The sequence below is a fragment of the Pelobates fuscus genome, chromosome 9, assembly GCF_036172605.1.
Source record: "Pelobates fuscus isolate aPelFus1 chromosome 9, aPelFus1.pri, whole genome shotgun sequence".
Lineage (NCBI taxonomy): Eukaryota > Metazoa > Chordata > Amphibia > Anura > Pelobatidae > Pelobates > Pelobates fuscus.
Genome location: NC_086325.1, coordinates 161,734,744 through 161,878,922, shown reverse-complemented (window position 1 = coordinate 161,878,922; position 144,179 = coordinate 161,734,744). Strand labels below are relative to the sequence as shown.

At 41.8% G+C, this 144,179-nt stretch overlaps 2 protein-coding genes across 7 annotated transcripts in view; one reads left to right on the top strand and one right to left on the bottom strand.

Moving 5' to 3' along the window:
• Positions 1-48,945, top strand: part of ADAMTSL2 (ADAMTS like 2) — a 77,843-nt gene extending 28,898 nt beyond the window's left edge. For 2 of the 3 annotated variants that reach the window (XM_063432919.1, XM_063432918.1), the window contains 16 exons: positions 2,790-2,865; positions 7,658-7,760; positions 9,022-9,167; positions 9,280-9,403; positions 9,882-9,962; positions 11,769-11,944; positions 19,933-20,254; positions 20,409-20,790; positions 26,299-26,402; positions 28,102-28,228; positions 29,534-29,747; positions 39,471-39,626; positions 43,787-43,957; positions 46,495-46,671; positions 47,192-47,336; positions 48,206-48,945. In XM_063432919.1, the coding sequence (XP_063288989.1) occupies positions 2,790-2,865; positions 7,658-7,760; positions 9,022-9,167; positions 9,280-9,403; positions 9,882-9,962; positions 11,769-11,944; positions 19,933-20,254; positions 20,409-20,790; positions 26,299-26,402; positions 28,102-28,228; positions 29,534-29,747; positions 39,471-39,626; positions 43,787-43,957; positions 46,495-46,671; positions 47,192-47,336; positions 48,206-48,324 (2,623 nt within the window). In that variant the 3' untranslated portion in view covers positions 48,325-48,945. Of the gene's footprint in view, positions 1-2,789; positions 2,866-7,657; positions 7,761-9,021; positions 9,168-9,279; positions 9,404-9,881; positions 9,963-11,768; positions 11,945-19,932; positions 20,255-20,408; positions 20,791-26,298; positions 26,403-28,101; positions 28,229-29,533; positions 29,748-39,470; positions 39,627-43,786; positions 43,958-46,494; positions 46,672-47,191; positions 47,337-48,205 lie in introns of those variants that run through there. The other variant, XM_063432920.1, reaches the window with a different exon arrangement.
• A 13,804-nt stretch (positions 48,946-62,749) lies between these two features.
• On the bottom strand, positions 62,750-141,485 carry FAM163B (family with sequence similarity 163 member B). Of its 4 annotated transcripts, none has more exons than XM_063432916.1 (4): positions 139,749-141,485; positions 79,569-79,837; positions 64,892-65,007; positions 62,750-63,447 (listed from the first exon to the last, which is right to left on the bottom strand). In XM_063432916.1, exons 3-4 carry the CDS (start codon positions 64,982-64,984, stop codon positions 63,064-63,066), a joined length of 477 nt encoding a protein of 158 aa, XP_063288986.1. In that variant the 5' UTR covers positions 64,985-65,007; positions 79,569-79,837; positions 139,749-141,485; the 3' UTR covers positions 62,750-63,063. The 4 variants fall into 4 exon arrangements, with proteins under 4 accessions (XP_063288986.1, XP_063288985.1, XP_063288984.1 ...); XM_063432915.1 differs by lacking the exon at positions 139,749-141,485 and adding an exon at positions 80,896-81,071; XM_063432914.1 differs by lacking the exon at positions 79,569-79,837.
• Between the last annotated feature and the right edge of the window lie 2,694 nt (positions 141,486-144,179).

The following is a 144,179-nucleotide window of genomic DNA, read 5'->3' as shown; positions in this document are numbered from 1 at the left end:
AGGCGTTAGGAACTATGTTTTCGAAAACTGAATGGTATGTGGTATTAAGACAATTATATAAAAGTGTTTATTGTTTAAATCTAATCCTGCTGGCACATATTTACATATCTGGTGGTACTTCCCATTAGCTAAAATAATATGGAAATGGATATTTGACAACTTTAGGATTTTATCAAACGAATATATAAACTGGAATCACTCTCAAAAGATAACCAATGTCTGGCAATACATCGTTTTATTGCAACAAAGATTGTGATTCCCAGAAATTGGAAGTCAAGTAGTATACCTTTTAAAAAAAAATATTTATTTTCAACAATTAAAAATTCAGTTTCGGATGGAAAAGGAAAGGTTTAATTTAAATCACCAACAACAAAATAAAAAAAGACCTGTTTGACAACTGGCTAAGTAATATGTAAACTCAACAAATTAAGATACTACTCCTTGCAATAGTAAAAAGGTTAAAGACATTGGTATAAGAAAGTTAATCTCCTGATCTGCATAATTGATGTAATATATGTTTATGTAATAATTTGTCTCAATTAAGTGTTTTTAGGCTGTGCTTTTTAATGTTTAAATTGAGGAATATTCTAACAGTGATTAACATTTTTACTTGAATTACTAGTGTGAATATATATGCCTAAAATGTTATGTTAATATAATCGTATTTGTAATATACTTGAAAATGTGAATAAAATAAACGTTATTTAAAAAAAAAAAAAAAAAAAAACTTCAGGGTGATTATAGCTCGCATCCGCCCCTATTTAACAGCAGACGCAGCTAAGGTGCTGGTCCATGCCGTTGTTCTTTTTCGCCTTGACTACTGCAATCCCCATCTCAGTGATCTTACGTGTTCCCAGATTGCACCACTGCAATCTTTAATGAATGCGGCGGCGAGGCTCATTTTGCTGTCACTTCCCACGCCTCCCCTCTCTGTCAGTCCCTACATTAGCTTCCAGTTAGATATAGGTCTCAATTTAAGATTCTGGTGCTTGATTACAAGTCCCTACATAATGCTGCTCCAACCTATGTATCCTCCCTGTATCCTCCCTAATACACAAGTATGTCCCGTTGAGGCCCCTGCTCTCTGCCGAAGTCCTACGTCTATCCTCTGTCTGTCTTCTCCAGGGCTGCACCTTTTCTGTGGAACTCCCTTCCCTTCTCTGTTAGACTTTCACCCAGTCTCCACTCCTTCAAAAAATCTTTGAAAACACACTTCTTCAGGAAAGCATATAATTTAAACTGTAAGCAGGTTTACATTTCCCCCTCCCCCCATAACTCCTCTTCTGCAACTGTCAAAAATAAGTTCTCAGTGAATACTTTTCTAGCAACCTATTTAATTACCCCTACTTACACCATTTGTGTCACTAGACCCCACTCCCTCTAGCATGTAAGCTCATTGAGCAGGGCCCTCAGCACCTCTGTTCCTGTGCGTCCATTTGTCTGGTTACAATTACGTGTCTGTTAGTCCACCCATTGTACAGCGCTATGGAATTTGCTGGTGCTTTATAAATAATACAATTATAATAATTAGAACAGAAGTATATAAAGACATAATTTTTTATGTAGACATTTGGATAGTAGCACTAGATGTCGGGCATTATGAGGTTAACTTGTTTTTCCAACCTAAGCCTTTGGGATTCAGGAAATGTGTAAGCAGTGTCTTTCCTAAGCTTAATGATCCTAGAATAATCCTCTATGCAAACCATTGGATCCTGGTTATGAATATAACTGTGTTTGCCTTTAAAGGCACACTCCAGACCCATAAAGCACATTCGCTTGCTCAAAAGCTTTATCTTTGAACGTGCAGATTTCAATAGAAATTGACACAAAAATTGCAGATTTCAATAGAAATTGGGAAAAAAAATCAGAAATTATACCGGTCACCCCTTCATGGCTTTTCAAGCAGACAACAGCTACTGTTATTTTCTGGTTCCGTTAGCTTAGTTGCACTGAACTTAAGAGAAAGCAATTGCTCAGAGCACCTGCCTTGCAAAGACTTTGATTGGTTATCCACAGAAAATCTGTGCAGGGTTAGAAGAGGAGGACTTGCAAAGGCTGCAGACAAGAGATCTGCTGTGTTTGCAAGCTGTTTTAGATATAACTCAAATGAAAAAATGCATTATAAAAGAGACACTGTAGGCACCCAGACCACTTCAGCCCATTGAAGTGGTCTGGGTGCCAACTCCCATCACCCTTAACCCTGCAAGTGTAATTATTGCTGTTTTTATAAACTGCAATAATTACCTTGCAGGGTTAAGTCCTCCTCTAGTGGCTGTCTACCAGACAGCCACTAGAGGGACTTCCGGCTTCTTAGATGACTTTTGGTTGTCTAAAAGACACTGGACGTCCTCAGCGTCACCGGAATCCCCATAGGAAAGCTTTGAATAATGTTTCCTATGGGGAGATCCTAATGCGAGTGCGGCAATTGCAGGGGAGGAGGGGAGGAGAGTGGACGGAGCCTGACCCACCGAGGGACATCGGCGCTGGATTCAGGTAAGTGTCTGAAGGGGTTCTAACCCTTTCAGCCACGTCGGACGGGGCACTCCAGGATTCTACAGTGCAAGGAAAAATGGGTTTGTTTTCCTAGCACTAGAGAATCCTTTTAATTGCATTTGGAGTACATCTAGTAAACAGTAATTATTATTTATTTTGTATTTTGGCAGCAGAGTATCCATTTAAAAGAAAGGGTATTACATAATTATGATTTAAAAAACAGATTGCGGGGACTTGATAATGTAGGGGACCTGGACATTGATACAAAAAATTCTTACACAACTTTTTCCATTCAGGAGAAAAACACTCAACATTCATGTGAACAAAACCTGCACGGGGACATCAAAAAGATATCAGCTCTGCAAAATTCAGGTAAGAATGTAATTTAAAGCTTTAGGAGTAAGTTGGAGAGGATAATAGTTAGGAGTAACACAAAGGAAGTAAGAAAATAGGAAACCACCATCAAGCTCAGTGTGGCGAAAACAACCTCGCCACTGGGCCCTGGAGAAGCCTGTTTGCTAGCCTCCTACCTGCTGACTATGGCCCCTGGGTTATTTGGGGCATATTGTACTTTATATTGCTGCTACTGGCCCTTTAAAATCAGCGATGGACATATTGGGACTTTTGGGACTACTGTCCCTTTAAGACTGTGGAGCATATTCCAGTATACTGCCTTTAATATTACATATGTATTTATGTGTTGAGTTTAACCTGGGATATGTATGCAGCATTCAGCTGATTGTTCGGTAGAATCACTCCATTCATTATATTGAGTGAAACTACCGAACAACCAGACCACCCAGGAATAAGTGTGCCTCCAATTACAGTTTGCAACAATGTTGCAAACGGGTAATTGGCAATCAGTGTAATGTATTCTTTGTCCTCTGGGTGGCCGCCATTCGGGAAACAAACACGTGGCGGCGGCCATCTTAAACTACCGAACAGCGGTGTTTTGCCGTCGAGTGTCTGGAACTAAAATCGGACACTTGACTAGGCAAACACCGCTGAGACCTCCATACTTCCAGAAATTCGTATAGAAACTACCGAATGACCCGCCGTTCGGTAGAAAGAACCCCACAAACAAGGGAATTCATTCAAACCCTCTCCAGGCTCTATAACACAGGCAATTCGTCTGTTTTCATTCCCTTGTTTGTGACCGACCGCAGGGCCAAAATGCATGGAACTGTTTTCGGATACTTTACCCATGCGGTCGGTCAAATCTTTGGAACCCCATATCTCCCGAACTGTTCATCCGAATGACTTGAATTTTGGATATGTTGTCCCCCTGAATAAGGGCTATCCAGCGATGCTGGATTTAAAGGTGTACCCCCTGTTTTTGGGGTACATCCAGAACTTGGCTGGAAAAGTGTACCGGATAATTGGGTTTAATGTTATCTGAGGGGAGGGGATGTGTGGGCTGAACCATGTATGTGATTGGGTATTTTATGCCTCCCCCTGGGTGTGGCCTGTATGTGGATTATTGTAATAAAAGCCAGGCTGGATGAGCCAGTCGAGAGTTCCTGTTTTTACCCTCAAAGTGATGTGTCGTCTCATTATTGGGGGAAGGATTTATTGAATGCTGTTCCAGTTGACTGCTAGGAGTACAAGCCTATTCGTATGGTTCCTATTCAATGGTCTACAGCATTCATATGCTTGGGAGAATTTAAAAGGTTTCTCGGATTCGGGGATTGTGGTGTCTGCCAGAGTGCTTGGAGTCCTCAGGAAGCACTAGGAGCATCCATTAACGGAGGTACCCAGTCGGGGTGCCAGGTGATCCGTTACACTCAGGAAACGATAAAGCAAAGAGTCTGAGTGGAACACCAGAGGGCGCCCTTATTAATGTGCATACCATGTAAGAAAGGGAATAATAGAGTAATGGGGCTTATTAATAAAGCCCCATTACTCTATGACCAGGACTGACCAGGAATTGCAAATGTTGTAAAATATCTTTCAAACATGGCTATTTAGACCTTGGAATCAAAATTTCTGACGACAATTCCCAAGTTGTGCAATAAACCTGATGGTGTAAGTGAATTGAACAATTCTATTTCGGCTTAAAGTTTGCAATTCTCTTATCAGTCTACCAGTGTTCTCACATCTTGTAGAACAGCAACTTGTGTGACAAATGTGCATGCAACAATTTTTTCCTCACTTAAGTTGAAAGTAAATATTGACTTTATTTGAATGTGTTTTAATGCTGTCCTTTTACATTGTTATATACATACCATATTGATACCTTCAAGTATTTCACTGCTTTTTTTGTTGTTGTTGCTTTTACTGAGTTTGTTACGTTAGTGACTGTAGGATTCGAGCATTGAATGTTGTCTATGGAGATTAATAGGTATTAGTGAATAATAGAAATGGTTGATTTGAAAATAGTGAAGTCTGTCTATCCCAGTCGAGGTCTCTTCGCATTTTAGATCAGTGAAGGGGAGTATTTGAGAATTTGCAGTGACATGGAGTAAGTGTACTATTGGGCATTTTCCTAAAAAGGCCAGAATTGGAGGTTGGGTAGTTATGGGTGAGTGGTAGCATGGAACCCAGACTTATTGTGAAATTGTTTTGACTGTGCATTTGGTCCAAACGTTGAGTGTGGGGACGATAAATGGGTGTTGCAGGAAAGTTTGTGGGTTCTTGGTCTTATATAGTCAGGTCACTGTTGGCAATGAGACACTGGAGTCATATAACTCAAAGCTAATCCAGTGTGCTTGTGGGGGTGTACATGCCAGTCCACTAATTGCAAGATGGCCGCTGTGGAAGCTTGTGGGGACAGGAACCAGCTCTGGATCTCCATAGGTGGTATGTTGAGGTGTGCAAAACATGCTGGGATCTCCTCCCACCAGCAGAGGGTATGCCACACTGATCCTTGGCATGACTGGAGGCTCAGGGGGAACTTCCAACGATAGGGTTTATGTCTCTCATGTAGACTGAGAGTGATGGGCCTCAGGGCCGATGGGCATCCAGTGTGAACGTGGACAAGTCCTGGCAGCATTACGAACATGCCAGGTGTGTTGAGGCCTTGCCGGTCTCTTAATTCTTTAACTGGGAAAAATTTTGATATCTAGAAGGACCCTCAGGTGTTATAGACCTCAGGGCACATTCAATTTCAATCAGTACGGGTCTTTGTTGTCATCTAGGAGCTTGAATTCAGGGTTTCAGGTATGTTGCAAATCTTAATATTATTTCAGCCGCCCCTGTCGCCTTGTGACAAGTTCTGTGGCTTGATGTCGTTGAATAAAGCATTTGTTAGAGGCCTTGAGAGTGCTGCACGGCCATCAATTATAGTAGGCTACACTTCGGCTATGCTACAAAGGAGGCCATATCCGCCTTTCTGAGGAGGCTATGTTCTAGGGTTGAGGGCACGTCATGTGGCAGTAGGGACCCTTCAAGAGAAGCACCTGGAGCCTTGTGCAAGCCCTAGGAAGAGGCTGGAGAGGGAAGTAGCAGCATAGGTCCATGCTGAAGCACCTGTAGGTTCAGTGGCATGGTTAAGAACTCACCCATGGGGCCGAAGGGACCTTACCAATGCATTGGTAAGGTAGGGTGTTGAGGCAGAGTATGGGAGCATCTCAGGTGACCCATTACTGGGGGTAGCCTTGTAGATAAGGCAAAATTTGGTCTGGCCACGAGGAGCTACAATTTTAGGCAGTCATCACGCTTGGCAGTCAAACCATCCCCCCAATATCTCACTGCTATGGAGTACTTTTCCTCTGTAATGTTTTCAGATTATTTTTATCCCTTTTGTTACTTTTTGTGTTTTGCTTTCGGATGTTTCTCTTTGACTCAGATTTCTGTGAGGTTAGTCCTATTTACGATCACTGTTTTAGAAATGTATGTCCTCTGATGCTTTGCTAGTTTTTAGACTGGGGGTGCACAATAATACAACAATTATAAAATATATACTTATACGTGAGGAACCTCTTAAACTGAAACAAATAACATACAGACAATCATAGCATCATACTGTTATATATATATATATATATATATATATATATATATATATATATATATATATATATATATGTATATATTATTATTATTATTTTAGGACTATTACAAAGGTAATGGGTCACTCACACTTTCCAGAGCCACAACAAGCAGGCTCTGGCTTAGATAGCAGTTGAATAATCAGCTTATTTATTTATTAGTTTATTTCACTTTTTACATCCTGGATCTTGCTATATTTCTTTTGGCACTGAAAAGGAGACATCACATGGGAAATTCCACAGCCTGAATAAGCTGATTATTCAACTGCTATCTAATCCAGAGCCTGCTTGTTGTGGCTCTGGAAAGTGTGAGTGACCTACTACCTCTGTAATAGATCTAAAAAATATATATATATATATATATATATATATATATATTAAACAGTATTATGCTATGATTGTCTGTATGCTACTTCTTTCAGATCAAGAGGTTCCTCACGTATAAGTATATCTTTTATAATTGCTGTATTATTGTGCACCCCCACTATCTTTTATTCTCTTTTAAAACACTTAAGTGCCTTTAGAGTGATTTTAGGCACTAGGGGTAGCTGCATTTTATTCTTGTGCACTGTAGCGCCAATCCACTATTATTTTATCCTGTTTGGATTTAATATTCTCTTATTGGTTTTTAGATTGTGCTTTTCATTAGAATTTTTTAATACATTTTACTACTGCTGTATCTTCTCAGAGATCTGTTGGTACAAGATTTTGGATTCCGCCAACTAATGGCTACACAACCCTTTCCGTCCACGATGATATTACAGTTATCATAGCAGTCAACATAAACTTTGTGATACCAGGTCATATTTTTGACCACTCTCAAACATATACACATGAAAGCTATTTGTTCACACAATAATATATCTTAAATATATGGCAAAACAAATGCATTTTTACAATAGATTGGCTTGTTTCAGGCAAAGATGAATTAGTGGATATTTCCGGCTGTGAGCATGAATGATTCAGAGAAAAAAATCCATCCATCTAAGCAATGCATTCAAATGTGATTTCTGATGACTTAAATGCCAGCCACATGAATTATGCACGTCCAACCTTGAGCAATAACTTTATATATTATTTCCATTAATTATTTAAATTAGATCTAGCTGACAACAGAGTGGTTTGTCCCTCTCTAAACTGTGATACATTTTGTGCTAAACAATGTTTTCTTCCAGGAGTGCCCAATTAATGGAAGGAGTTTTCGAGAGGAGCAGTGCACATCTTTTAACTCTCATGTGTACAATGGCAAAACATCTCAATGGAAACCATTGTACCCTGGTAAGACTACCTGTCACTGTTTACTTTAACTGTGGACAAAAAAAGAAAAACTGAAACATGATTGATAGGTTCTTTAAATGAACCCTCCAAACATCTAAAGCAGTTTAGCCTGCTGTAGTGCTTTATATGTGAAGAGTATGTCCTCTTTTTCTTCATTTTACAAAAAGTGCAGATTTCAATAGAAATTGTTTAGCTCAGTGGAGATAAAATCAAGAGGCAGCAATTGCCCCGGGCTTCTGCCTTGTAAAGACTTCTCATTGAGCTGCATTGGGAAGTCTGTGATTGGACAGCCACAGAAAGTATGGGCGGGGTTAGAAGGGGAGGGCTTGAAAAGACTGCAGACAAGAGATCTATAGATGTTACATGCTATTTTGGATATACCCCCAATGAAATAAAATGCATAATTGAGTGCATAACATTTTTGAATGGGGTATATAAAGACTAAGTAGTATATTTATTTAATTATAATAGTCTTTAGTAGCTTATTAAAAACTTTAGCACAATGTACAGGAGGTCAATGCATGCCATGCATTTCACTTTAGATTATAACTTTATTTGTGATATATGATATATCAGCAGTTCAGAAACACAATAATAACAATTTGCAGCAAACACTGAAACTTCAGGTAAGGATTTAAAAAAAAAATGTATTTGTGGCGGCAGATACATCCTGGAATGAATATCCCTTTAAAGGTATTTGCCTCATACCAAGTTAAAGCCAAGGAAGCTGACTAGATGGTTGAATGGCAAAAGGTGTGCTCCTTTAGATGCATAAGGAGCAGCAATATTGGTTATTAAACCATTTTGGAAAGATAGTAAGTTTTTGTTGTTGAAAAATGTTGTAAAATAGAATGGGGGACTATGTTCCATTTTGAAACTTTTTTGAAGTAATTAAATTGGGTATCCGATCAATAAAAAAGAAAATGGATCATTCAATAAGCCAGGAATTATTGAGAATTAACAAGGGGAATTGCACATTTTTGTTAAGCTGGAGAAATAAACAGGTTACATAATTTTTCCTGCTAAGCAAACTTGGCTTCAAATGTCTAGTTCCATGAACCATTCTCCACAGTTTAGATACAATTTACCTGATATTACATTGCTACTGCAATGAATATGGCCGTATCTCCATTAACAAAGGCTAGCAAGAAAAAAAAATAACAGTTGGCCATAAATTCAAAATATACCATTCAGGAGTGTAATTAATAGTGTGTTTGTATGTTCTCAATGAACTGATTAAGTTGAATGTGTTGGCCCTTAGATGATTATGTACACATCTCCAGCAAACCTTGTGATCTTCAGTGCACCACGGTTGATGGACAGAGACAACTTATGGTTCAGGCTCGAGATGGGACATCTTGCAAGTACAGCGACTATCGAGGGGTTTGTGTGTCTGGAAAATGTGAGGTTTGTGGAAATATAACAGTAAACTATTTTGTCAACAGTTCTCTATAGCGTAAAACAGATGCACTATCCGCTGGTCAAATCTGTATTGTATTTATCATTCCTGTCTCCTCAGCCAATTGGATGTGACGGCGTCTTGTTCTCCACCCATACTCTGGATAAATGCGGTGTCTGCCAGGGAGACGGAAGCAGCTGTGTTCACATCACAGGGAATTACAGGAAGGGAGCTTCCCATCTTGGTAACTGATTCAAGGTTATCAGCCTGAATGCTTCTGTCATGAAGAATGGTCCATTATTGAGTGAAACAGCCACACTGTTTCTTCCAAATTAGGCTCATGTTCAGACCCCCGGAAATATATTTTTATGAATGTTTTTTAAGTTTTTATTATCTAAAAGAGACATGAACAGATAATGTCTGCTCAACTATTTAACCTATGTTGACTTCTTGTTATACTGACAATAGAAAACTGTAAGAAATGTTATTGGGATTGTCTTTATTAAGCAAGGCTTTGCACCGAGACAGGGTTCTAAAAATAGAAAAAGACAAAATCACATATTATTTTGTTAGCCTGTCTTTATTTACTACCAAAACAACCTTGTAACTCATGCATTGCCCTCAGCATGTTCTACGCTTGTTATTGTTTCATGCATTTTATATCTGTTTTGTTTTGGGTAAACATTTCTTTGGAATATTGCATAACCTATGGTTTCTGTTAGGCTATTCATTAGTCACGCACATCCCTGTTGGTGCAAGGGACATTCAAATTGTGGAGCGCAAGAAATCCGCAGATGTGTTGGGTGAGAAACCTGTCGCTGTGCTGATATGTATTAAAGGGACACTATAATCTTTAAAACAACTTTAGGTTAATGAAGCAGTTTTGGTGTATAGATCATGCCTCTGCAGTATCAACGCTAAATTACCTGCTATTTAGGAGTTAAATCACGTTATTTATCTAGCCCTAGCCACGTCTCCTTGCTTGTAACTTGCAAGGCCTCCCTACACACTTACTATAAAGAGTCATCTAATGTTTATACTTAATTTATTGAATAGCATGTTTAATTTAGAATTCATTATCTCGTGGAACTATTAGTTGCTTGCTAGACCTTGCAGGAGCAATTTGCAGAGGAGGAGAAAAAAACTTCTAAGGCAGGGGTACCCAGAAGGTAGTTTCCCAGATGTTGTAGTTAACATTGGATTGAAAATAAAACCATTTTGTTTTCATGCAGGCTGTGTGAGTAACAGCCAGGGCATGTGTGGCTAATGCTGCAAAAACAGAAACAAAAGTGATTTAACTCCTAAAGGGGAGAGAATTGAGCAGTGAGACTGCAGGGGCGTGATCTATACACCAAAACTGTTTAGGATCACTATAGGGTCAGGAACACAAACATGTATTCCTGACCCTATAGTGTTAAAACCACCATCTAGCCCCCCTGGGCCCCTCATGCCTCCATAAATATAGCAAAATCTTACTTGTATTCCAGCCTGAAGCTGTAGCTCTGCATGCTGTTTGCCTCAGAAAAACAAGCTGTCTGCTGACATCATCAGAAGTTTGGGCCTGATCCAATCACAATGCTTCTCCATAGGATTGGCTGAGACTGACAAGGAGGCAGAGCAGGGGCAGAGCCAGCACAATTCAAACACAGCCCTGGCCAATCAGCATCTCCTCATAGAGATGAATTGAATCAACGAATCTCTATGAGGAAAGTTCAGTGTATCCATGCAGAGGGAGGAGACACTGAATGTTTGGATGCATTTTAGGCAGCCATGACCCAGGAAGGATCTCTAACAGCCATCTGAGGAGTGGCCAGTGAAGTTATCACTAGGCTGTAATGTAAACACTGCATTTTCTCTGAAAAGGTAATGATTCTACTCACCAGAAAAAATTCAATAAGCTGTAGTTGTTCTGGTGACTATAGTGTCGCTTTAAGCTAAAGTTATTTTGGTGACTTTAGTGTCCCTTTAAGTATTTCTAAAAATTATGATTTTGTATGGTTTTGTTTAATTGCATTCTAAACCAGTTTTAAGTGAGTAAACACCAACTGGGAAATGTTTAAATTATCGACTGTGGCATTATTACAAACATTAAAGTGAATCTACCACCTGGAAAAAAGGTTTTACACTAATCAGCAGAGCATAAAAAACAGCCAGGCAGTTTTAAATAATTTTACAAACACACACTATCTCAACAGCTTATACACAGGACAATTAAAACACTATTGGTATATTTGCCTCTGCAAATAGTATTTAGTTCCCTGTCTGCCCCAGGTTTCTTTGGAATAGATGGAAAGGGAGAGTGGAGAAATCATATATGTCACAAAGGCTGTATCATAATATATAGCAGCTAGTATCAAGAATTAATATAAGCATTACTGTAACATATGGACAATTTCTGGTGTTCTGGTGTGCATTCGTGTAACGATTTTTGTTTGTTGTTACTTTGACTATAATTTTATATAGGATATGCACAACTTTACTAAAAAACATGAAAAGGCCAAACCAAAAAAAAAGTCTACTTTAAAAGTAAAAAAATATATATTTTGTAGACTCCATTCAGGCAGATTTGTAGCTTATCCTTAAACTTACCTGTATGTATGTATCTTAAGCTGTTGCAGATGAATCTGGCCACTTCTATTTCAACGGGAACTTAAAGGTCGACAGCCCCAAAAACTTCAATATCGCCGGCACAGTATTTAAATATAGGAGGCCGATGGATGTATATGAAACTGGCATTGAATATATAGTGGCACAAGGACCAACAAACCAAGACCTAAATATCATGGTAATGTATTACTGTGTAATCTAATGTATTACATAAAACATAGGGAAAATTTATTTGGTTTTTCCATGTTCTATAATTGAGTTAATTATCTATTTTATATAATATATAAGTGCCTAGCCCAAAGATGGAATTTGGGAGGTGATATACTAAGTTCAAATAATTAATAAATTGTGATTGATACGGAGTCTAAAATCTATTTGTCAAGGCACTAAATTCGGTAACAACCACATGAGTGTCTATGTTGTCATGCAGTACAGGGCTTTAATGCTCGTTGATGTTATGGACCACCTTGAAGGGAGGTTTTCCTGCATGCCCCTCTGCTCAGTCATCGGTGCTGGGCGTCGCCAGATGCCCGGCACCAATTACTATGTGCAGGAGCTGCAACATATGTGTGATATCTCTCTCTCATGCTGCAATCACACAGTACAGAGTGTTCAGAGCCCTCTGTACTGTGTAAGCTGGGAAATACCTTTGATGATTTCAGTACTGATGTCAGCAAAAGGAATTCCGCTGATGTAGAATTAGCAGTTGGATTAGGGGCAAAGGTATACATGTAGATTATTATTGTACTCAATAACAGTAGCATAATACAAATATGGGGTCTTTACAGTAGTGAGATTGCACATGTTGTCTGTGAATTTCTCAAAAGTAAAACAAGTGAAAAACACAAAAAAATGAAATATAAGCAGCAGATTTGACCTAGGTTCGTGATAAAATGGTTAGATGAAAAGAGTCAAAATGCTGACAAAGACCTCTTAGCAGGTCGAAACGTTGCTGCTCTTGTCTGTTCTATTGAACACCCTCAGTGCCCGGAGAATCTCTTTTTTGTCACAACAGTTACATAGTTAGCTGAAAAGAGACTTGCGTCCATCAAGTTCAGCCTGCCTCACATATGTTTCCATATCCTTATTGCTCTTACTGTAAAAAAACAAAAAACTTTTCTTTGCCTTAGATTATATCTCCTTTCTTCCAGCCTAAATGCGTGACCTTGTCACCTATGTATAGCCCTGTTTATAAATAGATTTCCAGATAATGGTTTGTACTGGCCCCGAATATATTTGTATAATGTTATCATATCCCCTCTGAGGTGCCGTTTTTCCAAACTAAAGAGATTTAAATTTGTTAACCTTTCTTCGGAACTAAAATGCTCCATTCCTTTTATCAATTTTGTAGCTCGTCTCTGCACTTTTTCTAGTGCCATGATATCCTTCTTTAGAACAGGTGCCCAAAATTGCACAGCATATTCAAGGTGTGGTCTTACCAGCAATTTATAAAGAGGCAAAATTATATTTTCATCCCGAGAATTTATGCCGCTATTTATACATGACAAAACCTTACTGGACTTAGCAACTGCAGATCGACATTGCATATAGCTGCCTTATTTGTTGTCTATAACAATTCCCAAATCCTTTTTGTGTGTGGTTATCCCTAATTCACTACCATTTAGGGTATAAGTTGCTTGTGCATTCTTAACCCCAAAGTGCATAACTTTGCATTTCTCTACATTAAATTTCATCTGCCATTTTAGTGCCCAGTCCCCAAATCTATCCAAATCCCTCTGCAGCAAAGCAATATCCTACTCACATTTTATTACTTTACGAAGTTTTGTGTCATCTGCAAACACTGAAATATGGCTTTCAATGCCTATTTTAAGATCATTTATAAGTATGTAAATAGAAGCGGTCCCAAAACAGAACCCTGAGGGACGCCACTTATGACTTTTGTCCAGCCTGAAAATTTACCATTAATGACAACTCGTTGTACTCTATTCTTAAGCCCATGGTTAACCCGAGAACAAGAATATTAATCTAGACCAATTTCTTTTAGTTTTAAGACTAACCTATTGTGAGGAACCATATCAAATGCCTTGGCAAAATCCAAGTACGGTAGGTCACATCCACTGCAACACCCTGATCTATACTTCTACTTACTTCTTCGTAGAATGCAATTAGGTTAGTTTGACATGCCCTATGTTTCATGTTGATTATTGCTAATAACAAAGTTCTTCCAAATGATTTCCTGAATATTATCTCTTAATAGCCATTCAAATATTTTCCCAGTCACAGAAGTTAAGCTCACAGGTCTGTAATTTCCAAGCAAGGAATTTAAACCATTTTTAAATATAGGAACAACATCTGCCATCCTCCAATCTTCCGGTACAATACCTGAAACAAAAGAATCTTGAAAAATTAAATACAGAGCTTCACTTATTTCCCCACTTAGCTCCTTAAGTACTCGTGGGTGAATACCGTCAGACCCCGGAGCTTTATTTACATTAATTTTCTTTAACTGCTGTAGCACCTTGTCTCCAGTCATCCAATCACAAGTTATCTGCAAGTTTTTTGCAGCAATCATTTGCATATCTCTTGCCATAGGATCCTCATTAATATATAATGAAGAAAAATAATTATTTAAAATGTCTGCCTTTTCCTGGTCTTCATTAGCTTAAAGAGCCATCTATGTTTCCAGTGTACCTACACTTTCATTTTTTTGTTTATTTTAAGAATTGATGTACTTGAAAAAAAAAATTGGGGGGTGGTTTTCTTTGGCTATCAATTTCTCATTTTTTAGTTTAGACACTTTAATTGCCTTTTGCAAGTATTATTGACTTCCTTATATCTTATATAGGATGCATCTGATTTGTCCAATTTAAATGCTTTAAATGCCCTTTACTTATTTTTAATCTCTTGTTTTACTTCTCTACTAAGCCACATTGATTTAAATTTGTTTATTTTATATTTGTTACCCAAAGGTGCATACTGAGATATGTACTTTTCTAATATTTGAATAGTTTCCATTTATCCTCAGTGTTTTTTACACTAAGGAGTTTATGCCAGTCGATATGTTGTAGAGCTGCCCTAATCTTATTGAAATTGGCTTTTTAAAAAGTATACGTTTTAGTATACCCCACGTGCTTTTGCTTTTTTTTTTTGTCAATCTTTATTATTATTGTGCAAATCATGAACAAAACAAGTTTGTTGCGCCACGACAGCGGTACAAACCCAAATTTTAACATACATGAGATAACAGTGTCATGGTATACAGATTTCTTGCACATTTTTTGTGGATGTAAGTGAATACATGGTCGTCAAGTACGTCTACGGTAAATAAGCAGAAACCAGCTAACTATCTTGCGAGAGGATCTAGCTTTATGTTACCAAACGCAAAACTAAAACATTAAAAACATTGGTGTGGCATGCTTAGTCGGAATAACCATTTCCTCTCTGACCTATATGCTATTCTAGGTAAAATGTGCCTTGATAACTGACAGTAAGATTATATTCTTTGTTTTTCTGTGCAGAGGTAGTTTCAGGCATGTGTGGTGTCACAACAGCACGCATGGTTTGATCATCAGTTTTGTCACAGTGGCAATACAAAAAGCTGCATTAAATAAGTTGTCAATCGTTTGACATATAACAGTAAAACAATGTGAGAGTAACATTCACAGGGCACATAGCTGTAGCGCATTATGAGTGTAGCTGGTGTGGCTGTAGCTGTGGGGGCAATAGCTGTCAGCATATGTAGCGGAGAGCTGATATCCCACAGCTATTCTCCACTTAAGATCCCAGTGAGGCTCAGGAACAAGTATTATAGATCCATAGAGTAGTACTTCCAGCAGGTAAAACAATACAGCAATATCTCAACAGCACTCCCAATAACTGGACGACACACAGTATCAGGAGCAGAACTGACAATCTTTATTCCACGGTGCCTTATAAAGCATGCTCCCATGCAAGGGAGGGATTCACATCAATTAGGACAGTAACCAATAATGTAACTGTTACCTCCCACACATCTCCTCCCCTCAGAGTGACTCATAGCCCCTTAACTATACTGTACATTTACCCCAAAACTGGATGTACCCCTAAACTAGTACATAGCATCAATATTAGGGTACCGCCAGGAAGCCCTTATCTGGGTGAATAATATATCCAAAATTCACCCAGATCGCACCAGGGGTTCGGTAGTTAGATGGAGGGTGAAGTTTGACCGACCGCACACGAGGTGGTATCCGAAAAGGGTTCCATGCGTTTGGGCCCTGCGGCCGGTCTCCGTTCGGCAGTAAAACCATACAGTAATCCTAGCCATCCACACTTAAATTCACCTGTATTATAGTTCTCTTGTTCGGTACTTTGTTTCTACCGAATGGGGGTTCGTTAGGTCCCTCCGTTCGGGAGTTACGGAGCTCTGGAGGTCTCAGCGGTGTTCGGTTGTTTGAGTGTCCGATTTCGAGTTCCAGACACTCGACGACCAAACACCTCTGAGATTTTTATGCGGAAGATGGCCGCCGCACGTGGTTCGTATACCGAACAGCGGCCACCCAGGCATTAGCAATTACAGTTTAAGTTGCGGTTTGCGAGAAGTGTGAACGCCTAACGAGGCGCACACTTCTCACTGGGGTGGTCTAATGGTTCGGTAGTTTCATTGCCATGAAACTACCGAACCCACATACGAAAGCATACAGAAATACATGAATACAATAAACGAATATAGTCAAATATGCAGGTTATAGGACAGGCTTAATACATTCCGCTACAGGTAACCTAAAGTTTGGTCCTGAAACATAATGATTCGCCGTGTATGGGCTTACATGAAAATTATTCTATGCTGGTAGGAGCTGTGCTGCGTTGTGTGGACCCCGCTGTATAATCATAAAATAAACTGGTGGCCCTTGTGGTCTGTCTACCTGGTGTCTGTCTATAGCAAGTAATTTAGTATGCTGTTCAAATAATACCTGTAACCCCGGGGGGAAGCTCGGAGGAGCTATAGATAAATGGCGTTAAAGTGCCTTTGGTTGCCAGTATTAGTGTGGGTGCTCTTAAAATGTGTACAAAAATTTCAACATTAAGACGTTTTAACTGGTTTAAGAGTTCAGTGAGTGCAGGAAGTGTTGCTGCTAAAATATAATGGTCAGCACAGTGGGGTAGGTTGTCAGTGATGGTTATAAGGGTCACAGCCTAATGCTGCTGGAGACCAGTCCTGCAATGTGAGTCCTTTATCAGCCGATGCCGGTGCTTGGGGGCTCGTTGTAGCTGTTTTGAAGCGGTGAACAGGTGATCTGGCAGCGGGTCTCACGTGGGCTGTGTCTTCGCTCTGGACCTTGTGTCCGGCTGAGTTGCGCTTCTTCCAAGGTGTCCCGCGGTCGGTATTTGGCTCCGCCGCTAGACCGTGGGGTGTACCTCCATGTTGTGCCATTGTTTGTCGCTGGGGCTGTAGAGTGTGGAGGTACGCCATGCTGGTCCCAGGTTCTGGCGTCATGTGAGGTACGTGTTTGTTGGGCTAGCCTGACGGTCCGGCTCCTGTGATTGTGGGAGTGAGTGTCAGCATCGCTGTTGTCTGCATTGCTGGGCTGCCGTTCTGGGGATTCGAGGAAGGGGCCCATAGCAGCGGCGCCGGGTTACCGGGCGGATCCAGGGGGCCAACGCTTTCACCGCTTGTCTGCGGGTCAGGCCCTGGTTACAGAGTATCGTCCAGAAGCTCTTACAGTGCTGATCAAAAGCCTCCAGGGGCCATGTGCCTGGCATTGTGCTTGTGGCCATTGCTGTGGTGGTTTGCCGTTGGGCCGCCATCTTGGGCGCGGCTCCTCCGCGTGCGATGACTCTGTTTATAGAGAGACTCCGGGTTGCCGGCCAGTGGGGACCGGGATGACCCCCACTGGTCCGGGGGGGGGGGGGGGGGGGAGATAGGAGCAGAGTGCGTCTGCTGGACGTGCCAGTCAGCAGGGAAGTCGGCCGCCCTTCCCCCTCGTAGCCGTCTGCAGGCCTCAACGTGCAGCTGCGGTTTATGGTACCGTAGGCCTTTGGGAAAGGTGTCTGCCGTTTTGTCGCTGTATTCCCAGTCGATTTAGCCTAGTGCGGCATCCGTCGCTGTGAGATTTCCGGGGTTTTTCCCCAAAAAGCCGGTCCATCGATCGGGAGCTCAGACAGCACACGTCCGCTCAGCTCAGAGTTCAAGCTCCGCCCCTGCTTTTGCTTTTTTGAGTTTATTTAAAAAATTACCATATTGTGATCACTATTTCCCAAATGCTCCCCTACTTGAATGTTGGTCTAAAGATCAACATTGTTTGATATAACGATATCCAGACAAGCGTCCTTTCTAGTTGGTGCTTGTACCAGCTTTGACATGAAGGTGTAATTTAACACATTCACTCTATCCCAATTTATGTCTGCATTGGAGAGGCTATACTTAGAGTGGGCTCATTAGGCTGAGTTACTAAACTATGCTGACACCAAGATATGCAAAGACTAGGTTATGTCAGTCAGGGTAAGCCACTCGTGGGGCAGATGTGTAAGGTAAGTACAGTTCACCCTATGCCACAAGTGGGCCATGGTTCAAAGTCCAGCTCTGTGCCACTAGCGGTGGGATCACCGTCCCAGGAGCAGGTCCAGACTGTGTGGATGCAAGGGACCTTCTCCACTCCAAGATGTTTGCCTCTCCATAGCACAGTAGCGTCCACATTCTGGGGGCATGCTTTTCGGCGGATGGTGGGCGCCTTGTGCACCTGCCGTGTCCTTTGTCTCTGGTTCCAAGCCTTCGCGGGTGCCAGCTCCGGGTTTCCCGGCTTCTCAATCTGCTCTTAGCATGGTCTTGGGGCTTAGGGTCTCCGCCTTCCAGGTGTTTCTCTGGACACAAGGGTTGCTGACCGGAGGCTTCCCCAGATGGGCCCCCGTCTCGGGAGATAGAAAGGCGGTGGAGTCTGCAGCTAGCGATAGCTTTGTTGCCGTAGGAGAGTGTAAGGTAGCTCGCTGAGCGATGCAGTGCCAGAATTTGTGGCATATGGCATTGAAACGCGCCACAAAGAGGGTCTTCCATTGATGGCCTGGGCTGCTTTGCTTCCAACGTGGCGGCAATCTTGGTCACACCGTTCTTGGTCGCATCGTTGTGCTGTTCCTCAGTCCTCTCGCTCTCATTGATGGTGCGATTCACCTTCTGTGGTAAGTGGACCGGGATATCCCCTACTGATCCGGGGGGGGAGGGTAGAAGTGTAGCGGGCCCATGTGCAGGGCTAGAATGCCGGGAGATCGCCTGCCTCTCTCCCATCCAGGTCCCAGTAGTCTGCAACAGGATCCTCGGGCTTTCGTCTTTGATAACGTTTGGGAAGGGTGTTATGTCACTTGCCCGGGCTCCCCTGTGTGTGGATACATCTAAGTTTGAGCAAGTAAGCCCCAAAGTTAGGCTTAAAAAGCTGGTTTCATCGAGTAATGCGGGAGCTCAAGCTTCATGCGTCCGCTCAGCTTAGTGGTCATGCTCCGCCCCGTAATATTCCCTTTTTAAGGGGACATGAGAGATTAACAATATTTTAACTCTACAGCATTTAAAGGATCACTATAGGGTCAGGAACACAAACATGCATTCCTGACCCTATAGTGTTAAAACCACCATCTAGCCCCCCTGGTCCCCTCATGCCTCCATAAATATAGTAAAATATCTTACTGTATTCAAGCCTGAAGCAGTAACTCTGCATGCTGTTATACTCAGAAAAACAAGCAGTCTGCTGACATCATCAGAAGTGGTAGCCTGATCCAATCACAATGCTTCCCCATAGGATTGGCTGAGACTGACAAGGAGGCAGAGCAGGGGCAGAGCCAGCACAATTCAAACACAGCCCTGGCCAATCAGCATCTCCTCATTAATTGAATCAATGAATCTCTATGAGGAAAGTTCAGTGTCTGCATGCAGAGGGAGGAGATACTGAATGTTTGGATACATTTTAGGCAGCCATGACCCAGGAAGGATCTTTAACAGCCATCTGAGGAGTGGCCAGTGAAGTTATCACTAGGCTGTAATGTAAACACTGCATTTTCTCTGAAAAGACAGTGTTTACAGCAAAAAGCCTGAAGGTAATGATTCTACTCAGCAGAACAAATTCAATAAGCTGTAGTTTATTCTGGTGACTGTAGTGTCCCTTTAACTTATTTTTATATATGTTTTGAAGATATTTTACTATAACTAGTAAAATAACAGATATTTTTGCTCTCATTGCTTAGGTGTGGAATCAGAATGGAAAAAATCCTTCAATAACATTTCAATATACTCTACTGCGTAGACCACACTCCCGAATTACCCAGCCAATCTATTACAATTTCCCTGACTCTGAGAGCGAGGAAAGTAAGGAGTCTAATGACGAGTTTACACCCCGCAATGCCAGCTTTAGCAACAAAGAGAAGGGACGATGGAGAGGAGATATGCAGGACTTTGGACATCGAGATTCCACAGAAAAGCTAACACTGATTAAAGGACAGGAGACCAATGAGGTTTATGAGACACGACAGTCAGGAGACTGTGATGGCAAAGGCAAACCAATAAAAGGTATTTTGTCTCATTTTGATTCTATATTCTGTTACTTTAACATACAGCAAAATAACACATCATTTATATATTACCTATACAATGTTTGGGGAGAATTGTCTGTAAACATCTTCAAATATAAATAAGTCAGTATAGATATTTTCTTTTTCCCTAGAACCAAGCACAAATAGGACTTCCTACCTGTCACATATTGGAGAACAGGACTCAGCATCTAAATTTAACTCCAAAGAATTTCTTCCGGGAAATGTCATCTTCACCCAACTGGCCAGCAAAACCTCAGACTCCAGGGAGCCCTTCAACAATATAACAAGGAGCGTCATCTTTTCCCAGGGACAACCACTAAACTCAGTTGAACCAAACCTGGACAACCTTTATGTAGACTATGAAGAAAATGAGGATACTGCTGCTTTTGACCTCAACATTACCTTCTTAGAGCTTAGCATCGACAGAACAAGTAACACATCTGCAGAGACACAGCTCAGCAACTCAACTGTCTCAGCTGGGAACTCATCCTCCAATAGGACACAGAAAGCAAGGTCAGTGATATCTAAATATTGAATTAAACATGATAGAGGATAGAGGGAAATGGGAGAAAGGTTGGTTATAACCTATGGACCCCATATCAAATTAAATGTTTTATAGCATCAGTAACCCTGCAGTAGGGGTTACATTGTATCGAGGCCTCAACCTTGATAGCAAAGGCTGTGAATGAACATCTTTCCTGTCTTCTGGTGATGGACAGAACAGAGCACCTTCTTAAAATAAATAAAGTTTAGATCAGTGTGTACATATTAAAGTAGGACTAATGCATGTGAGATATTTACACAGCTAAGCAACAATCAGCTATGTGTTGTGCTGTTTTTTATTTGAATTTATAGTGCATGCCCTATGGAGCACATTAGAGCAAACCCTGAGGTGCCAAATCCATTGGCTCATGTGAGCATATGGAATTTTTGAAGGGAATGCCGAGTGTGCGTTCACATTTACAGCATTTCTCTGAAAAATTAGTGAGGAAAAATCCAACTCCAAGCAACAGCAAAAAACATGACTGGGCAACATAGAAAAATCATGCAAAACTAGAATTATCCTAAGGAATAAATAACTTTATGGCACTTGTTACACAGGTAAAGGGAGCGCATTACAATGGGGCAGGCAAATACAAACTTTACCAAAGGTTGCTCCCTTGTGATGCTGCTCATTGTGCCTTTCTAAAAGGTACCAATAAAGTTTTGCATTGCTCAGGATAACTCTAATTTGCCATGCTTTTTCTCTGAAGCCCAGTCATGTTTTATCATTGATCTCCTGAAGTATGAAGATAAATGAATTGCAATCAAATGGATCTCTAAGATAAAAAAGTGTATAATACATCTTAATACAGTAGCTACAAACAGTATTCACTAAACCAGAATTTCTGCACATTTAAGGCCAAATTAAAAAATTTCACCAAGTCAACAGCTTTGTTTGCAGCTATTTTAGCCTAGAATGTATTTTTCCTCCTGTGAAATCACAATTCCTGGTTTAGGGAATAACCCACCTTACATGTCTTCAGATTCCTAGAAGTAGTAATTAACTAATGGACAGGCGCAGTTTACGTGTTAAAATTCCGCTTCACTAAGCCCAGGCGGACAGACTGAAATCCCCAGAGTTCCAAGGATTACGCTTTGCTACAAAGACCTTTCTTGAACTCAGACAGCCCAAGCAGCTGAAAACAGGCCGTTGACTGCCTGCCAGAAAGTAAAAAGTGTTTGGGAATTTTTTTCTCTCTCACTTTTTGGCTTTGACAACTCAAGCAACGATCTGTAGGATCCATCCCCAAGTGGAAGAATTAGTTGTATTTTAAAAGGCTGAAGTGACTTTTCCTAAATAATATGGCACACCCACCCCAAGCTTGACAGGAAGAAAAAAACATGACTTTAACCCCTCAAGGACCAAACTTCTGGAATAAAGGGGAATCATGACATGTCACACATGTCATGTGTCCTTAAGGGGTTAAAAGAGATAGTAGAATATTTAAACATCCTAGTCACCTCTCAGGAAGAGCAGAGACAAGTAGAAAGGTAAATAAATCTCGCTTGTCAAGCAAATATGACTGGACTAAATATTATCTATATGTTGTGTTGACTATATCTCTTGATAATGTTCTGGGTCACGGTTTCCTTATTCAATATTACCTGCTTCTGGACTAAATCCGTTAAAGCTTCTTAATGTTTCTTTTCCTGTTTTGTTGTCATTATTTTTCTTAAATTCTGATTTGTTTCTTTTGCAGTATGATTAAAATACAATTTTGCCCTTTCTGACTCTTCTACAGGTATACTGTCTGGTTAGTGCTACTGCAGTGATCACTAACCTTTGTACCACAGATATTGCTGAATTACATTTCCCATGATCCTAAACCAGGCACTGAGCATCATAGGAATTTCAGAAACATCTGAAATTCCAGTGTTAGCCTTCACTGCCCTAGTGTTTCTATCTTGCATCACCAACTGAGCATTCTCATCATTCTCTTTCTGCTCATTCTGTGTGAGGGGTTTTGAGCTTGCATTTCTGTTTTCCTTGTCTTTTTTTTGTGTCCTGTGATACATAGTGGTTCATTTTCTTTCAGTAAAAAAAGTGTTTTGTTATTTGTTTGTTCCTTGTAAAAATGCAATACAGTGTTCAGGGAAACAAATAGTTTAACCTAATCTTTTAAAAAAAAATCTAACTAAACAGTTAGTTTTAAATTAAAATTGCTGTGCTGAAACCTTGGCTTAAAAACATTGAAGAAAATGGATGATCTGTTTCATCAGAACAATCTGGTCCTTAAAACCCTACACATTATGACCAACTCGTTTAGCATTAGCCAAGCCCTGCAGTGCTGCTCTTGATTGTGAAACAGCACAGTCTTATTTAGTATTGGTAATGGGTTTTACAAAGACCAAAAGATGACGACAGCATGGGTTGTCATTGGTATTTTATGTGCTAAGATCACAGACAATTTCAATATTAATTATAATATTATTATAATTGTTTTTAAATAGTTCATAAAGTGGTTGAGAAGACCCATTGCTCTGCGTTTCAGTAAGAATTTGGAGGCGTTGAGAAAAAAAACAAATAATTGGATTAAACACTGAAACGGTTTCACACGAGACATTACAGAGCCTTCCATGAACCACAAGTGCGCAAAATACAAACCTCAAGCCGGGCGAGTTGCAAATGGAACAAATGAGGTTACAAGAGAGCTTCTGCTGCTTAGAAAATGAGGTTAGCTCTGTTACTGTAGATATTACCTAGATTGATTAGGCTTCTCAAGACTCATACGTGAATGGCTATTGATTCATTTTCAAGGTGTCAAAAGGGGAATGGTCAGAAATGTCCCCTGACGATTTATCAGAATATTTCCCTCTCCTCCCCCCCCCCCCCCACCCCGGGTAAACAAACAAATTTTTCAAAAGGGAAATCCACTCTGTGACATTAGTAGGTCACTCCATTTCTACAAGTTAAACACAAATTGGGAGTAGTAATGATTAATTGGAAGGAAAATTGCTCTATTTGTAGGAGACAAGCATCTATCCAGGCTTCACTCATTTTTTAAATCACAAATCATCCTGGCTTTCCTTATGTGTATATCTATATCCATCCCTGCCATACCCATTTCATAAATATTGCTATAAAAATTAGGTTATTTATCTTGTCAGCAACCAAGGATAAACATCCTCTGCCACTTAACATGCTGTGGATTCCCTTTGGCAGCATTTCTAGTGAAGGTTTTAGGTTTTAAGCTGCTCACAGAATTAGGATAATGTATGCAGGTAATACACTCACAACTAGGGCAAAGTTCTAAAAGTGGAGCAATCACCATAGAAACCATTGGAATGTCCCTACTGATTGCTCCACATTCAGAACTTTGGCACAGAGACTATACCTGTGGCCGACTGACTCTATAAACTGGAGTAATCCATTTTGTTTAGTAATAGTGTACTTGGTGATATAGCACAGTTATAACTTATAACTCTAATTATTTCAGATATATTATTTTCATGAAACAAGGCACAAGGTGCCACCATTAAGGAGTGTATTTACTTATCAGCATTAATATTGTACATGCAATAAATTGTTGTTTGTGCTTAATGGCTGAAGTCCCCTAATTTATTAATTACTGATGTATTTACTGTACATATAATGTGTAATTATCCAGAATACACACACATTTAGTAAACACAAATAGGTAGTTTCACAGACAGAGAGATATATAATTAGATGAACTGACACAAAAGACATACTGACAATTAACAATTGTCTAGCAAGACTTGTCCACTGGCATAACAACTTGTGCACTGGAATAATGCTTTTTGTTCTGTTCCATGTGTGTGGTACAGAATCAAAAAACAAGACAGTGGGGGCATGGCTTTGGGGCTCAGATGGTTTGGGTACTTGGTACTGTCTTCCTGACCCAGTCATTATCTGAGCCTTCAAAGCCAAAGAGCAAAATCACTGGTCATGGTCAGGCTCTGCATGTCAACGTGTTACGGCCGGGTTTTCTGTACATGTTCTAACTGTGATCAAGAGGGTCTTCTTCATTCACCCTCAAAATTGTTGTCCAATAATCCTCAATGGATATTAACTTCCAAAGACCCTATCTAAGACACAGTATACTTATACAACGTGTATTGTTTCATTGTTATATGTGTACTGTACATGCATGTTAACCCCTCAAAGACCAAGTTGTACACTTTGCTGTGATAGCAGTTTACTAGATAAAACCTTATATAATTTGCCGGTATTGTATGAACTCCTTATTTAGCAATGGCAGTTCAGTGCAGCCCCTGCCATTATTACTTTAGTAGGTCCTAGGATACTTAAAGATTATTATGTTGGTATAGACCACTATTGGTCCTTAAGGGGCTAAGAATAGTGTTAATTTAATACACCACCTCCTGCTAAAAGCAAAGCCTAAAATACTGTTGAAAATGTGAGGGTTTCAATTCATCCATGTTTACATGGATTACAGTTCAAGGAACCTAAATATTTCTCAGACACAGTTAAAAACTGTTGAACAGATAGAGACGATTGAATATCTTTCACTAATTAAGTATTGCAATGAGTCATAACTATGATATTTCAGCAGTTCCCTTATATCAGTTATTACAACATCACCATATAGTACAGTCGTCAGGACTATGGCAGTTGATCACACACTGTCTCCAAGATTAAGAAGATTGCAAACTCTGATATTTTACATTCTTTGAGTGGGATTTAAATGTCACATGTGACTAACTGTCACATGTGAATCTAGCTAAGAATGAATCAAAGATATGCTGTTAGTTGTTTATTCTTTAAACATTTTTTTAAAATTAATATTTATTTTAGTTTAGATTTGCATGAAATGCCTTCTGTCCGTAAACAGGAAGGCATTCAATGCAAATCTCTTGTTGTCCCATGATTCCCTATGCAGGGAAACAACTTAACATGATCCCACTCCCTAACTTGCACAGCAGAGGTAAGTGTGTTTTTACTTAACTCTGCTGTACTGACATCTCCAGGAAACATACAAAACTGTGTTCTGGGGTGACTAAAAAGGAATTAGTCAAAAAGTTCCTATATGTGACTAAATCTGTAGCACTAATCAGTTTATATAATATAGACCCCAGGTGCTTAGTGATCTAGAGACACTTTTCTAGCCTGTTTGACTGAGTCCTTGAGAAGAAATAGAGCTGAAAAGAGCCATTTTGTTATATACTGAACTGTTTCTACATTGGGTATTTTTATCCCATTCTCTCTATTTCTAGACAGTGGAAGCTCTCCTTCTAACCAGGCTGGGGATTCTACTTGGGGATCAGGACAGGTATGTTTAAAAACCCCAACCAACACTAAAACTTCAAAACACCCCCTTCATAAACAGCTATATATGTATGTACATGTCTACATATACCAATAGCCACAACTAGCAGAAGTCTTCCTGAGCCGTAAGCAAGCAATATATTAATGTTACTCGTGCCTTGAGCTGAGACTCAGGAGTGCCATTAAAGCATTCATCTCTTTCTTTCTTTCCATTTCATTCTTGGTAGAAACAGGTTAAAGTTACTGCGGAAGGTGCAGGGTATGAGCTCAGCTGACATGTATCGATGGAAACTTTCTTCCCATGAACCATGCAGTGCCACGTGTACCACAGGTTGGTAAACAGACACACAGGAAGTCCCTCTGTCACCTGTGATTTTTGTTTAATGTTTTCTTTAATAACTACAGCATTTTACACTGTATTAACATTTTTAAACAGTTCAGCGTTTATTAAAATAGGCCACATGTAATCCATCATTTTTTCTGCAATTGCATTATATAGCCAATACATTGAAACATATACATAAAACATTTTAAACAATAAATAAAAAATATTGCTCACATTTAAAGTTCTCTCTGGACACATATATATCATTCATCTAGTGCCTATTGTTGTTGAGAATACGTACTGCAGCATGGAAATCAAATGGTAACTGCAACCGAAAAACAGCTTACGTCCTTTAGAATCGTGTAGGAACAACTGCACCTTGTTCATTTGAATAATTTTAGTTTTTTTTTTTTTAAATAGTATCAGAACCTTCAACCTCCAGGATCTCATGTTGACTCACTGAGGCTGTATGGTACCCTCTCAGCTTCAAATCCTCGTTCCTTTAGCAGTATTAGTATTCCAGAGGCTGGGAATGCACGGCCTTGTTCACTTTTCCAATGAAAGTGTTAATGCAGAAAGCATATTGCATACTTAATTCGTTTGTCAGGTGGTTTGTCTGAGAGAACACAAAAAGTTAGATGTAAAAAGCAATTCTGGGTCAGAGTTCTAAATGTGGAGCGACCACCATTGAAACCAAAGGAATGTTCCTGCCATTTGGGCCATATTTAAAACTTTGCTTGGAATTGCTTTTTATGGAGAAATCCTAAAGCGCATTTATCTTTACAGGCTCTGTTTCGCCTAAGGTTCATTATAAGCCAAAAGCTAAAGATCGGAAAGACACATTCCCTTTTTTCGCGTAGCAGGTTGTGCCAGCGACCACATGACATTAATTGTGAATTCAGTAGCACTTCTGTACAGTAATGCCTAGCAGTTGCCTTTCTGAGCACATACCACACCTTCCCTCAAAAGACTTGCTATTATCTGAAAGTTGTCTTGAAGTTCCGGATGCCAGCTTGTTAGCATATCCACATAAAACATTTTTCCAAATGCCTTCTGCAGGACCGGCATGTGTGAAAAGCTTTGTGATCTCTCACTGCTCCCCAGACAGACATTACAAAAGCATACACCCACAAACGTTCAAAGACCCTACACTATCACAAACATTTTAAAGTCGCTCTTTCTCAATCTTTAAAAGGCCAAACTTTTGAAGGTCACACCTGAACTTTCAAAGGTCACACTCTTGAATTTTCATAGGGCACATTCTCTCAAACTTTCAAATTACATAATTTCTCAAACTTTCAGAGGTCACTCATGAATTTTTATAAACCATACTCCCTCAACCATGCTGTGTTTAGTAAACGGCAAACCAATCTCATACATCACATATGACAGGGATGTTGAACTGTGACCCACCCATCAGATATTTTTTGGACTAGGTATGAAATATTTTTTGTATTTTAACTGCAGTACACATGTACCGTATTTTTTCACAGTGGAATATGCAGTTATAGGGTAAAATATTATCCTAATTGTAGACTAATTTATTCTACTAAATTACATTTTGACACTTTACAATATAATCTCTATAATGGTTTCTTTGGTATAATAAATGTTTCAGCGCTAGCTGTTTATGTAGCTGTGAATTATGGTAGCAAAATTTGGATATCCATTGTCTTTTTATTGATTCATTTGCCTCCACTAACAGGAATAATGTCAAGCTACACTATGTGCGTGCGATACGATGGGGTGGAAGTGGACGACACTTACTGTGATGCTTTGACCCGCCCAGAGCCTGTGCATGAGTTCTGTGCAGGAAGAGAATGCCAGCCAAGGTACACGGCAACTTCTGAGCAGTACTTCACACAACCAGCCATAAATGGCCAAAAATATCATGTTAAAATTTAAGGGAATAGTTCATGACAGTTCCCCATAAGGTAATGTCTTAGTTTATTTAGCAATTATCACAGAATCTTGGCTGCTTGTCATGTGTTACAAGCCTCTGCAGACCATGTACTGTCTCACTCACTAAGGTCATTAACACCGTTCCACATGGCATTGCAAATACCCATATTAATAAATCGCACATTTCCTTACATGTGAAAGATTGCCCTATTTAGATATTCAGGATGCAAATGATCTCCAGGGAAACTTGGTTATGATTTCCATTTCCTCTGTTTGCTGATGGAACATGTCAAACCGAACGATGGGCCCATAAGCATGTCTTTAACATTGTCACGGCAAGTCTTTGATGTCCCCTTGCTAGGTGTAGATCCAAAACAGCAGTAGCTGTTTAAATGTCCATTGAATTTGACTAAAATGAGGCAGGCTATGTCTCCCATAACGCAAGTCAGCATGGGAGAGAGGCAGACGTGCTACTGGTGTGGTACGGAGTAGTAGGTCCATTTAAGTGACTGACCAAAAGTTTGGACTGCTTCCAGAATGGATGCTAGGAATCTTTCACATCTTCTGAGCCATTTAAGGCTTAAATCTGTCCTGCTAAGCAGAGGCAATACACAAGGGTGGGCCCATGACTACTACTTGTCCCCTCTTTAGGCCACTTGCTGTACTGTTGTCAGTTTACTTTAGCACTTTATCTGTTGCAGATAAATCTCATATGCATTAACCATCTTGATATGCACCTTGTTATCACTAGAGCATAGATATAGGGTTATTCAGTAAACTAAGACTTGTGTAACATTTGCTAATTGCAAATTGTAGGCCAGAATATCCACATTGAACAATTTCACAAACGTACAAATTTTTCAACTCTATTTTGATCTAAATGTGCATATCTTGTGTCAATTCTCCACATATATTTAGAATAAACCCTGAACTTTTATGGCTCATTTTTAAGTTTTGGCATGCAAAAGTAAAGATTAAATGTAATAAAAAAAATATGGTCACTTTCATTTTAGTTTGTTTGAAGAATAAAAATAATGTCCTTCATGATTGAATATTTTATAAATGTCTGCTTTTAATTTAAAAAAATATATATTTTCGTCCACAATTTACCATGACATATTGGTATTTTAATTTAAACATGTGCTTAAAGAGTGTTCTTAGTTATGAGGTAAAAAAACAAAACAAAAAAAAACAGAATAAACACAGGCAAACTGAAATGCATCTTTTTGTGACAGATGGGAGACCAGCAGCTGGAGTGAGTGCTCGCGGACCTGTGGGGAGGGCTATCAATTTCGAATTGTTCGATGCTGGAAGATGATATCCCCTGGTTTTGATAGCTCTGTGTACAGTGACTTGTGTGATTCCGCCGATATCACCAAACCAGATGAGAAGAAGGTCTGCAGAAACCCAACATGTGGACCCCAGTGGGAAATGTCAGAATGGTCCGAGGTACGTCAATATCACACTTCACTCTGCACTAAATTAAAAGCTGTAGGGGTTATTTACTATATAACGAAAAAAAAATAGGTGCAAAGTAGCTGCGTAAATTGATTCAGCTCAGGGCCTTATTTTCCATTAGGCAGAGTAGGCCCTTGCCTACGTGCTCCGAAGCCTGCAGGGACATACTATACACACCAGAACAACTACATTGTTCTGGTGACTAGTGTCCCTTTAACTCCTCTTAAAACCTAAACACCTCATGTACCCGAATATTAGATTCAACCCAACTCTAGCCCTAAACTTAATAATTCTAGACAGCTCTCATACTACAACTTTAACTTATCTCAAGCTGTTAATCTTTTTAACACTAAACACCCTGCAACAAGCATGTCAAACTCAAGGCTAACATGGGTCAAATAAACAAGGTTTAAGTTCATATGAGCCGCAATTAAAACAAAAAAATCAGTTTCATAGAAATGTAGGTTTATTTAGAAAAGTACAGAATAAAAAAGTTATCTAACTGACACTGGACGTCCTCACGCTCGTAGTGCTTCAAAGTAAACAAAAGAGCAAATTTGTTTTAAGGTGCATTTGCATATAACCAATGTTTCAGTCCAACTACCTTGACATATTAAGAAAAGTTTGGTAATAGGAGTGAAATGGTGAATCTATGCTGTTGGACAGCTGTAAAAAACAAATTACATTATCTTGATTATAATTTGAAGTCTTGAAGTCCTATGAGTGTGTTCTGCACTTGATGATTTCAGACAATCCTTTCCCATAGGAAAGCATTGGAAGGCTGTTGTGCATGTGTGTCAAAAAGCTGCGTGGCCAATCAGCATCTCCATGGGGAGCATTCAGCGTCTCCATGCCAACCCAATCTAATACACTGCCCCTCCCCCATTCTAATACATTGCCCCCAAATCCAATACACTGCCCCCCCCTCCCTCCACTCTTATACGCTGCTCCCTCCACCGAATCTAATTCACTGCCCCTTAATCTAATACACTGCCCCCCTCCACTCTAATACACTGCCCCCTCCACCCCTCAATCTAATGCACTGTACCCCTCCCTCCATTCTAATTGAATACACTGCCCCCACTCCCACCACTCTAATTTAATACACTGCCCTCCCCCCAATTTAACCACTGCCCCCTCCCTCACTCTAATACACTACTCCACTTTCACCACTCTAATACACTGTCCTTCTTCACCCAATTTAATACACTGCTCCCCTCCTGCCACAAATGAATACATTGCCCCCCCTCAAATTAATACACTGCCCGCCCGCCTCAATTTAACACACTACACATAGGTCCCATATGCCCCCTTTCTCTTACCTTAAGATGAGTCCCCCGTTCTCCAGTTAAAGCTCTGCTCTAGCAGGCCAGAGGCTCCTCTGGCACTGCGAGCAGGAGGGAAGAGGGAGTGGTTGGCCTGCTCTGCAGACAGACAGCCACTCTGTGCTCTTGTGGTCGCGGAAGCACGCGATCGGCCGTGGGAGGGAAAACAAGAATCAGTTGCAGCCACAACACAAAGCGGCCAGAGGGCAGGTGGGCCACAAAGATAATCATTGTGGGCCACAAGTTTGACATGCTTGCCCTACATAACTAACGCTATTAACTCTTCTCTAATCTGCATACACTTACAGATTCAAACCATATATTACACGCCGAGCAGGAATATGCAAATACATACGTTTATATATATGAAATTGTCAAATATATGAATATATTTTTTTAGATTGTTTAGGCCTGCAATTTCCAGTTAATAAACTCATTATACTCACTCTATCTGCCATTTTTGAGTTGGGGAGCAGGGGGTGCCTTAGAATGATGTGCCTAAAGGCACCTGACATTTAAACCCAGCCCTAATTGAGCTGGAGAAAATATTTGGCTTAGCTGTTCTGGCAACTATGTCGGTTCGCCACAAAAAAGATTTGTGCATATATTAACATTTGTGTCATAATAAAGAATATGCAAGGTTACTCACTAAAGTTCAAAAGACTAACCAATACCTCACATACCTGTCTCTTGCCCTCTCCTAAAGGGCAGTCCACCTGATTGCAAATTCCTGTCCTAATGTGTTTTACACCCCACCTCCTATAGAATGTAAGCTCGATCGAGCAGGGTCCTGTTAAACCTATTGTTTCCTGTAAGTTTATTTTTAATCTCATAATATTGTAAAGCGCTACGGAATCTGTTGGCGCTATATAAATTGCAATAATAATAATAATAAAATGTTATAGTGCTTTATTACCTTAAGAGGTTAAAACGTTCTCAAATCAGTACCTTTTTGATGAAGGTCGAGCTACTGATTGGTTTAGAGAGTCGACTGACTGCTCTAGTCAATGAACTGCACCCCCACCCAGCTGCAATTCACACATCCTGAAACTCAATTTCAGAATCCGGATGCCACTGGGAGAACTGCAGATCTATCATTAGAGGCAGCCTTTGGGGTTAAGTCATTGAGAACGGTGTAACCACTTCAGCCACTGAGGCTGCATTCTGTGGTTCAAATTCCAAAGCATGCAGCCTATGAACAGACCACACCACTGCACTGTTGCAGTGAGGGGTGAATTGAGGAGAATGTGTTTGGTAGCTATAGTATATATTAAATAACTGTTCTCCTGTTTGATACAAAGCGACCAACTGTAAAATTTTACTGTACCCATATTATGAATTTTGTCATGTTCCCTGTGATCTTCTCAATTTTTCATTTAAAAAAACGTGTGCACAACAATTATTCCAGTTTATATACACTAACCGAACCCTACTGAATCCTCTCAATCGTCAGAGCTGTTTTATTCAGGGAATTGTTCTATTTGGTATGTTTAGGGTAAAGCTGTGGATAGAAATCTTTGATGCCTTTCTCTAGCCACTGGGCACTTTTGCCAACAAAACTAATCTTATTTCGATCTGTGTTTAATCGCAATAGGGCCAGAGCAAATTGGCAGCACATTAAACAGTCCCAAACAACTTGATCAGAAAGCCATAAAAATCCCTGTGAAGTGCTAGAGAAACGCGCCGGTCACACGCTTTACCTCATTCAGCACCCTGCGTGGAAATGCCATCCACAGCTGATAACCAATCCTTTGTGTCACAAAACAGTTCAGGGATGCCAAGAACCAGAGATTAAGTTGGTGTTTGTTATTGAAGGCATTGGATTGACTGAATGCACAATTTGTGATGTTCCCACTGCAGTATGGTAGGCTACATATGTTTCACTTGTGAAAGGCATATTTACCCAGTAGCTCTTGGTAGCAGGATCACAAAAAGTTAGTTTTTTTTACAGTTTTAGCTGGTACAACATGAGTATGCTACGGTTCTAGATGAAGTAAAAAGCAACATGCCATTGTTCCCTTTTTTTAGGAAAATGTATAGAGATGTGAAACATGAATATTGCATTCAGAAAGTATTCAGACCCTTTTGTTTTTCATGCTGTTACAATTGCTTGAATTATTTTTTCTTCACATCAATCTTCACTCAATACCCCTATAATGAAAAAAGCAAAAAACACATTTTTGAACCATTATTAACCAATCTAACCAATCCTACATCTTTCTCAGCCCTCTTGTCATTTTCCACTCTTGCACTCCAAGAAAAAATAGATGAATTCATTCAATTAAAATGTGTTGATGAGGGGCGGGGCCTGGCCGCCGAGCTGGCCGGTTGCACGGCACAACCGCTCCAGCAAATATAGATTGCTAAACTTAAAATATGGACCTATTCCACCCACCCGATGGCACACCGCGGTGGGCCGGCACCTAAGGAGACACTGGACACGGGGAGAGGCTGGCAATCGATGTTTCAGTCCCCCGGAGGGGCATGCATCGCTCCGTTCGGATGAGGCCTACTCAGGCGGTGAGTGAGGCGGACGGCCGTCGCCCACTATCCTGCCCGATGCTGCCCAGCCAGGCTCCTTCGGCTGGGAGGACCAGGCCCCCCCCCCCCCCTCTGGGCCGGTGGGGGTGATCCCGGCCTACACCCTGTACGCCCAGTGGCTCCTGCTACAAGAGACCAGAGTACAGCCTAGACCACATATAAGATGGCGGCGCCGCGATTCTGCAGGCGCGCGTGAGCACCTCTTGCTACCGAGGAGATAGTACCCTCCTGTAATGCACGCCTGAAAAGAAAAACCCAGCACCCACTCACACCATGGCTCAGTCCCGAGACTCCGGACTACAATCCCTCCACAACGGCACAGCAAAATTAATTAGCCAGACTGCAGGGAGAGGACACCAAACAGCTGGGGGAGAGCGGCGGCAGAGTGATCTGTGGCACAGGGGGACATGCGTGCCTTCAGCGCCCAAGCCAACTCAATTTAGCAAAGACGAAACAGCTCTGGACTCACTGGGGGCGCAAAGACTAAATAACACCCCTCTTTAGAGCATAAATACCTGGAAGCCTACCGCTGGAGTGTTGGGGTGTCCCTATAATATAAGCGAGTGACCTCAGGACTCTAACTACCTACCAAGCGAAGACCTCCGCAACAGCAAAGGACATGATATAGCAACACTTAACCCATGAGTAACTATCATAGTATTGTAACCCACTAGCCCGTATCACAACAATCGTTTTACTAACACTGTTTCATGCGCCTCATGCTACCCTACAAAAATGTGCTATACTATAAAAATGTGCAATACACCTACAATCTTATGCACGACCAGTTGTGTTGAGCGCACGCTTAGCCTAGCATGATATACCACAATAATTATATATTGTGCAAATTCCAAAGAAGCAAAGTGTAACTTTAACCCCACTCATGTATGTTTAGTATAATTATTTTATGTTTGACTAGCTTATGACATAGCGTAAAAACTTACTATCCAGAAAGTTACAAGCGATGTTTCGTGTTTTGTATTGAAACGCTTAAGCAACGTAAATCTAAACTGTTCATAACCTTACTAATTCAAAAAATGTGCTAGATCCACAGTCTACCCCATGTTTAAACTGTTTACTACGCGCTAGAGGGCTGCCTTTGGGGTACCTCACAAGCGACTGTTATAATCGTATGCACAACTAAAATAAAGAATAAAAAAAAAATGTGTTGGTGAATTTGTATGATTAGAATTGTGTGTATATGTTAAGAATGGTGCTATGTGCATCTGTAGTGCTTTTCCTCTAATCTCCTCGACTATACCTTGAATTTATGCTCATGACTGCCTTCCTTTTGTTCATGTCTCCTTTTCCATAGCCTTCACTCCTGAGCTCTAGATTGTTGAAAGTGTCAATATGGAGAAGTAACTGTATGATAGTGACTTGTGTGTGTGATTTCAACGTTGATATTTAAATTTACCTTTTATCATTTACCATTTTCCCTTGAGCATGCCAACTTGCTTGTATGTTATGCAATCTGAGTTTGTTGACATGCACCAAAAATTCACTTACCCATGAGATGCCTTGAAAGACCAGTTTTTCTAAGCTCAAGATGTGCTAGTAAACAGCACAGACATTTTTTTATCACTTTTGAATGTCATTTATTTTAGGTTTAATATTGTTATGCTCCAGTTAGTAAATCGAGCCCAATTATATTAATATTCTGCCAACCTTCCCTTCCTAGAACTGTGCCCAAGCCTTGAACACTTTCACAATCATTTTGTTTTATGTTTTTGTACTTAATTTTCTTTTTTTCAGACATTTGCAGCCATAAAAATAATTTGTCATTACATTTTTTGTTAGACGGTTTTGTAGACTTTCAGAAGAGGAAATAAATAAATAAAATAATCTCACACCTTAAACCAGATGTGCTGGCAGCTGGCGTTCATGTGCTGACCAGCTGTCTTCTGCTTCGTACTTCATGTCTGGAGACACACTGTGCTTGTAGGTAAAATTAGTAGGGTCTGTAGTCTAGAGGTACAGGGTGACCCTTATGCTGAAATGCAATATTCTGGCTAATCAGTGTCTTTCTGTTGGTGAGAATCTAATCTTGTATTACGTAACACACTATGTGTAACTCTCCAACACAGCTTATTCTTTTAAAGACACCAATTGTTTTCCGAACATCTGCCTTCAACATAGAATGGGCTGTGTGTTGACTCAACCATATCCATCATCTGTTAATTAAACGGAATGTTTCTCATAGACAATACTGGGCTGTATTCATATTATTCCTTTGTGTTCCTTTCTAAATCTCCTTAATTTGAAGATCTCATTAACTTGGCTTGAAGTCTGTACCTGTCAATTTGTTTACGTCTTAAATTGCAGACCTGCTCTATGTACACTGTTGGAATTGGGCTCAAGGACAATGCAAAATAGTTATATGGATAGGAGAGACAGAGGGGCTGTGTGAGTTTCACTGTGATACAACTTGGAAGACTAGTAAATGTGTTGGGGATTTATTCACTAAACCTGGAATTGTATAAAATTGGCAAGTTAATTAATGAAAACAGCCAAGCTACAAAAGTAAACGGGCCTTTAGATGTATTTCCTAGTTTAGTGAATAAACTCCAGTGTGACGTCAAATGGAACCTGTACACGGGGGGGGCGGAGCTTGACAGCGTACCGGAGCAGTCGCCATATTTTATAGCTCCGACAGATTGGAAATATATCTGCCAAATATTGGACACATCGAGTCCTTACCAACCGTGGGTGGGCCAGATATCAACAGAGGGCATCTCTCTGAACCCGCTGATGCCTTTCTTTTACACCGCGTGGGAGGCCTCCCACTCGATGCGGACTGGGCTCCCCAGGTGTGGAGTGACCTAGGCCTGATCGACCTGATCCTGGACTCACCCACAGCATAGGAGATGAGGCGAAAGTCTCAGAAACCGCCACCAAGCACCTCAAAGACACAACGGGACATAGGCCAGATGCTGCTGACACCAGTGCCAGCCACGGCCCAGGCCCAACAGGCAGACGAAGGGGAATCCCCACACAACCAAGCTCCAGCTGAAGCAGTGAGAACTACCCCACACAGGGCAGAGGAAATGGCCCCTGCAACTAAGGACACCTACAAGATATGCTAGCCACCCTCCAACAAATGTGGGAAGCGGACCTGGCAGTACTCAAAACAGAGGTACAAACAGTGACAGCACGCACCCAAACTAATGAGGAGGACCTACTTATCTTGAAACAAGGCCTGACTGCACTTAACGACCAGATGCAACAGCTGCAATCTACACAAGCTACTCTACTTAACCAAGTAAGCCTACTGACGACAGGGGCAGAAGGAAAAATATTAAACTCAGAGGAGTTCCGGAGACTGTACCCTTAGAAGAACTGCCGCACTTTATCAGACGACTGGTGTCCACCCTCATTCCAACACGGCAGGCTCAACACATTTCCTTTGACGGGGTCTACAGTATAGTTAAATCCCCGCAAGCCACAGTAGTGGCTGTGGTAGGCACAGCGCCACGCAACATCATCCTATGGTGCCATACGTTAACCGACAAAATTCGCCTGCTAGCCACCCTTAAAGGAAAAATACTGTACAAGTTTGAATGCAGCCACATCTCTTTCTTTCAGGACTTAAGTAGATCCACACTGTTATGGCTAAAGGGAATGCAGCCCGTCACCAAACTCCTCCAAACCGCAGGACTAACATACCGATGGTCGACTCCCAGATCGCTGTTGGTCATCAAAGAGGGGAAAACATACAAGGCTTCAGACCCAGCGGACAGCCCTGTCTTACTGACAGCGTTGGGCCTCGCTTCACAGGGGTTGCCCACACAGGGACTATCTAGCACACACTCAAGAAACATCGAGGACACTTTCGCACCTAGAGAGGGATGAAGCCCTGCAACCTGAATCCAAGCAAGCAAAACACAGCCCACAATGTTTTTGTTTTTATTATGCATAGTCACCCACATTCTGTTTATTCTAGTTTAAAGCCTCTCCTGTTGGGATAGGTTAAAATAAACCGAGTCATTATGGCAATTGTTCCGCGCTCCAATTACTTAACCCCCTCCCCGCCTAGTGCCCCAGGGTCAAAGGGCATAGTCAACAATGGATTATTACGCTCAACACCACGGATCTAGCTTATAATGGACACATAGCCTCATTAAACAGCCACAACGGCAGAGCCCTGCAACTACAAAGACACCCATGCTCCGACTTACACTCCATCCTCACATAGACGACTCCCCGATAGCTAACCAGAAAAACACCCCGAAATCAGCTCTACACCTCTGGGTTACAAAAGGTGTTACTGCAACAGAGCGGTGTATGTTTGCAAGACAAATGTAATAGGGTAACATATGTTATGCTTTTTCCCTTTTTCTTTTAATTTTCAAATGCATCACTGCAGCACTGATATAGGGGTCTTCTGACACAAAACAGAATACTCCTATATACCTGCTGACAGGCATGCTTTATTGTGACCCAGGTTCCCATTGTTACCAACGTCACTTAACGGGACAGGTGACTTACAAGCGCAAAACCCTGTACCGTTACCACACCACCATCAATGTGTTGAACCAAAGCATCGTTATTTGTAGCCCTAAAATTCACCATTATTAACAATGGCAAACTCGTTCTAACTGCCCAGCCCATCATATATAAAAAAAAACTGTGCAATGTTTGTTTTAGCCAAGTCACTATATTGACATGGTCACTGTTATGTCTCATACATATGCTGTTGTGGCATATCCAAATGTGTCCGTACCACTGTTATTGCACTGAAAATAAAGAATAAAAAAAAAAAAAAGAACCTGTACACAATGTACAGTAATGTGGATGATTAAGTGTTAAAGGGCCACTATAGTACTCGTTTTCCTGGCACTATAGTGCCCTGGGGGTACCCCCACCCTCAGGGTCCCACTCCCATGGCGCTGAAGGGGGAGGAAGTGGTTAATCCCTTACCTTTTTTCCGGCGCCAGGCTCCCTCGGCGCTGGGACTCTCCTCCCTCTTCTGACGTCCCTGGATGAATGCGCATGCGCGGCAAGAGCTGCGCGCGCATTAGCCAGTCCATAGGAAAGCATTTTCAATGCTTTCCTATTGACGCTGGCGTCTTCTCATTGTGAAAATCAAAGTGAGAAGCGCGGAAGCGCCTCTAGCGGCTGTCAATGAGACAGCCACTAGAGGCTGGATTAACCCATATGTAAACATAGCAGTTTCTCTGAAACTGCTATGTTTACAGCAAAAAGGGTTAAACCTAGCTAGACCTGGCACCCAGACCACCTCATTAAGATGAAGTGGTCTGGGTGCCTATAGTGGTCCTTTAATATCTTTGTATTAAAGGGGAACTGTCACTACATTTTACTTTATTTCAAAGGTGTGGAAAAAGTAGATGAAATGAAATGTTGAAATCCACACTTCTTTATTCTGTAGTACTAGTGGATGCCTCTATCTTAGCTCCTTGTCAATCATTTTTATAAGCTCTGTCCTTTGCATTTAGCAGTCAGCACAGAGAGAGCATACAGAGAAGAGGAGAAATTAAACTGTTTCTATTTTTCTTTTTTCATTTGCAATGTCCGTCCTTGCTTTGTCTTGTCTGAACTGGATTATGATATGTATAAACAAAAATGAAGCATCTGATGAAAATAAGTTTAACATGGTTTATTCAATGGTGTTATTTCCAGAGAGGATATGGTGGGGTCTAATTTCTTTGCATTAAATAAATGGAAAATGTATCTGTGAAATACTGGAGGATTGCCTTAACCATGACAATCAATAAGCTACCCATGATCAAAGGCAAATTAGTTTCGTGAAATATAAGCCTAACTAATTTTTATCGTGGTCATTTCTTTAAAGCGTGTTTTGGTAAATAAAACATATCTTCTGTCCTAGTGTACAGCAAAGTGTGGCGAGCGTAGTACAGTGACAAGGGACGTGCGCTGTTCAGAGGATGAAAAGTTATGTGACCCAAACACCAAGCCTCCTACAGAGAAAAACTGTACAGGAACACCTTGTGACCGGCAATGGACCGCTTCAGACTGGGGACCGGTGAGAAGACAATTTTACTGTTCAATCTAATGTTATAATTAATTAGTGTGGATTTAGGAAACACAGGCCATGCCAAACTACTTCTAACATATAATAATTAGAATATAATTTGTATATTCATTTTTGCCTGTCAACTCCTTATAGATAATAGAATGTGATCTATACAATGTGCAATACATAGATACATTTAGATTTCATCCATTACCTTAAAAGGACACTATAGTCACAAAAACAACTTTAGTTTATTGAAGCAGTTATGTGTATAAATCATGCCCTTGTAGTTTCACTACTCAGTCCACTGCCATTTGGGAGTTAGATCACTGTTGTTTCTGTTTATGCAGCCCTAGCCACACATCCTCTGGCTGTGATTGGCACTGCCTCCATGAAAAAAAAAAGTTTTAATTTTCAATCAGATGTAACTGACTTTAAAAGTGTTTATCTCCTGCTCTGTAAATTGAACATTAATTACACACAGGAGACCCCTGCAGGATCCAGCAAGCTATTAACAGAGCAGGAGATAATAAATTATAAATTAAACAGAATTTGCAATAAAGGAAGTGTAACTATTAGATGTCTCTTTAAAGGAAGTATTAAGGAAAGCTGTGTAAGTCACATTCAGGGAGGTGTGACTATGGCTGCATTGGATCAACAGCAAAAAACAGGTGTGAGGAAGGCTGAACTTGATGGACGCAAGTCTCTTTTCAGCTATCTAACTATGTAACTATGTAACTATGTATAAACAAAGTGATGTAACTCCTAAATTACAGAGAATGGAGCAGTGAGATTGCAGGGGCGTGATCTATACACCAAAACTGCTTCATTAAGCTTCAGTTGTTTTGGTGACTATAGTGCCCCTTTTATGTTTTGCCATTGAGGTTAAATTTCTAGTCCAAAATATGATAACCACACAGTGCATACATCTGTACCCTCCCCTAAATTGAATTAGGACGTCCCACAATGTGTGCATGTGGTACGCAATGCTGTACAAAGGTTTGAGCATTTGAGGGCAAGTGGAGACAGGCACATCCATTTTGGCTACCAGCAGTGGCGTACACACGACCCATGGGGCCCCGGTGCGAAAATCACAGTGAGAAGATGCTGGACGTCCATAGGAAAGCATTGAGTAATGCTTTCCTATGGGCGGTTTGAATGCGTGCGCGGGTCATGCCATGCATGCGCATTTGGAGCTGAGAGGCTGATCGGGGCAGAGGGATCCCCAGCGCCAAGGGAGTCCGGTGCTGGAGAAAGGTAAGTGCTGAAGGGGTTTTAAACACACACACACTCTCACGAACAGACGCATACACACTAGCTAACAGACACACACATTTACTGGCAGAGACAAACTCAGCGACATACATACATACATACACACTCACTGACAGACAGACACACACACATACACACTCACTTACAAAACATACACTCTCACTGACAAACACACTCAGTGACACACACACACTCACTAACAGACATCAAACAGTCTCACTAACAGGCACACACAAACTAATAAACTCAGTAACAGACACACACAGTAACACACTCACTGACACACACACTCACTGACACACAAACTAACACACACTCAATAACAGACACACACAAACTAACACACAAAAACTAACACACTCACTAGCAGACACACACACAGTAACATACACACTACACAAAAACTAACTCTTACACACACACTCTAACACTAACACACATACACATACACATGTTTTTTTAAATAGTGATCCCCCAGCCTCCCTACCGGCCACCCAGTGGTGTTGCTGGGCGGCCGGTCCTGCGGGCGTACGAGGGAGCACTGAGATCCTCCTGTTCAACTCCCTCGCGCGCCGCTTACTGATGCCGGAGCCGGAATATGACGTCATAGGGAGCGAGGGAGCACTCAGGGGAGAGTGCTCCCTCGCACGCACGCCAGCCAGCCCGCCCGGTGACTCCAGGGCCAGCCTCGGGGGCATTCATACTGGGTCACAGGGCAGCCGGGCCCCCTGGTGGGCCGGGCCCGGTCGCAGCCGCGACCCCGGTATGTACGCCAGTGGCTACCAGTTTGATTTCAGAAAGTAGCGAGTTACATGTGAATATAAAATAGTAAATTATTCATTAATCACTAATTACACAAGCTGTTTTGACTACTTTTAGGTTATGTCAAGTAAATATGTATAAAATCTTTACATTTGAATTTTTTTTTTTACTGGTGTAGCAGAACATGCCATAGCTAGATTATTAAAGACTATTTAATGAAGTCTATACAGAATATTGCAATATTTTTATAGTGATAGATAAGTGAATGTGGATGAAAACAATTAAAGGAACACTATAGTCACCTAAATTACTTTAGCTAAATAAAGCAGTTTTAGTGTATAGATCATTCCCCTGCAATTTCACTGCTCAATTTCACTGTCATTTAGGAGTTAAATCACTTTGTTTCTGTTTATGCAGCCCTAGCCACACCTCCCCTGGCTATGATTGACAGAGCCTGCATAAAAACAAAAAAAATACTGGTTTCACTTTTAAACAGATGTAATTTACCATAAATAATTGTATCTCAATCTCTAAATTGAACTTTAATCACATACAGGAGGCTCTTGCAGGGTCTAGCAAGCTATTAACATAGCAGGAGATAAGAAAATCTTAATTAAACAGAACTTGCAATAAAGAAAGCCTAAATAAGTCTCTCTTTACAGGAAGTGTTTATGGAAGGCTGTGCAAGTCACATGGAGGGAGGTGTGACTGGGGTTCATAAACAAAGGGATTTAACTCTGAAATGGCAGAGGATTGAGCAGTGAGGCTGCAGGGGCATGTGCTATACACCAAAACTGCTTCATTAAGCTAAAGTTGTTCAGGTGACTATAGTGTCCCTTTAACAACAGACGCTAAGAAGCATTTCATTGGACAGTAGTGTATTTAAATCTGAAGTGCAGAATTAAGGCCAAAATAGGTGACTTGGAAATATTCTTCAACTCTGCTATAGTCATAGCTTGACTATTTTACCACAATTCAGTGTCTATTGAATAAACCCCATAGGAAACCTCACTAAAGTGTATATTATCTGGAATTCAAAGTGATTTTTGAGGTTATTGAGATTATTGTTGTCAAGCTGATGTTTAATGTATATAAATAGCATTTGCATTTGTAGAATAAAACTAACTTTCTTACTTATGACATACAACATAATATATTTTAAGAAAAACACAATAACAAGTTTGTCTGAGCATCATGAAAATGTAGTTCACAAGCGTTTGGGTTGTGAGAGGTGCAACTTCTGATATCCTTTAGCTGGCAATTGTGCTCCAACAATTAATGGAAGGCCAAAACTTGAGAGCCTTGGTGTAAATTTAAATTCATTGTAAAATATTAATTTTTGTCCTGCTACAAATTTCACATAGCGTGTTCCACAGAGCAATGTTTAACTCCAGTTATTTAGAAAGGGATTCAGTGATTAAACTGTAACACAAAACTACATTGGTAATTATTTCAATCTAATTTTTTTTGACCTGTGTTGGGCACCTTGTCTTTTAGTAAATAAGCCCCTTCGTTCCTTCATTTGCAATTACGACCTACAACAGTCTGCATAATGCAAACAAACAGTGTAATATCAGGTCAGGAATACAGGAGCTTGGAAAAGACACCACTCTGATTATTTTCAAGAGTATCTGAAGATAATGGTTCCCAGTAGAGAATTCATTATTTGCAGACAACACAGGTCTGGTTTGGAGAGTAGCTCCCTTCTGGGAACATGATGTCGGTCCATTAAAAAGATTTCACAATCTGCAAGTAATCCAATTAGCTTCCAAGAGCAATGCAACTTCTGGTCCTCTGCTGTTGGTTTTTAATGAATGTTACCAGGCAACTGTTTCCTAGGAGATAGTCTATTTATAGTTGTAATTGATGATTACCAATGGAGGCAAAAAATAGATTTGGAAGAGGTGCATGTTTGTGTCGTTCTGGTGGCTAGACTGTGCTTGGAGTGGAGTCATGGCAGGAATGCCCAGGGGTAGGGATTAGTCATAGGCACTTTCCAATTATCTATAGCTGGGCTTCCAGAAAAGAACTGGTTTGCACACAAAAGTACAGAATTTGGCACAGGTTAAACAAGGGAATTTGTTCAGCCATGTTAAGCTTCTGTTCATAACTCATTTGTCTTGTGGTTTCAGTGCAGTGGAAGCTGTGGTCAGGGGAAGATGATCAGGCATGTCTACTGCAAGACGAGTGACGGAAGAGTCGTCCCTGAATCTCAGTGCAATTTAGACACCAAACCTCTGGCCATCCATCCCTGCGGAGATAAAAACTGCCCCCCACACTGGGTTAGCCAGGACTGGGAAAGGGTAAGAAGTATGTTAAAAGGCACATGTAAAATATCATAGCTGACCATTAAAAACAATAAATGCTGTCAGAAAATATATGTATCAACTTAGAGTTCTAACTGATCTTTCAAGCAGATATCGGTTACCAGCAAAGTGATAGCACTATGGCAGTGAGTGACGATTGCATAAAGTGAGTGGGGCATACAGAGAATAGGTGGTTGTATAAATTCAAGGGACAAGAGTAGACAGCTGCATTAATTGAATGGGCTTTTTGCATTGAGTAAATGGCTGAATAACTTAAATTGGATTTGTACTAAGTGAGTGAGAATTGCATTACAGTTTAAGTCTTGTATATAATGGGCCTTCGTACTAATCCATAAAAATAATTCAAATTCCACAATAATTTTTATCTAAACATTTGCTATGTATGTGGCTGGTTCAATGCAAAATGAATAGATCCATTTATTGGTGATAGGTCTACTTAATAATATGTTGTATTAACATTTTAATCCTAGATAGAGAGATGTAGTCAAGTTAAATATCTAATACTTTACTTGTTGACCTTCATTTATGGACACATTTATGGCCACATTTAGTGGTGGCTATTTAACACACTTACATGTTAGTCTAGGCTAACTGTCATGTAGAAAGGGGAGTCGATACCTGGAATAAATGTAATGTGCAAGCTTTTCAAATTGAATCAGTGAGATAGAAGATGTAGTAGATATTGGGAAGAATTTCCCAGTAAAGGCAATTTACAATCCTGAAAGGTTTGTAGGTCAATTCAATAGATACACATTACTAAACATAGATATTTCAGATTGATTGGGATAAGTACAAGGCTTGTTCTTGTGGGGATATTTATGGGATAATAATAGTAAACAGTTGAGAATTGCCCACTATTTAAATTCTCAGATCCCAAAGATTGTTATCGTGTAAGTGAAATGTATTCCATATAAATATAAATCACAATTTGTTATAAAATTAGATACAATTTATTGTGACAATTTAAATAATAATAATATGTAACATGCGTGATAATAATCAATGAATATTCAGTATAACATAGTATGCAATACAATATGGTAATGTAAAAACATCTCCCAATGGCTAACACAGCCAATTGTCAAACAAGATTTATGACTGTACTTCACAGAGAAACAAAAGTGAAACTTACACACACAGAGCTTGCAGCTTAAGGCCATAAAACTTTAGCTGACAGTTAGAATAACCCTTTCAATGCTGGTTAGACCTCCTAGGTAATTAAGACCTATTCTCATGTGATTTTAAATAAAATAACATTTATACCAGCTCATTAGTCATTTCCTGGAACCATCCAATAAGAGTAATCTACCATGTTCTGTAAGCAGAATTTTAACTTGCCTAAACAGATATTTTATCTTATTTTAGAGCAAATCAATACACCTGGATAAATATCACGATATGCTAACATGTGATATTTCACATTAATATATATAATTATTACTTTCCATCTGCAGAATAGAATGCTTAATTATATATTCTTTATTAACTAAGATTTCTAAATATCGAAATCTGATCGTGATTTATCCAGTCATATATCATGCTATAGAAAATTTTAATTAAATGAAACCAGTATAATTACCAGTTGAGTAGACATTCTCATCTGTTGAGTAGGTAGTCTCAGGAACTGAATGGATGTGTGATTGGTGTGTAAGAAATTCTGAGTGCCCTGGAGTGGATATCTGTCTGCATTGCCCCGACTGCTCACCTCTTGCTTCTTTGCTTCCTTTGCATACCTCTCTCTTCCCTTTGTCTTAACTTTTAAAGGGAAAAATTCTCTGTTCGTCACTAGGTGATAGACCAATAAAAAACTGGAGGTGTGGTTACTTCCAGATAGCAATTTAAGTATTTGGTCTATAGAGGGCAGTCTCGTCCCACTAAACATTCCTATCCAGGAAAGAGTTAACTTTTCCTGGTGGCTATTTTGACGTCATTTACCTTATCTTTATAGTTGTCTATAACTTAAGTTTTCTGTCAGTTCAAGAGTTTCTTTGGGCTTTCTTCAGACTATGTGTCTGGCAAATTCTGCTATAATTTCTAATATGACATTTATAACTAAGTATGCCCCCTAAACTTACAATGGGATGTTATACAATATCGAAAGTAAAATTAAATTATTTAATCTTCTCTGTCACAAATGTCTGGGTTTAGAATTGATTATATTCCATTAGCATTTAGACAGTCTGTCCATCCCCCGTTCTCATTTCTTATCAACAGGTTTGTATATACTAAGCATTCCTTAGCTTCTGGCAAAGTGGTTAGTTTTACAGAAAGGATAGAAATCTTGTGTCTTTTGTTAGCTTGAAGATAACAAAATGGAGTCTGCTCTGTTCAGAATGATTTAGGCAATATACACTTTAATTTCTATCATAGCACAAAATGTCTGCCAATATAAATACCCTGACATTCTGAAGATTACATAATTGGTAGGCTGTCTGGGACAGTGGATAGCCAACTCTTTAAAGGTTCTGGGCTCTCTTACTTTGTTTATATATTCCTCCTCACATTACTTCCAGTGTAACACGACCTGTGGCCGGGGAGCAAAGCAGCGAGTCGTTCTGTGCATGGAGGTGGCTAATGGCAAAGTCAAAACCCGCACTACCTCTGACTGTGATGCTTCCAAGAAGCCCAGTGAGGAGAGCACCTGCTTCGAAAGACCGTGTTTCAAGTGGTACACCACACCCTGGTCAGAGGTAATGATCATGCACACTACTTGTCTCATGACTAAAAGTTTTGGGTTATTGCTGCCAGATGCAGCTTCTACATATATGCACATCTTGCTTAGAGACCATATCATGGATCAGAAAGAGGCTGGCAAAGCAACATGGCTGTTTAGCTGGGTATCTGCCTTTTGGCCACCCTTGATCTGGACAGTGGCCTCTTTTTAAACTGAATTAACTAACCCCATTTATCTATGGTTTATACTTTGTATTTGTTTCAGTTTTAAATACTTTGTAATGCAAATCTGCTCCACCAGCAAGGCATGTGTCTTATTTTAGAGTAAAATTATAGATGCTTTAAAAGAGGTTTATAATGTGTGGTGTTTGGTGATTCGAGGGCCAAAAGGGCCATGGTATACTATGCCATGGACATCCAACTCAATTAAACATTCTCTAAACAATTTATTTTAAGGAGCCCTTTAAATTAAATTTAGTCAAGGAAGCTATCATAAGCTTAACCAGATGGCAGATAGTAACCAATCTGTCGTTACAGTGCAGCAAAACATGTGGAGTGGGAGTCCGGATGCGAGATGTCAAGTGCTATCAAGGAACGGATATTGTACGTGGCTGTGATCCATTAGTGAAGCCTGTGGCTAAACAAACGTGTGATTTGCTGCCTTGCCCCACAGAACCACCAGGTGAGTGACTCAACTCTAAGCGAATTGTCAGAGACACTAGAGGGCAAAATAGATCTTGTATGAAGGCATAACATATCACTTAAAGCGGATCTGTCATTTTCAGCGGTCTTTGCAGATTTCACAAGGAAAGGTAAAACTGACAGATCTGATGTTAAATCAGTGGCCGCGTGGTGTAGGGGATGTGAGTTTTACTTACCTCCGGCTGGTGACCACTGCCATCTGCCTGCTGCTGTCCTCTTTGGCTTCTGATACAGTTGCCAGAAGCCACATCAGTGCTGTATTCTTGTGCATGAGCGAGAGTACAACACTGAGTTCTATGGAAGACTGCAGGATCCTCCATAGATAAAGCCTGAATCCCACAGTCGTCAGTTGTGATGGCTGCTGGGATTGTACAAAAGTTAACGACACAGTTCCACCTTTTGTGAACTATTGTCAACCTCAGGCTTTACCATAAAACAAAGTAATACCATAAATATGTACATAAGGTATTACAATATTTAAAATAAAATGAATTCAAATATATATTCACCTTTGTAGTTTCTATGTTTGCCGCAAATCCCCAGGTTTAGCATCTACCATCATTCAGCTGTCCCCAGGAGGAAATAGTTCACACCTTCCAGCCAATCTTAACCATTGTTCACAACAGATGTAAGGATAAATGTCATGCCCTGCATAGGTTTGTGTGATGTGTAGTTCAGCAGTTCTATTTATTATAAAGATGTGAATAGCACTGCTGCCCAAGCTGATAGCAGCAGAAAAAGCCACACACACACCCGCTTCAGAGTGGACAATTTAGCAGATTTTCAGTGCCTAACATTCCGTCTATTGCTCTATGAATACAGTTATATTCTCTGGTCCTCTTCCTCTAGATGACAGCTGCCAAGACCAAGCTGGAACAAACTGCGCTCTGGCAATCAAAGTCAATCTCTGCAGTCACTGGTATTACAGTAAAGCTTGTTGTCGGTCTTGCCGCTCTGCTCTTTCATAATGTGCAATAAATGGGAGGTGGGGGTGGTCAGTCAATGAAGGGGAGCTCTATCCTTCAGAGCAAACCTCGGAAGAAGCATTGTCTAGCACATGGTCTGCGAAGAGTATTAAAGCAAAAATGCCCAGTATGCTAGTATACTTTACAGCACAGTCACTTTTGAAAGTGTTTTCAACATTACAAGAGGCTTTGGTAAAAAGTTGAAATCCTTTCAGGTGAATGTATTATGTGACCTGAGGGTTAAAATGAGAAAAGTTTTGTGGCTAAAGTTTCTCTGTCGTTCCCTTGACTGTGTTCAGCAATATTAGCAGACATACAAACCCCGAGATTTACTGAACAGTAAATTCTCAAAGGATACATCTGGCCAAAGCTCAAATTCCACCATGTACCTCTTCCTGGCCCTGCTGGAGCACACCACATGCTACTTCTTCTAAACGTGATGTGAGCAGCTCATGTAACTTGGCGACAACAAATTCAGAGACATTGTAATTAAATGAAGGGATGTTATCATAAAACCATGGCAGCCAAATTCTACACATTGAGCTGAAGATGAATTGTATTGGTCTTTTCTTGCAAAAGCCTGGATTGTGGTTAATCTCCTTTTTTCCTGATCTATTAGTGCTCAAAGACTTTTTTTTTTATTGAATGTCTCTTTCCATCTGTTGTAAAGGAAAATTAATCAATCTGCCATGTATTGGTTGGAGCCAAGTTATGTTATATTCTTTAGGTTTTACAGCTTTTCATACCACGATACATTGGTGCTTTAACTGGTAGTATAAGCCATGATGATTAGAGTTGTGCACTTAAAAAAAAATAGGTTCATCTGGTGTAAAAATTTGGTTTGGGTGAACCGAATTTCAGCAATTCGGCTCGTCTGCATTTCATACAATAAATGTAGTTTTTTTTTATTCAGACAAATACAATTATGTGTTCACCAGCTTTTCCTAATTTTGATCTTCCAGATGTTTAGTAGCTAGCTCCCTAATATGGTACCCTAATGTGGGTTTGCCATATTTAAGGATAACAAATTAGGGAGCTGTTTAGTATTTCAAATGCACGAGTCTAGCACCAATAATAATGTTAGTTCTCTTAGTATTTTTTCTAATTAACTAATTGGTGACTTGCAAGTTCTAACTGGCTGTTGGGACCAAAACCCCATTCAGATAAATGAAAATAGAAATATCATTACAAACTGGCATTAAGAAATGCAGGGAATTTCACTATTTTTGCCCTTATTGCTATATATTATTGTTAAGCAGGTGTTGAAACCTGGGAATATTTTGGTTTATATGTTATTAATATAATGTGGTAATCGCTCAAAGGTGGTGTCCGTTTGGCTTTAATTTAAATCATGAACCCAAGTGGGGTTTTCTTGCATTTGATCATCATAAAATAAAACCATGCTGTTTTTTCACATTCTGTATTTTACAATTTAAGTTATCCTGTGTTTAATGTTATACACCCAACGCATTCCCCAAACGGAAAGAAGGTTTATTTTGCAACAAGTTGTATACTTTCAGAATGGTGTATCATTATGCAGTGTATATGTTTCCATAGCCATGTACGTACATTGTATATAGTATTAATCTTTCACAAAACAAATAGTTCAGAGGATATCAGGCTGTTACTTGATGCAGTTAAACCACACTACACAAATCAAAGCAATATTGGGTTACATATTTATCAAGAGCTTTATTTTGCAAAAAAACATGTAGCTCAATTATTTTTCTTCTTCATTTTTCAATTACTGTATGTTACCAACTGAACTGCATCAGCAAAGTATATTTGCCTGTCAAAGGAGTGAGTACATGTTCAACCACAAAAACCAAACCAAGGATATTGGCACATGGACAGTCAATATATTCTATGGTATCCACTACACAGAAATGAAACAAGCACTGCTGTGTAGTTTGTAGTGTTTTACACAGTTTCACTAGTTTAAGAAAATGTATCAAATTTACTTTTGAGCATAACTTCACTGTAATGGAGAACTTATGAGATTCAATAAAAACTAAATAATTATTGAAATAAATATCATTATTTAAAATGCCTTCACTTAACCTCATTTTCCCTCTAAACATTCTAAGTCGGCTGAAATACATTTTTTGGCTAATCGAGTGATTGCTTCCACAATCCATTGTGAGTGAGTGAGACCTGATATTCTCTGATACAGATGTTTTTTGCATTCAAGATGTTTTTATAAGGAAAATGCCTGCAATGTGTAACTTTGCAGAGGCTGCTTTTTCTCCTAATATATTTTTTGTCTATAAATATTTAAATTTATATAATCACCATCCTATGTTTTACTGCAATAAAACATCTATAATTAAGGTTTTCAAGCATACTGTTTTTTTTATTTTATTTTATTAGTGGTATGGAATTTTTTTAGTTTTCCTCCTAAATATTCTTGCAAAGTTCAATATTTCCAATGATACTTCAAAGTTAATCTAAAACAAGAAGTGGAATTGAGACACATACATACACAATGAATATAGCTCTTTGTATTAATTATTAAAGCATACACTGTATGTTTGTTCTGCTAACAAATTCTAAAACTCATGAGTTTTTGCAGGATTCAGTTTTAACTTATAATAGTGTGTTTATCCTTGACAAGCTACACTCACATTACTGAAAGTGGCTATCTGGCTTTTATAGTCTTGGCCTATTTTGCATGCCACATAGTGTGCAGCAGTCATGGGAAGAAGCTGAAGGTAAATATGCTTACCTGAAATTATCCCTCGTGGGTGCTGCCATGTTTCTGCTAACATCTCTCTTTATCTCCAGGTGCTTCATCAACCAGAAGCCTAAATCACTCTCATACTCTTGGTTATGTGCATGAGTATGGCACAGCCATGTATTAAGGATCCCGTTTGATTGCGGGATTCCCGCACAAACCGTATCTCATTATACGTCGTGATTGCGTCAGAGTTTCAAAGATAGCCCAGCACAATCAATAGGAGTATTTTACAAAGACTCTTTCTTTATGAAATACTCTTTCTTGACAGAACAACATGTAGTTACACACAACATCACATTGTTTCATGTTCAGTAAAAAAAGTAATCTCTCCCTACCTGCCAATCAATTCTCATCATGGTACAGAGACATTGAATTGATTTTTTCAGGCGAGGAGTACCCTACTCTAGATGTTTCTCCTGCTTGCTAGGTGAGGGTACCGTACTCCAGGTGCTACTCCTGCTGGCTAGGCGAGAAGTACCCTGCTTCAGGTGCTCCTCCTGCCCTCTAGGTGAGGAGTACCCTGCAGCAGGTGCTACTCCTGCTGGCTAGGTGAGAATTAACCTACTCTGGGTGCTTCTCCTGCTTGCTAGGGGAGGATTAACCTACTCCAGGTGCTTCTCCTGCTTGCTAGGAGATGATCAACCTACTCCAGGTGATTCTCCTGCTTGCTAGGAGAGGATCAACCTACTCCAGGTGCTTCTCCTGCTTGCTAGGAGAGGATCAACCTACTCCAGGTGCTTCTCCTGCTTGCTAGGAGAGGATTAACCTACTCCATGTGCTTCTCCTGCTTGCTAGGAGAGGATTAACCTACTCCATGTGCTTCTCCTGCTTGCTAGGAGAGAATTAACCTACTCCATGTGCTTCTCCTGCTTGCTAGGAGAGGATTAACCTAATCCAGGTGCTTCTCCTGCTTGCTAGGAGACGATTAACCTACTCCATGTGCTTCTCCTGCTTGCTAGGAGAGGATTAACCTACTCCATGTGCTTCTCCTGCTTGCTAGGAGAGGATTAACCTACTCCATGTGCTTCTCCTGCTTGCTAGGAGACGATTAACCTACTCCATGTGCTTCTCCTGCTTGCTAGGAGAGGATTAACCTACTCCATGTGCTTCTCCTGCTTGCTAGGAGAGGATTAACCTAATCCAGGTGCTTCTCCTGCTTGCTAGGAGAGGATTAACCTACTCCATGTGCTTCTCCTGCTTGCTAGGAGACGATTAACCTAATCCATGTGCTTCTCCTGCTTGCTAGGAGAGGATTAACCTACTCCATGTGCTTCTCCTGCTTGCTAGGAGAGAATTAACCTACTCCATGTGCTTCTCCTGCTTGCTAGGAGAGGATTAACCTAATCCAGGTGCTTCTCCTGCTTGCTAGGAGACAATTAACCTACTCCATGTGCTTCTCCTGCTTGCTAGGAGAGGATTAACCTACTCCATGTGCTTCTCCTGCTTGCTAGGAGAGGATTAACCTACTCCATGTGCTTCTCCTGCTTGCTAGGAGACGATTAACCTAATCCATGTGCTTCTCCTGCTTGCTAGGAGAGGATTAACCTACTCCATGTGCTTCTCCTGCTTGCTAGGAGAGAATTAACCTACTCCATGTGCTTCTCCTGCTTGCTAGGAGAGGATTAACCTAATCCAGGTGCTTCTCCTGCTTGCTAGGAGACGATTAACCTACTCCATGTGCTTCTCCTGCTTGCTAGGAGAGGATTAACCTACTCCATGTGCTTCTCCTGCTTGCTAGGAGAGGATTAACCTACTCCATGTGCTTCTCCTGCTTGCTAGGAGAGGATTAACCTACTCCATGTGCTTCTCCTGCTTGCTAGGAGAGGATTAACCTAATCCAGGTGCTTCTCCTGCTTGCTAGGAGAGGATTAACCTACTCCATGTGCTTCTCCTGCTTGCTAGGAGACGATTAACCTAATCCATGTGCTTCTCCTGCTTGCTAGGAGAGGATTAACCTACTCCATGTGCTTCTCCTGCTTGCTAGGAGAGGATTAACCTAATCCAGGTGCTTCTCCTGCTTGCTAGGAGAGGATTAACCTACTCCATGTGCTTCTCCTGCTTGCTAGGAGACGATTAACCTACTCCATGTGCTTCTCCTGCTTGCTAGGAGAGGATTAACCTACTCCATGTGCTTCTCCTGCTTGCTAGGAGAGGATTAACCTAATCCAGGTGCTTCTCCTGCTTGCTAGGAGAGGATTAACCTACTCCATGTGCTTCTCCTGCTTGCTAGGAGAGGATTAACCTAATCCAGGTGCTTCTCCTGCTTGCTAGGAGAGGATTAACCTAATCCAGGTGCTTCTCCTGCTTGCTAGGAGAGGATTAACCTACTCCAAGTGCTTCTCTTGCTTGCTAGGAGATTAATTGACTCCAGGTGCTTCTCCTGCTTGCTAGGAGAGGATTTACCTACTCCAGGTGTTTCTCCTGCTTGCTAGGAAAGCATTACTTGACTCCAGGTGCTTCTCCTGCTTGCTAGGAGAGGATTTACCTACTCCAGGTGTTTCTCCTGCTTGCTAGGAAAGCATTACTTGACTCCAGGTGCTTCTCTTGCTTGCTAGGAGAGGATTAACATACTGCAGGTGCTTCTCCTGCTTGCTAGGAGATGATTAATTGACTCCAGGTATGTTTAGCCTAACACACTAACTCATTCCTGTTGATCCACAAGCTGTTCATGTATAGTATATGTTACATATAACAGGGATTATTCAATTCTGAATAGATGACCTCTTGTTCTTTGTACATTCCTTTTAAAGGGACACTGTAGGCAGTGTCGCCATTTCATCCCATTTAATTGGTTATAGTGCATGAAATCCCCAGGCACTGTCCCTCCATTTTGTGTTCCTTCTAGCCATAGCAATTCATACCTGCAATGGGCGCTGTGATAGGCTTAAAGCAATCAGCTGATACTCTCAACCAATTACTGCCACAGATGGGCTGCGGAGAACTTGTTTAGCATGAAACCATTAGAAATAAAGCTGAATGGAAAGATGGCACCAGGGGACTACGAACACTATAGCCACTTCAATGAGATGAAGCAGTTACAGTGCATAGTGTCCCTTTAATGATCAGGTTACCAGAGAGCTGTTTGCACTGTCCTTGTTTCTAGGTCTTTAATACTATAAAAATCACATTAAATAAACACGCCTTTACTAGCTTTTCTAAATTACTCTAGCTATTTCATTTTAGACACCTCTGTATTTTGCATTTCTTTAATACCTTTTATTAAAACCACTGTCCAATGCAATGCATATTAGAGGTGGAGCCCTGCCCTTCATTTATATAAAGACCTATTTATATTTTATTTCTACGTCACAATTAATTTTAGAGTTTGGCACCATCTGCATATACTGACTTTTGATTCCCATTTTAACACCATTAATTAAATTAAAGAGAGGTGGATGAGGACAGAATGCCAAGCTACTGGTTACTATTTTAGTCCAACTGGAAATTTTTCTATTAACTCTACTCTTCACTCTATCTTTAAAACAAATTTTAATCCAAAAGCAAGCATTTTGTTCTAAACCTACCGATTTCAATTTGTACAGAAATCTTTGTGGAACCATATCAAATGCTTTACGCAAAATCCAAAGATATCTCGTTCATTGCAAAGCCTTGATCTGCTTTACTTCTATTGGCTTCCTCTAACCAGTATGTGCACGCCACACAGTCATGTTGGAATGATCGTGGACCGCAAATGAAGAAGTAGAATATCTAATTTGATGTCACTGAATTGCTGTGAAGTTTTGTAGCTGAGTGAGCCTCACTGAGCAGGGAATGCTCTGCATATTAGTTCTAGGATATGTTGCTTTAAATTACCCGGAGGTTCAACATATCATGCATCCCAATATCGGCTGTTGATCTAACAAATGGAGAAAAATCCAACTGAAAAGATCTCTAAAACATAAGATAAAGATGGTAAAATATGAGTCTTTTTGGCAAAAGTTTTAATCATTGAGAGTGATGGTCCTCAATTTCTTTAATGTGCCCAAAATGAACAGCCAAGCATTAATGTAATAACACTTTTTATGTCATTGACCGATCCTGCTTAACAGCAATTATAGATTACAAATGTGTAAATTGCCTAAACAAGAAACGTTCAATGAACATTCAGAGGTTTGTGGACTACATTTTCCATGATGCTGTGTTTGAAGGGTCACTGTCACTGTTCAGGAAGTTACAAATTGAATCGTATTTTAAAAATCAACTGTAGCTTTTTCATGTGATGCCCTGTTATCTTTTAAAAGAATATTAAAGATTTGTAAATAAGATCATAGTCTAGGAGGAACTAAAAACGATCGCCTGTTCACTCTACAAAAGGGCAGACGTTCTAAGCTAAGATTGAGGCACTCAGTCCCAGGACAGAGCTGGGTTTCTATATGTAATTTTATTTTTCAGACCTTACAAAACATATATTTGTTAAATATAGGGGATAAGCCAAGATAATGTTACAAATCATGATGACAGCTCCACTTTTAGCCATCTCTGCTCTAGCAATTTATGAACGTTATTTTTTTTCACAATACGCCATCATCTCTCGCAACGTTCTCGATACACAAAATATATGAATTTGAAGCCAACACCAGAAATGAGTCTCCACGGCATTTCCAAATAGTAGTTTATTTCAATTTAATTTCTCAGTGAATCCAGAAGTCTTTTCCAACAAATTAACAAATGTGCTTTTTAAAAAAAAATATTATTGTAGTGAAACATTATTTTTTGCCCATCTTTACGATAAGCTAAATGAAACACACATAATTAGAAAAGAAAAAAAAATTGCAACCACTTTATACGGTTAAATGCCAAAATCTAAAGGCAGCATCCAACAGTTTCATAAGGTTTGCACAAAATACCAAACGGCCAAAGTAGAGAAAACTCAGATTCCTGAGTAGACAACGCAAGCGGGTCATAAGCCCAGCTTCTGGAACGCCACACCAAAAAAATAAACAAATACTAGTTCCTTGATTACTTCAGAATGCAGAGTCCATTAAAGGAATGATGAATATCGTTAACATGAAAAGGTGCCAACTCTTGTCATTGCTGTAGACTATATTTTTGTACAGATGCAATATTTGTTTTAAATACAAAATTAATATGTACGCGATCTGATGCTTCACCACAGTCTTAATGTGAAGAGATGTCTGGATCTGCCAAAGTCGTGCAATTAACAACGGCAGGGACACTAAAGTGATGGCCATCGTGCTACGGTTCACATTGTAATCAACTGTACACCTTATCAAAACACTGATTTATAAATGACTGTTGATATTAAAGTTTTAAAGCGTTACCAGAAATGTAAGTTGAAAGATTCTCCGTATGAGGTATCTTATTATTGCTAAAATAACTCTGCATCCATTATTATTGATACATATCTGAATTTTGCATTGCATTTCAGTGTCTTCAAACCTTATGTAGACACCAATCTTATACGTAAGTCCATCTTTCTAGATATGGAAATAATTTGTGAGCTGCAGATCTGTTCCAAGATTTAGATTATGAATTTAGGGATAGATTTCAGACGGTTTAGGTTGTAAAGTGTCACCTAGGCACAGTCAGAAATACTTATCTTACAAATTCACCTGTCGTGGGACAAAATCTAAATCGCCTGCACTGTAAGGGGGTCTAACTCTCGTAAAGTCTGCCCTACCGATCACAATGATACTGCAATGTTTGACTCTGTATTTAGCCAAGGATGCACACATGAACAAACCTTTTAGGTGTCATTGAATTACCAAATCATTGCCAATAAATCAGTAACATACTAACCACCAATATGTATTTACTATAGAGAGGCAGATATATCTATACATTTATATAGCACACTAACCCCTTCACTCCTCGGGACATGTATTCACAGGCAGCAAAGGTATGGAGGAATGCCACTAATCATAGCTTCATTCCACTATTCTGTAACTCATGATCATTTAATGTGGGTCAACAAACTTAGTCATTTTGCCATTGAATCAGTAAATAATACTGACAAATATAAAATAAACATACACATTTATGGACAAGAACTTTGTAATGAGGAATAAATCTTGCTTCTATGTGCTCTGCAGCTATAACAAAAACTGAATGTAAAGATTTAAAGTTTATTCACACAAAATCCTATTTGATAAAGTATGAATTGATGGGAATTTCACATTTAGACCAAAATAGCCTAACTGAATTATTGGGCTATACTTTGAAATTGACTTTCAATTCCTGATATTTAACACTTTATTACACAACCCTGCCTACTGTGAACTGTTATGAATGGGAAGCTAAATTATACAATCTTCTAGGCTGCAATAGCAAAGCAATGACTAGTGAGAGTTGAAGAATTCTTCAAATTCAGCACTTTCTGCCTAAAAGGAACAGTTTCAGCAACATAACTTCATCGAAATGTAGCCAGGAGGTCCCTAGAGCTGGCTTACTTTTAAGGGCTAAACCATTCACAAACAGTTTAACCCTAAAGTCTGTGCTCCAGCACCATTCGGCTCTGCCCCCTGCCATCTTTTCACTTTTTGCAATTCTTTTTAACGGAAGGCTTCAGTAGGAGCACCACTGATTGAACAGTCAGCTGATCCTCTAAACCAATCACTAGGTCTCTGTTCATAAAAACGGCTGGAAAAAGATACGTACCTTTTTCAAGACGTTTTATGAATGAGGAGCTCCTAAATGGCTCAGAGCATCAGATGGCTGCTCTAAGCCATTCAGTGGAAGCCCTGCCTGATGTTTCTGTTAATAAGAATTGCAGAAGTTGGATGGGCAAGGGAGCAGAGCGGATTGGTGCTGGAGCACAGACTTTGGGATTAAATGTTAGTGAAAGGTTTAACCCCTAAAGGTAAGCCAGTGTAAGGGACTGTCTGACACCAAAACACAATTTCATTTAAGTTGTTATAGAATCCAGAGTTTTTCTTTTTCCCATTCAGTTTTCAATTCACTATAATTCAGAGCTTAATCCATGAACCTCAAGGAGAGGGAGAGAGCAGAAAACGAAAGAGGTTAGTACTGAAAGGGTAAGGCTGTGTCTATAAGAGAGGTAAGTAGCTTGGTGCAGTTACTGTAAAGTTCGTTGTTTTTTTTGTTTTTTTCTTGTTTCCATGTCAAACAAGGTACAGGTGCACTTTCCACACAGAATAAATCACCATGGTCACACAAGTAGAATATCAAAGTAAAACCTATCCACCTGTTAATACTAAAGCAAACGTCAACACCAAATAGAATTCAGTCATTTAAACTAAATCCATTGTGCGGTAGAATATGTCCAGATTGTTGTTTGATGGTTAGATTGAATACAAAATATTCTCAGGAAGAGTACAATTTGTTGGCACTGAAGAATTAATGTTTGCCTTGTTCCTGGCACAGTATGGACCTGCTAAGTTTCATTACCCAGGTTTTAAACCATTAGATTTGATCCACTTGAACAAAGTTACCATGTCCAAATCCAGTCATATACAGCAAGCCATTTACAATGGTGAAATTGGATGAGGTGATGGAATGTCAACCTGTAAATCTTGGAGTAAATGGTATAAAAAAGACTTGTTTAGCAATTATGCAGGGTTATTCACCAAAGTGAGAATTGATGGGGATTCAACGTGAATTTCAAACTTAAGACCAAATATCTAAATCTGCTATTTCTTCAGTTCAGCTATTGTGGTTTAAAAGTTTTTAACTTACTTTGACTTTACGGCAATTCTCACTTTAGAAAATAGCCCTTCTGGAGTGGGCACATCAGAACAAAATAAACACAATTTTCATTACATGTTATATGCAGATACATATAACCCATTTTAAAATAAATAAGAAATAACGTTAATCAATGAACATTAGTAAGAAGGCTCAAAGTGGGTAGAGCTACCCCCGATGCAGGCATGTTTATTCCTCTACTTCGCCACCATTACAGAAGTGGCGCTTTAGGCAAATGTTCAATGTCATGCCAACAACCATTTAGGATAACATGTTAACCCACACAGTTTGCTGGCACTAAAAAGCCTACGATATTGCTTTCATCCTTCTCAAACTATACTTGGAAAATTCTAATGATAAAAAATGACCTTGCACCGTAAACTACCCACCCCTGTTCCTTTCCTTGGTACTACACAGGCTGGGGATTTTCGACACTTTCTTTCTTATTGAGGCTCCCAGGTTGACTTACACAGGTGACAACAGAGGGGAACAAGCAAACCCGCGGACTACATAAGGCCAATGCTATAGGGAATTTAACGCCAGCTATATTGGCCAGCTTCAGCCTGACGTATCCCACCCACAGCGGCCAAAACCTAACCCCACGAATACACAGGCTATACTAAGCCAGTCTGAAACACAGTGCCCACTTATAGAACCACGATTCCCACACTTAAATCTCACTAATTCAGCGCTACGCAACTCAATGTTTAAACGTAACAAATGTCCACACTGTTGTATTCTCACTATGTTTTACTTTTAATCAAAAATGTGCCTGACCAATGATAACCATGACATGTAAATGGAATGTATTGTGTTATAATCCGATGTCGCTGTTGTGGCGCACCGGGACTTACTGTTCCTTTTTGTGCACACTAAAAATAAAGAATATAAAAAAAAAAAAAAAAATAATGACCTTGCTTAAAGTGAAGCGGTCATTGTACATTTTCCATCTGCCATCAAAGAGCACTTTTAATAATGATCAACACAAGTAGAGTTATTTACTTAAGTGAGAATTCAAAGTGAACTCAAGGTAAAATTAGCCAAACTGGGAAAATTATCTAAGTCGGCTATGCTTCCATTTTTGCAAATTTGGCCTTGAATTTGAAATTCACTTTGAATCCTCACTTTCATAAGTACCCTGAAATGTTTGATCCATTCTTTAGGCACAGTGTACAAAACATAAACGAACCGTTTTCTATTTTCTTGAAATCTTGGAAGCAATTCTACAAACCACAGTGTTTGATTAGCTGCTATCCTCACATGCTTCCAAGATAGCTGCCCTCCTACTGAATGCTGGCGTTTTGAGAATCTGCTTTCTCAAAAACACCAGCAGATTCCTACAACAAGGTATTTCACATTTTCTTTTAGTGGTGTACCCAGGGACGTTTTAGCCGCGAGGCAAACAAGGCATTTGCCTTGGGCGGCATTTTCTAGGGGGCGGCCAAAAAAGGCCGCCCCCAAATGCACAGGGCAAATGCCTTGTTAGCTTTGCGGCTAACTGACATGCTGGGCTGGTGGGCGGCTGGCGAGGGTGCTCTTCCTCTGAGCTGTCTGCTCAGCTCCCTCGCGCGCTGCAGAGTGAGGCTGGGAGCCGGAATATGACGTAATTTGCTTTTCACTCCTGTAATGTAAAACACTGTTGTTTTGGATTAACAGCAATGTTTTTATTTTGGGGCTTAAAGGGACACTATAGTCACCTGAACAACTTTAGCTTAATGAAGCAGTTTTGGTGTATAGAACATGCCCCTGCAGCTTCACTGCTCAATCCTCTGCCATTTAGGAGTTAAATCCCTTTGTTTATGAACCCTAGTCACACCTCCCTCCATGTGACTTGCACAGCCTTCCATAAACACTTCCTGTAAAGAGAGACCTATTTAGGCTTTCTTTATTGCAAGTTATGTTTAATTAAGATTTTCTTATCCCCTGCTATGTTAATAGCTTGCTAGACCCTGCAAGAGCCTCCTGTATGTGATTAAAGTTCAATTTAGAGATTGAGATACAATTATTTAAGGTAAATTACATCTGTTTGAAAGTGAAACCAGTTTTTTTTTTCCATGCAGGCTCTGTCAATCATAGCCAGGGGAGGTGTGGCTAGGGCTGCATAAACAGAAACAAGGTGATTTAACTCCTAAATGACAGTGAATTGAGCAGTGAAATTGCAGGGGAATGAGCTATACACTAAAACTGCTTTATTTAGCTAAAGTAATTTAGGTGACTATAGTGTTCCTTTAACACACCTCTTGTGGCTGTTACACTAATAGTCACTAGATGGTCTCTCTGCAATCAGACCTGGTTCTTGACATTCAATGTCATCACACTTGCATGAGGATATCAAACATCCTCTGATATCTGTTATAGAGAAGCATTGTATTTAGTGTGTCTCTATGAGAAGCATCTAAATGGTGCATTGCGCATTAAGCCCACAATGATGAGAAGCATTTGATTGGACAAAATGGTCCTCATGCCTGATGATCTAAGTGGTGAAGGACAGGGCTTCAGAAAGGAAGCTGTCTTGGTATTGGATTACATGCAAGTAAAGGGTTACATTTTAACTATTTAATTTAGTAAAAAAGGGGGTCCTGAAATCTGAAAGACCCTACTGACACATTGGGGTACAAAATAATACAGGTTTAAAGATCACAATAGTGTTCTTTTAATGAAAAATGGTAAGAAAACAGTAGGAAACAGCTTAATTTTTGTTTTAATATAAATATTTAAGGTTCTAGCTATGATTTATTCAGTAGTGAGTCAATCTATAAATCTTAAAGCCATTTATTCCCTGAATGCAAAGATCAAAAATTTAATGGATCCATCAAATTTGGAAACTAAAAAGGGTTTCATGTTCAAATTAAACATTTTCCTTTGTAGTTCATTTGCATTTGGTACTGTACAATGTCTGAGGTCTGGAAGCACAGCACACAGACTGCTTATAAGTTAAGTCCAAGAAACCGTTTGACTAAAGGGGACTCATAACTTTGGAAAAACTGGGACTCAAAGCTGTAAGCTGTAAAGTCGTGCATGCTGACATGATTTCTTTGTACAGAAAGCATGCCCTGGTGGTGCCTTTTTTAAATGACAGACGTGATGCCAGAATATAGCACTATAAATCCAAATGGACTTTTTTTTTTAAAAACGGGAGTACATATATAAAATAATTTGCTTTGGGTCACTTCCTATGATATCAATTTAACCACCATAATAATATATAACATTTTTAAACTATTTTTTTCTGATATGTACATTGATTTTCGTTTCTGTGTGAACGAGCTTCTTTCCTCCTTTTAACAAAAATATTTAGCATATAGACGCAAAATAAATATATATATATATATATATATGTTTTAGGATCCATTTTTTATGTTTTGTGAGAGCTTTAGAGAAAGTGGCAGTAGGTTAAACAAAAGCTACATTGTTTGAGGTCTAGCTAATCCAATGTATTTTGATGATGCCCCTCTTCCCCTTGCATAAATTCCTAATCACCATTATTTATCTGGTGTTTGCAACATTCGATCACACACACAAAAAAAAAAACCTTACTTTTACCCCAACTCCCACATCTCAATCCCAATTCTAAGTTCATTATCATTCATAATTTGGACACGCTCACTGTTTCTGGATATAAAACACCACAATATCAAAATTCAGCTTTCTAATGGTTATAAAAAAAAATTGTTTCCTATCATTTTCATCCTTCCATATTGCAATCTGCATTTGTATTCCTCTGAGTTTCTTTATACCAAACATATACATAGTGATGTACTGTATATATACTTATATCATGTATATAATGCAGAAATACATTCATATTTTCAAAAACACTTTTCCATTAATTTAAAAGCTTAAAGAACATCAGGTATTGGGGACAGCAGAGTGACGGGAGGGGGGGGGGGGGGGACAAGCACAGATTGATAAAGAAGTAGCACTGTGCTTTGTTGCGGTTTTTTTTTCTTCTTTTTTTTGCTTGATCGTACAATACAGACATGTAATAAGAGATAGCGTGTGAATCTCATTGTCAGAATAGGGTAGGGGGGGGGGGTCTGAGCCAGTCTGGAGGGAGAATCTGTGCCAGCATGGAATGACCGTCTTTGCCAGACTGGAAGGAAATTCTGGGCCAATCTGGAGTGTGGACATTTGCTCTCTGGATGGACGGTCTGTCCCAGTCTAAAGAGATGGCCTGTGGTAGTCTAGAAGAAGATTTAGTGCCAATCTGGACAGTAGGTGTGTGCCTTATGGAGGGATGGTCTGTGCCAGTCTGCAACGTGGGTCTTTGTTAGGAGGAGGAGGACCTATGCCAACTTGAGGATAAAACCTGGGCCAGTTTGAAGGGAAGACCTCTTTCCTTACACATCAGTGCTTATGCTTCGGCTGCGGGAAAAAGCTTCCCTCATGGCAGATAGCCGGTTGGGATTAAGCACCTGCATGTTACCCAGATTCACCGGTAGTTCAATCTCCTCCTGGCTGATTGTCTTGTAAGTGATGCGTTCCCCTCCATTGCGGATCTCCTCAGGTGGGTGCAGGAGGAACGCAGGGGCCTCATGGTGCGTGCAGCCTTGGCACACACTCCTGCAGTGCTGGTGCTTTTTGTTATATGGCGAGGAATAGATGGAAGGGCCATTCGCCAGCACTACATTCCGGTTACAATGCACCGGCGGGAAGCGAGAATGCACGGCAAAGTCAGGCTCCTCCTCATCCTCTTCCGAATCTTCCTTTTTGCAGCAGTAATACTGAAAAAGGAAACACAAATACTTGATTACAAGATGAGTGTAACACTCTTAAAATCAGAAAGTGTTTATTCACTAAACTTGAATTCTGGAGAATTGACAAGAGAATTGCAAAATTGCTATTTAGCTGAACTGAGAAAGGTTTAGTAGGTAACCACGTAGAGTATCCAAACATAAGAGAGAGGAAATGTGATGTACTACTCCAAATATCATTTACTTAGGTATATAGAATTGGGGTGATCACTAAAGGGCCAGGAACGCAAACATGTATTCCTAAACCTATAGTGTTAAAACCACCATCTTGGCCACCCTAAATATAGTATAATCTTACCTTTATTCTGGTCTGATGCTGGTGCTCGCTCTGCCCCTGATCTGCCTGCTTGGCTGACATCATCAGAAGTGTTATTCAAAGCCAATCACAATGCTTTACATAGGAAATCATTTGATTGCCTGAGCTTGTTACGGAGGCAGATCAGGGCAGAGCCCTGGCCAATCAGCATCTTCTCATAGAAATGCATTAAATCAATGCATCTCTATGAGGAAAGTTCAGTGTCGGCATGCAGAGGGTGGAGACACCGAATGTCAGGGTTGACCTCAGCCCCAGATAATACACGGAACTCTCCTAAATAAACATACCGTGCAATATACCTATACAGAATCTTCTGAGAATTCACTAATGTGTGGATTGTCAGGAAATCAAAACAAATGTAAAATTAATTTAAAATTTTAGGCTAAAATATCAAAACTGGCTTGAATTTTTTTTCCAAGTTTGCTATTTTGTCCTAAAATTTTAAATTCCTCACAATTCACACTTATTGAGACAATCTAAGCAACAAAACAACTTTATCCCCATTAAGTGGTTTTGGTGTATAGATCACACCCCTGCAGTCTCACAGCTCAATTTTCTGCTATTTAGGAGTTAAATCATTTTTTTTATGCAGCCTTAGTCACATCTCCTTGCATGTGACCTACACAGTCTCCCTACACACTTCCTGTAATGAGAGATCTAATTTTTTAACTTGTTTAATTGCTCATTGTGTTTAATTTAGCATTTTGTTTCTCCTGCTCTGTTAATAGCATGCTAGGGCCTCTAGGAACACTCTATGTGTGATTAAAGTTAAACTGACAGAGCAGTAGATGCTAACAGAACTTCTACAGTAAACACACTGTGATGTATGATCTGAATAAAAATTAAAATTTCTTTCATGCAAGTTGTGTGAGCCTCAGCCAAGGGAGGTGTGGCTAGAGTTGCATGAACAGAAACAAAAGAGACTGCAGGGGCCGTGATCTATACACAAAAACTGCTTCATTAAGATAACGTTGAGGTGCTTAGAGTGTCCCTGTAAGCAATGCTTAAATAGTGACATGACAAATCCATTCTAATTAATGAATTTTACATTAATTACAACATCTAAAATCCTAGTGCATCTCCCTTGCGCTCACTTACCTGTAGCCTACAGTAGCAAAGAACGGCGATTATACAGAGAAGGATAACAGTCGCTAATATTCCACCGGTGATGACAACAGTCCCGGCTGTCATTCGACCTTCTCTCCATTAACCACCTACAACACACAGTTAAGGACAATGAGTGGGACTTGTCATGATGGATAAGTCACAGCACAACACATTTATAGCTATTGATCCAGCAATACAAGGGAAAAAGGAGCAGCTGGCAACAATTTACCGTAAAAAAACTGTTCAGGCTGAACCAAACTGCAGTGGCACTTAACCCCTAGGCTGATGGATGCGTGTATTCACACAATGCTCTCTGGCACTTACAGGGTTAAATATTGTGTGCAGATATAGACATATACTGTATGCATCTGGCACCAAATGTCACCACTAAATAAAACAGAATAGTGACCTTGGTTGTGAAGATTTTGTAAAAAAATTCTGTAAAATAAGGTAAACATTTTACTTACTTACCTTGAATCCAGTAGGCCAAGCTCTCCGAGGATCTTTCCACTCCTCCATGGTCACACCGCATTAGCCATTCCCTGGCCACGGTCCAATCAATTGCTTCTCATAGATAACCTGTTGGACCTTGGGTGCAAGCACGGCAACCAACTTGACCCTTCAACCAGCTACATCTGATAGAGAATCATCCAATAGCTCTCCATCAGAAGCAGTGATCACTACACTGTTGCGAGATGAGTGGAGTGAAAACTTGTCTCGCTGCTACAGCCCGCTCCCGATCCAATCAATGTGAATTCTGACATGATACCCAGTGTGTCTTAGTCAATGTGGGGTTTTGTATAAAGAGTAACTGTCAGCCAAAGTTCTAAAGGTATAGCAGTCACTATGGAAACCAATGGAATGTTACTAGGGCCTCCTTTTTCAAGGTTTGCTCTTTTTAACAATTTCACAGACATTTCACATCTGGACATTACTTGCAGATGAGATCTGTATGATAGGTGACAGATGGACATTCTCTATGTAATGGCACATGTGAGCAAAGACTTGTTTGAGAACTCAGCGAGGACGGTTTAGAACATTGTGGTTCTTTACTTGGGGTCCACTGGGCGACGCCTGCCTCTACTACTTCTGACAACAGAGATCCAAAAGCCCAGTCTTGCAAGTAGCTCACTGGCTGAGAGCAATCAGTTCATGATCTCCACCAACAAGCTCGGCCTGGACTGCAGGGCTTAGCACAGGAGAGCTAGCAGAAGTTTCTGGAGATGTTGGCAGTAACCCAAGGTAAAAATTCAAACTATTCTAAAACCGTTTGACTACTTACAATGGGGGGAGCACCAGAGCACTCCTGGACCAAAACCACTACGGTGGTTCCTCACAATGTGTATGAGTTACGCAGACCCTGGATTTACAAAACATAAGAATTAAAAGTAGCAGGTTCTTCAGATAGGTGTCATGAAACGCATACTTTTTACATTTTTTTTGTCTAGACCTTGAGATTTGGGAAGAGACCAACACAGCTGGCTGCAGAATGTGTGCTCACATGGAATTTAGCACAGAAACACTCAGCTCGTCCTCAAGGGAACTGCAGCAAGCATGTGATGGGGGGCTCCTTGTTACCCACACATTACCAACCTCATCCAGTAGCCCAAATCTGCCACCTTAACCATTTATATGACAGCAAAAGGCATGTGATATTTAAAGGCCTAAAGAACGTTTTTTCATTTTTCATATAAACATCTTTATTTCTTAATCTTGGCTGATATAACTGCAGGGTCAGATAGCATCTCGTAAATCAGTTTTTATTAAAATACATCCCCACACAATGCATCTGATCCAGTTGTCTTTATTTTTCTATGAAATATGAGGGTTTTGTTTTCTCATTTAACAATGTCAAGCAGATTTTATATGCTTATATAAATCTTCAGGAATCACGGTGGTCCAGGCATGTTTGTGTCATTCCCTTACAATTGGCTTTTGTTTGGATTGTCCGCTGTAATTGGAATTGTGTTCAAATTAAATAAAAAGAAAGATCTTTGGCAGTATTGGGAGCCCATGTGAATATGTTCACTGGAGAGAAGGCAGCGCTCGGTCGGCAATAAAGAAATGTATGACCTATTTAATAGAGAGGGCAAACAGGCAGGCTATTTTATTGTGAAGAAGCTGTAAAATTAAATTGATTTTGTACCAGGTGGAACCACCAATGAAAAGCTCCTTAGGGTTCCTTGATGGATATGTTATGTCTCTCTAAATCCAGTGGGAGGTACCATGTAGCTGTCTAAGTGATGGCATAGTGGCAGGCGCTGTGTACCTTCCAGTGGAGGCGGTAGGGAAACAAATCTTATAAATCGGATAACCCACCAGTTCATGGCTCACACATATCTGATTCCCGATTCAAAAATTTCAAACATCTCGATGCGGAAGAAATAAGAGAAAAAACAAATAGGTACACACTCATCATCTGAAAAGAGTTTATTGTCACTCCATTACAATGGTTGGCATTTCAGACTGGGATGCGCAGATGTGTGTCAAGAATTGCATTAACAACACTAATTTGTAGTGTGAGAGAGCATCTTTATCCCACAGAACTTAAAGGGATACCCCGGGCACCATAACAACTGCATCACAATTAAATTGTTATGGTGCCTGAAGTAGTTTTTTTAAATGCCTTTTTCCTCATAAATGATAATTTTCTTCTTTGTCTAGAGGTAGGAAGTAGGTAGACCCGGGCAATGTGTCCAGGCCTCAAAAACACAAGGAGACACTCCAGAAAAAGACAACCGTACCTCAATTTGGGAAACGATTTAGAAGTCTTTGGGTTTTACATGCATGATTCAGTAGGCAGAGTCCGAGACATTTTACCCATAACTGGCTATAAGCGGCCGCCTGGGGCCTGGGCTTAGACAGGGGCCTGATGAGCTGGCAGGACCTGATGCCATGTCACGAAGCAAACCATCGCCTTGAGCTGGCTGAACAGGCATGACACCAATAGATACACAGTCCTCAGATCCCAGTCTAAAAGAAAACAAGTGAAATGAGGTGAAACAGCAGGTTCACATCCATGATGCTACCGATCCTGCATGGACTCGGATTCCCAAAGGATGATCATTCACCCGTTTTGGTGCACAACACAAAGAATTCAGTGTTGTAGGGCGAAAGGGGTTAATGTCTGTTATTAGAAAAGCATACGTAATAATGTGTCCATTGAATGCATATACACTGTAATGTCTAAACACTCAGCTGGGACACTCAATGCACAAGACTTGTAACAGGTAGATAATAACATGCGTAGACATCCACAGAAAACCCCACAATAAAAGTAAAACACAGTACGTACTCTGTGCTCTCAATCGTAACTCATAACTCATTATCTGACAGGTAACTGAATGTCTAAATATTTTCTCAAACAATGGCTGTTCTGTAGAGGAGTTATATTGCTGCCCTATGTCATGATGTAAAAGGATTTGCCTAGGTTCTGATTCTAAGGGGTACATGGAAACCAACAGACTGTTCCAAACGCCTCCTTACACAGAACCCCATATTGCATATTGTGTGAGGATCATGCTTTTATTCAAAGGGGTAACAGCTATTTATGGGGGTGAGCTGGGATTGACCGCAGACCCCCCCCATCAGATCCACTTTACCCAGAGTTCCCTTTGTGTTGGCTCCACAAGCTGTGTGGATGTCAGACAGCCGGCAGAGCCATTTAATAAATCTGTGATAGATTAGTTTTGTCAGATAAGAAAAGTAGAAGTGAGAGGGCAATAGCATCACGCCGTGGCCGCTTACACTGACCTAATACTCATACCACCAGTTAGAATAATGCGAGCTGACAGGGGGCCTTCTGGGAAACCTGGCTGCGTTCATATCTGACCATGTGAGAGCGGTAATGGCTGTTAGTGCAGTCCAGCGCTCCTAGGCGATACACTAACTCTTATACGTTATATAATAACACTTTGGAAAGAGAGCCTACGCCGCAACTAGAGTGCCAGAATTTTAACCCTGTCACTGCTGCATCCTACCTGGATTTTGCCCTAGAAACTAAGAATAAACGGCACTACAGCAGGTGCTGTGCTGCTATTAACCCTTCGCATATCAGAGGAGAGCCTGACCCATCATAACAAAATCAAATGGTTTTAGTATTTTGCCACCATGTTGATATAAATTATTGGGGATGGTGAGGTTCAGGGAAGCATTGCTCTGCAAGGTGTAGCAATATGTAACATCACAGAGACGAGGATGTTTTATTACTTCATTTCAGTTAAGGAGAATAAAGGGTAAAATGTATTTAATATACCATGGTGGACGGAAAAGCAAACAACAATTTCTGAGATTTCAGTAAATGAAACAATATAAACCCAATGCAGCAGTGTTAACTCATATAAAGCTGCCAAACATTAGTGGTCTGCTCTATGGACACTTGTGACTGTTTCATTTAATGGGCCTGTCGAGTGCATACAAACTAGCGCCGAGCAACTCAAATCAAAGGGGAAAAAGAAACAAATCTATTAGCAGCTACCCCAACCCTTCACAGCAAAACAGTAGCAATACATTGTGTTTAGACGCAAATCTAAAGTGTCTCCTGGGACCAGGAAGTAAGTATCCCCAGCAGATTGTGGCACTGCAGTCAGTTTACATCCTATAACTCACTGCTCATCAGTCAATAACCTCCTAAACATGAGAATCACACACCACCAATCCTAGGTAACCACTAACCCTAGATACCTGCAATAGCCTTCCAGTGGAAGCAGTAACAGTGACATAGAAAGGGTAGTAGATACCTGGAATAGCCTTCCAGTGGGAGCAGTAACAGTGATATAGAAAGGGTAGTAGATACCTGGAATAACCTTCCAGTGGGAGCTGTAACAGTGATATAGAAAGGGTAGTAGATACCTGGAATAGCCTTCCAGTGGGAGCAGTAACAGTGATATAGAAAGGGTAGTAGATACCTGGAATAGCCTCCCAGTGGGAGCAGTAAAAGTGATATAGAAAGGGTAGTAGATACCTGCAATAGCCTTCCAGTGGGAGCAGTAACAGTGACATAGAAAGGGTAGTAGATACCTGGAATAGCCTTCCAGTGGGAGCAGTAACAGTGACATAGAAAGGGTAGTAGATACCTGGAATAGCCTTCCAGTGGGAGCAGTAACAGTGATATAGAAAGGGTAGTAGATACCTGGAATAACCTTCCAGTGAGAGCTGTAACAGTGATATAGAAAGGGTAGTAGATACCTGGAATAGCCTTCCAGTGGGAGCAGTAACAGTGATATAGAAAGGGTAGTAGATACCAGGAATAGCCTTCCAGTGGGAGCAGTAACAGTGATATAGAAAGGGTAGTAGATACCTGGAATAGCCTTCCAGTGGGAGCAGTAACAGTGATATAAAAAGGGTACTAGATACCTGGAATAGCCTTCCAGTGGGAGCAGTAACAGTGATATAGAAAGGGTAGTAGATACCTGGAATAGCCTTCCAGTGGGAGCAGTAACAGTGACATAGAAAGGGTAGTAGATACCTGGAATAGCCTTCCAGTGGGAGCAGTAACAGTGATATAAAAAGGGTAGTAGATACATGGAATAGCCTTCCAGTGGGAGCAGTAACAGTGATATAGAAAGGGTAGTAGATACATGGAATAGCCTTCCAGTGGGAGCAGTAACAGTGATATAGAAAGGGTAGTAGATACCTGGAATAGCCTTCCAGTGGGAGCAGTAACAGTGATATAGAAAGGGTAGTAGATACCTGGAATAGCCTTCCAGTGGAAGCAGTAACAGTGATATAGAAAGGGTAGTAGATACCTGGAATAGCCTTCCAGTGGGAGCAGTAACAGTGACATAGAAAGGGTAGTAGATACATGGAATAGCCTTCCAGTGGAAGCAGTAACAGTGATATAGAAAGGGTAGTAGATACCTGGCATAGCCTTCCAGTGGAAGCAGTAACAGTGATATAGAAAGGGTAGTAGATACCTGGAATAGCCTTCCAGTGGGAGCAGTAACAGTGATATAGAAAGGGTAGTAGATACCTGGAATAGCCTTCCAGTGGGAGCAGTAACAGTGATATAGAAAGGGTAGTAGATACCAGGAATAGCCTTCCAGTGGGAGCAGTAACAGTGATATAGAAAGGGTAGTAGAAACCTGGAATAGCCTTCCAGTGGGAGCAGTAACAGTGATATAGAAAGGGTAGTAGATACATGGAATAGCCTTCCAGTGGGAGCAGTAACAGTGATATAGAAAGGGTAGTAGATACATGGAATAGCCTTCCAGTGGGAGCAGTAACAGTGATATAGAAAGGGTAGTAGATACATGGAATAGCCTTCCAGTGGGAGCAGTAACAGCGATATAGAAAGGGTAGTAGATACCTGGAATAGCCTTCCAGTGGGAGCAGTAACAGTGATATAGAAAGGGTAGTAGATACATGGAATAGCCTTCCAGTGGGAGCAGTAACAGTGATATAGAAAGGGTAGTAGATATCTGGACTAGCCTTCCAGTGGGAGCAGTAACAGTGATATAGAAAGGGTAGTAGATACCTGGAATAGCCTTCCTGTGGAAGCAGTAACAGTGATATAGAAAGGGTAGTAGATACCTGGAATAGCCTTCCAGTGGAAGCAGTAACAGTGATATAGAAAGGGTAGTAGGTACCTGGAATAGCCTTCCAGTGTGAGCAGTAACAGTGATATAGAAAAGGTAGTAGATACATAGAATAGCCTTCCAGTGGAAGCAGTAAAGGCTGACAGTGATATAGAAAGGGTAGTAGGTACCTGGAATAGCCTTCCAGTGGGAGCAGTAACAGTGATATAGAAAGGGTAGTAGATACATAGAATAGCCTTCCAGTGGAAGCAGTAAAGGCTGACAGTGATATAGAAAGGGTAGTAGGTACCTGGAATAGCCTTCCAGTGGGAGCAGTAACAGTGATATAGAAAGGGTAGTAGATACCTTGAATAGCCTTCCTGTGGAAGGAGTAAAGGCTGACAGTGATATAGAAAGGGTAGTAGATATCTAGAATGGCCTTTCTGTGGATGTTGCAAAGGTTTAAACTGACACAGGAATGGTTGGAGAGGAGATCAGTACCTTCAAATAGGATTAGTAAAGGCTAGTAATGTTAAGTTTATTTTTATATTTTAGCCTACAAGCCTTAAAATAAAGAATATGTTTCTTGTAATACTGCTGTACTGATATGAAAATACTGACCCAAATAATTCTACAAGTTAGGCAAAATCTATTCAATGCAAAACTGTAGTGAAGCTGATCACTGCTACCACCTAGTGTCAGGATAGCATAATTCAGATTTCATGTCAAAATGTTCAGAAAATACAGAATGCATACAGCCGACGAAGGAGGTCAGGCAATGTGACACGGGTCGTATAGCATTTATCTAGAAATAGACATGTTGGAGGGATATCTGTGCGTGTGGCAGTGATGTGCATTATTTACTTCATAATGCTGGGGATAAAAGATACTTGATTTTAATTTACTAAGCTATAAAATAAAGTAATTGTAGCCTAAAGCAGAGACAAATTTGTTTGCTTATTACGTTTTTTAGATTCTAATACCCGTTCACAAGATTTTAACTACAAGCAAATGTGTAGATCAAACTGTATTGGACTCGGTTTTATCTTGTCGTTCTACGCCAAACGGATATAATCCACACTGCTGTGTATATGGCGGCACTCACAATGCAGTGTGGTATATAAGCGGTGTTTGGAATTCTACGATGACGCACTTCCAACATCAAATACCCACATACAAGTTGTGGGTACGTTGGTAACTATAACATTTACAGGGTTGTTCACTAAATGGATTACCGAATTCCAACAGCCTTGGCAATTCTCATATTAAAAGGGAAACTATAGTGCCAGGAAAACAAACTTGTTTTCCTGGTACTATAGCTTCCGCCTTCGTCAAGGCTCCTCCCCCCATTGTGCCAAAGGGGTTAAAAAACCCTTCTGTCACTTACCTGGGACCAGCACCGATGTCCCTCAAGCCCTGGCTTGAGTCCGCCTTCTCTCCTCCCCCGCTGACGGGGGAGACTTAATCCACATTGCATTGCAAAGCTTTCCTATGGGGATTTGGGTGAAGCTGGATATCCCCATGCATAGCGTGAGGACGTCCAGTATCAGTTAAGTGACCAAACGTTGCCTAACGATCCGGGAGTTCCTCTAGTGGCTGTCTGGTAAACAGCCACTAGACGTGGCGTTAACCCTAGCAGGTAGTTATTGCAGTTTCTTAAAAACTGCAATAATTACCTGCTCAGGGTTAAGGGACCCGGCACACTTCACCCAGACCCCTTCAACAAGCTGAAGTGGTCTGGGTGCCTATAGTGTCCCTTTAATAAATTCAAATACAGTCAAAATTCTGTCTCTCTGAGCGAACTTGCAGCAATTGCCTGCATGCATTCGGTGTCTGAATTAAAATCAGTGCTTTAGCATCAGAATCATATACATATACTATGTGTAGGATTGGGAGGTTTTAATAAACTGATCCCCGTGGTGTTGGTTTATATGAAATAACAAGGTGTGGGCAAAGTCCCCCTCCCGTGCCCCCACCTATGGGCTTTGGGTGAGCGACTTTTAAATAACTTGTTTCACAGTCCCTATCACCATGGGGGGCTTTCTTGAGATTTGGCAGCAATGGCTGCCCGGGCGCTATATTTTTTCTCACAATAAATACACATTCCCCCACCTGCAGGAGGTTTAACCCCTTAAGGACCAAACGGGAATCATGACATGTCACACATGTCATGTGTCCTTAAGGGGTTAAAGGTTAAAACCTCCCTCATTGATGGAGACAAGATGGAAGCACTCCATCAGAGGTACAGAGGCAAATAAAGTGTGTAGATTTCTATATTTAACACATATTTAAAAGTAAACCGAATGTTAAAAATCCTGGGCAGGGATGGTTTGCCTTTCCAATCCATTTTTCTTGCATTGTAGTAAAAGTGTCTGTGTGAGTTTTCCATCTTTTGAATCGCAGAATTGCTGTTTTGGAAAAGACACAGTGTATCACATCTGCAAAGATCCTCCCTGCAGCGCAGCTTCCCCACCAACCTTGCACAAGTCATCATACGATCTGCAGGACCGCGGGAGCAACTGGGAATCTTCATTACCAGCCAGGATGGGTACCAGGCTCCTACTGTACATCCTCCGATTCACACAGGAACGAGATATTGTGTAGTGCATGCCGAAACAGCTTGCAGAAGATCCTGCTGAATTCTTAATATATCCCCCTGGACTATAAACAGCTTAAAAGCTTTATTACAAGTAAAGTGGGCCTTGAGAATTAACTTCACACCGATCTACTGCCTTCCCGCTGCATGACATGAGCTCAGAGTTCGCACAGTGACGATGTGTAGATTCACTGTAGTTTTCCAAGCACAGCTGGGAGATTTAACTTCTTTGCAGGTAGTCAGTAACGTGTAGGTGCACGACTCTGCCTATAAAGGGTCATACATCATTTCTCCAAGGCCATCTTGACTCTGCTCTCCGCGGAAATTCAGTGTTTTTCTAAACCCAAAGACCAGTCATTTCCGCGGCCTCTATTCCAAGGCCATGGGCTTTCAAGTGTAGGGTAGCTCCCGGCAATCTCATCTCCACAGTTAGTGGTTGCAGGAGAAAAATAAGAAAAAAAATGGATGGTTTGGAGGAAGCTTTGATTAATAATTAGACGAGTCAATTAACTATATGGAGCATGGAAGTGGAAAATGGAGGTTACATTTCGAAGAGAAGGGTAATACAGGAATCATGTTCCACACTGTGGGTACATTAATGGATGGAAATTGCAGAATAAATAGACTGTGTAGCACAGTGAACAATGACCATTTTTTCTAGATGAACTTTTCGCACTGGAAACGGATGGCTGTGTATAGACATTTTTCAAGCACTGTTTGAAGGAAGCTCAAAATTTGCACACCAGCTGAGAATATATTAGTTTACAGAGATACATCAATAACTCTATCTGTCCAGGAAAGGTTAAAGGATCTTAACACATATAGCTTGGAGGAAAGACGAGACGGGGGGGATATGAGAGAAACATTTAATGTTGAGAGGTGTACTATGTAAGTTAGGTAGGCCTATCTACCTGAATGCACATTGTGACGGTACAATCCTTTACTCTGTCAAGCATTCCCTTCTTCCCATAAAATAAAATCACCAAGTAATCCACAGAGTAATAAATTGCTGGTATCGCCAAATAATCCACACATGAGCCAAAGCTTAATGCTGGAACAAGACTGCTTTTTAATGACACACACTCTGCTTTTATGCAATTCTCCCATGCAAGAGAGACGCCCACAGACAATTATGAATTACCCAATCACACACTGGTTACATCCCACACATCTCCTCCCCCAGGGCCGGACAGGCCCCCCGGGATACCGGGAAATTTCTCGGTGGGCCGTCGGCACCTGGGGCCGGGGAGACATGTGGGTGTCCTGCGGCCGCATGGAGAGCTTGAATGGCGGCCGCAGGGGAAGCTCTCCTTGCGGCCGCAGGGGAAGCTCTTCTGGCGGCCGCTGGGGGAGCAGGCTGTTCTGTCTCTGCTCCCCCTCCCTCGCGCGCTAAAAAGAGACCGGCACCGGAATATGACGTCATATTCCGGCCCCGGTCTCATTAAGCTGCGCGCGAGGGAGGGGGAGCAGAGACAGAACAGCCTGCTCCCCCAGCGGCCGCCAGAAGAGCTTCCCCTGCGGCCGCAAGAAGAGCTTCAGGAAGGCTGTCTGGGCTGGAAGGTGAGCACAGGAGGGGAGGGGGTGGGGGGGTAACAAAGGTCACAGGAGGGGAGGGGGTGGGGGGGTAACAAAGGTCACAGGAGGGGAGGGGGTGGGGGGGTAACAAAGGTCACAGGAGGGGAGGGGGTGGGGGGTAACAAAGGTCACAGGAGGGGAGGGGGTGGGGGGTAACAAAGGTCACAGGAGGGGAGGGGGTGGGGGGTAACAAAGGGCACAGGAGGGGAGGGGGCTAAGAGGTCACGGGGAGGGGGGGTAACAAAGGGCACAGGAGGGGAGGGGGCTAAGAGGTCACAGGAAGGGGAGGGGGGGTAACAAATGGCACAGGAGGGGAGGGGGCTAAGAGGTCACAGGAAGGGGAGGGGGGTAACAAAGGGCACAGGAGGGGAGGGGGGTAACAAAGGGCACAGGAGGGGAGGGGGCTAAGAGGTCACAGGAAGGGGAGGGGGGTAACAAAGGGCAAAGGAGGGGAGGGGGCTAAGAGGTCACAGGAAGGGGAGGGGGGGTAACAAATGGCACAGGAGGGGAGGGGGCTAAGAGGTCACAGGAAGGGGAGGGGGGTAACAAAGGGCACAGGAGGGGAGGGGGGTAACAAAGGGCACAGGAGGGGAGGGGGCTAAGAGGTCACAGGAAGGGGAGGGGGGTAACAAAGGGCAAAGGAGGGGAGGGGGCTAAGAGGTCACAGGAAGGGGAGGGGGGGTAACAAAGGGCACAGGAGGGGAGGGGGCTAAGAGGTCACAGGAAGGGGAGAGGGGCCAAAAGATGAGCACAAAAGGGGCTGAAGAGGGTACAAGTCGGAAGGGGGGCTAAAGAGGGCACGGGATGGGCTAAAGAGGGCACAGGAAGGGAGGTGGCTAAAGAGGGCACGGGAGGGGGCTAAAGAGGGCACAGGAAGGGAGGGTGCTACATAAGGGCCCAGGAGGGGAAGGGGCTAAAAAGCACACAGGAGGACAGGGGGCAAAAGAGGGCACAGAAGGGGAGGGGCACCTATCAGTCTGCCCACCCACCCACACAGGTAGCAACAAGTATGTATGTCAGTGGGAGTGTGTCTGTCTGCGTCATGCTGTGTGTGTGTTTCTGTGTCATGCTGTGTGTGTGTCTGTGTCTGTGTCATGCTGTGTGTGTGTCTGTGTCATGCTGTGTGTGTGTGTGTCTGTCTGTGTCATGGTGTGTGTGTGTCTCTGTGTCACTGTGTGTCTTTGTCATGGTGTGTGTGTGTGTCTCTGTGTCACTGTGTGTCTGTATCATGGTGTGTGTGTGTCTGTCTGTGTCATGGTGTGTGTGTGTGTGTGTCAGTCGTAGTGTCTGTGTGTGTTTGTAAAAATAGTGTTTTACTCACTTTTTTTTTTCCAAAGTCATGCTGGTCTCTGCCTCTATGACTGAGATCATCAAGCTTGATGATCTCAGCCAATCCGCACTGACACAGGAAGCGCCTCTAGTGACCGTCTGAGTGTCTGTCACTAGAGGTGTCACTAGGAAGCAATGTAAACACTGCCTTTTCTCTGAAAAGTCAGTGTTTACATTCAAAAGCCTGCAGGGACAGGCTATAGACACCAGAACCACTACATTAAGCTGTGTGTGTGTGCGCGCCTGCTAGTGAGTTTGCTTGCTTGCATGTGTGTGTGTGTCTGCTAGTGAGTGAGCTTGTGTTTTTATGTCAATGAGCTTATGTATATTAGTGAAATTGTTTGTCTATGAGGCTGTGTATCAATGAGCTTGTGTGTCAGTGAGATTGTCTGTGTCTGCATGTGAGTATGCTTACTGTATAATTAAATGTTTTACTCTGAAAGGATCAATATATTATATTAGAAAAAGCTATATATATATATATATATATATATATATATAAATTACTTAATCATCTGGGGTGGCAAGACATAGCCTTACATATTACATGCGACAATATATGTCGCAATGACTTATGGGGCTGGCATAGATTTTTTTTTTCCCAGGGCTGCTTTGTATCCCCAGTCCGGCCCTGTCCTCCCCTTAGCCTGAGAGGTAACCCAATTAGCCGTACAGTTTAAAACATACTTTTTACCCAACTTTCATAACTCTAAAACTATACATCCAATATTCACATATTATTAATCAGCACATTTCAAATACAAACATACCCAAAAATCATTCGAATCCGTCCAGCCGTTCGGGAGATAGTTATAAGTCACCTTTGACCGACCGCATTTTCATGCCCAAAAAGAGTTCCATAGAGTTGGGCTGTGCGGTCGGTCAATTTCACACAGAAAAATGTCTAAGTCGATTCCAGCCGAAGCGTCGAAGTTCCTGAGAAGGTAAGGTGTTCGTGCAAATGCGTAGCCGATTTTAGTTCCATAGATTCAGTGGCACGCACCGCCGACCGCGTTCCACTAAATGAAAATGGCCGCCACCACGTGTTTGGTTTTCGAATGGCGGCCACTTCGACTACTTCGGCACTTCGACTGCATCCGAAGTCCAATTTAAAAGTACAAATCCTTTCTCTGGGAGTTAAAGGGCCAGCAGCAGCACAATGAAAATCCATTGTTCCCAAATCTTGTATTTAAAGGGCCAAACCACCCAGGGACCATAATCACATGGCAAGAGGCTGGCAAGCAGTCCTCTCCAGGCACAAGTGGCGAGGTTAATTTCACCACACACACATGATTTTAAGCCTTGCAGAAGGAAACACATACCATAAATATATTACACACTTGGGATGCAGGTCCATAAGCCCAATCCCCCAGTTTTTAGGTTTGTTCGTTCCATCCTAACATTCCAAATGTAAAGGGTCAAAGCATTTTTCAACTCATGGACGCATACGTTAATATCTTGCATTCTATCAAATCGTAGCATACGTCACACACTTTTTTCCCCCTTCAGAATAGGCACAGAGATGTTTCAAATCGTCAACAAAACTTATCTGTTATCATTTTCATAAAACATAGTCATGTTATCCGAAAATTTCGCACATAAACTTCTGCAATGACAGTAGACAGCCATATTAGACTGGGCCTCCTTTATTCCTTTTTTTATTGCGCGCCACCAAACTCAGGTTCCGAAAATATAAAGTATGTATTAAGAAGAAAACTCAGCCGCTTAGCAAAGCAACAGATTCACAGACCGAGTGGGAAAAAAATGCTGACCCACTTCTAGTGTGTTTATAATACTGCTCCATATGTCTGTTCTTGGAGTTATTATATAACTGTAATGACCCGGGGGCCACCCACGTGATGGAAAATCTTTTTTTCCTCTCTGCAATTTTCATTTTTAAGACGCGGTAAAAATTTAACAATTACAAAAATGTGCCTGTTAAAAGGTTGTATTTCACCCAAAGCAAGCCATCGCTACTCACTACGGGCATGACTAACTAACTGTTTACATGTTTACGGTTTTATTATCCAAGGAAAATTTGTTTCTTTTTGGCGCTGAATAAGATTGAATAAGATTAAATGACAAACTTACAGCCACCATATTTCAGTAAGAAGCTCATTAACGAAACAGTGCCAATAAATCCGATTCAGTTAAGTTAGAGATTTCACTTTCAGCTCACCACGACCAAACATTTAGTGGAAAAACTCTCAAAGTCAATAATGCGTCACTGATGCTGCCAAAAGAGGGTGGACCTGCCCAGAAAGGGGCGAGTCCGCCCTAAGAATTGGCAGATCAGTCTGGCGTGAATGCACGGCAGGCTACCCGTCATCCTGGTTGGCCCACTGAGGGTGGACCATGCAGAGAGCACAGTTTCTAATGATGCGATGGCTAATGATGCTCTCTCACTACACTTTTTGGGGGCCAGTTCCTTGGTGTCCCCAAAAGAAGGACACCAGAAAACAGAGTCAAGACAGCAGGATAGGAGCTATTTACTAAACTGTGAATTATTGGGAGTTCCCCAGGGAAATGCAAATTTAAGGCCAAACAGTGCCACGGATAAGCCACAACTAGGGCAAATATCAATAGGAGCAAAACCAGATAGAAGGAGAGATGCTTTTATTACCAAATACACAGAATCAATAAGTACACTGACCTGTACTTTGCAATAAACTGGCTTACGTGATGACAAGCCGTCTGTCCTCTAAATTACAGCTATTTTATGTCCTCAAACGTGACCTGGCTCAGATAGCGATGTTCCCTGCTTGGACTAAACCTTTAAGGTTCAGATTCTCTCTCTGAAATGCTGACAGCGCAGTTGATCAAATTGATTGTTTCATTTTGAGTAATTTGCCCACGTCGCCTCTTTTCACCAACTCTGCGTGAGATCAGCAGTTTGCTTCAACGCTGCTCGTTGGTGGATTACTGTAAACAAAACAAAAAAATGATTTTTCAATCACTCCTTTCTGTTTGGTCTGGAAGACGGGTGCCGTGTCCTGCACAAAGCCAAAAAATTCAAATCACGGAGAAAGCAACACTTCACAGGACATCTAGTTCCAACTAGTAACCACGCGAACGCCATGGCTAAGGCTAGACTGCAATTGTTTTTTTTCTATTTCAGAAAACCAAAAAGACATTGTAAACCAAGAATTGTAGGGAACCGACAAGGAACATGGAAATTATATGCCGAAAGCAGAGGTATAAAAAAAATAAAAAATAAAAAATTAAAGGATTTTTTCCAGTTAGTCTTTTTTTGTTGTAAAATTTGCAATCATCAATCTTTGACAAATCATCAGCTCCGCTGCTTTAAGAACACTGATGTGATACAACACACAGAGCCCCCTCTCCAATTATATCCTAAGAAATCAATCACTCAAGAGACTATAATGCATATAAAGTCAATTTCATGCCTGGCCTTAAAACAAGGGGCAGGAATAATTCAAGGCCCTGGATGAATCTATTGGGATTTATAATTATTGCTAATAAACAGACATATAGCACAGCGTTTTACACAGTTATATATAAAAAAAAACACAAATAAATGATAAGCAAATACAGATGAAGGAAGGTGAAGAGGGGGAAAGTTTAGCATTTAAGTAATTTTTCCGGCTCAATCGAGCTTACAATCAAGGAGATCGGATAATTCCAAAACAAAGTTAGGTCAGTAATAAAATGTGATGGATACAAATCAGAATTGCAAATGAAGGCAAACATATGAAATAGAGAAATTCTCAAATTTAACGATAGTCGCATTTTGGCTACTTTTGTCTTAATTTAGCAGTTTGAATATTAAATTAGACTATGTAATCACACACTCTTCTTGCCCTGTGGAACAGATACCCTGCGTTCTTTGCCATTAACCCTATTGGCTCTGAGCAACATAGAGAAGGGATACATTAGACAGAGTTATATTATAAATAATGTTTGTCCAGAAATTATGGTATATAGCAAAATTTTTTTTTTACAAATTTGACTTTACAGACCCTTTGAGGTTTTAGAGGGAGGAATCCAAAAATCGGGATTTTAGGTTTTCACTGCGTTGCGGATATCTTGATCACTGCCACAAATCATCGAATGACACTCCAAACCTCGTAATGCGAATGTCACGGCCTTTGCAACTGTATCCAGTCAATGATGCCGAGGTAAGTAAACTGATCAGGGTACGTGGCCGGTGACAGATCTTGTCCCGAAGCCTCAGTCAAGAATGGAAAATGCCACAGTTACGATGGCAGAAGGAGGCAGGCAAAAAAATAAAAAATAATAAGCTATAGAGGTTCCGATTTAACATTGCTGGATAAAATTTTCAAATGATTTCATATTTTTGGATAAACTTTTAAAATGATTTTTCAAAATATTAAAATATCACAAAACAATACATATGAAAAAACATAGCAATATACAAAAATATCAAAATCGGAAATCATTTTAAAAGCTTATCGCAAAATATTAAATCATTTGAAAAGATTACCCAAACATTTTAAATTGAGGTCTTTATTTTAAAAAGTGAAACATGGATACAAACGGCAAGTTTTAACCTATTTAAAGGAACACTATGGCGTTAGAAATACAAACCTGTATTCCTAATGTGTGTCCTAGTCTATAGTTGAGGGCAACCACAACTGCAATAAAAATGGTTAAAAAAAAGGACCTTTTCTCCAGCACTAAGACTCCCTATGTGTTCCTTTCCATTCCATCTCCTGCGACGTCACCCAGCAGGCATCGCTCTCTAGTCGATGGTCCAGTCGAAGGTTCCTTAATGCATATCCAACCAATGATTTCCTATGAGCTGCGTTTGGTAAGATGACCGCGTTTTAGATTAAGCACCTCTAGTGGTTGTCAGGAAGACGGCAACTAGAGGTGTGTAGAAACCTGCAATGGAAACATTACAGTTTCTACTAAATGTTAAAGTTTTACATTGCAGAGTTAAAACTACAAGCCAACAGCACCCAGACCCCTTCATTGAGATGACGTGGACTGGGTGCAATTAGGAATCCTTTAACAAGAAGAAGAAACTAAAACCTGATCCTAAAAGCTTACAATCTAAAAGAGGTAATGGGTGACTAGACACTATGAGGCAGTGAAGACAAACATCAACAGTAAAGAAAGGGTCAATCGCCTGCCATCACAACCATGGGGTGTCACTTACAGCCCCTGGGGACACAGCGAGTATGTACCACGGATGGCCAAATACAGGTCCCCCAGTTGACAAAGCATTATGGGATTTGTAGTTTTACAACTTCTAGCGTTCACCTTTTGGCTACCCATACGCAGTACTTTTTTTTTGCACCACACCATGCTGAATAGCCACTGCGCTGAGCCACCACAGCCATTTACTATCGTCCTTTCACGAACAAAGCAAAGGTCTGCTTAAAGGGACACTCCACTGGCCAAATAGAAAATATTTTTTTTTTAAATCACTGTTTAATAGATATACCCCAAATGAAAACTTACATGCATTTAATTATGTATTTTTTCATTTAGGCATATATAAAAAAAAAAAGCTTGCAAAACCTGCAGATCTGTTGTCTGCATCTTTTGCAAGCCTAACCCCAACCCTAATCTTCTAACCCCGCCCAGACTTTCTGTGGCTGTCCAATCACAGACTTCCCAATCCAGCTCAATGAGAAGTCTTCACAAGGCAGGTGCTCTGGACAATTGCTGCTTTGAGTTTAGCTCCATTGAGCTAACCAAACCAGGAAGTAACAGGATTGTAAACCAATATAAATTTATAAAAGTGTAAATTTGTGGGGGGCGGAGCCTAGCAGCACAGACATGTTTGACACAAGCTCCCACGTCTGGTGACCAAAACCGGGGGGCCCTAGCTACCAATTTATGCACACAGACCGGTGACCCCACAACAAAAAACGAGGAAAGGAAGCTCCACCAGTCTGTACCTTTCTCAAAAGCATACGACGCAGGATTACTCCACTGGACACTCGAGGAATACACGCGGCTAAGCCACGAGGAAACGGCCAATCCTCGGGCTCACGACCTGGCGCTGAGACCCACGCAAATCACCCTTCCCCCCCCTGCCCAGCGGGGTTTATCCCGGTCTACACCGGTGTACTCTAATCGACTGCCAGAGCACAAAACAACTAAGCAAAACTGGGACCCAGTCGAACAAAATATCGACGACGCCCTGGCCCAATGAGACTGTCAATGAGCAATCGTCACTGATCTAACGCAGCAGACCACCTCATGCAGAGAATAGACATGCACTTCCAGCGATTCTGGGAAGCACTGCTGAACCGCCGCATAATCTTACTAGCACGACCAGGGGTGGAGGATCGGAGGGGGGAGAGCAGGAAAGGGGCAGGAGACCCCCTACAGGCCTACCCAGGCCGAAGGCCACTATGGGCGTGACCCTGGAACATCGCCCACGCAGACGGAGGGCCCGCTGCCGCAGCCAGCGGCTGACTACCGGGATCCCCCGCCACTCCCACAGGGAGAGGGACCCGGCCCCATGTGAACACCGGGTCCGTTGACAGAAGATGTCGGCCTTCTCACCGGCCTGGGGCTGGAGGGTGGACTTACCACCACTGCTGGTCCAAGCCCTACACCATACAGCACCAGCCACGAACAGCAGAACAATTACCGAACCCAGGCAAATCTTAGTGGACTGCCTCATATACTCTTTGGGTAAAATCCCCCCAGTATAACATTGCCTCAATCAGTCAAACCCTTTAGCATACAGGATTAGGGGCGAACTAAATGCTACAAATATGTTGAGGGTTACACTTAGTTTTCTCTATGTGACACTCCACCAAAAGGAGTAATCATTACCTTACAATCCTGATTATCTGCAGTGAGTATACATAGCTATTGCTGACCACTCATTGACTGATATAAACATGTTTAACAATAGTCCTGTGTCATAGCATGCAAAGAGCAGAATATGAAGCCTAAACATACCTGCCCGATCCTTGTGAACAAATTAAATATCCTGTTCATTGTTATAGTCCTAACCTACAGTTATATCTACAAAAATGTGCATAGTTTGAATGTCATTTTAAGTTATAATAGCACTAGCCTGCCTAAGTCACTAGCGTTGCAAACCAGCATTACCGGAATCAATCATAGACTAGCACTGTACTGATTAAGTCTGTTTACTATACACATTTATTCTATACTATAAAAACTGTGCATGATAAATTTATGTCCCACATGTTAAGCGAGGAAATGTCTGGGGACTGCTTTTGGGGCACCTCAGGCCTGTTTGTACTGTCTATATGCACTGCAAAAAGAAAAAAATGTAAAAAGAAAAAGAATAAAAAAGTGTAAATTTGTATTAAAATCTGCACTTTTTGCAAAAAAAAAAAAAAGGACACCCTCTTCACACATGAAGCTTTTCAGCAAAGTAAAGTGATTTAGGGGTCTTGGTGTCCCTTACTTTACTACTGAGTGGAAGATTTTACGTGTTTGTGTGTTACAACATTTATTAGCCATTTTCTCATTTATTTCTTTTTAAGAGAACCTACTGTTTTATTTAAAGGATAATGTTAACCCTTCTTTGTTACACCAGCACTTTAGCTGTGTTTATTATCATGTGACACTTTACACAAAGCTTGCACCAGAGACACTTTTTTCTTATATTTTTGCAAATAAAGGTGAAGTGTTATATGAATACAATGTAATTGTGATTGTGAGTCCTGCAAACGCAGCCTTATCCAATAACATACAGTTGATCATTATGCATGTTCTCTTGCTTTCTACACATATATATATATATATATATATATATATATATATATATATATATATACACACACATACACATACACATACACTTTATCTTTTGTTAGCTTACTCTGAATTACACATAACAAACACTCATCACTCCAAGGACATGTTTTGTTCCCATAGAGAATAACCATTGTTTTTCCCTTTGGTTGTTCTGCTCGCTACCTTTTTATTTTAGACAAGTAAACTTGTGTGCATGGTCCATTCTTCCCGCAAAGGCTTACTATATTAAGATAAAAAAGTTGCATTTGAGAAAGGCTTGGATTCTGTCAGAAACATTATAGCAGATATCTGGCCCTTCTCGGACTCACAGAGGGCACATACCTATTATGAAAGGGGCATTGCAAGGTTAGAAATCAGGTTAATGGCCTGAGGTTTGAGACTTTTATAGAACTTCCCGCCCTTTATAAAACACTATCAAATAACCACCGCACATTTCCTTTGAGCCATTTTAGTAATGTTAACACAAATCCCCAAAACTTGAAAGACATAGCCTAAGACAATGGTTTTAACCCTGGGTCAGAACCAAACTTATTTTGGTCAGCTTGCTATTAGTGGGACCCCAACAGACAGAAAGTCACATTAGATCCACCATGCCCGAAGCAACTAAAAACAAACTGGATAGTGCATCAGCCTCATTACCGTACTTATTGCAATGGAGATTTCTCCAGGAAGAGTCGGATTGTCCAGTTGAATAACTGGTCGACAAGCTACCCTGTGTCCTAAAATACAGGACTTATCTCTACAGATCTTCAAAACTTCAACTGGTATTTTAGCATGTGAGATCAACTACTACTTTAGGGTATGACTATGAATGAAGCTTCTTCTGTACTGGGATTGTGCCTGATATCTCATTTTATAAACCTGTAAATGGAGCTGCATTGCAACTGCTATCAGCTTGGGCAGACATTCCATTAATCAATGAACATTTAAAATAAATGGAGCGGTTACCTAAGCCACTTCCTGGTCTAAGCAGCACTCACTACAAAAACTGAAAACCCTTAAGATTGGTAGCAAATGCGGAACATCAAAGAAAAACATACCTGTTTTTTGAGATGAATTCTAAAAAAAAAAAAAATTATTTTTCTTTTATATCTTAATTTTTTCCTTGCTTGCGTATTTATAATGCATTATCCATAGAATGTATTACATAAACAGGATAAACTCCAGCCTGACGTATAATAGCCCAGAAATTGCTAATCCTTTGGGATTAAATAATGACACAAATAATGTCCCCTATACTAGCACAGGACACAAACACACAATCTTACATAGATATTAGAAAACCTCCTGAATTTATTAAATCCTGCATGTAGTAACTAAAGAAATACCCCGAGGGAACTCTTCTAAGTATTTTGCAACTTTGTAATAAATCGTGTGTAATAAAACATTAAAATACAGTCGTTTCCTTTATCATCTAAGCAGAGACAACGGACAAACAGATACATAATACGAGATGACTGTTCCAGAGTCTTCTATTCAATCCCTAATCTATTTTGCTAATGATGTCCAATTGTACCGCGTCCAGTTCCAAATCGTGACGAGCCTTTCTCTTGTGTTTATCTTTCCCTGTGCTGTGATGCATACTGTATCAGAAGAATTGGTTGGGATACACGTGCACCCCCGTTAGAATTCTGTACGCGCGCCCATATTGGACTGAGTTTGGCATCCTAATCATCAATGCCCCAAAAGATTGCAACAGCCTTGCCAGGCATTCTGTGCGAAGATCCACTTAGTCACGCTTGTGACTACAAGAAGCCTTGAAGAAACATGAAAAAGACACAAAATTAATTCTTTCGAAAGCCATATACTGCTTCATTAGTGCAGAAAAAAATATATTTTCGACTCATTTCCTACACAAAAAAAAACTGATATATGTGACAATTTAGGTATACATCTTCTTGAATACCAGTGTCATTTGGCAGGTATTATATACGCTCACTCCCCTGAGACGCACAAGAGCTCCAGCCTGCTCCGATTATGCAGCCAAAACTTTGCTTTCTTTTTATACGGCTCTTTGCTACATTAGGAGAACGGGCACATTCCAGGATTTTTTATACTTTTATCACTAGACATAACAAATGTGCGTCTGTGACGGCTCAAAAAGAAAGTTTGAACTCAGAATCCATGTTGCTGTATTTATCGCTATCCTGAAATTGGGCGCCTCCAGCTTAGCTCTCTGTCAATCACTGATATAGGTGCTGTCCTTTGCACAGCGCAGTCATAGAGAGAGGAAGAGAAATAGTTTGGTCACCCCTGTAATAGTGTTTGCAGTAAAACGTGTGGCTGGGGGCGTGGCCTGAACACGGAGCTGGACGGACGCGTGTGAGCAGAGCTCCTGCCGACAATAGGCCCAAAAACTTACCGCATTGAGGGCATTACAGTGGGGAGACAAACATATAAAGTTTCAGGATATGCGGACGACATTTGAATGGAGAGAAATCTGGGAAGCAAACAAGGCTACATCAATATGCGTCACACAACAGGAACAAGCATACAAAACCATGTTTAGATGGTATACCACACCAGTTAAATTATACCATATGCACAAATCTATGGACGACCTGTGTTGGAGGGTGTGTGGACATAAAGGGACGTACAAGCACATGTGGTGGGACTGCTACAAAGCAAAGACCTTCTGGGTGGGGGTGCAGGGCTTGCTGGAGAGAGTGTTCCAAAGACAAATAAACATAGACCCATGGGTATTCCTCCTGTCTAGAACACTAGATAACTGGCCGAGGAAGGAACAAAAATTGTTAAACAAAATCACCCTAGCAGCCAGACGAACAATGGCACAGAGCTGGCTCAAGCCAGATACCCCCCAGATAGATACAGTTATCGATAAGATAAAAGACGCCCACGTAATGGACCGACTAACAGCTCAAATTAGAGGCACACTAAATGTACATGAAAAGATATGGGAGCTATGGATGGCGGGGGACTGGGGAGACTAGGAGAAGAAAGGGAAATAGGGACAGCATACGCACACTTACACAACCAATGCACACCCTAAGGTCCACACAACGGCCATGGGGTCCAGGAACCCGGAATGGCAATGGGGCACCCGCCGGGCCAACAAACCTCCAGGAGACTGCGCAGCAGCTAAGACAAAAGGAGCACGAGAACCAGAAAAATTTGCTTCACTCCGACCCAACCACGAGAAGGACCCTACCCTTTTTTTTTGTTTGTTTGTTTGTTTGTTTCTTCTTCTTCTTCCTTTCTTTACGATCTCTTAGTTCCTAGACACTCCAGGGAGAGTAAGCCTAAACAAAATGCACAAGTCTACGAAGCGGAAGTAGACCGATAGAAAACAAATGCAACCACAATAACTCTCCTGGAAACAGTTAAATTGTTAATTGTTTATTGTTACTGGTTAAAAATAATTTAGAATTAACTAAACTGAAGTCGTCAGTACGCAAGCTACTTCTCACAGGGGCAAAGCATCACAACAAAGTAAAACAGGAAATGTTTATGCTGACTTTATTGTTGTACATATTGCGTATGTGTTCCTAACAAATGTATAATGTATCACACCGACTTACCAAAAATAAAGAATTATAAAAAAAAAACCAAAAAAAAAAAACACGTGTGGCTGGGGTGAAGATGAAATACATACTAACAGCTATTACGGTCCACTTTTACCCCTTAATGGGGAGCTATTCAATTTAAATGGTTTTGGTGTCTGGAGTCCCATGGCGCTGGCTCATGGTTCAATGTTAAACCATTTTGGAAAGGTTTACCTCTGGGCACTTTCCGCCTGGCCCCATCTGGAGGTAAGGCAGAGTCACACTCATCCTTAGCCATGCTAACTCATATCAATGATGGACGGCGCTGACAGGCCATGAGCGGCTGTGATAGGCTATCACTCACGCACATCATCACTTGGACATATGTGTAAGGACATTAAGGACATCAGAGAGGGGCCAGGCTTCATGCACCCGGGGACCCAGATTCGGTGTCAAATCCTCGGAGAACACTGACCGAGAGTCCCTAGAGTGATGGTGCCTAGAGTGTCCTATTAAGAACCAACGATGGTCTATGCTGCCATAGCTATGCAATATTTAAAGATCCTGTTCGAACATTGAATAATCCGCTTACTTGGTGACACTGTTGCATTATGAACCTTTTGGTTTGTCCTTTGTGTATTCCGAACGTTACATGCAGACGAGCCTGGGATTACAGCAATGAATACCCCTAGTCCTTAAAGAGTTAAACAGCACAGGCTCAGAACTAAATGGCTTCTATGGTTATCACTAACAGTGACACCGAATCGGGCTCCCATGGCGCCTCCTTTGTATATTAGCCGGTTTCTTGGATTTCCTGTGGCCTCTGGCATACACAGTTACAGAGTATTCCCTCGAGGGGGCTGGAATCACTCTGTCTGAACAATTCTTTGAGTATGAGGGCTAAAGACATTGTTGATGACAAGACAAAACAAGTCATTCAACGTAACAAACGTTAACCTTTTCACTCACAGCCACAATATATCCACGGGCTGATTCTCCATTCCCAAATCCAAACAGGATTTTAACATTGCTCCAGATGCAAACTTGCCATCATTTGGTTCAATCCAACTGGTTAAATGGCTTGTAATAAAGATTAATAAGAGTTCCAGCCAGTGAGGCGAGGAGAGGGAGGATTCTGGAATAAAATCTGATTAAATTGATGTTCTGCAGCCCAGACAGACACATCAGACCTGGATAATACCACAGCATATCTATTCACAGCATGTGCACAGCCCAGCTTTCTCGTATTATAAAACAAACAGGGCTTTCAAATCGCATTATTCAGTGTAAAACCACACTTAACCCTTCATTATAAAGTAAGTTTTTTTAAAGTGTATTCATTTATTTTAAACAGGGGATACAAACAGGAATACAATATAGGGCAAAATTATTTTGCTTATAGATTGCAATTCTAAGATATTTTGTTGATCCTTGTATAAATATTTGTTGGGGGAGGGCTCTTCAAATGCCAGTAGAATGGATGGATTATGACCTTACGTTGGCATACGGCTCACAAGCAGTAAGCGTAGTGGCCTGGCTCAACCTAGATTTCAAAATGCATTCAGCCATACCTGTGCCCATAAATATTCCCTGAACCTAGTGAAAACTATTACCATCTCTGGTTGCCGTGAAGAATTTTATTATTATTTTTATTGTTCTTTATATAGTGTCAACAATACACCACAAAGCTTTATAATCCTACCATAGCAAACAAATGAATGCGAACATGCAAACGTGAACACAAAAAGAATTGAAGAGGAGATAGAAGCTCACTGAACGAGCTCCGCTTCTACGGGCTCCACAACACGGCTAAATCCAGACATTTTCGGTGTATTTTCCGACCAAAACATCAGGAGTGATGTCCCAACACCGTGCTAAAAAAAAACGCGGAGGCAAAAGATAAATCTGCCTTCTTTGCGGCCAGAACTTCACAGCACAAGCCCGCCGAGCAACAGGCCCAAGATGGCGCCGACACGGAGGATGATGCAGAACGAGACTACACAGTGAGTAGGCAAGAAGATAGCCCCCTTACACAGAGTCTCCTGCAAGCCATGCTAGATGCAGCAGTTGCCAAAATGCAAACTACCATCTCAGAGGCTATAACTGATATGAGGAAAGGCCTCACTGACCTAGAAGCACGGGCCTCCCACCTTGAAGGCAATATAGAAAGCCTCACAGGGGCACATAATGAAACTGAAACGTGCCTCAGCAAAATTAAATAGAGCAACTTTCCAACCATGAGACCAAAATTGCTGATGCAGAAGACAGATCACGCCGCAATAACTTGTGACTAAGGGGAGTACCAGAAGAGATAGGAGCACAACACCTAACGGCCTACACCATAGAGCTATTCCAAGCTTTCTGCCTGATATCCCGGCAGACATGTTCCTACTAGATCGCATCCATAGGCTCCCCAAACCGCAGCACCTGCCACCCACCACTCCAAGGGACGTCCTCATGAGACTCCACTACTACCACATCAAAGACCAAATACTACGGGCACATAGAACCAAAAAGGACTTACCCGCTCAGTTCACAGACATCCTCATGTTCATGGACTTATCCGCAGAGACATTACGCTGAAGGAGATCCTTCAAAACCATAGCGAACACACTGAGACAACATAATGTTCCATACCGCTGGGGCTACCCGGCCAAGCTGCTTATCTCAAAAGGAGGAAAGCTCATCTCAGCACCTACACCAGCAGAGGGAATGGACCTCCTGCGGCAATGGGGTATGTCTCGGAACCTACAATCAAACCTCTGGAATACCGGGAAATCCCTAACTGAAGAATGGCGCCTTCAGAAGACGAGACACGCGTCCCCAAGAGAAGACTGATGATGCTCAGCGAGATACAGCAAGTTTAAACAAGTTCACTTTATTGCTTACCTGTTATACTCTGGGTTAAAATGTGATGTTAATGCACAGATAATTGTATATGTTCACCCTCATCTTGCACCCCTGAGACCCCCCCTCTTCAGAAGGGAAGGGGCAAAAACTGGGAACTCCCATAGAGCCATATCATAAACCCTGCACCGTTTACGCAGAGCACAGCCTACCGGTTACCAACCACTATGGTAATGACCTCTACCGTTTCAATACGGGCTCTCTACTGCCCGCAGAGGCGCTGGATGCTCCAATCATTAAATCTTAAAATATAAAAGCGGTCGGAGCACACCTGATTCACGTTGGGCCCGAAGCGACCTCCGCTCGACCCGACCCGACCACATTACCCCCACTCAGGAAGTGCCATAGTCAAGGCACATACCTCTGAAAGTCACCATTGTAAGATACTTTCTTTAATTACTGTTGGATTGTTATTTTTTTTATTTGTTTCACTTTGTTCTGAAATTTCTCCTGTACACCTGGTTCCAATCACCAAACACTACACTGCGGTTACCCACTGACTGACCTATGCAGACGCCCACACCTGACATACCGGCAGGCCCACCACACCAACAGGACCGTGACCACCTCCTCCCCACGGCTGCGAAATCGCATCCCTACCACATAACTACCAGCCACCAGACTCATACACAACATACACTACCCACGAAAAATGAAGATAATTACCCACAATATCCGTGGCTTGAATTCGCCCAACAAACAACACACTCTCCTCAAAGAGCTCAATAACGCACAACCAGACATCGTCTGTTTACAGGAGACACATTTTAAACAAGATTCTAACCCCACTCTGGGACTCAAAAACGTCCCCCACCAGTTTCACGCTACCTCCCCGACCAAAAGCAAGGGAGTGTCGATCCTACTGAGCCACACTCTAGCCTTTGATCTAATCTAAATCGAATCAGATCCAAATGGTAGATTTCTCATCCTAATATGCACTCTGAACAACTCCACATACACAATAGTGAACTCTTACTCACCGAATGACAACCAGAAAACCTACTTGTCCTCCCTCTTAGACAAAGTAGAGAAGCCCCAAACAGGCACCACAGTCATCTGTGGAGACTTTAATGATATTTTGGACCCTAATGCGGACTCTACAGCCCGACACTCAGCGAAGCACAAAAAAACACTACGCAAATATTGCAATTCTTTAAACAAAATACTGTCATCACACGGTCTCTATGATGTCTGGAGAACCCTTCACCCTAACAATAAAGAATATACCCACTACTCCCAAGTCCACAATACGTACTCCAGCATAGACGGGTTCCTCATACGCAACGCGCACCTACATCAGGCCAAGACATGCGACATAGAAACGTCCACAATATCAGATCATAACCCAGTATCGTTGGTCCTCGCAGATTTGTACCAATTCAAAAACCACAGCCCCTGGAGACTGAACGAACACCTCCGTAATGAACATTCTTTCCAGGAAAAGATTAGGAATGAAATGGACCTATACTTCACTTCCAATGCCCCCACCGGCCCAACCCCCGCCCCTCTGTGGCTAGCACACAAAGCAGTTATTCTGGGAATTCTGATAGGCAGAGCGGCATATCTCAAAAAGATTAACAATAACACATTGCTCACACTCCTCAAAAAGGTCCAGGACCTCCACAGATCAAATCAAGCAAATCCCACAAAGGCGCTCCAACAACAAATACAAAGCACACAAAACGAAATCAACGACATCCACCTCCGCAAGGCAAATGCAGCGTTAAAGAAACTTAAAGCCACTTCCTACTCAATAGGCAACAAAGCTACAAAACTCCTGGCACTAAGACTTAGGGACAAGCAAGCACGAGCGAGAACACAATTCCTAAATACACAAACCAGGCAAAAAGTAATGCAACCCACGCAGATGCTCACTACTACAGCACTCTCTACAACCTGAAAGACGACCCAAACTCGCCCCATCCCACCCCAGCGTCCATAAGAGCATACCTTAACAAACTCGCACTCCCCACTATTGACGCACAACAAACAGCACGACTCGTTGCCCCAATCACCACAGAGGAGGTGCTCCACCATATAGACGCAATGCCCAGAGGTAAAGCACCAGGCCCCAATGGGTACACTAATACATATTACAAAACATTCAAACACGAACTAGCCACTCCTCTTACTCAATTCTATAACGAAGCGACTAGACAGGGCTCTTTCCCCACCGAGTCCCTGTCAGCACACGTCATCACAATCCCTAAACCAGGGAAACCTCCAACTACATGCCAAAACTTTAGACCAATATCCCTGCTCAACGCAGATGCTAAACTAAACGCAAAAATCCATGCTGACCGCCTCAAAACAATACTACCTTCCCTAATACACACAGATCAAGTGGGATTCGTGGCAGGCAGGCAGGCAGGGCCCGGAAAACACCAGGAAAGTCCTTAACATATACCACCTCCTAAAATGGACAAAAACATTATGCTCTCGCTAGACGCTGAAAAAGCGTTTGATCGCCTTAACTGGCATTTCCTACACGAAGCCCTGACACTCTACGGCTTTCCACCACCCTTCCTATCTGTCATCCGAGCCTTATACAGTAACCCCACGGCAACAGTGCTGACCTCGGGATTCTGCTCTCAACCCTTCCTGATCACTAACGGCACACGCCAAGGATGCACCCTATCTCCCCTCCTGTATGTCCTAGCCCTAGAGCCCCTGGCGATAGCCATCCGCGAGAACAATAGCATTCATGGTGTGTCACTTGGCCAAACGGAGTATAAACTTAATCTCTTCGCGGACTACATACTACTCACACTCACCCAACCACTCATTTCTCTCCCATCACTACACATAGCATTACACTTATACAGTCAACAATCCTACTACAAACTTAACATCACCAAAACACAAGCGATGTGCCTCAACGTACCTAGAACCACGGAAGACATCCTAAAATCAGCCCACGAATACGACTGGAGAGTAGACCACCTAACGTTCCTAGGCATCAGAATAACTAACAAACCTACTGACCTATTCACAGCAAACTACACAAAATTGTTACGTGAAATCGAAAAACAACTGCTCAGCTGGAAAAATCTGTTCCTTTCCTGGGTCGGGAGAATAGCTGCGATCAAAATGACAATACTCCCCAAAATACTATGTCTTTTCCGGTCACTGCAAATCAAGATCCCACAAAACTATTTGACAAGCCTGCAAGCAATTCTACTACGCTTCAGCTGGAATGGGAAGCACCCCAGAGTTCCGAAGGCCCTGCACTTCAGACACACAAAACAGGGGGGAATGGGATTTCCAAACCTAAAATCATACTACTATTCGACCCTACTCACGAATGCCATCAGCGCACACTCAACAGAACACCCCCCACAATGGGTAGCATTAGAAAGCCAGTTCTGCACCAACAAAGACCTGTCTTCCACGCTGTGGACCCCCCAACACACAAGACCAAGAAACATGGACATGTTGCCCACCACCAAACTCTTACTGTCAACGAGGGACGGCTGCAGAAAAAAAGCTATGCTCGGCTCACCCTTGGGCACTAGCTGCTCCCATCAAAATCTCACACCATTGCAATGGCACATTCCCGCACCTAAAATGGGAAGAAAGAGGCATCACACACATATTCCACCTCTACACGTCTGAAGGCCTGAAACCCTTCCCGGACTTACAAACCGAGTTTGCTCTCCCTCCGAACTTCACGTTCGCTTACCTCCAAATAAAAGCTCTACTGAATGATAACTCAATTCAACTCAAGGAGACAGACATTACGGACCACAGCGACGAAGTTCGAACTGCAATGCATGACAGCACTACCCCCGAAGAAAGCGCTCTCCAACTGCTATGATAGCCTCACAAATACTGACACGGGAGAAACCTGGAAATTCATGACTGGCAAGAAGATCTCCAAACACTTATCTCCCCACAAGAATGGAAGAAAATCTTCACAGCGCACGAAGGAATGTCCACCTGCGCAGCCCACTTCAGGACGTCACGAAAAGTACTATATAGGTGGTACATGGTACCCTCTCGATTACACTTCATGTACCCAGAAGCGACAGATGTATGCTGGCGTAAGTCACACAGAGGCACAATGTTGCATGTATGGTGGACCTCCAACACTGTAAACGAACTCTGGAAAACAACGGAGAGATTAGTTCAAGAAACTACGGACTGTACCCTACCACACGAGCCAAAAACGATACTCTTACGGTCGCTACCAGATAACATCCCCAAACAAGCAAAAAAAATGATATATCTCATATTGAGCACAGTGTCCACTCTAATAGCTAGAAACTGGAAGACCACTACTCTCCCCTCAATCCAAGAAATTACAACCCTGATGTCGACAACAGTTGAATATGAACTCCTTATGTAGAACCAAATGAAGATATGGAGCCCTTCCATAGATGAGATGTGGCAAACCTACCTATTAAAGTAGAAGTTACCTACACAACCTTCATAGCCTATTGCGACGAAAGGCTACCATAATTCAGAATCCACACAATGCTTACCACGAAGACCAGAGGTCTCCACTTGCCACTCACATGATACACCAACGCACCACATGACAATGCATGACCCTAGACACGACTCTCATCCCTCAGTTGACCCCTGCCGGGACAGACTTCACCAGGTACCGCGCCCACTACCTTCACCAGGTTTCTTTACCCCACCTTCTCCCTCCCACCCCCCAACCCCTCCCCTCAACCCCCAAACCTTGGCATCGAGCCTTGACGAGGAACACGACAACACGCTCCAGACCCTCACACGACATCAACGTAGGTGTTACAAAAGAGCCACCCCACACAGGTATCTCTTGTTGCTCGAGCCACGTAGACGTATAAACATCACAAGCCCCAATAGGCTTAGAATGGGAGACAACACCTAGTAATTTGAACTGTCAGACCTTTATGACGGAGCTACAGCCAGACAGTGAACAGCAAACCCATACCTGACTTGAGCACTTGGAACAAACTTAAGCACCACGCTCTCAAGGGTAATATGTCACACGTCCATTGTTTAATCTGATGTTTGCACCTACCACATAAGACGCAAATTGTTAATACTGACACCATGTTATGTTGTGTACTGTGAAAGATTCCTCATTGTATGAAAAATGCATTGTAAACATGCTAATTGTGTCAAATTGAACAAAACCTTTTTGATCCCCCACCCCGCTTTCCTTCTGTATCCCCATACTATTTGAAAACAATAAAAAATAAGTTACAAAAAAAAAAAGAATTGAAGAAAGCCCTACTCAAACAATCATATGTTCTAGCTGTACAAACAGTTCCAACCTGTTTAGTGCAGAGGAAGAGGCATAATTTATAGTCTATCCGCATAAGGCAGAGGATATGATTATAGTCACTGCAGAGAAATTGATTTCTACAGCTGGTGAGGAGACATACTAAAAACAAAGAGCAATAAATGTAAGTCTTCTTTTTGCCCGATATATGTTTTGTATTGGAGCTGGGAAAGAGGAGGCTAAATTCGTACTGTTATTTATTGTTTTTTTTTTTTAGCATTTCAAATCCATTCATTGAAATCTGGATGTATAAATTGTTTGATAATTTTTGTTCTATTTGATTGTGTTTCCTGAGATAAAGAGCTTTTTTTTTTAATCTTATGACCCTTCTTTCCGACGACCCAGTAAAATAAGGTCAAATGGAATTAGAAATACGTAGTAAAACTAAAATAAAATAGTTCATTATGAATTTTCTGCTAGATTACCACCACTGCATAATAAAAATTTAGAATTAAACGAGACAAACTTATTTAACGGCCATAAATCTGTGTTATTTTATCAGTGACCTGTTCTCACCTCCAAGACCATCCTACCATAACTTTTTCAAATGTAGCCGGTAACGCTGAGCCGTGCTAAACAGAAGAAAACGCTTTATCGCACAAAATACTACCTGACTTTCCCCTGTATCAGCTAACGCAGCGTAATTATCTTAAAAGCAGGACATTTAACAAATTATTTAATGCCGGGTAACAGACTTATTATCGTACAATGAATGGCAGTAGATGTACAAAAATAAGAATTTGAAGATAAAGTGAAAACAGGTTATACTGCAAATAAAGTTTGTTTCTATTTTTTTTAATATTCAGACTTAAGCAGTCATTTAAGCACAGAGTCATAGATAGGTGACACGCTGTTCAATTTTCCGCAGCTGTTTTTCTACCGGTTCATTTTGAGGATCTTTCGTTCCTATGAACCTAAATACAAACTATGCACTGGAGGGAAAAAAATAATTACACACCAGGAAATCTAATTACCGGGGAAGGCAATATTTTTACTCCGCAGAGCAGCTGTTATCAGCCATACTCCCCTGATTATGTCTAATGCGGCTGAACGTTTCTGGATTTCAAAGAACTTGCTGTACAGATCTGAAAGGAGCAGACACAGGCCCGCGTGGTGAGGCGAAGGTCGATGGACACGAGGCGGCCTGTCCTCACTTAACACAGTAATGGGTTTACGTGCTTTCACTGAAAATCGCTTTTAAATGACAGGGAAAAACAGAAAATAAAAATGTTTGCACAGCTCATTTGAGAATTTGTAATTTTGCTTACTTAGCAACAAGCCGGCAAGGGATATGCAGGGCTTTATAAGAAAAACGGTCTGCCCTGGGCGTAAGCAGCACATAACAGAAAAATAACTAAACTCTCACCATAGCTATTATATCCATACATGCCAAGTGTCCCTGTTTCACAGAGGCAGACATGATTTTGTCCAACCCTTAAATCCCTTATTTGAAGAGTTCCCCATTGTTAGCGTGTCTGAGGATGCAACAGGGCTTCACAGCAATACAAATGTTTCTTTTAACCTACAATAATTGTGTTCAGAAATCCAACTGAATAAATTATATACTATATTTATATATATAAATGTGTGTGTGTGTGTGTGTGATACAACTTGAAGACCTTCCTTTGTACTAATATGGGCATAATGCTACCCATATAACGGTCTGCAAGGTACGGGAGGGGGCTTATAAGTGAATTTTACGTTTTAGATCAAAATGGCTGTTCCATAACACAGTTGAGTTGAAGAATTTTTCCAATTCATCCTATTTTTTTCCTAAAATTTGAATTTCATAATATTAGAAATATACACTGTATAAGTACTGGTTTGGGAAACAATGCTGTAACTTTAAGTTTGGAACAGAAATTCCAACGTTGATTGAAATTGCATGGGGTAAAATATTTTAAAGGAGCCTCTACCTCCATTTTCAAATCATTTCAACAGAAGGCCACAGCCCACTACAGGAACAATGCAAATTTACCCAAATCAATGCACTCGATTGACGATACAATTCTTAGCTGGGGGACAATCCTGCAACAGGGACAATAACAAAAATACAATACCAACTAAAAATTAATGAACATTTACGTCAAGAGAGATAGAAAAAAATCTTTGTACATCTATTTTCAATATGTAACAAGATTACTTGCAGGCGAACAAGTGAACTGTGCCCTTCTATTGATCATATTGTACCCGAGAATGTATACAAATTGCATGTAGATTAATATTTGTTATAGAAATATTGGCTGTTTCCCAATGAATCCAATTCAATACACAATGTGCACTGACGGTTATTAAAGGGACCCTGCAGGCACTAACTGCAGCAATCTAAAACATTGCGAATTGTTATCAAGAGAGCTAAGGGAGGAAATTCACTCACCACAACTTTTACAGATTGGTGATTTGCATCTTAAAAACTACATTTTCCTTATCAATTCTCCCCAACTGGAAAAATGAATTTAGTTTTTCCACTACAAGTATGTCTATTGTCTCCTGCAGTAGATCTATTGTTCTGTGTATTAGTTACATTGTTACTATGACAGATACACTCTCTGTAAGGTGGATTGTGCCATTGGTGTTCTTAAATGGGCATCACGGCACAATCACTTCTCTTCGTTTTCTGGCATGCGCGATGCTAGCACACCAGGCTTGGCTCCGATCAGAACAAGGAATGAAGAATAAAGTCTGAAGCAAACACGTTGCTACAACGCCTCACTAAAAGTAATAACAAATATATCAACACACACTTTGTGTCCCAATTATCTAAAGGAGCACAATGTAATCTATCACCAATGAGATTACTTGTGAACATCTTCTGGAAGTAACTCATTTTTCCCAGTAAACACGGATATAACATATACTAAACCTGTGATCTTTCTAATAATCTTTTGAGAATATAACTCTGTGCCCCCACCTTATCTCCCAGATCCTAAATCTCATTTAGAATTCCTAATTTTTAAATGAAAAATTGATAGGAGATGTATCTCCCCAATACATCCTATGGAAAGCAATGTTACATTATTTCCTTTCTATTTGTTTTTAACACAGTAGATTGTGGTTACAGAATGAAAGTAAAAGACATGCCGCTGATTGGATTGCTAGTCAGCCCTTCTTGTAAAGTACAGGAAAGAAAACCAGAGAGAGGGGGGCTTTCAACGTGCCCCAGATATGTTATCGTCCAGGCAGGAGCGGGAAGTTTATAAGACCTGACATTTAGAGAGGAGAAAGCAGGCGAGCATTTCTATGAGCGAAGCGAAGCCGAACAGACAGAAAAAGGTAGAAATATAGAAACATTAAACAAGACAAAACAATAATCTCGCCGGACATTGAGTACGACTGCTTTCATCTCCCGCCCCGTACAAAATGTCAAATGCAGCTTTTCTCTGTTTGGGTCCAGGTGACCTTTTCTTCAATCAGTATTTTTATTGAGGCATACATGTCATTAAAGCAGTGAAATATGGGGACAAAAATTCCGTATTATAATAACTTTGTGGCATAGCACATACAATAGCAGATAACAGGAATAGAAGATGGAACTAAGCATGCAGTCACAGATATAGTATTCAGGCCCCTTTTAAATTAACAGAGAAATATGTCCCCTGCTTGCATAAACCGTAATAAGTAAATCTATCTGAATATGCAAATCGAGTAGCCTTGCCATTCAAGTAGTGCACATCATTGTTGCAACCAACAGGTGGTGTTGCAAAGGCTTGCAAGATCTTTCACAGCCAACAGGTGGCGCTACACAAGCGCCACAACCAAATCCACCCAGTGGGTACAGAACACCAGTAGGTCAGGTGAGCACGCAAGACAATTAACAAATAACATAAAAAATACAATTTAAGAAAACAGCTTGCACTTTTATTGGGCATTGTGTGACCTAAACATAAAAGTCAAGGGAATCCACAAAAAGTACATAAGCGGTCTTACGCTCCTGGTGATGGGGACTACTGTCATAGTCTCTATTGCCCTCTTAAAGGACCACTATAGGGGGTTATTAGGTCCCCCCCACCCTCATGGCCCCCCTCCCGCTGGGCTGAAGAAGTTAAAGCCCCTTCAGCAACTTACTTTAATCCAGCGCCGGGCTCTCCCGGCGCTGGTGACCTCTTCTCCTCCTGCCGACGTCAGCGCCGAATTCAGTGCCGCGCACATTCAAACCGCCCATAGGAAAGCATTGACGTCCAGAGTCTTCTCACTGTGATTTTCACAGTGAGAATCGCGGAAGCGGCCTCTAGTGGTGTTCAAGGAGACAGCCACTAGAGGCTGGATAAACCCTCAGTGTAAACATTGATTTCAGCTGCAGGGTTAAAACTAGAGGGACCTGGCTGAAGTGGTCTGGGAGCCTATAGTGGTCCTTTAACCAGCAAGTCATGTAAGCACGAGGTTGTCCATTACCTTCCAGACAAGCCACATGGAAAGTTCTACCTCCACCTATCAGGACAGCAGAGGACCACGCTAATTTAAGCAAAGGACCACGCTAATTTAAGCAGAGGACTACGATAATCTAAGCAGAGGACCACGATAATATAAGCAGAGGACCACGATAATTTAAGCAGAGGACCACGCTAATTTAAGCAGAGGACCACGATAATCTAAGCAGAGGACTACGATAATCTAAGCAGAGGACCACGATAATTTAAGCCAAGGACCACGATAATTTAAGCCAAGGACCACGATAATCTAAGCAGAGGACTACGATAATCTAAGCAGAGGACCACGATAATCTAAGCAGAGGACCACGATGATCTAAGCAGAGGACTAGGCTAATTTAAAGGACCACTATAGGCACCCAGGTCTGGGTGCCAGGTCCATCTAGGGTTAACCCTGCCTGCTGTAAACATAGCAGTTTCAGAGACACAGATTACAGAAGATTGTGGTTACAGAATGAAAAAGAGAAACTGCTATGTTTACATATGGGTTAATCCAGCCTCTAGTGGCTGTCTCATTGACAGCCGCTAGAGGTGCTTCTCACTGTGATATTCACAGTGAGAAGACGCTGCCGTCCATAGGAAAGCATTGAGAAATGCTTTCCTATGGACTGACTGAATGCCCGCGCAGCTCTTGCCGCACATGCGCATTCAGCCGATGACGTCGGAAGGAGGAGGAGAGACCCCACCGGCGCTGGAGAAAGGTAAGAGATTAACCCCTTCCTTCCCCTTCAGCCCGGCAGGAGGGGGGCCATGAGGGTGGGGGGGACCTATTTCCTGGCACCTATACTGGTCCTTTAAGCAGAGGACCACGCTAGTGACTTGAAAACTGAGTATATTCACTAAAGCGTGAACCGCGGAGAAATGACGAGGAGATTGTACATCTTACCACGTTAAACGAGCTGAACAAATAGCTGTCAAAGAGAATTGGATCAGTTCGGCTACTTTGGCCTACACGTGTAATTCTCTGTGTTTGATGGCAATCTATTAATGAAAACCGCTTGCAGCTAGTCACAAAATGAAGAACTGACAAGGGAACTGTATATTTTAGGCCGAAGTATCCAAGATGGAAAAAAAATCCCCAACTTATTATCAATATTACCATATTTTACTAGTTATCAGGTCTACAATTCCCGATCTGTTCGTCATCTCCCCACAACGATCTTTTTAATGAGTAAACCCCCTCGTTGTGAATTCTGTATTCATCTTGTAAATGGCCAAACAATACGAATGTAGATGTACATCTGCTGAGACCCTGTAAATACATTCACTTCTTACATGGCACGTTCCACAGCCGCGGTGCCACGCTCTGATAGCTAATTGTTCTATATTTCTGACCTTGGCGTTGGTTCGTATCATGTAATCTACATAAAACTTACCTTTTAATAAAACATTTAAGATACCCACTAGCCCTGTTTATTACAAGTGAGATTCAGTCTGTAATGAAATCTGTTACAGTTAAATGATCACAGTTAATCTCGTAGGATTGTTCAATCCTGGAAGGACATCTATTCACATCCTGCAACGTGAAATTGCAAATATTTTTTTATTGCTTATAGTTTATAAAAAAAAAAAAGAAAAAATGTCCATTGTTTGATTCCATCATTTATACCCTGCTGGCCTGTGCTTTAAATATTACGACTTGCAATAAATCAGTGACTGTCTTGAGTTTTAGGTTTTACTAAACTCTTGAATGCCTGTTCTTTGGCACTGCAGTTATGAACTACAATTCCCATCATGTGTAGGCTGCCGTTATTAACTTTGGAATTAAGAAGAGTGGTTTTAAAATAATAAAAATAATATTGAAAAATTCTAGTATATATACAGTACATCTTCAAAATGATTTTTTGTTTTAGAGTTGTTTAAATATAGGGACAGTTTAAAATCACGGTAGCAGCAGTGAAACAATTAAAGTAACATCACAAGCACTATAAACACTACAGCCAGCTGAGAATCCGGTTAGCTCCGGAGAGCTAAGAAGGGCCGTACAGAGCCGGGATCATTTGCTGAATGTGTCGGCTGAGAGTTCTCTGCAGATGATGAGAATCCGCTTTGCTTTGTTCTGTAGACATCCAGCTTTTCTGTCGATTTAAAATGTATGTATAAAAATCCGGCTACGTGGTGCTTTATTTGTGAAAATATTTTAAAGCTTTCACACCAGGCGCGTACCGACGTGGGGAAAAGGGGTGATCTGCTTATCGTGACAGGCATGAGGGGGTGCACAGAATACTTCCCTCCCTCCCTCCCCCCCCGTCACTCTTTGTAGCGTGGCCTAACGGGATTATGGCGGATGATCTTCATTATCTTCTGCCCGGTCTGAAAGGGCTGCTAGCAGCGAGTGGAAAAATCAGGAAAATGGCGCTAGCGTTATCCAGCCTTTCTGGCCAATCACAACACACTGTGAGCTGCTTCCTGTCACATCAGGCAAAGGAGAGAAGTACCAAGAGTGACGGGAAAGAGGAAAGTACTCAATGCATCCCCCCTTATGCCAGTCACGCTGGACACACTTCCTTCCCCCTCGTTGAATCGCCACAGGCCCTAAGAGCTTTACCTTCTGGGGGTGGCCATATTCTCCTAATTTGCATAATTTGCCAACCTCATAATTCCTGTCTGGCAGCCTATGGCAATGAAAGAATTACAACAGTCCTACTCCAATTCCCAGGAAGGGGTTGGTTTTAATATATTCTAAAATCTAATGGACCAAGTAGCTAGATTGTAGAACTATTTAAAATCATGGTCTTAAAAAAAGGTGTGAAACACGATACCCCCTCCCTACCTTCCCTTATAAGTAAATATAGAACACGTTCTAAAGTTCAGTTTGCGCAGTTGCACTTGGTTGTTCAGTTAACCACAGAGACGGGGTGGGGACATACAGGTGGGAAAATGTGAGTGAGCATTACTATATATACGGTATTATACTTGGCGTTTGTAAGAGCTATGCTTGTTTATTCTCTGTATACATGTATATTGTGCTTCAATAAAAATGGCTTGGGACCCCTAGTCACCTTGATGGGGGGGGTTCATTTAGGGCCCCCACCCACCGCTCAGGGGTGGGGGCCAGGGGGGGGGAGGACAGTAGGTCCCCCCCCTTATTATTTTATTAGGGCCCCCACCCACAGCGCAGGGGTGGGGGCCAGGGGGGGAGGACAGTAGGTCCCCCCCCTTTTATTTTATTAGGGCCCCCACCCACAGCGCAGGGGTGGGGGCCAGGGGGGGAGGACAGTAGGTCCCCCCCCTTTTATTTTATTAGGGCCCCCACCCACAGCGCAGGGGTGGGGGCCAGGGGGGGAGGACAGTAGGTCCCCCCCCTTATTATTTTATTAGGGCCCCCACCCACCGCGCAGGGCTGGGGGCCGGGGGGGAGGACAGTAGGTCCCCCCCCCTTATTATTTTATTAGGGCCCCCACGCACCGCGCAGGGGTGGGGGCCGGGGGGGAGGACAGTAGGTCCCCCCCCTTATTGTTTTATTAGGGCCCCCACCCACCGCGCAGGGGTGGGGGCCGGGGGGGGAGTACAGTAGGTCCCCCCCCTTATTGTTTTATTAGGGCCCCCACCCACCACGCAGGAGTGGGGGCCGGGGGGAGGACAGTAGGTCCCCCCCCCTTATTGTTTTATTAGGGCCCCCACCCACCGCGCAGGGGTGGGGGCCGGGGGGGAGGACAGTAGGTCCCCCCCTTATTATTTTATTAGTGCCCCCACCCACCGCACAGGGGTGGGGGCCAGGGGGGAGGACAGTAGGTCCCCCCCCCCCCTTATTACCATTTATGATTTTACAGTGAGCAGCCACAGGCTGCTCACTGTTTAGTGGACATGCCCCTACTCGCGGTATAGCGAGTAGGGGCATTGGGGAGATTTTAATCTCCCTTGTGCTATTATGGGGGTCATATTAACCCCCATAGAGTGAGGGGGGGACCTGGGGGGCTTATGAAGTGGTGGGGAGCACAGCTCCCCACCGCTTCTGTCTTTACATATTACAAGGAGGGAGCTGCACGCCGGTAGCTCCCTCCTTGTAATAAACTGATCGAACAAACGAACACTGATACTCAGTGTTAGTTTGTTCGTCTGATTTTTTCTATTCATTCATTCGTCTGTCTGATGAATGAATGAATAGATGAAATTCCCGTTCGCATGTCCAGGTGTTTCACTGGGCATGTGCGGGAATCTCACAGTCTGTCTAGTGTGGGTAGATGACGTGTCCCACAGGGACTTCACCTACCCACACAAAGATGGCGGCGCCCTGAATAAAGATCGGGGCAGAAGATACAGATTTAAAAATAGGTAATCTGGGGGGCTTAGGGGCATTTGAGGGTAACTAGGGGGTCAATTGGATGTAGTGGAGGCGGGAGGGGGGTTAAAAAAAACGGGATTCGGCATGACAGTGCTGCTTTAACCCTCCAAGAATCTTGGCCATGCAAATCCTCCATCACTGTGAAAGTCCAGATTAGTACATATTATGATTTTAGTTTGCCGGTGTTTTTACTATACATTGAAATAGAGATAAAACACACATCAACCCAATCTTTCTCAATATTCCTTTTAAATTGTTAGTATCTCATTTTATGAACTCTTTTGAGTTTGAGAAACTAAAGGATATTAAAATGTATGTGCGATGTCCGTGTGGCGAGGTCTATATTGATACACTGGGTGTTCGGGAAGACAAAGACAGCAGCAAAAAAGCTAAGCATGGGGGGGGCGTGGCCAGCAGAGCAGCACACCAGACATGTTTACTTGGAGCTCCTGCTTCACGAAGACAAAACTGACCCAAAAGCCACAAAAAAGCCGAACTAAATCCCACAAAAGCAGACAGCAATAAACCCCAAACCCCCGACATAGGGATGGGGAAAAAAAATAAGAAAACCGTCCGCCAAGAGAGCTCCTACCAGCCCGACATTAGGCGCTCCTTTGAAAGGCCGCAACCAGCTATGCAAGCCAAAATGGCGCCGAGTAGGCCCCGCAGCGAAAGTGACTCTGACTCCTCGGTGGAGAGAGAGGAAACCCAGACCGCAACCCCGACTCCCGCATTATACGGGTCGGAGACCTCGGACTCTGATGATTCACCCTCCACAAAAGGTGACATCAAGAAGCTCCTCATCGATCTCCGGGAGATGTGGAAATCCGACTTGGCCGGAGTGACGACGGAGGTCACTGGACTGAAGGGGCGCCTAGACGCAATAGAAACCCGAGAGGGTAACAGAGATGACTCCCTGACAGACACCAGAAGGCAGGTGGAGGCGCTGACACTCCAGCTGCAGGGGCTCACGCGCACAGTCACGATGATAGACACACGCCACCGTAAACGGAATGTCCGCATACGCGGAGCCCCTGAGGACATAGACTCAGAGGCCCTACTAGATTACTCAAACCAAGTGGCAGCGGCAATGGGAGCACAACCAGATGGAGACACAAGGCCGATAACGGCCGCGTTCCGAATCCGGAAATCCCCGACCGCCCCAGCGGATGCCTCAAGAGACATAATAGCAGTTACCCGAAACGTCGCAGTTAAAGCGACGCTGATGGCCCACTCCAGGAAAACCCCCACCGTCACCGTGAACAACCACCAAGTAAGAGTATTCGCAGACATTCCATTCACAACTCTGCTTGAGCGGAGGAAACTCTCGCCAATCACCCAACAACTGCGAGACAAGGGAATCCGGTACAGGTGGGGCGCAACAGGCACATTGGTGGTCCAACAAAAAGACTTGATACTCACGCTGTCCGCAGACGAAGACCCTTCAGGGTTTATCCAAACCCTCCAGCTACAGCAGCAGACACCCATGATGGGAGAAACGGAGATCCAGGAGGCCAAGAACCGGGGAAGCGTCAGCAAGGCAGAGAGGAAAAGGAGCAGACAGCACCCATACAACCTCCCACAGACCTGAACGAACAGGTGACTTCTGACTCTTACCGCAAACCAGCTGCACGGCTGCAAACGACATATGAGGACTTTACGGCAATACCTCCAGATAAAGACTCTAAGCCGGGACTTTATAGTTCTACGTTTTTTATTTAACAATTCATTATGTTTCCTTTATTATGTTTCCTTTATTTGCATTTTATCTTACTATTATATGTACATGATGCATACAGCTAAGAGAGGGGAGTCTTGGTACGAGAGGCATAGGCGATCCTTTCCCGGGCGCTAGAGACAACCAATCTGACCCAATAGGCCATCACCAGCGGATACACGCACCCATTAGGTTATTATCCCTCGTTAAGCTACACTAATATGAGTGAGCCATACGGCACTACTTGACCAACTAAATACTGTTCCTTGTATCTCATTTTATTTAGAGTACCCCACTGCAGGACTGCCCGACATCAGCAGCATTATATTGGCAGTTAGTCGAGTGTCACTAATTCAGGGGTAACCCATAACTTATGTCTCCCACTATGGCATTGACGCCGCATAGATACCAGACATACTAACAAGCAGACGAAGTTGCTCGTTTTGTGACCCCAATAGTCGCTCGACTTGCAAACAGATAGGCCTTTAACTTAGCTTTTCCCCTTGTCATACTGGCTACCAAGCTTTTTAATTACTAATGTAGCGGGCCGGCAGTACCAGGCTGGGGACTCACCATCCAAGCCTAACCTATCAGAATTAAATGACCCAGTACCCACATAACATAACACCCGCTACCTCTCCGATCATGTATCTGTGGTTGGGCAGACAGTTAAAATGTACCACGCCTTGATGTTTATGCCTTGCCTGATATACCTAAATGAGCCATAATGGATGTGCAGCATCCGAACAAGCTTGCCCCCTTAAAGACTCTACCCTTTATTAATGCTAACCATGCGTAACTAAGAATGTATCATAACCTTTTTTTTAATTATAAATCTTTGTGTCTAGATAGACTCGCTTTCATGCCAACTTAATATTCATTAATCGCTTTAGCAGTATGATGTATACCTGTCTTTCGTACAAAATGTGCAGTTTCTTTTTTCGACATGTAAATACTGGATACTACTGTCACTAAGCAATGTCATGACTACGGATATCTTGTGTATTACATTGAAACCCAACAAAAATAAAGAATTACAAAAAAGCTAAGCATATGATGTATTGTGTGACTGCATGTAAAATCTCTCCTGAAATCTCTTTTACGCATTAAAAGATTCTGTGCTCACTGCTGTGCCCTGAGGTATATCCCCGTCCCCACTGGTGGACTAACCTACTACAGTGGAACGCAATCATCAAGAGCAAACAGCGACAGTAACTGTGCACCCTATTCACCGTGACCAACTTTGCAAGATGTCTGCCGCAACATCCATGGCCTTCCACAAGGGGATAGAAAAGGCCTTCAAGCGCTTCTGGTCCCAATTCTGGTCTACAGTGGGCCAAAGAACAGAGAAGGAGGCAGAGGCAAGCCCCACTCTTACAAACCCAAGAAATACCCCCAACCCACAGCCTGCTATGCAGGGCCATGATACTGCTCCGGTAACAAGCAGGAGGAGGAGGAAGAAGCGGCAAGTACCTCAATCACGGAGACCCCGCGCTGCCAAACCTCACCCCGACCGCCTGCAGGGCTTAACTCCTCGACCAGCACAGGTCCTCTGACGGGCCAGGGGGCAGAAGGGAACCATACCCACGCAAGGAACTGCAATCAGGTGCCCGATTCTCCCTGGTGCACGACTCAGGGGAAGGCCTACTCATGGAAACTTACAGAAAGGCCGCGACGGCCACTCTGCATCTCACCACACAGAGCACTCACTTGAAACATCCCGCAGGCCTACCCGGACTTCACACATGCCTCCTCCGCCCACGCACTGATCGACTCTCACCCTGGCAAGAAGGTCAGACCGGTACATTGCAAGCCTGGGAGCTGACTGTTCTGGGGATAGGCTGAAGCTCGGGCAGAGTGGGACTCTGTGGGACTTGTAACATCAGACTGGCTACTTCCAATACTCCCACAATCACAGAGGGCAACGTAGCCAACCATCCATTCCGAGATAGATATCACCCCGTGGGCAGAGTGAATTTTCTTTTTGTTTACCTTCTTATCTTATTTTATTCCTCAGTTTGAGTGTGAGCAAGTTAAACCATTAGGCAAGGTTTACCTACCAGCCGATCATATAAATCCTATAAACCTTAGATAGCAGTTTCAGTTTATTTGGCCCATGAAACTTACCATGTACCCCAGCTAATACCTATTATCTCTCACCTCAGCATTAACTGGCGCTCGAGTGTACATACCCCTGGATAGGTTACAGCACCATACGAAATGTTTACTTTACATAACAGGTGAAGATATTCTCGCCACCCATACTATATCTTAGCCCCTTTTATTTCCTAATCTCCCTGGATCTAACATGCTGCCAGATACACATTGGGCAATGCCTCACTGCAGTAATACATTTTTCATAAACAATCGGAAGCCTCCGACCTTTAGCTTAACAAGACATCGATTAACCCATCATCGCTACACTGATCTGGTGATGCAAACTAATGTTCCTACCCTGTGCCCTACCCATACGACACTCGATAATTAAATCTAACATATTATTCACCACGTCTTGCAAGCATAGATCTGTATATCATTTTAAATTGCTGAGAACCATAAATGGACGTGTTTGCCTAGCCTGATAAAAATAAATGTAAAAATGTGCCGTTACTTTCATGCCATATTTGTGACAAACTGTGTTATACTTGAGTTTTTATATGCCGTCGTGGCATTGTCAAATGTTCTGTTACCTCATGCACAATGAAAAATAAAGAATTTAAAAGATTCTGTGCTGATTAAATTAATTTCTGCACGCAAATGCAAAATACGCCCGAAGGGCTTCAGCGTGAGTCACTGCCAAGAAAGGGAAAGTTTACCATAACCCCATACCTACAATAGCCAACAATACCCAACAAGACAAGACAATGGTGAGATTACACATTGTAGGTCTGCGTGTCGTCTGACACGCAGATAACGTTTCATGGAGCCACCAACTGCCCCGGATCCAGCCACGCAGGGCAAACATCTAAAAGTTACAAATGCTTTTGAACCATTCTGCTTATAAAAGGCCCTGGATGCAAACTTGCCAGATTTAAATTCCCCAACTTCGCAAATTACATTATTGACCAAGGTTTCATAATTGGAATATCTGGGACTTACCCCTAGAATCCTGTACCAGACATGCTAAAATCTTTCTGATTTGGCTCCGTTTGATCCTTGGAAGGAAGCGTCAATTACAGCGTTGCGTACTGACAGATATACATATTAAACGTCAAGCAGACAAAGTATGATTAACAAGTTCCCAGGGTCTTCTGGCTGGTATCCTATACTGGGTCAGCCCCAATCTCCTGCAACTAGGGACATAGAATATGCTCAGCAGTTTTAAAAAAGCAAGTGTAAAAGTAGGAGAATGACAGGAAAATCAGCGGTTTCTGAAATAGTCAATACAACTAAATATATTTAAGTACCTCTACCCAGCTGTGAGGGCTGACAATCTTGTCCGTGGAGTTCACTTCCAATCCAAGCTTTTTTGAAAAAAATAAAACTTTCCTTATTTGTTCAATGTTCGCTCCAGTTTTCTTTATTTATCTCTGTTTGCTCTCTCGCTTGTATTTTATTCTATTCTGGTTTTTTTTTTTTTTTACTCTACACTGCACCCACGTTTTATCTTAATGGCGCACAGTGAGAATCAATAAGCGTGACAAACGAATCACTGCTGCTCTTTATACTGACATTTTGTACAATTAGCTGTCTAACCACTCCAATTCACGAGATTGCATTTCCCCTGAAAAACTGGGCACGATAAGGGACACATAGCAAGTATTCCCCTCGACTTGGACCGCATTTAGGGAATCTGTACATTGGAGCAAAATCACAAAGACAGAAATACAAGCAGCATACATTCAAATTCCTATTCCTAACTGTGAAAACTATAAAATGTAGCTTTGATCTAAATTTATGCCAGACGCATTACACATATGATTGTTACTATTAAACTGCAACAAGAAATTTTGTAATATTAGTTAGATGAGTTAATGGTAATTTGCCACCATTCTAAATGCTTACCTTCTGGGGGGGTGGCCATATTCTCCAAATTTGCATAATTTGCCAACCTCACCAATTCCTCTCTGGCAGCCTATAGCAATTAAAGAATTTCGGCAGTCCTACCCCAATTTCCAGGTAGTGGTTTGATTTAAAACATTGGACTAACCTCCTAGTCACTTATACCTCATTTCGAAGTGGAACGACAAATATTGAGCCGTCAAATCGTATTTTACAAACAAGCAATGGTACCTCCAGCTTACAATCTAAAGTAGAATATAATAGATGAAACGCGAGGCGTGGAATGCGAGCAAGAATGATTTCTAAGGCTCACTAAAGAGATGCTTTGATAGAGTGTTTGAAATTGATGAGGGAGTATTTTATTTGTTTCTGTACTTTCTCTGTAATTAAACAATGAAGAAAGAAAGGTTAATGGAAGATATTAAAATGTGAAGTTTCTAAATACAATCCAGGAATATAAGGCTTTGCAGGATCTGGTCAAAGAACGGATAACGACCTTAACTAATCATTAAACTAAACCTTGGAGACATAAAACAGAGACTTTGATTCACTAATATGTACAGCCAGCGCCCATTGAAGAGCGATAAATCAACTGACAGACTTGGTAGGGGAAATATACGACTGCTTCAGAGACATCTGATGATTACATCCAAAGATGGACTTTTACAGCAGGGATAGAAACAAAAATCGATGAGAAACAGACCCCATTAGGTGTTTTGCATCAAATAGCCGCACATGGTTCTGCAGCAGTAGCAAAAAGCTTAAAAAGGTTAGAGGGAAAAACATATTTTGAATTTTAAAGCAGAATTGCAGGAAATTACATATTTTTTGATGGTGACCTCGTTACCGCTAAAAAGACGCTTTTATCTTTTGCAAGGTTCACTTTAACAGGGAACTGTGGAGAACTAGCAAAGGAATTTAACACAGCTTTAGCTTAATGAAGCAGTTTTGGTGTATAGATCATGTTCCTGCAGTCTCACAGCTCAATTCTCTGCCATTTAGGAGTTAAATCACGTTGTTTATTCAGCCCTAGTCACACCTTCCCTGGCTGTAAGTCACACAGCCTCCATGAAAAAAAATATTTTTTCAGCACAGTTTGTTTACTTTAGAAGATATTATCTCTTGCTCCTTGAAAGGAGCACTCCAAGCATCAGAACCACATTGGGGCCCCTTCCCCCACTAAAAGAAGTTTAGATTGAGAACGGTACCAGACCGCCTCCACTACTAACGCCAGAGAACTGGAAGTTCTTAAGCAGGAACTTCCCTTAGCTCTCTTAAAGGAACACTTTAGGGTTAGGAATATAAAGCTGTATTGCTAACATTAATGTGTTCCTCTCCCCCTCGTACACCCCTGCGGGAAACAAGTGCCGAGACCCCTCGGGTCTGGCTACCTCTCCGCCTCCTCCAACATAGGCACGGAGGGGGAACCTAATAATTTCAATGTTATGGGGGATTTGAAGGCGTTGAACGTCCTCATGTAAAGCGACCAGCTTTACTCTGTCAGATAGACAGTCACTACAGGCAGTCTTAACCCTGCAATATAAACAAACATTCTAAACATTAACCCTGCAATATAAACATTCTAAACAATAACCCTGCAATATAAACATTCTAAACAATAACCCTGCAATATAAACATTCTAAACATTAACCCTGCAATGTTTTATATATGTTAAGAGGACAGGGACAGTGCACCAAGACCACTTCGGTGAGGTGAAGTATTCCCAGTGCATACAGTGTTCCTTTAAGCTAAGCCCTACAGTGCAGGTTTTAGCTCACTTGCCAAGAGCGATCAGCTGACTCTCTATACTAATGAAGTTTAAGCTGTAGGCTCTAGTAGGCAATTAGCAGCTCAGGACATAATAAATTCTAAATTAAACAAAGTAAAGCTACATAAAACGCAGGCTTCTTTTTCAGGAAGTGTGTAGAGAGGCTGTGTAAGTGACATGCAGGGAGATATGACTAGGGCTGCATAAAACGAAGCAACTTTAACTAATAGCATTGAATTTAGCAATGATATACACACCACAACCACTTAAATAAGCAGAGGTTGTCTTGGTGTTTTTAGTCATGTCCCTTTAAGATCACAAGCCTGACTCCCAGCTTGAGTATTTTGGAATAACATTTGAAATCCACATTGAATCTGCTTTGATTCACACTTGTAACTCTGCTGCATTATACATATTCATATTCAATTCTATTTTTTTAATTCATTAGCAATGTGCATAGATTTTGTGATTTTTATTCTGCGACAATGACGGCTGTTTTATTCTTCGGAAAGGATGGGCAGCTGTGTTTTGCCCGTTTGAACGAGTATTTTAAGAAAAGAATGGGTTAATAAACCTATTTTGCGCAGTGAGCGTCAGCTTCCAAAGATAAGAGATGCCATCCTGCACAGATGGCGTTTCACAGCAGATGTCATAAAGCTTTTCAAAGACCATTACTTTTTCCTTTTATTTTATGGTTGGCAGCCCTAAAAATCGCGAAGCCATCCAACTTCATCACGTGGTGTAATGTAAATTTAGAATCACATACGGGTGGGTCGGTTGCCGTTTAAAATATATCGAATAAATGCATTTATAATGGTTAAAAGAAACCTAAACAAAAACGCCGCAATGCAAACGCATGGCAGATCTGGCGCATGCCGTACAGTAAGAGTTTACAAGCGCTGGTTTTAGGTTATAAAATACTACTAGTGTGTTTTCAGGAAGATACGTATGCGCGGTCTATGCCGCCATTTTAAGCTCGGGGTTTAAAGCACCATATGCAAAATGTATCATTTTATATTATTTTACTTACTGGCCCATCTAGATACCAAAGGAGAGCTGAACGGAAGTAGAGAGTCAAGGTAAAGGCCGGTGCTGATAACCGCTTCCGATATTCTGTACATTTAAAGCTCTTGAAAAAGCAACACAAAAGCGACTCTCTTTCTATTTTGTATAATTGGATTATTGTCAAAACTGTCCTTGTGTTCAGATTTTCATTTTTTGTGCCTCTTTTTTTCTGTTATTGTAATTTAAATGTAGGAGCGAATATATCTTATTGGCCTCCTTTCTGTAGGTCATTTAATGTCCAGTCAGAATGTTAATTAGCCTTTAGTGCACAAACCGACCTTCTTTCTCACTAATGGTTGACCTCAGCCGTCAATCAAGTCACACTGCAAGGGAAGAAAATGTACTTTTGCATATTACCAGGAAGAAAAGCCCCTTAATTTCCACAATATAAAACAAATGGAAATTATAAAGAAATAAAAGTATACAGACAGAATGGGGAAAATATATGTGCTATGCAAATTATGCTTACAAAGGATTCCAACAAGCACCATAACTACTACAGCTTGCTGTAGTGGTAATGATACCGGGGATGTACTGGCGCTCTCACAGAGTAAGTAGTCAAAACATTAAAGAACAGTTTAACATTAGGGGGCGAATCACGTCACTAGCCCACCTCTTTTACCCCTACCAGTTGCATCCCAATTTACAGGATGTCGAAGTTGGAAGGCGTGCTTCATGTTATCGTCAGTTAGCCAAGCCCAGTCGTTCAGGGCTGTGGTCATTGTTTGTGAGAGTTAGCCGAGCACTCTCAGCCAATGAGTGTGGTTCTGCACAGCCGGGCTTAGTTCAGTGTAGGATCTTTCGACGGCGGGGGAAGTGGCAGCGAGATCTCAGAGAAAGCCAGGTAAGCGGTCTTTGAACGGTTTGACTACTTATTCTGAGAGGGATTCGTGTAGCTGTTTTGGCGCCTAGAATGTTCCTAGAAGAAAACTGATTTTAAGGCAGATGTAAGTGAGTTCCCACTGAGAGAGTTGAAAGAGCAATCTAAGAACCACAAACAGCCTTCTGCGGCTTAAATCCAGATACTCCTCCTGCTGCACTTGTGATGGACCGTGTCCATAGAGCACTCCATCCACCAGCTGCTCCTACAACCCAACCGAGAAACATCATAGTGCAGATGTTCTATTTCCATTCCAATGAGGCTCTCATGAGGGCAGATCATGACTCTCCACTGCAGATTGGTGGACACTGGGTCCACCTTTTTCAAGACGTGGCCCTTAGCCCTCTGTGCCCCTCTTACCCGGGCCCCAAATCCCCACAGGCTTTGCTATGCATGGGGCCACCCTTTTAAACTCACCACCCTTTTTTTTATTTCTGCCAATGGTGAGCAGATTTGAGGACTGCCGTGGAACCGACGTAGAATGTTCTCCAGACGGTTGAGCTGTTGCTATATCATGCTCTCAACAATATACAGCCTACTAGTTAACTGATATTTATCCCATGATGCTTAGAAGTACATTAAATTCTAGTTTACCAATATTCTTTAATAGCTCTACATTTGCAGTCACGCTCACCTGATAATAAATTTTAAAAAAAGTTTACTTTTCATGTTAACTTTAATTTGTTCCCATTATCTGGAGATTCGCACATTTCCTTGTCCTATATTGCTACGTTGGAGAAGGGTCTGGGTCCATAAGAGGGAGATTGGTCAGATATTTGGGAAACAATAACATCTCTCATGATTTGTGTAACACACAATGAACAAGCTTACAAAATGCTGTTTCACTGATACCTTATTACACCATACAAATTATGTCAAATATGTATCCAACCGAGTAAACTGATGAAAATTGTGTGGAGCAACCGGGGCTTTTCTGCATTGTTGGTGATTCTACCCCAGATTCAAACCACTAAACCCCTGCTCACCCATCTTCTAGGCAAACCCTACCCAAAGGACACATGGGCTTTATTACTATCTAAACCCCTGGATAACTTCACCAGGGCTGTGAGCAAGTTAGCAGCGAGAGTTGCATTAACAGCTCACAGAGCCATTGGTGAATTATGGGCTAAAGAAGACATTCCTAGTGTGTCTACGATCACAGAACAAAAAATTAGGCCATACAGGTACACAGACAGACTGACAGCTCAACTACACGATGCTCCAAATCCATCGATAAAATACGGGATCCTTGGATACATGGAGACACCCCTACACCTCGTTATTATAATTCACATAGCGCTGACATCTTACCTTCTCAAATTGTGTAACGTGCAAAAGCAATCCTCCTCTTTCTTCTCCCTTTCCCGCCATTCCTTCCCACCCGTTTTCCCTCTTTTACTTTATCCTCGAACCTCTCCTTATTCCCATCCCTTCCTAACTCCATATCGCAACCGAAGGGATTTGTAATTACTGCTCATTCCCCTTTTTCCTCAGAGGCACCCATCACCTTCCTGGCCAATACTCAGGATGCCCCTCCTCCCCAAAACAGACATTGGGGATCACAGTCAAATTAGACCCACTACTCTTATTCCCCAACTTTCACTTGGGGGGGGGGTCACCCTTACTAAACTCCCCACTACCGGTCATAGCACTGAGGTCAAAAAATGCTCTAATCGACATTGTACACAGGCTTCCATTGTATGTGAGACAAGTAATGATTACTTAACTAGAATAGTCAATACTGAATCACTTTTATATTGACCAAGTGTTTCCCCCTTTTTCCGTATTGAAATATTTATGTTTATTTTTCCCCTGGGTTTTTTTATTTTTTTTTAATCCCTTAACGTGCTTGTTGATTTACTTGTATATTACTTATGATTCCGAAAAATTTTAAATAAAGAATACATAAACAAAAAAAATGCACATTTTTGTAAGCCCTGAATATAAAATAAAAAATAAAATAGTAATGTTTTGTTTTTTTCACGGCACATACTGCTTTTTAAATGATCCTAACTGGCTAATGTGTGTTCTGGTACTGATAAGAGCATGCTGATTCTCTCTCGTATTTTACCAGCGAGCTTATCCAGGCGTTAAGACACAGATCCCAGGCCTATGGTACTGGACACGGAAGCTCTTGTCTTATCAATTATGCTGGCCATAATTTAACATCCATATTTGCTTACCCCAGGGGAACACCGAGACATCCTCAGAATATATTACATCTGGGGAGCTAGTTGAAGATTTGACATTGGATTCAAAAGGCATTAACCCTTTCTCTGCCAGAGGTGTCTAAAATGCACCATTGGTTAAACTGGCAGGTGGAGAGAGGTGATTTATAATTGCCTTATTCTTACAAATGAGCTGGTTTGCTTTTGCAATTTATACAATGTTAATTAGCAACACGTGGCTCTGCAATATCACTCCAGGAATAAAGAACCCTGACAATTAGATTGAAATGATAATGTGTTTGGGTTTAGAGCAGGCAAATCTATCCCTGCAGAATACTGGGCCTGATGAATGGTTTATTCACGTTAAGGATCACTCCACACACCATAACCACTGAGTGCACTATGTAAGCTATCAACATGTTTTTTAACAGTTTGACTTCTTAATTGGGGTACAAGTGCCACTCATAGCCTCTCTACAACCCACAACTCTGTCTGAACCAACTGTACCTCCCTCTACTGTAATGTAACCATAAAATGATGAATACACCTGTTAGCGCTATATAAATAAAATATACATACACTGTATACCTACTGCACTTACTGTACCTCCCTCTACTGTAATGTAATCTGTAAAGTGCTGAGTACACCTGTTAGCGCTATATAAATAAAATATACATACACTGTATACCTACTGCACTCACTGTACCGCCCTCTACTGTAAAGTGCTGAGTACACCTGTTAGCGCTATATAAATATAATATACATACACTGTATACCTACTGCACTCACTGTACCTCCCTCTACTGTAATGTAACCTGTAAAGTGCTGAGTACACCTGTTAGTGCTATATAAATAAAATATACATACACTGTATACCCACTGCACTTACTGTATACACACAATCTATTAATGACACTAAATGGGGGGCCAGATCTGGCTAAGAATTATGGGAAATGTATGTATTACCAGCTGGAGTGCCGTGTGACTGTATCCATTCCAGTGAATAAAATACAATTAATAAATGAAAGGTGGAAAAAGTCTGCTTGATTCCTACAACTTATTTGATGCCATACACCCTTGAAGTAAGGACAGGGTGCCAGGAGATAGAGGAATAAATGAACTAAACATTATCAAATAGCACAGCTTTCCAGCTCAGAGCATCATTCGGTCTGGCTACGGATGGTAAATGTGCACATATCAGCATGTAATTACCGTAAGTCTCCAATCGTCTCGCCTGATATACATATCAATATATTTCTTCATCTTCACAAGTGTTTGCTTAGCGTGGGACCTGCCCCAAGGGACAGAGCGAGGCGGTGTAATAACAGCTCCAACACGCGTTTCTTAGATTCTATTAGCGATTTTATTTCCACCTACAATCCGTATAAAACTGCACACTTGCAGAAATAAAAATAAAAAGACGTTTGGAGCATAAAAGTCAAATCATATGCCTAAGAATTCAATTTATTTTGTAAATGTAACATTACTGGTTTTTGAAGGCTTCAAAGCAGTTAGAAAATATCAGGCTGTAAAGGTGCGTTGAGACTCCATTATTTTACCCAAACAGCTATTTAGTGATTTGCATCGCTAAATACGGATTTATTGTTTTCTGTTAGTATTTATCAGAAACTCGAAAGAGCTTGGTTAGAGTTGGAGATGGCCTTGAACTATATCCTTTTTATGTGTATCAGACCCAATCCCATTTCCACACTTGTTTCAATTAGATAACGTTTTCTAACCTTCTGTTTGTATTGTGTGTTTGTTTAGAATAACAATACAAAAACGTCTAAACCTTTCTCTGCAGTCAACGCCACAGAAATAAATCATTATCAACTTAAAGCCAAGCTAAACTGAGGTTAAAGGGACACTATAGTCATCAAAACAACTTTAGCTTAATGAAGCAGTTTTGGTGTATAGATCGTGCCCCTGCAGTCTCACTGCTCAATGTTCTGCCATATAGGAGATTAATGACTTTTGTTTCTGTCCATGCTCTCCTAGCCACACCTTCCCTGGCTGTGACTGACACAAACGCCATGAAAAAACAGGATTTGATTTTCAATCAGACCTTAAAGTAACACCAAGGCACCAAAACAATTGTATCTAAATTAAGTTGTTATGGTGCCAGGACCTTCAGAGGTTAAACTGTTTTCGAACGTTTTCAAATCCGAAGTTGCCTCCAGTGGGGATCACAGCTCCCCCCCCCCCATCATGGCTTCCGGCTTTCTGACATTTACCTTCTAGGAAGCGCGGAGTACTGCCAGGCAGGGGCGCCACCGATTGGCTGAGAGCGGTCAGATGTCGCTCTCAGTTAATCGGTTTCTCCAAATTCACAAAACTGGCTTGGAAAGAATCGTACCTTTTGCAAGCCAGTTTTGTGAATGAGGAGTCACTGAGGCTCAGAGAATTTCTTAATTTGTGGAAAAGTGTTGTCTACAGATGGATGTTGAATTCAAGAAAGAAAAAAAAATGTCTTTGTTACATTTTTGTTTGGAGCAATTGTGATTACTTCAGCTAACTGCTTAAAGGGACACTGTAGTCACTATAACCATCTCTTTCATCTCTTTGAATTGGTTATAGTGCCTGGAGTGCCCCTGTCCCTCCATTCAGTGTTGCACCATGGTCATGCAGTATGCCACAAAATAAGAGTCCCTGGCTACCCACAGTCCGGCTCCTTCTGTATGTGTAGCTAAGGCAGAGATTACACAGTTCCTTGTTGTCATACCCATTCATACCATCAGTTGGAGCTCTGACAGGCAAAGAGCAGTCAGCTGACTCTCTCAGCCAATCACAGCTGCCCATTGCTGCTCAGGTTAATATTTCCTTATTAGCCAAAGCAGCACAGAGGGGAGGCACTGCCGGGGACTCGTTTAGCATTAAAACATTAAAACTTTAAAAACGGTTTATTGCCGAAATAAATGTTGGTACCAGGGGACTCCAGACACTATAAACAGTTTAATGAGTTGAAGCAGATACAGTGCTTACGGTGTCCCTTTAAAGTAGTTATCGTGTCTGGAGCCCCCTGGGACCATTGTTTCATTCAGTGATAAAATCTTTATGGAATACTCATATTGACTCTGTTGGAATTAAAGTTACACTGAGACAAAGACTATTTTGTCTTATGTACCGGTATTTTCCTTCCGCTTGGCAAAACTTAAACTGAAGTTATCGCTGTCAAGTTTTCTCAATCCCTCCAGAAGTCATTAGTGGCGGCTATAACTAAAAAGACATTGTCTGTGGAGGCTGCTGCGGTCTCGTGGCATCCTCCATAGGTTTCAGTTTTGTAATCCTCCTTTGCATTCCAGGGGGGCTCAACACCTGACATGGCAATGGCCATTATGGCCTTTGCAAAATATGGAAAGACCCCAGAAGGTGAGAGCGCCACTTTAACCCCTTAGTGACCAGACCGTTTTTCAATTTTCTTACCGTTAAGGACCAGGGCTGTTTTTACATTTCTGCAGTGTTTGTGTTTAGCTGTAATTTTCCTCTTATATACAGTTTTTCTCGCCATTAAATGGTCTTTCTAAAGATACCACTATTTTTATCCTATCATATCATTTACTATGAAGAAATTATAAAATATGATGAATTTTCTTTTTTAAAACACACTTTTTCTAACTTTGACCCCCAAAATCTGACCCCCACATCTACAACCGCCAAAAAAACACCTGTGATAAATAGTTTAAAAATTTTGTCCTGAGTTTAGAAATACCCAATGTTAACATGTTCTTAGCTTTTTTTTTTTGCAAGTTATAGGGCAATAAGTGCAAGTAGCACTTTGCCATTTCCAAACCATTTTTCCCCCTAATTTAACAAAAGTTAAATTGTAACACTGATATCTTTTAGGAATCCCTGAATAACCCTTCACGTGTATATCTTTTTTTAAAGAAGACAACCCAAGGTATTAAATTTGGTAAAATTGTTGCATGAAAAGAGTCAAAATACACCACCAATCTATGCCGAATTAAAAATAATAATTGGTGATGTTTTTGACACACGTAGCAATTTAAAAATACATGTACTGAGAACCTTAAGTGTTACTGCCAAAAAAACACCCCAATATGTGTTCAGCAACATCTACTGAGTACAGTGATACCACCCATGTATAGGTGTGTCAGGTTCTCTGAGGTCTAAAAGACCTTATTTGGAGGGTGCACATTCCAGTTTTCCAACTTGGAATTTTTATGGCTGGTCATCGTGGACCCATGTTCTATTTGGGAAATTTTTGAAGCCGGCCAATGAAATTTACCCCATCAAACCATATATTTTTGAAAAGTAGACACCCTAGGGCAGCGGTGGCGAACCTTTTGGAGCCCGAGTGCCCAAACAGGAATACATGCCAACTTTTTTTCCCTCAAAGTGCCAACACGTCAATTAAACCTGAATTCTGAGGATTACGTTTAGAAAAAACAACTCGTACAGTTGTCCGAACTAATTAACATCTTAACATGTTTTAAAAGAACACAACAACAGAGAGTTCAATGATACAAATTTTAAATAATTATATAAATAATAGATAAAATTAAATATTTATTAGTATCTCCAACAAATGCAATACATACATACATACATACAATACATACACACAGACTGCTGAACACATTCACACACAGACTGCTAAATACACACACACACACACAGACTGCTGAATACACACGCACGGACTGCTGAATACACACGCACGGTCTGCTGAATACACACGCACGGTCTGCTGAATACACACGCACAGACTGCTGAATACACACGCACAGACTGCTGAATACACACGCACAGACTGCTGAATACACACGCACAGACTGCTGAATACACACGCACAGACTGCTGAATACACACGCACTGTCTGCTGAATACACACGCACTGTCTGCTGAATACACACGCACTGTCTGCTGAATACACACGCACTGTCTGCTGAATACACACACACTGTCTGCTGAATACACACACACTGTCTGCTGAATACACACACACTGTCTGCTGAATACACACACACACTGTCTGCTGAATACACACACACACTGTCTGCTGAATACACACACACACTGTCTGCTGAATACACACACACACTGTCTGCTGAATACACACACACACTGTCTGCTGAATACACACACACACTGTCTGCTGAATACACACACACTGTCTGCTGAATACACACACACTGTCTGCTGAATACACACACACTGTCTGCTGAATACACACACACTGTCTGCTGAATACACACACACTGTCTGCTGAATACACACACACTGTCTGCTGAATACACACACACTGTCTGCTGAATACACACACACTGTCTGCTGAATACACACACACTGTCTGCTGAATACACACACACTGTCTGCTGAATACACACACACTGTCTGCTGAATACACACACACTGTCTGCTGAATACACACACACTGTCTGCTGAATACACACACACTGTCTGCTGAATACACACACACTGTCTGCTGAATACACACACACTGTCTGCTGAATACACACACACTGTCTGCTGAATACACACACACTGTCTGCTGAATACACACACACTGTCTGCTGAATACACACACACTGTCTGCTGAATACACACACACTGTCTGCTGAATACACACACACTGTCTGCTGAATACACACACACTGTCTGCTGAATACACACACACTGTCTGCTGAATACACACACACTGTCTGCTGAATACACACACACTGTCTGCTGAATACACACACACTGTCTGCTGAATACACACACACTGTCTGCTGAATACACACACACTGTCTGCTGAATACACACACACTGTCTGCTGAATACACACACACTGTCTGCTGAATACACACACACTGTCTGCTGAATACACACACACTGTCTGCTGAATACACACACACTGTCTGCTGAATACACACACACTGTCTGCTGAATACACACACACTGTCTGCTGAATACACACACACTGTCTGCTGAATACACACACACTGTCTGCTGAATACACACACACTGTCTGCTGAATACACACACACTGTCTGCTGAATACACACACACTGTCTGCTGAATACACACACACTGTCTGCTGAATACACACACACTGTCTGCTGAATACACACACACTGTCTGCTGAATACACACACACTGTCTGCTGAATACACACACACTGTCTGCTGAATACACACACACTGTCTGCTGAATACACACACACTGTCTGCTGAATACACACACACTGTCTGCTGAATACACACACACTGTCTGCTGAATACACACACACTGTCTGCTGAATACACACACACTGTCTGCTGAATACACACACACTGTCTGCTGAATACACACACACTGTCTGCTGAATACACACACACTGTCTGCTGAATACACACACACTGTCTGCTGAATACACACACACTGTCTGCTGAATACACACACACTGTCTGCTGAATACACACACACTGTCTGCTGAATACACACACACTGTCTGCTGAATACACACACACTGTCTGCTGAATACACACACACTGTCTGCTGAATACACACACACTGTCTGCTGAATACACACACACTGTCTGCTGAATACACACACACTGTCTGCTGAATACACACACACTGTCTGCTGAATACACACACACTGTCTGCTGAATACACACACACTGTCTGCTGAATACACACACACTGTCTGCTGAATACACACACACTGTCTGCTGAATACACACACACTGTCTGCTGAATACACACACACTGTCTGCTGAATACACACACACTGTCTGCTGAATACACACACACTGTCTGCTGAATACACACACACTGTCTGCTGAATACACACACACTGTCTGCTGAATACACACACACTGTCTGCTGAATACACACACACTGTCTGCTGAATACACACACACTGTCTGCTGAATACACACACACTGTCTGCTGAATACACACACACTGTCTGCTAAATACACTCACACAGTCCGCTAAATACACTCACACAGTCCGCTAAATACACTCACACAGTCCGCTAAATACACTCACACAGTCCGCTAAATACACACACAGTCCGCTAAATACACACACAGTACGCTAAATATACACACAGTCCGCTAAATACACACACAGTCCGCTAAATACACACACAGTCCGCTAAATATACACACAGTCCGCTAAATATACACACACAGTCCGCTAAATATACACACACACAGACTGCTGAATACACACAGACTGCTGAATACACACAGACTGCTGAATACACACAGACTGCTGAATACACACAGACTGCTGAATACACACAGACTGCTGAATACACACAGACTGCTGAATACACACAGACTGCTGAATACACACACACACTGCATTGAGTGGTGCAGTTTATGTGTTTGTGTGCGGAGTGCTGTGTGTGTGGAGTGCTGTGTGTGTGTGCGCGTGTGGGGGGAGAGGTGTGTGTGTGGGGGGAGAGGTGTGTGTGTGTGGGGGGAGAGGTGTGTGTGTGTGGGGGGAGAGGTGTGTGTGTGGGGGGGAGAGGTGTGCTGTGTGTGAGGGCAAGGGTGCTGTGTGTGAGGGCAAGGGTGCTGTGTGTGTGGGAGAGGAGTGCTGTGTGTGGGAGAGGAGTGCTGTGTGTGGGAGAGGAGTGCTGTGTGTGGGAGAGGAGTGCTGTGTGTGGGAGAGGAGTGCTGTGTGTGGGAGAGGAGTGCTGTGTGTGGGGGAGGAGTGCTGTGAGTGGGGGAGGAGTGCTGTGAGTGGGGGAGGAGTGCTGTGTGTGGGGGAGGGGTGCTGTGTGTGGGGGAGGGGTGCTGTGTGTGGGGGAGGGGTGCTGTGTGTGGGGGAGGGGTGCTGTGTGTGGGGGAGGGGTGCTGTGTGTGTGTGTGACGGGGTGGGGTGGGGTGGTAAAGATACATAAAAAAAAAATAAAAAACGACACATAAACTGGCACTGTTGAATCCAGGATCCGGGTTCTGTAGCCAATAACACTCTGACTTGTGTCTTCAAAAGGAGAGCTGCTAATATTCCACGAACCCAAGCTCAAGAGAGAGTTCTGAGATATACAGTATAACTATCCAACATGCTGACAGGTATGTATACAGTATAACTATCCAACATACTGACAGGTATGTATACGGTATAACTATCCAACATGCTGACAGGTATGTATACGGTATAACTATCCAACATGCTGACAGGTATGTATACAGTATAACTATCCAACATGCTGACAGGTATGTATACAGTATAACTATCCAACATGCTGACAGGTATGTATACGGTATAACTATCCAACATGCTGACAGGTATGTATACAGTATAACTATCCAACATGCTGACAGGTATGTATACAGTATAACTATCCAACATGCTGACAGGTATGTATACGGTATAACTATCCAACATGCTGACAGGTATGTATACAGTATAACTATCCAACATGCTGACAGGTATGTATACAGTATAACTATCCAACATGCTGACAGGTATGTATACAGTATAACTATCCAACATGCTGACAGGTATGTATACGGTATAACTATCCAACATGCTGACAGGTATGTATACGGTATAACTATCCAACATGCTGACAGGTATGTATACGGTATAACTACCCAACATGCTGACAGGTATGTATACGGTATAACTACCCAACATGCTGACAGGTATGTATACGGTATAACTATCCAACATGCTGACAGGTATGTATACGGTATAACTATCCAACATGCTGACTGGTATGTATACAGTATAACTATCCAACATACTGACAGGTATGTATACGGTATAACTATCCAACATGCTGACTGGTATGTATACAGTATAACTATCCAACTGTCATGGCATGAAGGGGTGCTGCCCTGCAACAGCACTGTCCCTTTAAGTGTGGGAACCAACTTAGCAGAGAAATAATTCTAGGACACGATAAATGGAGTAATAAAGAAAATGTATTAAGGCAAGCCAAAAGGATATAGATATATATAATATATACAAAACAAAATATGACAATGCCACAAATATATAAATATATACAATAACCCAATATATACAATAGAGCAGGCAGAGTCCACGATAGTCCTAGGCAAAGGTAAAGGCTTAGTCAGGTTAGTGCAGCCACCAAGTACAAAATGAACATCAAGGGGCAAAGTCCTAAGCAGGTCACACAGAAATAATGCAGCAAGGTCAGAATCACTGGAGAAGGAGTCTAGACAGGAACACTGCAGGCGAACACTGGAACAGGAGGCACAGGACACAGGACCATAAGGACATCGGAACACCAGATCAGGAAACACAAGATACTCAGGATACTCAGGAAACAAGACACAGGAGACAGGAGACAGGAGACAGAATCACGGGAGCCAGGAAACAGCAGGTACAGGGTCAAGGATAGAGGATAATGATCTGACCGGGAGTGAGGGGAGAAACCAGAATATATAGGTGCTAAACAAGGGCCAGGTGTAGTGCCTAACGAAAGGAAATGAGAACAGTGCCAAACAGAAAGAGTGGTGAGTGCGAGTACTGCACGAGGGCATGTCGACTAAGGAGTGTCGTGACACCAACATGCTGACTGGTATGTATACGGTATAACTATCCAACATGCTGACAGGTATGTATACGGTATAACTATCCAACATGCTGACTGGTATGTATACAGTATAACTATCCAACATGCTGACAGGTATGTATACAGTATAACTATCCAACATGCTGACAGGTATGTATACGGTATAACTATCCAACATACTGACAGGTATGTATACGGTATAACTATCCAACATGCTGACAGGTATGTATACGGTATAACTATCCAACATGCTGACAGGTATGTATACAGTATAACTATCCAACATGCTGACAGGTATGTATACGGTATAACTATCCAACATGCTGACAGGTATGTATACAGTATAACTACCCAACATGCTGACAGGTATGTATACAGTATAACTATCCAACATGCTGACAGGTATGTATACGGTATAACTATCCAACATGCTGACAGGTATATCCAACATGCTGACAGGTATGTATACGGTATAACTATCCAACATGCTGACGGTATAACTATCCAACATGCTGACAGGTATGTATACGGTATAACTATCCAACATGCTGACAGGTATGTATACGGTATAACTATCCAACATGCTGACAGGTATGTATACGGTATAACTATCAAACATGCTGACAGGTATGTATACGGTATAACTATCCAACATGCTGACAGGTATGTATACAGTATAACTATCCAACATGCTGACAGGTATGTATACGGTATAACTATCCAACATGCTGACAGGTATGTATACGGTATAACTATCCAACATGCTGACAGGTATGTATACGGTATAACTATCCAACATGCTGACAGGTATGTATACGGTATAACTATCCAACATGCTGACAGGTATGTATACGGTATAACTATCCAACATGCTGACAGGTATGTATACGGTATAACTCTCCAACATGCTGACAGGTATGTAAGGGGCGTCTCAATGAAAGCACAGCCAGATACAATATATTACAGCCATGTAGTCACCTAATAGAGCGGTGTGCAGCAAAGTTCTGTTTCCAAACACCCTCAGCCGACAGTCACCTGGTGGAGCCTGGCAGAGCTCTCTACTACTATAATGATACCAGGGAAAAACAAACCCAGTACAAGAACCCACAGAGCAGGAGAGGGGCCCAAACTCAGCACTCTCTTTTTGGTCTAACAGCAATGAGAGAGAGTGATGTGCACCAGAGGTATAATAACCGTTAAAATGTGTGAAGGGAGGTTAGTCATGCCTTGAGTGTAATTTTATAGAAATATTGAACCTGGCTGGAAATAGGGCATAAAAAGCGATAACTGAGCTTTGCTTATGAAGGGCTGGAGGGTGTAGTGTAAGGGGGGGGAAGAGTTGTACCACGAGACTTGTTACTAGTCCACACAGTACATCATAAATCCTTTTCATGCAGAAGATTTAAATGTGACAGGGCTGCGGCTGGTAGGGGGGGGAACACACTGAGCACAATGAGAGTACGAGATGGATTATGTCATTCTGCCATCCATCATTCCCTAGGTTCTTCCACCAGACCACCAATTACTCCCGAGCAAGATAATATCAAGCCATTGCTGTCTTTTTAGCATTGAAAGAGGAATCTATTTCCAGAGCAACATCAATACGAACACATTGTATTCCAAGTAATAACACATTAACAGGCAGCTCTCCAAATGTTACCAAATCCTAACACCCTTGACCTCGCCAGATGTTGAGGATCGAAGCCACAGTTGACCATTGCCAACAGGTTCATCTCCACATGTTGGGGATTCTAACCTCCTTGATTGGAGCCAACCGGGAGCTGTCCAGATGCTGAGGACCTCACCCATTGATTCTAGCAAACAGATAGTTCTCTACACTCATCTCTGTCCCAGAAAAGCTTCAAACCATGAGAACTAGAACAATATGCCTCTAATAGGAAAAAGAAAAAAAGGAAATTAGTTTTTATTAGTTTTTAACCAAATGATGGACACCCTAAAAAAACTCACAGGAGTGTGCTGGTGACATTAAGAGGGGATGATAAAGACCTCTCTAAACTAGCTCCTGCTAATGACTCGTGTTGAAATACATTTTTGGAGGAAATATCTGAAGAAAACAAGCAGGGACACAGCCAGAGACAGAAACGTGGTCCAGGTTAAAATACCGTCCAGAGCAATCGTGTTACACAGAGACATCGCATGTAGGGGGTGGAGCGGCATCAGCGGTAGAAAACACAGGGGATAAATGTGTATTAAAGCGGCACTGTCACCTCCCTCCCCCCCCCCCTTAAAATGTGTATTTTATAAAGATAGAATGTTTATGCAATACTCATGTTCCCAAGTTGTCAATTGCCAATCTAGTCAAGAGATATACTGAGACAATACAGGGACTACTTTGTCTCAGTATTTTTCCTACGCCTGACTTTTGTAGACACTGGGAGGAGCTAAAGCCATCTAGAAGTGTCAGCTTTAGGGAATCAGTTTTATCTGTGGGTCATCCCCCAATCTTGTGAGATCCTCCATAGATCTCAATGCTGTACTCTCGAGACATGCCCCCAAGCCTTCTGAGTCAGGGAGCCAGGAATTATACTTCCCAGATCTCATACCATAATTACTGTGTCAGCACGCATAGCATGCTGACTTTAAAGGACTTACAGGCGTTGCTCGTTGTAAATGAATGTCTGCAAGTGTAATAGATAGTGCAAGAATTGAGAGCGCACATCACGCAAATTGCATTGCTACTTTCACTGGCTCTGCATACAGCCAGCACACACTACACACAGCGAGCACACACTACACACAGCCAGCACACACACACGTCATATATCCAGCACACATTACATATGGTTAGAACACACTACATACTGCCAGCACACACCACATACAGCCACCACACACATACATATCGCACACACTACATACAGCCACCACACACATACATATCGCACACACTACATACAGCCTGCACACACCACACACATACCACACACACTACATACAGCCTGCACACACCACACACATACCACACACACTACATACAGCCTGCACACACCACACACATACCACACACACTACATACAGCCTGCACACACCACACACATACCACACACACTACATACAGCCTGCACACACCACACACAGCCTGCACACACCACACACATATCACACACACTACATACAGCCTGCACACACCACACACACCACACACAGCCTGCACACACCACACACATATCACACACACACTACATACAGCCTGCACACACCACACACCTACATATCACAAACACAACTAAATCCTACAATTTCCATAGTTAAAGGGCAGAAGTGGGACAAGGCTTTGGGTGCGGAGGAGAACCTTGGGTGTCGAAACAACTCAAAAATGGTAATCGAAAATTTCAGTGCATCCCTAGTGCAAATGTATAGAACCGCAGGCTTCTCAGAGCAGGGTGAAAGATCAAATGCATTTTATTATAGTCCAAGAGACAAAACAAGGATACGTTTTAGGCCGTAAGCCTTTAAACACATACTCTATTTTGTCTCTTGGACCATAGTAAAATCGATTTGATCTTGCACCTGGCAGTGAGAAGCCTGTGGTTGTATACATTTGGATGTACATTGGGAGCTAGCGGTCCTCTCCACTAGGGTTCCAGTTCACCAATACACTTATATCAATACAAAGCATGCGCACCTGCTGTCAATGGAAACTGAATCACCACAGTCAGCCAATGGAAATAAGCCGATGTTGGGCCTCTGTCATGTGAGACCTGGGACAGGTTTCTTTCTCAACTTTATGGCTCGCGCTGTGTGTGAAGGATGAGAGGTGGGTAATGGAGATGACCTCACATCACTTGCTCTCTCGTCACATGCTGAGCCGCTGGGGATAATGGTGGGGAGGGGAGCAGCAGCCCGGCGCAGAAATTGGGAAACTACTAGATATGAAGCTTGTGGCGGACTAGCACTGTAAAATGGGGGGCTGTGGAGAGACACAAGGTACAGGGAAAAGGAATAATGGGGAGAGACACAAGTCAGGGAGTGATAAAAAGAGACACAGGGAAAGGGGGTGACGGGGAAAGACACAAGGGAAGGGGGCAATTGTGAAGAGTTTGGGGGAAGGACACGTGGGGGGGGGAGAAGAAAGGCAAAATTAGGAGGATAAGAGGTAGATGAAAATCGTTAAACAATTTTACTGATTCGACCAGCAGCCGGACGTCAGAAATATCCCTTCCAAGATGAAGCACAGCAGTCTCATCGACAACACGGGCCCCGGGTAAGAATTTCAGTCTCTCATCTCGCCCCCTCTCTTAAAAACTTGTGCACCACTTCTATAGTAGTTATGGTGCCATGATTACCACAGAATCATCTTACAGTAGGTAGTCTGAAAGTGGCGAACATTTTCTGGGTTATTTACTGAAGTGAGAATTCAAAGTAAATTTTAAGTTTAAGGCCAGAGTAGCCAAGCTGGAATCATAGCTGACTAGAGAAGAAGAGAGTTTTCCCAGTCTGGCTATTTTGACCATTTCACTTTTGCGAGTAACCCTGTTTGGTACTTACCTGGGTCTGCCTACAGTCTGACCTCATGTTACACCTAAAGAAGAACTTACCCTTTCCCACAAATTAACTAAGTGTAATTAGTGTAATTAAAGGGACACTATAGTCACCAGAACAACTACAGCTTATTGAATTTGTTCTGGTGAGTAGAATCATTACCTTCAGGCTTTTTGCTGTAAACACCTGTCTTTTCAGAGAAAATGCAGTGTTTACATTACAGCCTAGTGATAACTTCACTGGCCACTCCTCAGATGGCTGTTAGAGATCCTTCCTGGGTCATGGCTGCCTAAAATGCATCCAAACATTCAGTGTCTCCTCCCTCTGCATGCAGACATGCTGAACTATCCTCATAGAGATTCATTGATTCAATTCCTCTCTATGAGGAGATGCTGATTGGCCAGGGCTGTGTTTGAATCCTGCTGGCTCTGCCCCTGATCTGCCTCCTTGTCAGTCTCAGCCAATCCTAAGGGGAAGCATTGTGATTGGATCAGGCTACCACTTCTGATGATGTCTGCAGACTGCTTGTTTTTCTGAGTCAAACAGCATGCAGAGATACAGCTTCAGGCTTGAATAAAAGTAAGGTTTGGCTATTTTTAGAGAGGCATGAGGGGCCCAGGGTGGCTAGATGGTGGTTTATACCCTATATGGTCAGGAATACATGTTTGTGTTCCTGACCCTATAGTGATCCTTTAATATCCCTAACTTCTGCATCAGCGATCTCAGAATTAGAGGCTGTGCCAGTGGGTGCCCGGCCAAAAGTAAGTGCAAACTTTTTGAAAACTGTTTGACTGCAAACCGTGAGTTTAATAAATTGGCGCCATTAATAAACATGTCAGATCAACTTCAAGGCTTAAACGTTTAAAAGAAAAGGAAGCCACGATCAGATAGTCCCACCAGAAAAGATTGAATCCTCAAATAAAAAAAGAGAAAGTGTTATTCTTGCAGGTCACCGATAATAAACAAGGTAACAGCACAGCATTACGTTCAAATAAAATATAACGCAAAGCTCATGCTACGGTACGGAGACACGCAATCCAATACTGTGTTCTCTCTATACAAGGGGTAAAACAATGCAATCCTCGTTCCTCTGGTTTTCATTCTACAGAAAAGTTCTCTGAAGTCAAAAATAATTTGCAGAGAGGCAATAGATCACGGTCAGTAATTCTGCTCTTTATTACAGAATTTAATTATTTTATGTTGGTCTCCTGCTCTGCAGAACCAAAAGGCTACAGGAGATTTTAAGGATAATTATGTCGATGCAAGAGCCGGCTTGTTTTTTTTATGTGTACTTTCTTTTTTACCGTGTGCCTGACAGTTGAGGCTTGAGATATACATAGCGAATACATTATTTTCTCTAACTAAAGCTCTCGATCTTAGAATTTCCTTTTTTGCACAAGTGAGAAGTGTAAAGGGTGACATGGTGACAAGCATGTAAAAAAAAAAAAAACGCCTCTCAAGCGGTTTTCGGCGAGATTCAAAACGCATTCTCGATCAGATGGACATCAATGGGAGGCAATTTTCGCAGATATTACAGAAAGCTAAGGAAATTCTGAAAATTGTTGCTTATTTCACACTTTGCAGGAATTCTAGTGCCCTGATGTTTAACAACAAAAATAAAAAAATCTTAAAATTGTATCAAATTCTTCCTGAAAGTGATAGATTAAACTTTTTTAAACCATTCAAGAGGTCTTATGACAACTTTTGTCAAATGCAACGTTTAGTCATCTTTATAACTCCAATTCTTCTAAAATAGAAATTGATACAAAAAAATTAGACCTTTATACTGATAACGGTATGATTAAAGTTCCTGATACATTCATTATCAGCTCAACAACCTCCCTCTCTAATCAAGGTTGTTAATTACAAACTCCTATCGGGTGCGTTTATGACCCACATGATTTTCTGCAGACGCACTTGATCTTATGATTATTGTTTCCTATTAAATGCAAACTGTAGAAGGATGAACCTCTTCCAAGGATGGTGACCATTTTCATTCTCTCTGAATGAGATTTATTAATAATTTTAGAATTGAATTAAAAAAAAACAAAAAAAAAAAACTTTCGCGTTTGTAATGTTACATGAAAAACTACAAAAATGCTGCAAATGAGTCTTAAACGATGCATATGAAGCTCAGGTGTGTAGATGGCACATTTGAAGATAATCATCAGGGACACTTCCTGACAAGTGTGCAAAGAAATGTAACGCAAGTAATTTGGGAGCAGGTGGCTGAAGAGACCATCATGAATAAGACATTCACCGATTTCACATATCTACATCGTTTCGCCAGCACAATATATAGATTATTTGCAAGCCGCCATGAAGGGGACTGTCACCAACATGCTCTGTGGATGACAAGAGTTTGTTTATGCACAATTTGGAAAAGCAATATCTAATCAAGATGATACATATTAATCAAAAGGTTGATCGAACTGGGGGGGCGAAGCCAGCAGAGCAACGGAGCGGACGCATCTTTGGGAGCTCCGACTCCAACTTACCTTCACTGACCCTAATCGGGGGAAAATACCTGCAAAATACCTGCAAACCCGACCGCAAAAGCAAGGAGTAATATGGGCAGAAAGTCTAAAAAACCAAAGGCTGACAGAAGCCCTCCCGGCCGGGATATCGGCGAAATGCTGCGGAACACGCAGCAGGCCGCATGGTCCAAGATGGCGCTGGAGGAAGATATTGCTTCGTACTCATCAGGCGACTTTGACACAGACCTCATGGAGGCAGCGTCCTTCGGGCCAAGCCGTACTACAGGGCCCAAGACACCCGGAGACCCGGTCACAGCGAGCCAAATTAAGGAAATGCTGGCTGAGTTGCGCAAGGACCTTTCTGCTGACATGGCCTGCTACAAAGCGGCCATAGAAGGGGCAAAGACAAAAATCACCCAGCTGGAGGCCTGTACAAGCACCCAGGACTCCAGATTAACAAAGGTGGAACAACAAGTAGCTGAACTGGCAAAACAGCAACATGACACAGCAGACCGCCTGGATGTCATGGAGGATCAGAGGAGACGCCACAATTTAAAAGTCCGAGGTATACCGGACTCAGTCAGCTTCACCGAGCTACCCCACTACATCAGGCGCCTTCTGGGCGCCCTGCTCCCGCCAAAACAGACGAAGTCCCTGAGGCTTGACGGGCTGTTCAGACTGCCGAAGCCGACCCGAGCTCCAGCAACTGCCACTGCAGACCTCATCTTGCGATTTCAGGGCATGTCAGACAAAGCAGCACTCCTGGCCGCACTGAGGGGCAAAACTCCCTTCTCGTTTGAGGGCAGCAGCCTAACGTTTTTTCAGGACATCACCAAGAACACCCTTACCTGGCGTAAATCATTGCAACCGTTATTGCACCACCTCCGCTCCAGAGAGCTACCCTACCGTTGGGGGAACCCGAGAGCGGTATCGTTCACTTACCAAGGGACCACACATAAAGCACAGAGCTATCAAGAACTGGCTTCACTCCTAACGTCCACGGGTTTACTCCAAGCTGCACCTGCAGAGCGGCCAGGACTGTCCAGAATCAACCCGGCTACCGTAAAGGAGTTCACTCCGAGGGAAACTCCGAGATCATCACCGGCCAGCCCGCCGACTTGAGTCGTTCAATGCTTTCTCCTGATCCGCTGACCCACCATCAAAGATAACCTTACTTTATGTTACCTAAGACTCCTACAAACACAAACTTTTGATATGATGTGAAATGTTTTAGTTTGTTTCAGTTTAGATGCTTCGGTAGTTCACTCCCGATACCCCCCCCTAGTGGTTGACATTATCAATGCACCCCCTCCCACCCCCCCTGCCGAGTCATAGTTGAGCCCCTTCGGGCAAGCATAAGCTCCAAACGGCAACGCAGGGGTGGATCTCTCTTATGTAAGGACACACATGTTTACCCTACTCTGTCTGCACACTCACATAGGATCTCACGGTCGAACACCAAGTATGCTCTTAATAATACATCCTTACCCAGAATGTAGGATACATCTAAATGCCCATTATTGTTTTTATATATATTATTTTTTTTATTAATTAGTTATGTTATTACTTTGTTCATGCATATTGCTTTTCTCTACTTCACCTTTAAAATACCAGTGCAGTATGCTTTAAACAATGTACACACCAATACTGTCTATCACCTGATGCTGATGTATATTATCCTTGTCATTACCAAATGATGTATTTACTACTGCGCTGCCATTATGCCCAGTATTGTTTTTATTTATATTACCTTTTCATTAATAAGTTTGGTTTATCACTGACCCTGCTAATGCGGCGCCGACTACCGCCATAGTCTCAGTAACCACGATCACAGAAAGATTAAGACCAACTGAGGTACAAACTGAGTCATGTTACTACCTTGATCATGAATATTGTTCTTCACTTTTTTACCCGCAAAAATCCAGCGCAGTATACTTTAAACTATGTACACACCAATACTGTATATTACCTGCTGTTGATGTATCTTAGCCCTGTCATTATCGAATGATGTACTTACTACTGCGCTGCCATTATGCCCAGTATTGTTTTTATTTATTTTACCTTTTCATTAATATGTTAGGTTTATCTCTGCCTCAGCTAATGCGGCGCCGACTGCCGTCATAGTCTCAGTAACCACGATCACAGAAAGATTATGACCAACTGATGTACAAACTGAGATATGTTACCACTTTGTTGGTAACAATAGTGAATATTGTTTTTCACTACTTTATCCTTAAAATACCAGTGCAGTATGCTTTAAACTATGTACACACCAATACTGTCTATAACCTGTTGTTAATGTATCTTATCCTTGTCATTACTGAAAGATGTACTTACTACTGCACTGCCAAAAATAAAGAATTAAAAAAAAAAGGTTGATCGAACTAAAAAAATGTAAAGGGTTACTCCAACCACAAGGACCAGGTCTAGTTTTAGAAGTGGTCGTGGTGCCAGGAACCTTTGCGTGCTGCTTTTCTGCTTGAAATGCTGCGAATACAGAGAAAAGGGCACTCCAGTGCCGGGGGGCAAGTTACACGCCGGCGTATGTGATTTAGGCAGCTCAGAACTCAGTTCCGGGCTGCCTGGCGTCAGCTTATTGGCGACAAACGTAAAGGGGAACCTAGATCTCCCCACCCTCGGTGCACTACCTCTCCCTGCCTCCATGCAATCCATGCCTTGCTTTTTTTTTTTTTTCTCCTCGCTTTGTCCATTGTATGGGAAGCATTTGATTGGACCATGGAGAGGGAAGGAGTGACGTCAGAAGGGGTGTGGAAAGCAGCGAGAGAAGTTTCACCCAGGGCTGGATTCCAAGTGAGTTTATTCTTGATTTTTAAGTGATTTTTAAGTGCATTCTAAAATAAAAAAGTTCTTTGAGCTTGGACCCAGATACAGGCCCTCAACTATACACTGAATGCCGTAATGAGACATGGCTGTAATTGTGCAGGGATACGGGAAATAATACCAACAAATCTCCTTTTCACTCCTCTCTAAGAAACCACAAGGTAAAAACATAAAACTGATGGATTCTACGTTTTGGCCAAACCAGGTCTATGCCTTCATCACAATCTGCTTATAGCATATATAGGCAGAAGGAGCTAGAAAAGGTTTGAAGCCAGTTAGGTGGAATATGTTATGCTGGTAATGGGTCTTTAAAGGCCTAACATTTATTACATCACAATCTTAAACCAGATTTTATTACATTTTTCATTATTAAATGAAATCATGATAAAAAATGCATCACGTTAACCCTTCTAAATGGCAGGTGCAAAGTAATGCATTAAATACTCACCTGGTATTGGGAAGGTTAAAGGCCCCTGGTTCTATTAAGCATATATTGTTTTTTCTATAATAAATATGTTACAGAATAAAGCTAATTTTCATTTTAGTGCTGAGATATTGTGTATGGCATCACATATAAACAGCTGAGCACAGAATTGATCGAAGGACAAATTCAATGCCATTCTCCTGACAGGTCAGGGAGTAAAATTTAACTTTAATCTCGTACATCCTATCTTATTCCGCCAAGCAGAATAATTCATGCGGTAGAACATAAATAATCCCAGCTCAACCATGCATTTTATTGCAATGTCCCCTGACCTCTCGAGTTTTATACGATCCTTCTGCTCTTCCCCTAGATCTGATTTAATGGACTTACTGGCCTGTGCTTTTAAAAGGGAGAATAATGATTTTAAAGAAATAATTTTTCTGTTATGTACACACTGATCAAATGCTGAGAAAATTCTTTCTTTAGCAGTTTAACAGTACCAAGGCAAAGCATCTTCCAGACACCTTTTAACCTTACAAAATAAAGCAGAATCATGATTTTAAAATATATATATATATATATATATTCTGCCTATACATTGTGTGCTTGTCTATTTGTCTTTTTTCATTTCGTTTTAGTGTGGACTGGTTTCAGATTGTTGGTGTGTAACAGTAGAAATATTTTTGTTATGGGATTTGCTTCCTGGAAGTGCTATTTGATTAAGTGATTGCCCTGCTATGCATCTCGATTGATGGCTGAGATCAGTCATCGGTCTATTTTACACATAAGCTAAAGTACAGGAGGCTAATTCTGTCTTAGATTGCCTTCAGAAAGAGAAAGCGGTTAGACCAGAACAGGGCTAAGCTGTCCCCACACTTAACATGCCAATAAAAAACACAATATTTAGGCAAAAAAAATAATATATATATATTATTATTTGACAAATACCGGTATTATCAAATATGACGTATTCACGAAAAGAGTTCCTCATACATTTTTCCATGATATCTCATAAATCTTGGACATAATAAACCTATCAAATTACAGAAGGAAATATGCAGGATTCTGCTAGAAATGTCTCGATGTGCCAGGATTTCCCACACGTCAGAAGAACAAGTAACTGAATATCGAAAATATACAAACAGCATTTAAGGGACAGAACCTTAAATGCAAACAGTGTACTTTATAGACACAGCAAGGAGAAGATGAAAGTCTAACGCGTTTCACACCCATACTCACAATAGGCGTCCTTACTGGACATAAAACGCGTCAGCAAGAGTATTCTATAATGTGCCTGACTTGCAGCATAATACATATTTGTTATTTTGTTCCTTTATAGTATTGATTCTCTATTAACCCATTGAAGATGTATTTTTACCTTGATATGCAATATGTTGGGTATCTAGCACTCAAAAGGTTAAACCTATCCAAGGCTGGGGTAGCCTGCCACTCAGCTAATTGGGTCATCCACCTTTGGGCTGCAGTGGCAGGCTACCCCAGCCTATTGTAGCCTTGGATAGGTTTAACCTTTTGAGGGACCCCCCTGAAATGCCAAAGAACCCGAATTTTGGCAACCAACTCGAAAAGGGTTTGACATAACAAACCGTGTTGGGAAGGGAGAACAGCAGTAACAACATACCCTTTGCTCCCAAACAACTACAATAAGCATTAGTGGTTATGGTACTTAACCCCCTCTCCCCTTAAATACAAGTACAGTACACAGTAATCTTTGAGATACTAGCCATAAAATACTTACATGGTTCTGTTATGCTCATATGATGCTTAGTCAAGCAGGAATACTGACTGCATCCAAAGTTTTAACCTAATGGTTTATTTTTAACAGCAACCAAATTCAGGTCAATACTGGATAATCATAGTGTTGTCTTTTATTATTTCCCGACAAGAACATTAACCCATACAAATGGTTCATTAGTAAGGATATTTTAGTATGTTAGCACTGTTACAGAAACAGTTAATATCCTGCCCTCTATTCTTCTACCTGCTAACCCAATTCAAATATTAGAATTACATCTGGGGTGGCCAAAAGAAATCTCTTCTGCTGCAACTACAACTCCCATCATGCCTTGACAGCTTTCAGGTATCCCTGATCTTAACCATTTGAGTGTAAGAGCTGTGTAGCTCCTCTCTGGCAGTCAAACATTCAATACTTGACTGAGAGAAACTTGCAAAATCAAAAGGGAGTAAAGAAAAAAAACGAGGATTTTTCAAGCTTTTAATCCAATTTTTCAGCAAAGAGACTAAGCAGATGATGCCGCAGTCTTATTTCCTTGTAAAATGTATACATATAAATATATATTGCTAAAGCCAACATCTGCTACTGTAAATCCCATCAAATATTCCTTGTACGTTAAAACCCGATTTTTCTGAGAATCCCCAAAAAATGGGCTGAAAAACACAAAATTAAATGCATGGACGGAGTCAAGAAGAACATTAAGTTAAATATGACATAAAAACATTATGATAAGTGTCATCTCAGGTGAGGCGTATGCGATTAAAAATATTATGGGGAAAAACTGATGTTGATTTATTAACTAAACTGCGAACCGTGAATGAAGAATGGACGAGGGGAGACGAAATGTTAAACCAAAATACCTGAGTTGAAGAATCTACTCTGATTTGGGCTTTTTTTTTTTTTTACCAGAATTCTACAACCCCTGTGTCAATTCTCCACAAGTCACAGCTTAGTGAATAAGCCACTAATCACGTTTTACATGTACATAGAATGGGTCAGGGCAGATTCGAGGGGCATTGAGCAGATAGGGGTTACATAACATTAGTATATGATGAACATATTAACCCTCTGTTACATAGCAGCACTGTGCAGTATACTGCCATAGGATGCAGGGGGTAACTGGAACACAGGCTGAGATCACTGTATCTAGGAGCTGAAATGTAATCAGTGAAAATGAAGCAGGTTGGATCTGCTGAGATCTGATGTCTAATTATCACAGGACCCTGACCCTGACATGGGACCTGCACCTGATTCAGCAATCACATTACCATGCCACAATGCTAGTCTCATTTCCCCATACAGTGAATGCACAACCTATAGAGGTGAATGGTGGTAAAATACCATTATCTTAGAAGCTCTCACAGTGATATGAAGACCATATATTGCATTGCCATGTACACAGACACAACTTTTACCAACGATACATAATAACTGTCAGACAGATCACCTCTCCCATTCAATATATCATGCATTTCTAGGCTGTAACACCAGTGTGTGTCTAATAAAAGCACATGCATTGCTGTTAGAGACAGTGAACTCACTAATTAGCCTGACAGGCTTGGAGCCAGGATTTCTGGATTGCTGTCACCTTGTGCTAATCTCACCTTTAAACATTGGGGATCCCCTGGTGGCTAGGTGAGGTCCAGCTTCCACACCATGAGGCTGCTGCTGCTTCTTGTCCAAGTCTTGCAGGGACCAGGGGTGGGGGGAGAGGCTTCTTCCAGATTTGGGGAGTGTATAGATGTAGCTAGGGGAGGGAAGTGAGGATTGAATGGGTGGTCAGGGAGGATTTAAAGGTTTAATTTAGTACTCTAGGCTTGCCAGAGGGAGGTCAGACTTGGGGTGCAGGGAGCATCCTGTGTGAGTATGGAACTGCTTGCAAAAGGTCCAGTGTTGTGGTATAGTCCTGCCTGCAGTGAGGTGTTGGGTAGCACTCCTGCCTGCAGATAGGTGTAGGGGAGGTGCCCTGCCTTTAGTGAGGTGCGGAGGGCATACCTGTCTAGTGAGGAATGTTGAGGTGATGCCCTCCCTGCACTTAGATTATGGGGTGCAGTCCTGTCGGACAATAAAATGTTGGAATTGAGTCCTGTCTACAGAGAGGTGCTGGGGTGCAGTCCAACCTGCAAAAAAGTTTTAAGGTGCGGTTTTAGCAACATAGAGAAACTTGAAGGTCGCTCTCTATGCAGAGATATGTTGGGGTGCAGTCCTGCCTACAGTGAGATGTTGGGGTAGCAGTCCTGTCTGTTGACAGATTTTGAGGTGCAGTCTTATCTACAATTAGGTTTTGGGGTGCACTCCTGTCTGCAGTGAAATTGTGGGGGGGAAAGCCCTGCCTGCACTAACATTTTGGGTGCAGTACTCCGGAAGTGGGGTGTTGGGGTTCTGTCCTGCCTGCAGTCAGATTTTGGGGTACAGACTTGCCTGCAGTCAGATGTTGTGGTGCAGTCCTGCTTAAAGTCAGATGTTGGGGTGCAGTCCTGCTTGCAGTAAGATGTTGGGGTGCAGTCCTGCTTAAAGTCAGATGTTGGGGGTGCAGTCCTGCTTGCAGTAAGATGTTGGGGTGCAGTCCTGCTTAAAGTCAGATGTTGGGGGTGCAGTCCTGCTTGCAGTAAGATGTTGGGGTGCAGTCCTGCTTGCAGTAAGATGTTGGGGTGCAGTCCTGCTTGCAGTAAGATGTTGAGGTGCAGTCCTGCTTGCAGTAAGATGTTGAGGTGCAGTCCTGCTTGCAGTGAGATGTTGGGGGTGCAGTCCTGGCTGTAGTGAGATGTTGGGGTACAGTCCTGTCAGCAGTCGGATGTTGCGGTGCAGTCTTGCTTGCAGTCGGATGTTGGGGTGCAGTACTGGCTGAAGTGAGATGTTGGGGTGCAGTACTGGCTGAAGTGAGATGTTGGGGTGCAGTACTGGCTGTAGTGAGATGTTGGGGTGCAGTACTGGCTGTAGTGAGATGTTGGGGTGCAGTACTGGCTGTAGTGAGATGTTGGGGTACAGTCCTGTCAGCAGTCGGATGTTGCGGTGCAGTCTTGCTTGCAGTCGGATGTTGGGGTGCAGTACTGGCTGTAGTGAGATGTTGGGTGCAGTCCTGCTTGCAGTCAGGTGTTGGGGTGCAGTCTTGCCTGTAGTTGGATGTTGGGGTGCAGTCCTGCCTGTAGTGGGATGTTGGGGTGCAGTCCTGCCTGTAGTGGGATGTTGGGGTGCAGTCCTGCCTGTAGTGGGATGTTGGGGTGCAGTCCTGCCTGTAGTGAGATGTTGGGGTGCAGTCCTGCTTGCAGTCAGTTGTTGGGGTGCATTGTAAGAGATGCCGCTATTTGACTGATGCAGGTTCTTCCCGCTGCTGATGTTATTGTCGGTGAACGAGCGGAGCGCGCGCCCCAGTCAGTCCCGCGAGTCCGTGCACGCGCGTCCTCCTGGAGAGAACAGCCAGCCGGGCACGCGCATCTGCAGCGAGTGGGAGTAATTATAGTAATAATAACAATATTATCACACCTCACCTGGGCATAGAATAATACACCTGGGTATATAATAAATCCCCTCACTCAGCATATAACTATAATATATCACCTGGGTATATAATAAATTCACTCACTCAGGTTATAGCTATAATATATCACCTGGGTATATAATAAATCCCCTCACTCAGGATATAACTATAATATATCATCTGGGTATATAATAAATCCACTCACTCAGAATATAAATATAATAGATCACCTGGGTATATAATAAATCCCCTCACTCAGCATATAACTATACAGGGAGTGCAGAATTATTAGGCAAGTTGTATTTTTGAGGATTAATTTTATTATTGAACAACAACCATGTTCTCAATGAACCCAAAAAACTCATTAATATCAAAGCTGAATATTTTTGGAAGTAGTTTTTAGTTTGTTTTTAGTTATAGCTATTTTAGGGGGATATCTGTGTGTGCAGGTGACTATTACTGTGCATAATTATTAGGCAACTTAAAGGGACACTCCAGGCACCCAGACCACTTCTGCTCATTGGAGTGGTCTGGGTGCCAACTCCCACTACCCTTAACCCTGCAAGTGTAATTATTGCATTTTTTTTTAAACTGCAATAATTACCTTGCAGGGTTAAGTCCTCCCCTAGTGGCTGTCTATTAGACAGCCACTAGAGGACACTTCCTGCTCTATAGCACAGGTTTTCTGTGCTAGAGCGTCGCTGGACGTCCTCACGCTGTGTGAGGACCTCCAGCGTCGCTCTATTCCCCATAGGGAAGCATTGAAATTCATTTTCAATGCTTTCCTATGGGGTGCGCTAATGCGCATGCGCGGCATTGCCGCGCATGCGCATTAGGTCTCCTCGGCCGGCGGGCGAGATCAGTCTCGCCCACTGGCCGACGTAAGCAGAAGGAGGAGCGGCGGGGGAGGAGGAAGCAGCGACGTGGGACCTGTCGCTGCCCCTGGTAAGTCACTGAAGGGGTTTTCAGCCCTTCAGCAACCGGGCATTGGGGGGTGGGAGGGAGAGGGACCCTCCAGTGCCAGGAAAACGGATCGTTTTCCTGGCACTGGAGTTTCCCTTTAACAAAAAACAAATATATACCCATTTCAATTATTTATTTTTACCAGTGAAACCAATATAACATCTCAACATTCACAAATATACATTTCTGACATTCAAAAACATAACAAAAACAAATCAGTGACCAATATAGCCACCTTTCTTTGCAAGGACACTCAAAAGCCTGCCATCCATGGATTCTGTCAGTGTTTTGATCTGTTCACCATCAGCATTGCGTGCAGCAGCAACCACAGCCTCCCAGACACTGTTCAGAGAGGTGTACTGTTTTCCCTCCTTGTAAATCTCACATTTGATGATGGACCACAGGTTCTCAATGGGGTTCAGATCAGGTGAACAAGGAGGCCATGTCATTAGATTTACTTCTTTTATACCCTTTCTTGCCAGCCACGCTGTGGAGTACTTGGACGCATGTGATGGAGCATTGTCCTGCATGAAAATCATGTTTTTCTTGAAGGATGCAGACTTCTTCCTGTACCACTGCTTGAAGAAGGTGTCTTCCAGAAACTGGGAGTTGAGCTTGACTCCATCCTCAACCCGAAAAGGCCCCACAAGCTCATCTTTGATGATACCAGCCCAAACCAGTACTCCACCTCCACCTTGCTGGCGTCTGAGTCGGACTGGAGCTCTCTGCCCTTTACCAATCCATCCATCTGGCCCATCAAGACTCACTCTCATTTCATCAGTCCATAAAACCTTAGAAAAATCAGTCTTGAGATATTTCTTGGCCCAGTCTTGACGTTTCAGCTTGTGTGTCTTGTTCAGTGGTGGTCGTCTTTCAGCCTTTCTTACCTTGGCCATGTCTCTGAGTATTGCACACCTTGTGCTTTCGGGCACTCCAGTGATGTTGCAGCTCTGAAATATGGCCAAACTGGTGGCAAGTGGCATCTTGGCAGCTGCACGCTTGACTTTTCTCAGTTCATGGGCAGTTATTTTGCGCCTTGGTTTCTCCACACGCTTCTTGCAACCCTGTTGACTATTTTGAATGAAACGCTTGATTGTTCGATGATCACGCTTCAGAAGCTTTGCAATTTTAAGAGTGCTGCATCCCTCTGCAAGATATCTCACTATTTTTAACTTTTCTGAGCCTGTCAAGTCCTTCTTTTGACCCATTTTGCCAAAGGAAAGGAGGTTGCCTAATAATTATGCACACCTGATATAGGGTGTTAATGTCATTAGACCACACCCCTTCTCATTACAGAGATGCACATCACCTAATATGCTTAATTGGTAGTAGGCTTTCGAGCCTATACAGCTTGGAGTAAGACAACATGCATAAAGAGGATGATGTGGTCAAAATACTCATTTGCCTAATAATTCTGCACGCAGTGTAATATATCACCTGGGTATATAATAAATCCCCTCACTCAGGTTATAACTATAATATATCACCTGGGTATAAAATAAATCCACTCACTCAGGATATAACTATAATATATCGCCTGGGTATATAATAAATCCCCTCCCTCAGGATATAACTATAATATATCACCTGGGTA

What these genes read in the sequence shown, in the direction of transcription:
- FAM163B (XM_063432916.1), bottom strand. Translation starts at nt 64,984, where the DNA reads ATGACAGCCGGGACTGTTGTCATCACCGGTGGAATATTAGCGACTGTT. An exon ending in TTTGCTACTGTAGGCTACAG is followed by an intron (nt 63,448 to 64,891) that starts GTAAGTGAGCGC and finishes TTCCTTTTTCAG; the next exon opens with TATTACTGCTGCAAAAAGGA.